Source organism: Nuphar pumila, chromosome 6 (assembly GCF_984573655.1).
Source record: "Nuphar pumila chromosome 6, dmNupPumi1.hap1.1, whole genome shotgun sequence".
NCBI classification, from domain to species: Eukaryota; Viridiplantae; Streptophyta; class Magnoliopsida; order Nymphaeales; family Nymphaeaceae; genus Nuphar; species Nuphar pumila.
The window spans coordinates 61,663,106-61,807,284 of record NC_143254.1 but is presented as its reverse complement, the minus strand read 5'-3'; positions in this window follow the sequence as shown (position 1 = coordinate 61,807,284).

Below are 144,179 nucleotides of genomic sequence, written 5' to 3'. Positions count from 1 at the left end.
CGTTGCGTAAAAATACGCCGAGTAGCCGATCTATTTAGATCGAGTCATATGCATGCTCAATGAGAACGGTTACACAACCAGACTCGTAAGGGCCGAAGAGCCAGAGTGTGTTGTTTCCACCCAAAGAGGTGTGATGCTCGTGGTGGCCGAAGTGCCAAAGAGCGGTGTTCTGCATGCATATGAATAAGACTTAAGGTCGCACATACCCCGCGGTTGAAGATCGTGTTAGGGGTACCCCCTCAGTAATGACTGTGTTGGGGAAGACTGAATGGGGTCGGGTACATACTCCCGTAGTGCTGAAAGCACGGGTTGCCTAAATGGCATGCAGATTCTGTCCAAGTAATTGTAAGACTAGCAGACCCCTTCAGGAATTATGCTCACTGTGGAATGACAGTGATGGTACAGCCTTGAGTGACATGTATTTTACTTTGGACCTGATAGAGTCCACGATGGCCTCAGTCACTCATGGGTTTTGGGGTCGTGGTTATCCTTAAGATCTAAGGATTGAACCCAACTACTGCAAGTATAAGATGCATCCGAATATGGGCCTAGTAGGATTCTCTCAGTTGAAACACACTGCCCTACTATGGATAGGGTCAACAGGCCTCTGGGGTATCTAAAATACATAGAATAATCAACCCCCAGAACGTCGCGTTGATGCCCGGACAATAGCTCTACCTGCGTACCAAAGGCGGGAGCGGTTAATTATCAAACAATGCATTAGTTCTAGGTACAGCGATGCTTTGAATGTATGAGTGGATGACGTGTTGAGTCAGTCCTGCATAACCTTTGTGAAGGTGTCATGTTCGGTATACTACTGGACCGACTGGGCAAAGACTCGTGTTGTATCCGCACGACTAAGCGAAACTCGAGGAGTTGTCCTTAGATGCGTGGGATACGGATGTGCCAAGTATGAAGACTTGAGCTAGACATCACTTTGAGACCCGGAAGAGGTCATGGCTAAGTCGTGAAGACTTAAGCGGCTATTCAAATCACAACCCTGAAAAGGCTTGCTCTAAGTCATGAGCACTCGAGCGGATGTTCAACTCATAGCCCTGAGGAGGCTCTTGCGATATACGCTAAGTCTTGGAGGCTTGAGCGTCGTTATTGCGCATTGCGACCCTGAGTGGTCAATATCGTACTTGAGTTGAATGGTTACATGATTGCATGCTTACCAGACCATCAGTGGTTCTGACCCCGTTTAATGGGGATTTCAGGTGTTGGACCTGCGTGGCGATATGCGGAGCAAGGCGGCATCGAGTTCCAGGGTTTCTCTAGACAGAGTTGTACTGCTTCCTTTTTATTGAACCTACACTGCTTTCCTAAGCAGTAGTGTTGTAATAAACATATGTTTTCGATAAAATGGAACACTTTGGTGGTCAATGAGTTGCTTGGCCACATACCTGCAACGTGCTTGGAGTTTTCTAAAACTGACGACTCATTATCGTCTGATTCCGCTGCTAAAAGCTTTTCTAAGTTTCGCTGCAAAGAAAAAAAAAAAAGAAATTCATGAAAATTTTAACTTAGCTTTGTTTTGGAAATCCAGGGCGTTACAGAATTGGTATCAGAGCATGAGTCTGAGAAACCTGGTTCAAGATCCGTCATGGTCCCGATATCGCACTGTAAGTATATGTTTTTATACTTTTGTTCTGATTTGGGTGCATCTTTGTATAGATGGCAACTCATGACTCGCGTGGATACTGCTATCGCTGCAAGGTCATGCACGATGAGTAGATATGCCTGTATGAAGTCCAAGACTGCCAATACTGTGGCGAAGATGGGCATTCCGCCAACGAATGCCAAAGGAAATGTACCGCCAATATGGGTCGGCGGGCTTCAAAGGGTCTCAGGGATGAGACTTCGCGTGTCAGTGGACCGCATCACTCTAGTGTTGGGAGCAACCATGCCCCAACATCTTTTGATGAATTACCAAGGCTGAGGGATTTTGATTTGAACTTCCCTACGGAGGTCTATCACTCGCCAAGCTACCATCCGGCATCACATATGCCGAGCTTAAATGGTAGGAACAAAAGAGGGGATTCTTTCTGTTCGCCGATCATTATTCCAGACTCCCAGAGTCTTGATCTTGCTGACTGGGAAAGTGGACTGGAGTCCCTCATATATCCCCAATATTCGCTTGCTAGTGCGGAAGTGCCGCCCAAGCCAAAGCTAGTAGTGCCTGCTCCAAGGTCATGTGGCAATAGATGGACCTTTTGGAGTTCGTCATCATCAAAGAAATCCAAGTCTTAAAGAGACTGGTGATGCTTTTGAGTCAGTAGACTCATGTATATAGTTTCTCAACGCCTAAAGTCTGCCAGTGCGGCATGACGTTTTGTTTAAGGCGATGCTTGTGTAAATGTGATGTATATTAAGTAAATAAAGCTTTTACTTCCATATATACATTGAGAAACTAAAAACAAGTGCTTGTGTGTGCATAGATAAATGGCTCCTACGACGAGGAGAACCATACCAAGCGAGGAGTCCCATACGCAGGGATTCCTGTTGGAGACACTCAACAACCTGGTTACAGCCATCCGTGAAACGAGGCCAGAACCAGTCGCACCACGAAACGAGCACCTGGGAGGAGTGACTTATGAGAAGTTCCTCAAGCTTGACCCGCCAGTTTTCATTGGCAGAGCCGATTCTAAGCTCGCGGAGAGTTGGATCGAAGAGACAGAACGTGCCTTCTTAGTACTGGGAGTACCAGAGGAAAAGAAGACTAACTTTGGCACGTATCGGTTGAAAGACAATGCACGGAAGTGGTGGGATACCATTAAACTTATCCAGTTCTCACAAGTCGAAGTCATTCCTTGGACTGACTTTCGGAGGACTTTTATGGATAACTACTTCCCGTTGCATTCCAGAAACAAGAAAAAGATGGAGTTTCTGGAGTTGGAACAGGGCGGTATGAGTCTAATGGACTATACCACCAAATTTCAGAATCTAGAGCGCTACTGCTCTCGATTGTTCGAAACAGACCAAGAAAGGGCCGACAAATATGTGAATGGTCTACGCGAAGGGCTGCGATCTCGAGTGATAATAAGCATGCCTTCGACCTTTCAGGCTGCGGTAGCAGCGGCTTCAAAAATCCAAGAGGATTGGGCGCGATCTAAAGTGATCATAGCAAAGAAGCCCATAGTGAATGGTGGGAATCGTAAAAGGACGTTCCCAAGTGGCCAGGGTTCACGACAACCCTTTCAAAAGAAGAAGTTCCAAGGAGGGAACAACACTCAACAAGTCGTGAGGCCAAGACAGAACCCAACTCCGAATGGTCAGCAGTCCAACTTCAGCTGCCCAAGGTGTCGTATGAACCACCCTGGAAAGCCATGTCCTCGTGACATTGGTGGGTGCTTATATTGTGGCAAGATGGGCCACTTTATAAGGGATTGCGCCAAGAAGGTTGCAGATGAACAGAGGAGTAATGTCGGATCTGCCGGACCCTCTCGACCAGCGCCACAACGTTCTCAGTTTCAACGACCTCCACCTAGAGTAGAACAAAGGCCTGCTGCAGGTCGTGTATACGCTGTAATGACTGAACAAGTCGAAAATGGTGACCTGATTGAAGGCACCGTACCTGTTAATGGACATGCAGCTTACGTCTTGTTTGATTGTGGTGCTACTCATACGTTTATCTCTGACGATTTCACCGAACAACTCCACGCCTCGGTGCAACCGATTGATAAAATGATCGAAGTATATAACCCGTTGGGTTCACGCACCAAATGTATCCGGTGTGTGAAAAATTTGGATATTGAGATAGCAGGGCAACACTTGCCTACCGACGCCATCCTGATCGATATGATACAGTACGATGTCATTCTGGAAATGAATTGGTTGGCTCAGAATAATGCCAAGATTCTGTGCCGCGAGGGCAGAGTGATTCTATCTCGACCCGGATTGCCTAAGATGGAGTACCGGTTATCCAAACCAGTTCCACAGAAAAGGCTCATATCAACACTTAAGGTACAAAAATACCTTAGGAAGGGTTGTGTGGCCTTCCTGTTGAGTCTCTCGGTGGAAAAATCCAATGACCAACCCCTTAAGAGTTTGGAAGTGGTGCGGGAGTTTCCCGATGTGTTTCTTGAGGAATTGCCAGGACTTCCGCCACTTCGTGAGGTTGAATTTGGAATTCAATCCTTACCTGGAACAGCGCCGATATCCAAAGCCCCGTATCGAATGGCGCCAGCTGAACTCAGTGAGTTGAAGTGTCAGTTGGAAGAACTGATGGAACAAGGGTTCATCCGTCCTAGTGTGTCACCGTGGGGAGCCCCAGTGCTGTTTGTAAAGAAGAAGGATGGATCCCTTCGGTTATGCATCGATTATCGGATGCTTTACCAGGCAACTGTTAAAAATAAGTACCCGTTGCCTCAGATTGAGGACTTATTCGATCAACTCAGAACAGCGAGGGTGTTCTCCAAGATCGACCTCAGGTCTGGATACCATCAGCTCAGAGTAAAGGAAGAGGATATACCCAAGACAGCCTTCAGAACGAGATACGGCCATTATGAGTTCGTAGTAATGCCCTTCGGACTCACTAATGCGCCTGCTGCCTTTATGGATCTAATGAACCAGATATTCAGACCATATTTGGATAGCTTTGTCATCGTCTTTATTGATGACATTCTCGTATATTCTGAGAACAAGGAACAACATGTGGAGCACTTGAAAATCGTCTTGAAAACCCTTCAAGATAACCAACTCTATGCTAAGTTTTCAAAATGTGAATTCTGGCTAGATAAAGTGATGTTCCTTGGTCATGTGATCTCGAAAGATGGAATTGCAGTGGATCCTGCGAAGGTGAAAGCTGTGATGGACTGGAAGCAGCCAGAAAATATCACTGAGGTCCGTAGCTTCCTTGGACTTGCCGGATATTATCGGAAGTTCATACAAGACTTCTCCCGAATCGCCATACCCATGACGAAATTACTAAAAAAGGGAGTCAAGTTTGAATGAACTGACCAGTGTAAGGAGTGCTTTGAGGTTCTCAAACAGAGGCTTACCACTGCCCCTGTCCTTACCTTACCTTCTGGTCAGGGAGGCTTCGTTGCTTATACCGATGCCTCGGGAACAGGTCTGGGTTGTGTGTTGATGCAGCATGGCAAAGTAATCGCCTATGCATCACGACAGTTGAGAGTCCATGAGAAAAACTATCCAACCCACGATCTTGAGCTTGCCGCGGTAGTGTTCGCACTTAAAATTTGGCGACACTACCTTTATGAAGAGAAATTTGAGGTCATGTCGGACCATAAAAGCCTAAAATACCTCTTTTCTCAAAAAGAACTCAATATGCGGCAACAGCGATGGCTGGAATTCCTCAAAGACTATGAATTCACGCTTTCCTATCACCCTGGAAAGGCGAATGTTGCAGCAGATGCCCTTAGTCGCAAGACTGTTGGCACTCTGGCCAGCCTAACCGGACAATGGAAGTTGATGGAGAATTTCATCAACTGGAAGCCATTTTTGGCTGATTCTGGCAGAATCCAAATGTCATGTTTGACGATCCACATTGAGTTCCTCGATCGCATCGTAGCCGAACAGTTTAAGGATCCCCAGTACTTGGAATTGAAAGCTCGTGCTGAAAAAGATGATACTTTCTTCCATTTGAAAGAAGATGGAGGAATATGGATGGAAGAAAGGATTTGGGTTCCAAATAACCCTGAGCTAAGACAGGAAGTACTCCATGAGGCTCATAATAGCAAGTACACCATTCACCCTGGAGGTACGAAGATGTTCCGAGATTTACAGAGAAAGTACTGGTGGAGGGGTATGAAACGTGATGTGGCTACGTTTTGTCTCGAAGTGTTTGATCTGCCAGCAAGTTAAGATCGAACATCAGCGCCCTGGTGGAAAGATGCAACGGATCGAGATTCCAGAATGGAAATGGGAAGGCATTACGATGGATTTCATCGTTGGATTGCCTCGATCCAAGAGACAACATGACTCAATATGGGTGATCGTGGACAGACTCACCAAGTCTGCTCACTTCCTGCCAATCAACACTCGATACTCAACTGAACGATTGGCAGGGATCTACATTCGGGAAATCGTTAGACTCCATGGAGTGCCGATTTCGATCATATCTGATCGTGACCCGAAGTTCACCTCTCACTTTTGGGAGCAGCTTCAGAAAGCCCTGGGGATGAAACTCAAGTTCAGTACAGCATTCCATCCCCAAACAGATGGGCAATCAGAACGAACCATACAGACTCTTGAAGATATGCTAAGAGCCTGTATGCTGGAATGGAAAGGTGATTGGGATTCCCACCTAGCGTTGGCTGAATTTGCTTATAATAATAGCCACCACGCTAGCATTGGGATGGCGCCGTATGAAGCCTTGTATGGACGACCCTGTAGATCACCAATCCATTGGGGTGAAGTGGGTGAGCGAACCTTGGACTCGCCCACTGTGTTGCAGCATTATACTGAGCAAGTCCACATGATCAGAAAGAAGCTACTGACTGCTCAGAGTCGACAGAAGAGCTACGCCGATCAGCGGCGTAGGGAACTCACTTTTGCGGTTGGAGATAAGGTTTTTATCAAGGTCTCTCCAACCAAGAGTGTGTTTCGTTTTGGAAAGAAGGGGAAGCTCAGCCTCCGATTCGTTGGTCCCTTCGAAGTTTTGAGCCGGATCGGAGAGACTGCCTACCGAGTAGCATTGCCACCACAATACGCGCAAATACATGATGTATTTCACGTATCAATGCTTAGAAAGTACGTTCATGATCCTTCTCACGTCATTCAACATGAAGACATTGACATCCGAGAAGATATGACGGTAGAAGAAAGGCCAGTGGAGATCATGGACCGACGGGAGCAAGTGCTAAGAATGAAGGTCATTCCACTTGTTAAAGTGAGGTGGCAGCATCATGGAATCGATGATTGCACTTGGGAGCCCGAATCGGATATGCGGGATAAATATCCTGAACTCTTCACCTTGTACTCTTAGCTGAATTTCGCGGACGAAATTCCTTTAAGGGGGTAATGATGTAAGACCCGCAATTTTTCAGAAAATATCTGAATAAAATTCATGAGGCATTTACCGGTAAAAATAGCATTTCTTCTCAGAATGCGAAACGAATCAATTCCTGCGAGCCAGTTATACTTAGGATATTCGTCGAATTGCGAATATATGCTCAAACACTCTGGAAGCCATAACTTCCTAACTAAACGAAATCAATAGATTCGTACGAGCCAACTTTCTTAGTTACGTCAATACGAACAAAATGGCGTACTCAGAATTTTTCGGAAAAAAATCGCCGGAAACCCGAAATTCTTGCGGGACCCACAGAAATATTGGTGGGACCCACAGAAATATTCCTCAGAAAATATCTTGTGGGACCCACAAAATATCCTATGGAAATATCTTGTGGGCCCACCTCAAAAGGAACCTCTAGGAATTTAAAAGAAGCCAAGGGGTAAAAGGGGCATGGAAAAACCCAAGAGGAGGTGGGCTTGGGCTATAAATAGCCCTCCCCACTCTCTCTCTTCTCATAATTTTGACCTCCCCTCTCTCTCTTACCTTCTCTCTCTCTCCTAAACCTCCCCTACCTAGCCTAGCCCACCTGAGCCCACCTGACCTGGTCTGAGCCTGCCTGACTTAGCCTGAGCCTGCCTGACCTGGTCCTAACCCACCTGACCTGGGTCTGAACCCACTTGACCTGGTCCAAACCCAGTTGACTTGACTTGAACCTAGTTGGGTTTAAAGTCAAAGTCAAAGTCCTTTTTGGTCCAGATTCCGGTTTGGATTTCTAAACCCAGACTTAGCCTACTTGAGCTGAGTTCGAACCTGCTGAACCCAGTTGACTTGGATCGAACCCTGTTTGGTTCAAACCACTTAGGTTGAGTAGCTTGACCTGCTCTACCTCTTTCTCAACTAAGTCAGCTTCATCTGACTTAGTCTGACCTCTCGAAGGAAGGCTCGAAGCCAAAGAAGCAACCCGGAGCCGTTTCTTCCACGATTTGAAGTAAGTTCGCTTCGTTGATCCATCTCTCTCAAGTATTTGATTGTTTGTATATAGAATATACTTTCTGAAGTAGTATCTTGCTTTAGTTCTTGGTTGAGCCCTCTAGGACGCTTCAGTGTTCATGCGCTCGCCTCGTAACTATCGTCGGATATATATGTTCGAATGCGTAGTATATGCGTTCTTCAAAAATAGTATCTCACCCTAGTTCTTGGTTGAGCCCTCTAGGACACTTCGGTGTTCACTCGCTCGCCTCGTAACTATGGTTGGATACAGATCTAGGTGTATATCTGCTGATTCTGCCGACGCGTCTTATATCGCACAGGCTATGTAATTTACCTTTGCCGTCGCATCGTACGATGCCAAGGCTCCTGCTTTCTGCAATGTATTTACTTACGCCGTCGCGTCGAACGATGCCAAGGCTTCTACTTTGTTATATATGTAGAATATTTCGTTCAGTTACACACCCTGAACAATAGTATATGCATTTCCTTTACGCCGCCGCTGTATAAAGCACAGGCTTCTGCTTATACTACATATATAGCGCATAAATGAGCGTTCAAATGGAGATCAACTCCAAATCGCCCATGCGATTCCTTGACCGCTCCTCGTTCAAGATTCTGCTTGACGAATGAAGCCCCTATTGGAAAGGCTTCGCTTTTTGGCAAAATGCTCTTTACGTAAAGACTAAGTTAATTACGTATGGCCTGGCTATGGCCAAGGGTTCCTGCAACCTTGATGGATGCAAAGTACGCACAACGGTGCGCATCCATTTTCCCGAATTAAGCGTGGCGATTTCCTACCAAAGAGGGGAGATGCCGCTGAAATGGATAAAAGAAACGCACGCTTTCTCCGTAAAAGAGAGGAAGTGCTGCTGAAATTTCTAAAGAAGCTAAGAATAGCTCAGAAAGAACGTAGCAGGATACTCTGACATATAGCAGAGTGCTACCCAGTTCATGGTTTGCCCTCGACAACGTAGAAGGGTTCGTCGCACCACTGCCGGTAGAGCAGGGGAGGTGCTGACGAAATGGTCGGCAGAAGAGCTGCCGGAACCAATGGAACGGCATAATGATGTCCGTTGATGGAACGATGCCAGATCGGCTCGTATCCTTGTGCCTGCAAGGGCACCTTGCTCGTAAGGGCCGCTGAGCCGGAGTAGAGGTTGCACCTTGGCTAGGTTTGGACTCGTTGCGTAAAAATACGCCGAGTAGCCGATCTATTTAGATCGAGTCATATGCATGCTCAATGAGAACGGTTACACAACCAGACTCGTAAGGGCCGAAGAGCCAGAGTGTGTTGTTTCCACCCAAAGAGGTGTGATGCTCGTGGTGGCCGAAGTGCCAAAGAGCGGTGTTCTGCATGCATATGAATAAGACTTAAGGTCGCACATACCCCGCGGTTGAAGATCGTGTTAGGGGTACCCCCTCAGTAATGACTATGTTGGGGAAGACTGAATGGGGTCGGGTACATACTCCCGTAGTGCTGAAAGCACGGGCTGCCTAAATGGCATGCAGATTCTGTCCAAGTAATTGTAAGACTGGCAGACCCCTTCAGGAATTATGCTCACTGTGGAATGACAGTGATGGTACAGCCTTGAGTGACATGTATTTTACTTTGGACCTGATAGAGTCCACGATGGCCTCAGTCACTCATGGGTTTTGGGGTCGTGGTTATCCTTAAGATCTAAGGATTGAACCCAACTACTGCAAGTAGAGGATGCATCCGAATATGGGCCTAGTAGGATTCTCCCAGTTGAAACACACTGCCCTACTATGGATAGGGTCAACAGGCCTCTGGGGTATCTAAAATACATAGAATAATCAACCCCCAGAACGTTGCGTTGATGCCCGGACAATAGCTCTACCTGCATACCAAAGGCGGGAGCGGTTAATTATCAAACAATGCATTAGTTCTAGGTACAGCGATGCTTTGAATGTATGAGTGGATGACGTGTTGAGTCAGTCCTGCATAACCTTTGTGAAGGTGTCATGTTCGGTATACTACTGGACCGACTGGGCAAAGACCCGTGTTGTATCCGCACGACTAAGCGAAACTCGAGGAGTTGTCCTTAGATGCGTGGGATACGGATGTGCCAAGTATGAAGACTTGAGCTAGACATCACTTTGAGACCCGGAAGAGGTCATGGCTAAGTCGTGGAGACTTAAGCGGCTATTCAAATCACAACCCTGAAAAGGCTTGCTCTAAGTCATGAGGACTCGAGCGGATGTTCAACTCATAGCCCTGAGGAGGCTCTTGCGATATACGCTAAGTCTTGGAGGCTTGAGCGTCGTTATTGCGCATTGCGACCCTGAGTGGTCAATATCGTACTTGAGTTGAATGGTTACATGATTGCATGCTTACCAGACCATCAGTGGTTCTGACCCCGTTTAATGGGGATTTCAGGTGTTGGACCTGCATGGCGATATGCGGAGCAAGGCGGCATCGAGTTCCAGAGTTTCTCTAGACAGAGTTGTACTGCTTCCTTTTTATTGAACCTACACTGCTTTCCTAAGCAGTAGTGTTGTAATAAATATATGTTTTCGATAAAATGGAACACTTTGGTGGCCAATGAGTTGCTTGGCCACATACCTGCAACGTGCTCAGAGTTTTCTAAAACTGACGACTCATTATCGTCTGATTCCGCTGCTAAAAGCTTTTCTAAGTTCCGCTGCAAAGAAAAAAAAAAAAAGAAATTCATGAAAATTTTAACTTAGCTTTGTTTTGGAAATCCGGGGCGTTACAGACATGATGCCCTTACTTCCGATTTTGATAGTCGAGATTTTTGATGTTTGGGGCATTGATTTCATGGGACCATTTCCGCCTTCATTCGGAAATTTATACATCCTTGTGGCGGTTGATTATGTGTCTAAGTGAGTCGAGGCTGTGGCAACCAAGACCAATGATCACAGAGTAGTGCTTAAGTTCATTAAGCACAACATTTTCAGTCGTTTTGGTGTGCCACGTGCGATGATTAGCGATGGTGGCAAGCATTTTAGGAATGTACAGATAGCTTCTCTGCTGAGAAGATATTCTGTCAATCATAGATTCACCACTCTATATCATCTGCAGACTAGTGGACAGGTTGAAGTGTCCAATAGGGAGATTAAGCGAATTTTAGAAAAGACAGTTCGCCCGAACCGCAAGGATTGGTCTCAGCGCTTAGATGATGCACTTTGGGCATATAGAACTGCATTTAAGACTCCCATTGGCATGTCCCCGTATCGCCTTGTATTCGGGAAAGCATGCCATCTTCCTGTAGAGCTAGAGCATAGAGCGTACTGGGCTATCAAGAAATTGAATTTTGACCTCACCCAGGCTGGCAAAGAGCGAGCACTGCAGCTCTCAGAATTAGAGGAACTCAGGAATGATGCATATGAGAATGCCAAATTATACAAAGCTCGCACAAAAGCATTTCATGATAAGCATATTGTCAGAAAAGTGTTTGAGCCAGATTAGAAAGTGTGGCTATACAATTCTCGTTTACATTTATTGCCAGGGAAGTTAAGATCGAGATGGACAGGTCCGTACATTGTGAAAGAAGTATTTCCCCATGGAGCAGTGACATTATTCGATCCTATGACCCAAGGTACATTCAAGGTAAATGGGCAAAGACTGAAGCCATTCATTTCAGATGCCTTGCAGGATGGTGAGTGTGAGATAGTACATCTCACGAAGGCATGAGGATTCGACCAGAGGGATGTATCATATGTACATTATTTATTTTTCATTTCAGTGTTTTTATTTATTTAGTATTTCATTTCACATGTGCTAACTTGTGTTTTGATGTATGCAGGATGAACTTAACATTTAGTGTATCAATTACCAGGTACAGAGAAGAGCTTTCAAAGAATTCAAGGATCAAATGAAAATCAACTTCAGAAGCTCAGAGCAAATCAGGTTGTATCTATCCTTTCTCCCATATTTTTGTTAGTGTCTTTTAGTGTGCATTTGCATTACATTTTTATTCATTTTGTATGCCACTAGGGACAGTGTCATTCAAGCATGGGGGGGTGGTTTAGATGCATGCACACAAAAATGTCAAATTTTTTTGTATGACTGGTAATCAAAGTAGGCATTTGAGAACAAAGTGTAGCATATATGATTGTTTTTGGCATAATCTAACAGTTTATAAATTTTTAAGCCCCATAAAAATTTTATTTTCTGAACTGAGTCAAATAGAGTAGTTGTTTATGAGATAATTCAAAGAAAAGATAGTATTTGATTGTTAGAAAATTTTGAATCACTTTAGTATAAGTATGCACAGTAGGTTTTGTGAAAGAAATAAGCAATGGAAAGATGTGTTTGAAAAATGAGTTTAAAAGAATAGAGCTACGTTTAGTTGTTGATGTCTTCGTGAATCCTAGTAGTGGAACTCAGACACGAGATGAAGTGTTTGAGTATCTTAACGAAAAGGATAAGGAAGGAGATCATCTTCTTGTCTAAGTCGATATCTGTGGCCTTTGTAGTTCGAGTAAGTAGAATCTGAAGGGTGTTTTCCACCTGGTGCCCCAAAGCCAGCTGGTTTGGGAGCCACCGGTTCGAAAGCTTGTTACATGGACTGCATAGAAAGCCTAAGAGATAGAGACATTGCACATGACGAGAGGCAGACTATACGTAAACTATTAGAATAGAAGCTCTAGTGACTCGAGCAATTAAGTCTGAGGGATACTGTGTATCTAGTGCTCTAAGGTTCGCCAGCCTGGGAGTCACTGACCCAAAGCTCGCTACACGGGTCACGAAAACTGACTATTCTAAATAGTGCTCATATGAGAAGAATGCGCAAGAGATCAAAAGTTGAAAAAAGAGTGAAAATGAAAGAAAAAGAATGTGCTCATATGAAAAAATTTTCATTGCTTAGGCATATATGTGTATTACTGTGCAGAAAATATACAAGTGAGAATAAATGAGTAAAACATGAGAATACTTGACTTTCAGAGAAAAATCATGAACTAGCTACAATATTAGAAAAGTGAAGGAAAATTTTTTTTACTGTGGCGGCATGAGATTTTTAAACTTGTTTTGAGAATGTCAATTACATGAAATATTTGTTCCAACTGCATTCTTAAGAGCCTCATATTTTTGAAAAATCATCCTCGCATTTCATTGATGTTTGTGGGTAGCATCTCTGCAAACCCTCACGAGACCTTACTCGTCCACTAGTGTAAGCTAAGGGTTTAAAGGGCTTGTTGCATACCCTAAATGCAACCGTGATTCTTACGAAAGTGAGTTAGAATTATGCATTCATGCTTAGCATTTCTTGTCTTCAGTGCATATCATGATTAGGGTTTGTTAAGGGACTAACAAACATTCAAGCATGGGGGTATTTGATGATGCATGAAATGCACATCATGTAAACAAATTTTTCATGCATTTTGTATCAAGTTTAAGGTTTTAAACCCATGTTTAGATGTGTTTTGATAGTAAGGGGCTATGGTTCGAATTTCAGAAAAATCGGAGTTAAAATGAGAGAGTTATGGCTATTTCAGTGTTTGGGCATGGATTTCGAGGTGGATCGGATCCATATCCGACCCAATTAGGTTAATAGGACCTTGGATCAACTCTTAGAAAGCCCAAAACCCAACCCACACGCCTATCCATATCCATTTCAAAAAGTTTTTCTGAAAACCCCCCAGAAAGTGGCGCCTAGCAAATTTTATTTTTTTAACCTTCTTTCTGAAAAATGTCAAAACTATAAATAGTTTTTTTTAAAGAACCCTAGGCGTCTTTGGCTGTGTTTGGATGCCCCTTGCAGTGAATCTACACCAGCAACTCCTTCCTCTCCATCTTCCCCAACGTTTTGTCCATTGAAGACCGGCCTATGCTTGGTTTCCAAGCATATTTCGATCCCCTTTGTGTTCTTTTCATTTCTTTCTTGTTCCTTGTTGTAGTATTCACCATTTTTCTGTATTTTTGCAGGTGTAGCAGAGGTGGAAACCATTAACCTTGTGCGGGAGTGCGAAACACACCACCAAGGTGAGCCGGCCCTACCTCCATCCGGCTTTCTACACCCTCCGATCGAGAATCGGCTCACATTCCATCGTCGGTGGATCTCCAACGTGTAGCAGCTGCAAAGATGCCATTTTTTGATGAAGTCCAGCATTCTCGAACTGTGTAGGACGTCCATCTCCAGCCACGGTCCGCTCTTCTTCATCCCCCCGGTCGTCGGATCTTTCAAGAGGTAGGTCTTCTTCTTCCTTCTCTTCTAGTTAAAACCGAAGTGTGTGTGGTTTTCTTTTTCTCATTTTCTGAGTGTTTCTTGTTTTTCTTTTCGTTTCAACCTTAGATTAGATTTCGTGCATAGGCCAGCACGTTAGATTAGGTTTATTTGTTTGCTTGATTCATTGAAATCGATTTTTATTTAGATTTTTCATTCTTTTCAGTAAAATCGGCTAGATCTTCATCTAGCCGATTCTTCAAATTTCTCATAGGCGTTCTTGGGGCTGTTTTACAGACAATCCAATAAAAAAATGTTCATTTTGATTCACCCTAGTCGGTTTTGTGTGGGTTGCATTTGATTTGAATTGAAAAAAGAAAATCCAAAAATCGGCTAGACTTATTCTAGCCGATTCTTGATTTTCACAAAAATAATTTTTTGTTTTGATATTTTTTTTTTCGTCCAGCATGTGTATTGAGTTATTTTGCTGAAAATCCCATTTTAAAAGTTTATTTCAAGTCATTTTATTTGTGGGTTTTGATTGTCTTGTTTTGATTTTATTTTTGGAAAAAAAAAAAAAAAATCGGCTAGGATTATTCTAGCCGATCTTTGTATTTTTGTTAAATGTATGTGTTAATGTTGGTAAACCGTGTAGTTGCTGTGTGTTTTGGGTGTTAACAGCAGTATATAGTCGTGTTAGTTCATTTCATTCGTTTAGGCTAGTTCTAAATAATCGTTTTTAGCATTTTTTGTTTTTGTGTTTTGAGTCTATTGAAGAAAATTACAAAAAAAAAATCATGTTTTCTTTTCTTCATGTTTTTAATTCCAGCATAGTGCTGTTCTTGTTAGCATTTGTGTAATTAGGAATCCTTTTGATGATTTTCTAATTTAGTTTTATCAAAATAGTGGTTATTTAGTTTTATTGCTTTTTGTTAATTTATATTTTTATTTTTATTTTTTATTTATTTTCGTGTGGATCTTCTTCTTCCCCAAGGTGGGGCGGCAGCCATTAGAGCTCCCCTTGAGCTCTTGGTCGATTTTTTTAGAAAGTCTTAAATGTCATTAGTTGAGTTAGGAAGGTGTCTAGGTTCAATGTATTAGGGTTTTCTTTCCTAGCCGTTTTTAGGGGTTAATTAAGTAGGTTTTGGGAATTAGGTTAGCATTAACTCCTAGGAAATCATTTTTCCCTTTAATACCTTTTATTCCCTAGGTAGATTTAATTCTTTTAGTTTAGAAAGTAGAGCCAATTAGTGTAGACGATTTTTGAGAAGGAAAGCAATTAATGCATTGAAATGTGGAAAGTTTTTGGAGAAAGTTAAGTTTCAAAAATCGTGTGGGGTATTTAAAGAAGGATTTAAGTCTTGATTGCCTATTAATAGGGAGTTACAAAGTGAGATTTGAAAAGCCAATTTGAAAATCAATTAAATTTCCAAAGTAGGTGTTTATGGGATCAAGAAAGAAATAATTGCATTTAAATTCTTGGTTGGAAATCCAAAATCGTGTGACTATCTAGGTTGGACGGTTTGGCTTCTCAAAAAGGAATTAATAGCAATTAAAGCTTTTCACTTACCTTGGGGTGGGAAATTGCATTGATCCAAGTTTCCAAATTGGTTTTAAAAGCTAATTAAAGTTGTAACTCCCCATTAGAAGGACGATTTTTGGAATTCTCAATTTCCAAAATTATCTTTGAGCTTTTATTGTGTGCCTACCCCTCTAACCGTCCCTAGTGAATTAGCATCATTTAGAATTAACTAATATAGTTAATTCCAGTGACTAAGCATAGGAACCGAGCCTACCATACCCAAAACCGAGTCTAGCTTAAGTCTAAGACTAAGACCAACCCTAGCCAAACCTAGGTCGAGTCAACCTTTGTCTACCTATTGAAACCTACCCTAACCGAGTTAACTTAGTTGACTTAGTTAGGTGTGCCTTGTGTCCAAGTCAACTTGAACCCTAGCCCAAGTCAAACACAATTCGAGCCTAGTCAAACCTAAGTCGGGTCAAACTTAGTTGAGTTAACTCAACTCGAACCTAGTTGACTAAGTCAACCCTAAACCGAGTCCAAGACCTAGACCTAACCCTAACCCAGTCTAGTCAAGTCAACCTAGCCTAGCCTAAGTCAAAGTCAAGACAAACCCAAGGTTGATTCAACCTTAACCCAGTCAACCCACCTTAAGTTTAGGTCAACCGAGTCTACCTAAATCAAACCGACCCTAGTTGACTAAGTCAATCCCAAAACCGAACCCAACTAGTTCGGCCAAACCTAACCGAGTCCACACTAGTCCTAGTCGAGTCAAACATAGCTCAAACCTATCTGTAAACACCCCAAATTTTCCTCACTCATTCTCAAACAATCCTCCTTATTCAGTGCCAACCCTGTTAGGTCAGTGTAGGAGTCAAACCCCGAGTCAGTTTCAGAAAAGCACCATTTTACCCATTTTCATTAGGAAAATTACCATTTTACCCCTAGGTCATCCCGGACCCCAGTCAGTCGGAGTCAACCAAGCTCATTGGTCAGTTCAAGACAGTTAGAATATCAGTCATCTCAAGCTCATCTGAGCTCACAATGAACAGACCATTTTCATTTCTGACCATTCCTGCCAAAATGGGATCATTTCTTCAAAAATGAGCTCATTTCTCACTCGAATCCAAGCAAATTGTCTCAAAGTCAGTCATTCCCCGTCAGTCATGTTCCCCAGAGTCTAACTTGAGCTCACCAGAAGTTCAAGTGCTCCAATTTCAGTTCAAAACCATTTCCAAGTGTCTAGGAGCCCATTTTAGTCCATTTCAGATCTTTCAGCTGAAATTGAGCCGAGTTCAGTCAGTTGAGTTAGTGTTTGAGACTTGATTTTAGTTCATCTCAGTATTACTGACTTTTGTTTTAGCTCAAACCCAGTTCAGGTTCGTAATTCACTTCATTCCAATGACCATTCCATACCATTTCTCTAAAAATGGCAGCTTTTCTTGAAAATTCAGTTGGAAAGGTCAGTTGAGTCAGTGTTTGTTGAGTTCATTTGAGTTCTGAAACTCTAAAACCCAACTCAATCCAGTTCATTTCAGTTGAATCCAGCTCAAACCCTAATTTTCAGTGTTACTCTAGCTTGGCAGAGCTCGAAAATCATTTCTTCAACCATTTTTGCAAATTTTGTCAATTTTAACACTTTTTGAACTGGTACAAGTGTCAATCGGGGTCTAACATCCAAAATTCTTCATTCAGGGTTAGCATTTTGCATAGCATTTCATGTCATTTCTCATCATTTCATATCATTTCTCAGCATTTCATAACATTTCATCACATTTCATTTCATTTTCGAAGTCCAGAACTCCAGCTTTATAAATTTCAATCCAGATTGAGTTTTAAAAGTTTTCAGAAATCAATTTCAAACCTCAGGTTTCCAAAATTGACATTTTCACCCCAAGAGTCTAAATTTGGAAATATTTTCTCAAGAAAAACAATCTGGATTTCTTTCAAAATTATATTTTTAAATTCTACATTGGATTTGCTTCGCAACGGGGTATTGAACTTCAAAATCCGAGCTCATTTCAAAAAACTACCAAAAATAGCTCGTTTTGTCTAAAAATAGATTTGGAAGCATTTTCTCAAGAAAAACAATCTGGTTTTCTTTCAAAATTATATGTTTAAATTCTACATTGGATTTGCTTCGCAACGGGGTATTGAACTTCAAAATCGGAGCTCGTTTCAAAAAACTGCCAAAAATAGCTCGTTTCGTTTGGAAATATTTTCTTGAGAAAAACAATCTGAATTTCTTTCAAAATCAAATTTTCAAATTCTACATTGGATTTGCTTCGCAACGGGGTATTGAACTTCAAAATCCGAGCTTGTTTCAAAAACTGCCAAAAATAGCTCGTTTCGTCTAAAAATTTTCTAAAAAGACTATTTTGCCCCTCTAATCGTCAAAATGAATTTCAAAATCAAAATTTGGACCCGCTCTGAGATGGCCCATTCATTTGCATTTTTATTTTATTAAAAAAAAAAAAAAAAGAAGCTTCTTTTTATTTGTTTATTTTTTGTTTTTATTGATTTTTATTTATTTTTTATTTTTATTTTTTTTAGAGAGGAGGTGGGACCCACAAGGTGGTCACCCAAGCCTCCAGCCCCACTTTCCATTTTTTTTTCTCATTTTTTCTTTCCCTTTTCCTTTTTCCCTCCTTTTCTTTCTTTCCTTTCTTTTTCCCCTTTTCTTTCTTTTTCTTCTTCCTCTTCTTTCCTTCTTTCCCCTTTCTTCCTTACTCCCTTGCCATTTCCCTCCACAGCCGTATGGCTGCCAACCATTCACGTAAAAGATGATTTCACTCTCTCATTCCTAGAAAAATTAAACCTAGAAAACTTAGGGCAAATGGCTATTAAGCCCTAAGTCCAAAAAACAAAAAAAGGGGGAAACCTATGGCTGCCCAAGAGGGCCATTCACGCACTTCCCTTTTCCATTCACGTAGGCTGTTGGGAGATTCTTTTTTTCATTAAGCTATTAAGACCTAAGTGGAGGGACATGGGGGGCTAAGTTTGGATTTTATGGAAAAGAAGGAAGAAGGCCATACGGCTGCCTCCTAACCCATCTCTCTCTCTCTCTCTCTCTCTCTCTCTCTCTCTCTCTCTCTCTCATTGCAGCAACACAGCCTCTTTCACTTGGACAACAGCCAACCATCACTGCCACATCTCCTTGCTGCAGCTACTACCTCCACGCCTAGCCGGTTCAAGCCACCATCTGCTTCAACAAACAGCTGCAGCCTCCACCTTGCTTCAGCCGTCCTCCACTGTTGCAGCATCTCCATTGGCACCAACTCTCACTGCTCTAGCTCTCATTGCTCCAGCCATACCTTGGTAGCAACTACAGCAGCCATTACAGCAGCAACCTCCTTCAAATCTGGTGCAGCTCCATCACAGCTATCCGACGTCCAACTACAGTCCAGCAGTGTCTCCTCCACCTTCAAGGCAACCAAACTGCTGTTTCCCCTCCAATGCTTCTCCATTGAAGCCTCCACCAAACAAGGCAACTTCCATTACTACCTTTTCCGTCGGTGCAAGTGTGAATTCAAGGTAAGTCAATAGGTTCCATCATCTTTTTCTGTTATTTTTGTTATTTGTTTCATCCAACTTCATTGATATTTTCTTTAGAAAGATGATTTTAATGTAAAAAAATAAAAAAAAGTAAAAAAAAAAATATGTATATATATACAATAAAATGTTAAACCTTGCTTATTCATGATGATGCTACACAAAGAAGGAGATCCATCCGAATGAATGGATCGGATCTCTCCTTGTAATGGCCAATATCGAAATGAACTATGCCCTGTTGGTTTTCATTTTATTTTCATATTTCGTGAATTTTCGTGCTGCATTTAGGTTAGTTTCTTGATTTTGTATTCATTTTACATAGTTTTTACCAGCATATAATTTAGAATTCATAGGTGTTCATTTATGTGTAAAGTCCAGTTGTTGTTTCATTTAAGTGTTTTTATATATAAATCCTAGAAATTTTACTGTATTTAGATTTATTTATCTGTGACATTATGCCAAAAACTTGAATCCATTCGGGTTTTAAAACTCCATAAAAAAAATAAAAACCTAAATCGGGTTCTGAACCCTCCCAAAATTCCAGGTTCTGTTTTAGCAGACAAGAACCTATGGGATCTCCTAGATGGGAGATTCTAATGCTTCTCTAAAAATTACAGTGGATTCAATATGGAATACACTAATGATCTGGAAATTTTGAGCTTTTTCCAATAAGTTTTGACCTCTGTCAAAAATCGGATTTCCCATACCCCTGGGAAAATCTTGATTTTCCTGTGTCAGGGTACAGACATACCCTAATACATCGAGTCTGTTCAATCTGTAGCCCGTCTGCAAAAACTTTCAACATGAAAGTTGTTCATAACATAATTTTCTGTCATTTTTCAAAATTTGGAAATTTTTGAATCTTTTTCATTATTTTTCCTAGATTTTCTATTTCTGTCTAACAGATTCCAATGTCCAGAAATTCCAGAGATTTAGGTCTCTGATAACAGTGTGGCTTTTTCCAAACCGTAACCCGAATCCTAATAGTGTCAAAATATCAAATCTTCGTCAGGGACATTTTCCCACAATTTCAGCCATTTTCCCATCGGTCTGCTATTTTTCCCATATTTTCTACCAAAACCTATCTGTTTCCTTCATTTACTAGAGTCGCCGGATTCCGATCCGACTTGCCGGAGTGGTACAGCTCCGACCATAGGTCAAAACCAGAAAGTGTCAAAGTAACAAATCCTTGTCTTACTGTCTTCTGTCATCCCATAAAATTTGGGAAATTTTTATGGAAGTTTGATATCCTAAATCCCCTTTAGAATCAATATTTTAGGCAAAAATCATGAAATTTAGGGTTTTTATTTGAATTTCCATATTTAAAAATACAAAAAAATTAGATTTTCGAGCTTCATTCTGTTTTTAGGGTTATTTTAGGTGTCCATGCCAAATTTGGTTTAATTCCAAGTTCATTTGCTCCATGTGTTAGTTTATCTTTAAATTCAGAAGCGAAAATCAAGCGAAAATCAGGTTAAATTCAATATTTTGTGATATTTTCGCCATTTTAGGGTTTTTATCATGTACATAAGCATGTAGAATCGTATTAGGGTTAATTTCAATCTCCTTTGCATTTCATATTTTTCAATTTTGCAAAATTTATTTCAGAAAACCCTGGTTTCAAGGCCATAGTCTTGTTATCGGGGGTATTTTGGTCATTTTGACCATAATTTCGAAATTTCAATTTCTAATTTCATAAATTTTCATGCATATCATCATGTTTTATCATATTATGTTTGATTTATTTCATTTGATTTTCAAAATTCCAAAATTTATAAAAATTCTTTCAGAAAACCCTGATTTCAAGGTCATTAGGGGTATTTTGGTCATTTTGACCCCAATTTCGAATTTTCAAGTTTATTTTTAAAATTTATTCATTATTTATCATGTTTATATCAAATGGGGTATGATTTGGGGTTTATATCTGAATAATATCCGATAATTTCCCATATTTTCGGATAAATTCAGAAAAACCTACATTTTTGTGCTAACCTTGTTTTCTAGTTTTGCAGGAACATTCAAGAAGAAGGCTTAGATTTTATTTATTTTATTTCAATTCAATGTAACATCAAATGTAATAATTTGGAATAAGAGTTACATTTCTGCTTAGAATAGGGCTGCATTGCATATAGTTTAATTTATGCAAATTTCAATATGTGATATATCATTCATGCACATTATTTCAAATTCACTATGGTTTACACGAATGGCACGTGCACAAGCTTTTATGGAGTTTATAAACTCGGTGGGATTCGTATTTATGGCCATAGTCAGAATACGAAGAAAACCAAGATTTATGATCTTCGTATTAACCACATTCAGCCTACACATTTAGGCTAACTTCAAAATGCACTGCATTTTTCAAAGTTTTAAAAGGATTTTCCAATTCCTCAATGAAATTCCCTTTTCAAATTCATATTCATTCATTCATATCATTCAAATTGCATTATTTTCAAACTCATTTTCCAATTTCAATTTCAGAAAATTCAATTTTCTCAAGAATTTCCAAGTCTTTCTCAGGATCTGATTTTCTCAAAATCCTAAGTTTTCAAATGACATTTCAAAGCATTTCCCAAGTTCAAATCAAGATTTTCCTATGCTTTAACATTCTCAAATTTCAAAATCCCAAGTTTTCATAAATCGATTTTCTCAGATTTTCCAGTTTTCTTGAGAATTCATTTTCCATTTCAAAAGTCCTTTTCCAATGAATTTCTTAGATTTTCTTAGAATTCTCAAATCCATTTCCTCAGAAAAGCAATTTAAATCTCAAAATCGATTTTCCAAAATACAAGTTTTCCTGAGTATTCATTTTCCAATGCAAATTTTTGATTTCCAATGAACTTCAATGATTTTCCCAGGAATTCAATTTTCAAGTACTCTTTCAATTATTTTCCAAGCATAATTCAATTTTCCAAAGCAAACATCATATTTTCTCAAACTTGCATTATTATCAAAATTTCATAGCACAAGCCTGATTCTTTGTGCATTCTAGGAAAATAGAGCATAATTTAGCTATTTGAGTCAAATTAAAGCACGTAATTGATCCTTGGTTCAATTACCCCTGGTAAAGGCGCCAGGAACGGTTGAACCTCGTACCGACAGGCGGATCCCATTCAACGGAATTTTCCCGCAAATTTTCAAAATGGAGGCGAGTAATTTTTAAAACCAATTTCAAAGCTTTGGTCGAGTTTGACTCGCGAAATTCGTTTCTCTCTCGCAAGGGAGGGAAAAATTTTTGCGATGATAACAGGTTTGGCGACCGTGATGGGACCTGTCCTCGCCTGATCAAGTATGTGCTTTAACTTAGCTCAATTATCAAAATTAGGCTCTATGGAATGTCAGCTTTTAATTTCTGATATCATGTGAACCTAGGAGCCTAGACTTCAACCCAGCTGACATGGATTGCATGTAGACTAGGCATGGTTTGATAGGACCATATTGAGGAGAATTATGCATGCTCACACAGACTTAGGTCTGAAATACAACACTCCTCAATCTAGGACTTGTATGAAAACAATGTTTGCTTCTTCAAAAGTTTTCAAAATTCTATCTCTTTAGGACTTAGAGCCCTCTGTTTGCCTGCATGTGATCATATTTCAAAAACCACCCCACCTATGTCTACCCGGTCTTCACGTTGCTGGGCTCTCTTCCAGAACCATAGTTCGGGACAGAGCCTCACAACTGGGCCACTTATTTGGGCTAACGCCCCCCTGCCACGTACCAAGGGCCATAGTCCAACGTATATCGGCAGGCGCTCAAGGATGTTGGGAAAACACAAGCCTAGACCCGGAGATGAGTTTTATGCCACGTACATCGAGCCTCGGCTCGAGTATATCGGCATAGCATGATTGGACACAGTTGATCTAAGCCTAGAGTCAGGATTAGGGTCCTAAAGCTCTTTCAAAATCAATGCATTTAGAGTTGGCTTCCTAGGGATTGCTGTATGTGCATAATTGTTTGTAATTGTATATATGATATTCATTTTCGCCTTATTTTCTCATATTTTTCCCAAGTTTTCCAAAATACCAAACAATTTTCCAAAATACCTCATTTTTCATCTTTTATGAAATATCTCCTTTTTCTCAAAAACCCTGGACGATTTTTCTAAATTATCCACCTTTTCCTTCAAAACTCCAGGAAATTTTCCATTCTTTCGTTCCTCTGGACTTCGAATTTCCAGCTTTCATTTTATCCTGCCTGCAATTTTCAAATTTCTTATATTTTTCCAAAGTCTAATTCCAGTCTTCTTGTCTTTCAGTCCAATGGCATCCAGTCAGCTCGATTCTGTTTTTCCTGAGGGTCACATCTCCTATGAGGTGCGACAAAGTCTTCCTGAGCATCGATCTCTTAGCACCGGACCCTTCTTCCCCCGGTGGTATTATGTCTGGTTCAAAAATTTCTCTCGTATGTTTCCGGACCACTTGAGCGATTGTGGGTTGGAATTGGCATCTGCAGTGGGAAAGTTGACAGTCAACGGCAATCTGATTCATGCACTGGCGGAGCGGTGGAATCCGCGCACTTGCACGTTCTGGTTCCCGTGGGGCAAGATGACAATACTGATGGATGAATTTTCAGAGATTAGGGGACTGCCCGAGCCAGTCGATCAGCCTGGAGATCCATTAGAGCAGCAATTTCTGATCAATGTCAAGGGTCTGGACCCCAAAGATGTCGTAGCTCGTATGACAGGGGGCAAGTCTTTGCCACTGATTGAAGAAAACGAGAATGAGTACGTGAGCCTGATCGAGATCTACCGACAGCATGGAAAATTTGCAGAAGTCAACTCGCTGTCCAGAACAGCTCAAGAGAGAATTCAACATGCGATGGTTCTATGTACTGTGGGACTTGCTTTCTTTCCAGATGGACAAAATTAAGTGGATGTCAGAATAGTTCAGCTTTTGAGAAGATGAGGAAGTCGACAGACCAGCCGTCTCTCGATAGCCATGACCGCGCTTGCTTTTCTATACAGAGGACAGACCCGCTTCACACTTGGAGAGTCCATCTTAGTCGAGGGATGTACTTATGCTCTTCAGTCTTGGTTCTTTCAGCATCTACCGGCCAGAGCTAGTTCGTTCAGATACAATGGCAAGGAACTTCTTCCAATTGCGCGGTACCGATTCATGATTGATTATCTGCAAGAAGAAGAAGTGGTGTGGGACTATTTTGATCGAGAATTATCGCCTCCCAGATACACCTATGCATATGGCAAGAGATTCAAGTTGCTTGGTCCATTCTTCTGTGCTTACTATCATCCGGAGCGGTGTGTTCGACAATTTTCTCAGAGACAGAAGCACATAGAGATGCGGCTGTTATCAGGAGTCGTGCCAGAGTTCGACCTTACATCAGCATAGTGGTCCGGAGCATACCATTCTGCCAGATATGGCTGGGACTCTTTTGTTACTCTTCCAATTTTTTCGGTCCTCGTGTCTCTGCCAGTTATAAGGAGTGGTGGCAAATTGTCTGTCCGCCCCCTCTTTCCCAAGTCCACTATTGATGCAATCATATTTTTCCTTCAATAAAAAAAAAAAAAAAATCCTTCAATTTTCATTCTATCATGGTTTGACGACCTCGCCTAGGTGACAAGGCATATTTGCAGTTGTTCGTTCTTCTTGCAAAGAATGACAACATAATTGTCGTGACTCCAACGGCGACCCAATTCCTAGTAATGGGATGTTCTTCCAATTGTCTACCAAATTCTCATCAAATATTTTTTCTATATTCATTTCTATCCTGAATCTTCATCATCAAAATTTAATCATCCATTCTGTAGAGAGCATCAGTATTTCCAAGTGGTTCAGATCAAATCAAGCAAGAAGACACCACTGTATCAGGGCATCAGTGATTTTAGAAGCAAACAAGAAGAAATGGATTCTCCAAGATCTGCCAGAAGACAGAGTCTGAATGATAGATATGACATTGATCCTGCTACATATCAGATGTTCAAGAAAATGATGATTAGGATGATGTCTGAGCAAGCTGAAGACAGTTTCAGAAAGGCTCCCATCAAGGAGAAGACATATGTCTCCTTCTCTCAGAGTATCACTGGTAAGAGCAACGAGCGATTCAGTGCATGTCTGCCCGATATTTTATTCTCGCCGATGTCCTCTATCATCGTGGATTCAGTTCTGAATGTTCCAAATGCCTAGACGAAGATGAAGCCAAAGAAGTCACGCATGAGGTATACTAAGGCATTTGCGGTGGTCACGTCGGCTACCAAACTCTTATCAAGCAAATCATCTAGGCAGGATATTATTGGAAGACTATGCAACAAGATCACTACCATTTTGTGAAGAAGTGTGCTCTATGCCAGATACATGCACCTTTCGTTCATGCGTCAGCAACATATTTGCAATCTGTTATCTCTCCATGGCTGTTTTCTATGTGGATCTTTGATGTTGTGGGCCCCATCACTTCTGCTTCAAACAGCTACAAATATTTTCTTGCCGCAACAGAATATTTTACTAAATGGGTCGAAGCTATCACTCTACGCATAGTAGAAGGTCGACATGTGGTCTCGTTCATCCACAAAAATATCCTATGTCGTTTTGGCATACCGCATGATATTGTGTTAGATAATGGCAATCATTTCAAGAATGAGAAAATGAGAACTTTATGTTCGAAGTTCAAAATCCACCATCATTTCTCCGCTCCTTATTATCCTCAAGGGAATGGTCAGGCAGAGGCCACCAATAAAATTCTTATTAGAATCTTGGAGCGAACTTTGAAAACAGGTCGTGACTGGCATGAGAAGATCCATGAAGCATTGTGAGCATACAGAATCATCATTCGAAATCCAACTAATGCTACTTCGTCAGAACTTTTCTACGGAACTGAAGTAGTGCTGCCTCTACATGTTCAGAAACCTACCTTGAATTTCGCATCACTGCTGGAGTTACCGCTTGATCAGTATTAGCAGCAGCGACTGGTACAACTTGATTTGCTCAATGAAAGAAGACTCAGAGCAGTAGAGCATGCTCAATCATATCGTCAGAGGATAGCCAGGCAATATGCAAAATTTGTCATTCAAAGGAAATTCTGAGTCAATGATCTAGTGATCAGATCAACGACCTATCTCAAGCACCGCCCGGGTGGCAAATGGTCATCGAATTGGGAAGGGCCCTATATTGTCGAGGAAGCATTACCTCACAATTCATATCTGTTCATCAATGCCGATGGTGTGGAATTATCAGACCCCATCAATGCTCAACATTTGAAAATTTTCTATACTTAAATCCTCTATTCCATCCTTTGTAATTCCTCAATATATTTTCCTCAATAATGGTCAAATCCTTCTTTCCCAGTTACACTGGGGCATTATTTTAAAATTTGTCTTCAAAACATTATGTATGCAGGCAGGATCAAACAAATCTCTCATTTTGCATACATGTGCATTCATTTACATCATTTTGCATACATTTGCATTCATTTACATTTACATGCATTCATTTGCATCCATTTACATTCATTTGCATCAAATTCACTTCCCCTTCAGGTTAAGGGATAAACCTGAGTTTCCCTTTCAGGTTAAGGGATAAACCTGAACTTCCCCTTCAGGTTAAGGGATAAACCTGAACATCCCCTTCAGGTTAAGGGATAAACCTGAACTTCCCCTTCAGGTTAAGGGATAAACCTGAATTTCCCTTTCAGGTTAAGGGATAAACCTGAACTTCCCCTTCAGGTTAAAGGATAAACCTGAATCATTTTCCATAATTCTTTAATTTCGACCTCCGGGTCATCCAATTTCCAATTTTCAAATTACCAAAATTCTCAATTTCGACCGCCAAGTCATCCAATTTCTATCCCCGTTCAGGATAAGGGGATAATCCTGAAACCGTTCATAGAAGCAATCCAAGTCTATATAATAGTTCTCGTTCTTAATTGAACCAATGACGTTCGTAGGCTGAATACCTATCGAACCCATGTTGTTCCTAGTGAACCAATGTCGTTCTTAATTGAACCAATGTCATTCGTAGGCTGAATACCTATCGAACCCATGTCGTTCCTAGTGAACCAATGTCGTTCTTAATTAAACCAATGTTGTTCGTAGGCTGAATACCTATCGAACCCATGTCGTTCCTAGTGAACCAATGTCGTTCTCAATTGAACCAATGTCGTTCTTAGGCTGAATCCCTATCGAACCCATGTCGTTCCTAGTGAACCAATGTCGTTCTCAATTGAACCAATGTCGTTCTTAGGCTGAATCCCTATTGAACCCAGGTCGAACCCCTGCGAAACCAATGCCGTTCTCAATAGAACCAATGTCGTTCTTAGGAGGAATCCCTATAGAACCCATGTCATTCTCAGTAAACCAATTCACAATTTTGACCTTTTTAGCCAATCAATTTCCAATTTCCAATTTCCAATTTCCAATTTCCAATTTCCAATTTCCAATTTCCAATTTCCAATTTCCAATTTCTAATTTCCAATTTCCAATTTCCAATTTCCAATTTCCAATTATCAATTTCCAATTTCCAATTTCCAATTTTCAATTTCAAATATCAAATTTCAAAATTCCAATTTCCAAAATTTGACCCTTTTGGTCATCCAATACCAATTCCAATAAATTTCTCTTGCAAGAGACCCTTTTTATAGGGAGAGTTCGAGGGAGCTCGTTCTTTTCGCATGCTATCCAATTCGTTCACTTAGCCCCTTTTCAGGGAGAGTTTGAAGGGACTCGTGTCTTTGTGAACCGTTTGCAAAACAAAATTCCAATTTCATACAAGGAACCCTTAGTTCAGGGAGAGCTTCGACGGAAGTTCGCTTTCCTTGTGACCATAATTTCGTACTAGGCCATTTCACCATGAAGGACCCTCTTTTCAGGGAGAGTGTGATGAACTCGTTCCTTCATGACCAATTTACCAACCTCACCAATTCTGGCCCCCTTTCCATAAGAGAAGCCTAATGTTAGGAAGTTTTGACGAAAGCTTAATTTCTCTTCGAAAGTTCGTTTTGCAAACACCTCCTCTTCAGGGAAGAGAGGAGTAATTCCTATTTCCAATTTCTGAATCTTCTCCTTTGGGGAAAGGAGAAGAAAATTTTTGTCATGGGTGTGTTGCGTTGTACTTCAGATGCTCGCTCCCACCAAGGATTTCAAGAAAATCTTGTCAATTTGTCATTAAATATTTGTTGATTTCAAAATTTTTATTGCACAAAAACATTACCTCAGAATACCTTCAGTATTATCTCTGAAAGATCAAAGCTTTCGTGAAAAAGGATTCAAAATTCAAATTCTTTCTATTAGCCGACCAAAAGGATGAAGAATAAATCCCCAATATGGCCAGCAAAGGAAATTCAATATTGTTGCAAAGCCATAAGTGATCGGTATTGATCGCAGTCAATGGCACATTTTTAAAGATCATTCTTGGAAAATAAATCAGTCGAAATATCCTGGGTGATACAGAAAAATCCATTCAATCCCTACATCTCCTCAATCACCTAAAGCTGCAATTAAATATCTGCAAAAGGGATCTCTCAACTGTCGTCAAGATGAAGGCGAATTAGGCGAGTAGACCCCCGGGGCCAAAGAAGATTCAAATCATCTCCAAGATGACGGAGTTTGTGACGGATCCTTCCAGGGAAAGTTCAGAGCACCGTCAAGATGAAGGCGATTGCGATGGGCCTCCCGACAAACCCTAAAAGATATTTAATTTCTGCTATCATCAACAGATTTCCAACCAAAGAGCCAATAACCGTCAATATAATCCCTGAGAGAAAAGAAGGATCGAAGCATCTCTGAGATGAAGGAGTTTGTGACGTACCCTTCTAAAAAAAAGAGAGAGAGAAAAGTCAAGACATCTCCAAAATGAAGGATGATGTAATCTCCAAAAACCCAAGAGAGCTCTAATTCTGCCAAAAAAAAAATAGTAGGCAGAAAGATCGTCATGAGAAAGAATTCCAGGATATCAGACTGCCAAATCTGCCAAAGAATCCTCTTTAAATTTTGTGAAATTCTATTATCAATATTCTTTCACAAATTGCTTTCACAATATCAAGAATACTCTCTTTTCTGCTCATATCAGGGAAATTGATAGCTTCCTTGAAAGAAAGCCAATTGCAAGCAATTTGAATTCGAATCTTGATTTTACGAAGTTAAGCCCAATCGGAGATAATACTTCAGGAAGAAAAGAGAGAATATTTTCAAAGCAATGTGCATCACTTTCAATTATTTCGAATCAACAATAATTTTCAACATTTTGACAATATTTTCTAGCTATCCTGGCGTGAAGCGAGAGCTTGAGGTTCATCTTTGGCGCATCCCAACATCAGTTGTTATCCCTTTTAAGGACTTGATAATGGGAGTTTTCAAGATTCCTTCCCTTCTGTTGGTATAATCTGAGCGCATGGGCTCTCAGATTCGCACACTTCCCTGTGTCCCCACTGTCCCACCATAGACAGTCCAATTTCGGCTTGAGATTAAGCCACCAATTCCAGCAAAAGGTCACCAATTTCAAAAGTTATTTAGTCTCAGCAATGAGGCGCCCAAAATCAAACCCCTTTTCAAGCTTTAGGGACCCCAATTTCATCCTTTTGCAAAACCCCTATCGGATTCATTGTGCGGAAATCCGAAGGTTCCATCATGGTTTCTTCCTTCGAGGATTCCATTCATTTTTCTACCCAATCAGGATAAGGGTACAAACCTGAGCCTCCTTTGATGAGGTATTTCATTTTCTACCCAATCAGGATAAGGGTACAAACCTGAGCCTCCTTTGATGAGGTATTTCATTTTCTACCCAATCAGGATAAGGGTACAAACCTGAGCCTCCTTTGATGAGGTATTTCATTTTCTACCCAATCAGGATAAGGGTACAAACCTGAGCCTCCTTTGATGAGGTATTTCATTTTCTGCCCAATCAGGATAAGGGTACAAACCTGAGCCTCCTTTGATGAGGTATTTCATTTCCCGGTCAGGTTAAGGGTCAAACCTGAGCTTCGTTTCTACACGAGGTATTTCCTGTCCCATCCAGATTAAGGGCAAAACCTGAATATCACTTCTTTTGAAGTAAATTCTTTCCTCTTCATTCTCCATTTCATATCTACCATTTTCATCAGGGCTAAATCTCTTCATATCCAGTCAGATCCTTCTAAGTGGGGCATTTTTATAGCCCAAATTTGGTGTGTTTTTCTTTGCCACTAAGCTCGTCTTCAAGCCGGCTTAGTAGCAAAGAGGGGCATCTGTAAACACCCCAAATTTTCCTCACTCATTCTCAAACAATCCTCCTTGTTCAGTGCCAACCCTGTTAGGTCAGTGTAGGAGTCAAACCCCGAGTCAGTTTCAGAAAAGCACCATTTTACCCATTTTCATTAGGAAAATTACCATTTTACCCCTAGGTCATCCCGGACCCCAGTCAGTCGGAGTCAACCAAGCTCATTGGTCAGTTCAAGACAGTTAGAATATCAGTCATCTCAAGCTCATCTGAGCTCACAATGAACAGACCATTTTCATTTCTGACCATTCCTGCCAAAATGGGATCATTTCTTCAAAAATGAGCTCATTTCTCACTCGAATCCAAGCCAATTGTCTCAAAGTCAGTCATTCCCAGTCAGTCATGTTCCCCAGAGTCTAACTTGAGCTCACCAGAAGTTCAAGTGCTCCAATTTCAGTTCAAAACCATTTCCAAGTGTCTAGGAGCCCATTTTAGTCCATTTCAGATCTTTCAGCTGAAATTGAGCCGAGTTCAGTCAGTTGAGTTAGTGTTTGAGACTTGATTTTAGTTCATCTCAGTATTACTGACTTTTGTTTTAGCTCAAACCCAGTTCAGGTTCGTAATTCACTTCATTCCAATGACCATTCCATACCATTTCTCTAAAAATGGCAGCTTTTCTTGAAAATTCAGTTGGAAAGGTCAGTTGAGTCAGTGTTTGTTGAGTTCATTTGAGTTCTGAAACTCTAAAACCCAACTCAATCCAGTTCATTTCAGTTGAATCCAGCTCAAACCCTAATTTTCAGTGTTACTCTAGCTTGGCAGAGCTCGAAAATCATTTCTTCAACCATTTTTGCAAATTTTGTCAATTTTAACACTTTTTGAACTGGTACAAGTGTCAATCGGGGTCTAACATCCAAAATTCTTCATTCAGGGTTAGCATTTTGCATAGCATTTCATGTCATTTCTCATCATTTCATATCATTTCTCAGCATTTCATAACATTTCATCACATTTCATTTCATTTTCGAAGTCCAGAACTCCAGCTTTATAAATTTCAATCCAGATTGAGTTTTAAAAGTTTTCAGAAATCAATTTCAAACCTCAGGTTTCCAAAATTGACATTTTCACCCCAGGAGTCTAAATTTGGAAATATTTTCTCAAGAAAAACAATCTGGATTTCTTTCAAAATTATATTTTTAAATTCTACATTGGATTTGCTTCGCAACGGGGTATTGAACTTCAAAATCCGAGCTCATTTCAAAAAACTACCAAAAATAGCTCGTTTTGTCTAAAAATAGATTTGGAAGCATTTTCTCAAGAAAAACAATCTGGTTTTCTTTCAAAATTATATGTTTAAATTCTACATTGGATTTGCTTCGCAACGGGGTATTGAACTTCAAAATCGGAGCTCGTTTCAAAAAACTGCCAAAAATAGCTCGTTTCGTTTGGAAATATTTTCTTGAGAAAAACAATCTGAATTTCTTTCAAAATCAAATTTTCAAATTCTACATTGGATTTGCTTCGCAACGGGGTATTGAACTTCAAAATCCGAGCTTGTTTCAAAAACTGCCAAAAATAGCTCGTTTCGTCTAAAAATTTTCTAAAAAGACTATTTTGCCCCTCTAATCGTCAAAATGAATTTCAAAATCAAAATTTGGACCCGCTCTGAGATGGCCCATTCATTTGCATTTTTATTTTATTAAAAAAAAAAAAAAAGATGCTTCTTTTTATTTGTTTATTTTTTGTTTTTATTGATTTTTATTTATTTTTTATTTTTATTTTTTTTAGAGAGGAGGTGGGACCCACAAGGTGGTCACCCAAGCCTCCAGCCCCACTTTCCATTTTTTTTTCTCATTTTTTCTTTCCCTTTTCCTTTTTCCCTCCTTTTCTTTCTTTCCTTTCTTTTTCCCCTTTTCTTTCTTTTTCTTCTTCCTCTTCTTTCCTTCTTTCCCCTTTCTTCCTTACTCCCTTGCCATTTCCCTCCACAGCCGTATGGCTGCCAACCATTCACGTAAAAGATGATTTCACTCTCTCATTCCTAGAAAAATTAAACCTAGAAAACTTAGGGCAAATGGCTATTAAGCCCTAAGTCCAAAAAACAAAAAAAGGGGGAAACCTATGGCTGCCCAAGAGGGCCATTCACGCACTTCCCTTTCCCATTCACGTAGGCTGTTGGGAGATTCTTTTTTTCATTAAGCTATTAAGACCTAAGTGGAGGGACATGGGGGGCTAAGTTTGGATTTTATGGAAAAGAAGGAAGAAGGCCATACGGCTGCCTCCTAACCCATCTCTCTCTCTCTCTCTCTCTCTCTCTCTCTCTCTCTCTCTCTCTCTCTCTCTCTCATTGCAGCAACACAGCCTCTTTCACTTGGACAACAGCCAACCATCACTGCCACATCTCCTTGCTGCAGCTACTACCTCCACGCCTAGCCGGTTCAAGCCACCATCTGCTTCAACAAACAGCTGCAGCCTCCACCTTGCTTCAGCCGTCCTCCACTGTTGCAGCATCTCCATTGGCACCAACTCTCACTGCTCTAGCTCTCATTGCTCCAGCCATACCTTGGTAGCAACTACAGCAGCCATTACAGCAGCAACCTCCTTCAAATCTGGTGCAGCTCCATCACAGCTATCCGACGTCCAACTACAGTCCAGCAGTGTCTCCTCCACCTTCAAGGCAACCAAACTGCTGTTTCCCCTCCAATGCTTCTCCATTGAAGCCTCCACCAAACAAGGCAACTTCCATTACTACCTTTTCCGTCGGTGCAAGTGTGAATTCAAGGTAAGTCAATAGGTTCCATCATCTTTTTCTGTTATTTTTGTTATTTGTTTCATCCAACTTCATTGATATTTTCTTTAGAAAGATGATTTTAATGTAAAAAAATAAAAAAAAGTAAAAAAAAAAATATGTATATATATACAATAAAATGTTAAACCTTGCTTATTCATGATGATGCTACACAAAGAAGGAGATCCATCCGAATGAATGGATCGGATCTCTCCTTGTAATGGCCAATATCGAAATGAACTATGCCCTGTTGGTTTTCATTTTATTTTCATATTTCGTGAATTTTCGTGCTGCATTTAGGTTAGTTTCTTGATTTTGTATTCATTTTACATAGTTTTTACCAGCATATAATTTAGAATTCATAGGTGTTCATTTATGTGTAAAGTCCAGTTGTTGTTTCATTTAAGTGTTTTTATATATAAATCCTAGAAATTTTACTGTATTTAGATTTATTTATCTGTGACATTATGCCAAAAACTTGAATCCATTCGGGTTTTAAAACTCCATAAAAAAAATAAAAACCTAAATCGGGTTCTGAACCCTCCCAAAATTCCAGGTTCTGTTTTAGCAGACAAGAACCTATGGGATCTCCTAGATGGGAGATTCTAATGCTTCTCTAAAAATTACAGTGGATTCAATATGGAATACACTAATGATCTGGAAATTTTGAGCTTTTTCCAATAAGTTTTGACCTCTGTCAAAAATCGGATTTCCCATACCCCTGGGAAAATCTTGATTTTCTTGTGTCAGGGTACAGACATACCCTAATACATCGAGTCTGTTCAATCTGTAGCCCGTCTGCAAAAACTTTCAACATGAAAGTTGTTCATAACATAATTTTCTGTCATTTTTCAAAATTTGGAAATTTTTGAATCTTTTTCATTATTTTTCCTAGATTTTCTATTTCTGTCTAACAGATTCCAATGTCCAGAAATTCCAGAGATTTAGGTCTCTGATAACAGTGTGGCTTTTTCCAAACCGTAACCCGAATCCTAATAGTGTCAAAATATCAAATCTTCGTCAGGGACATTTTCCCACAATTTCAGCCATTTTCCCATCGGTCTGCTATTTTTCCCATATTTTCTACCAAAACCTATCTGTTTCCTTCATTTACTAGAGTCGCCGGATTCCGATCCGACTTGCCGGAGTGGTACAGCTCCGACCATAGGTCAAAACCAGAAAGTGTCAAAGTAACAAATCCTTGTCTTACTGTCCTCTGTCATCCCATAAAATTTGGGAAATTTTTATGGAAGTTTGATATCCTAAATCCCCTTTAGAATCAATATTTTAGGCAAAAATCATGAAATTTAGGGTTTTTATTTGAATTTCCATATTTAAAAATACAAAAAAATTAGATTTTCGAGCTTCATTCTGTTTTTAGGGTTATTTTAGGTGTCCATGCCAAATTTGGTTTAATTCCAAGTTCATTTGCTCCATGTGTTAGTTTATCTTTAAATTCAGAAGCGAAAATCAAGCGAAAATCAGGTTAAATTCAATATTTTGTGATATTTTCGCCATTTTAGGGTTTTTATCATGTACATAAGCATGTAGAATCGTATTAGGGTTAATTTCAATCTCCTTTGCATTTCATATTTTTCAATTTTGCAAAATTTATTTCAGAAAACCCTGGTTTCAAGGCCATAGTCTTGTTATCGGGGGTATTTTGGTCATTTTGACCATAATTTCGAAATTTCAATTTCTAATTTCATAAATTTTCATGCATATCATCATGTTTTATCATATTATGTTTGATTTATTTCATTTGATTTTCAAAATTCCAAAATTTATAAAAATTCTTTCAGAAAACCCTGATTTCAAGGTCATTAGGGGTATTTTGGTCATTTTGACCCCAATTTCGATTTTTCAAGTTTATTTTTAAAATTTATTCATTATTTATCATGTTTATATCAAATGGGGTATGATTTGGGGTTTATATCTGAATAATATCCGATAATTTCCCATATTTTCGGATAAATTCAGAAAAACCTACATTTTTGTGCTAACCTTGTTTTCTAGTTTTGCAGGAACATTCAAGAAGAAGACTTAGATTTTATTTATTTTATTTCAATTCAATGTAACATCAAATGTAATAATTTGGAATAAGAGTTACATTTCTGCTTAGAATAGGGCTGCATTGCATATAGTTTAATTTATGCAAATTTCAATATGTGATGTATCATTCATGCACATTATTTCAAATTCACTATGGTTTACACGAATGGCACGTGCACAAGCTTTTATGGAGTTTATAAACTCGGTGGGATTCGTATTTATGGCCATAGTCAGAATACGAAGAAAACCAAGATTTATGATCTTCGTATTAGCCACATTCAGCCTACACATTTAGGCTAACTTCAAAATGCACTGCATTTTTCAAAGTTTTAAAAGGATTTTCCAATTCCTCAATGAAATTCCCTTTTCAAATTCATATTCATTCATTCATATCATTCAAATTGCATTATTTTCAAACTCATTTTCCAATTTCAATTTCAGAAAATTCAATTTTCTCAAGAATTTCCAAGTCTTTCTCAGGATCTGATTTTCTCAAAATCCTAAGTTTTCAAATGACATTTCAAAGCATTTCCCAAGTTCAAATCAAGATTTTCCTATGCTTTAACATTCTCAAATTTCAAAATCCCAAGTTTTCATAAATCGATTTTCTCAGATTTTCCAGTTTTCTTGAGAATTCATTTTCCATTTCAAAAGTCCTTTTCCAATGAATTTCTTAGATTTTCTCAGAATTCTCAAATCCATTTCCTCAGAAAAGCAATTTAAATCTCAAAATCGATTTTCCAAAATACAAGTTTTCCTGAGTATTCATTTTCCAATGCAAATTTTTGATTTCCAATGAACTTCAATGATTTTCCCAGGAATTCAATTTTCAAGTACTCTTTCAATTATTTTCCAAGCATAATTCAATTTTCCAAAGCAAACATCATATTTTCTCAAACTTGCATTATTATCAAAATTTCATAGCACAAGCCTGATTCTTTGTGCATTCTAGGAAAATAGAGCATAATTTAGCTATTTGAGTCAAATTAAAGCACGTAATTGATCCTTGGTTCAATTACCCCTGGTAAAGGCGCCAGGAACGGTTGAACCTCGTACCGACAGGCGGATCCCATTCTACGGAATTTTCCCGCAAATTTTCAAAACGGAGGCGAGTAATTTTTAAAACCAATTTCAAAGCTTTGGTCGAGTTTGACTCGCGAAATTCGTTTCTCTCTCGCAAGGGAGGGAAAAAATTTTGCGATGATAACACTATCCTAGTCAAGACCAAACCAAACCAAGTCCGTTGAAGTCAACCAACCCTAGTCCTAGTCGAACCCGTGGCCTATTGTTTCATTTTAGTCCCATATTTTTTAGATTTAACTCATAGTGATTTTCGATTAGCTAATGTAGTTATTTCATTAATTGTTTAGCTAAAATTTATATTTGGTGATTTGATGGGTGTTTGTTAGTTTATCGTTTGTTGATTAGTTAGTTAGTATAGTGTAGTTAGTTTATCGTTGGTACATCATTTAGTCATATATTTAACTACATTATTTAGTGTTTTGATTGTAATTGCATTAGTATTTCATTTAGTGCATAGTCATAACACGCATGTCATACTTCGTGTAGAGTTCATTTAGCTTTATTATAGTTAGCATCTGCATATAATCATCTATATAGAATTAATTAAGTTTGTATTGCATGTAGATTACATTCATAGGGGGTAAAATAGTTCACATAGTGAATAGTGCACTCAAATAAAAACCAGATTTTTGCCCTTTCGCACCAGCATTATTTTTTGTGCAAAAACTCTGTGTTTTCCAAAAAAATTTATTCTATTCACTTGATTGACGTGTTATTTGACTGCATACCAAATTTCAGCTCATTCGGAGTTGATTTGGTCTGATTTTTAAGCGTTTTGCGAAAACCGCTTTTTCTGGATTTCAAATTACAGGACTGTCGATATCCTGATTTTTCCCAGATTTGAAACGCTTATATCTGGAGTTCCATATACTTTTTTTCAATTCTGTAAAAACTGTCAGTTTGTTGAATCTGTCAGTTGCAGAACAGAACAAATTTCGGGAAAATCGGATCTCGTTTGCTTTGTCAAACAGTGGTTTTCCGATAACCTGTCAGAATGCTATTTTACACTAGTTAGGGGCAGTTTTGTAATTTTCTTAGTTTCGGCAATTTAGACTTGTTTTCAGTAGTTTCTGCATTTTAGGAGTTGCATAATCATCATACAGCATTAGTAGAATTAATTTGGTTAATTTTACAATTAATTTAGTATTTTATTTAATTTTTGTTTGATAAATAGCATTTGTTTTATTATTTTCGTAAAATTAGAATTAGTTTTAGTTATTGTTTGCATTGTTAGAATAGAATACTAACTTTGTATTTTTCTGCATTTTTAGGTTGAAAAGCATATTTAGTTTCCAGGGTTATTGTCCAAGTGCGAAGATTCTCTAATTGGCGAAAAGACGGAAATACCCTTGGTGTGGAGCAGAAGACTGAGTGCTTTTTCAGTTTCATTTTAGTGATTAATTGTAGTTGTATTAACTTTAAAATTGTAGATTGATATTTGTAATTAATAAATCAAATTTTCTAGACATATCGTGATTAATTCCTGTTCCCTGAGGAATCGACCCGTACTTACCACTTTGTGGAAAGTCGGTTTTTATATTTTTGGTTGACGATTTTCCAAAGTTTTATTGAAAATAATTGTTTTAAAAAGATCAGTTCAAAATATCAACCAGAATTCATGCCTTGTATATCCATCCAGGATAGGATTCCTACTTGACCCTCATTTCACGAGGCATTTTCCAAAAAATGTCCCTTCAAGGTCCTCATGTATTCCTTTCCTCATTTCAAATTCATCTTGATATATTTTTGTCCCATCCAGGTTAAGGGCTAAAACCTGAATCATTCCAAAAAGAGTATCTTGTCTCACCCATGAGACCTGATCAAAATTTTCATTTCCCACCATTTCAGAATTTCTATCTAAAAGTCCCATCACGATTTCCTCATTTTCTGCCCAATCATATCATCTTCGAGGATTTCGTCTCCCCAAAACCATTCAGGATAAGGTTGAAAGCCTGAGAAGCCATATTTTCAAAATAATTCTTCCACACCCAGTTCAGACCTGCTGACTGGGGCATTTTTCAAAATTTGGAATATTGTCTTTGCCACTAAGCTCGGCTCTCAACCGGCTTAATAGCAAAGAGGGGCATCTGTGAACACCCCAAATTTTCAAAGATTTACAAAATGACCCTTTTGCCCCTGATTCCATTTTCTGAGAAAATCAAAACAATTTCAAAGCTAAATTTCAGTCATTCTTCAGATTTTCTGAATTAAATTTCAGTCAAATCTCCATCAGCCATTGGATCATACCCTTCATCTCTTCTCGAATTCTCCATTCCCCCTTTAAGAAGAGGCGTGCCCCTGTCTTCAGGGAGCCATTACTTTTTTTCTGGAGATCGATCTTTCTGCAAGCGCACCTCCTCTTTACCCATTATCGATCGAGTTTTCTCGGCAAGAGTCCATTACAATCCATCTTCATCTAGTTCTCGGCTAATCCATCTTCAACATTCTCCTTTCGATCCGTTATCAACCCCCATTCTCTACCCCACGGCATCAAGGTCCTTCAAAATCCATTATCGACTTCATTCCTCGTCCTTGAGCTTCAGCCGAACCACAGAATCCAAACAGGCCAGATTCACTCTTTCATCTATCGGAGAAGGCAAATCCCTATAACGGAAACTCCACCAAGGTAAGCATTTCTGCTCATCCCCGTATTTTCTCCTTTTATCTTCTTCTTAAGTTCTCTTTTGAGGATTCTATAGTTTCGATTTGTCATTTTTTTTTAGCAAAAGCACCCCTGCAACATCGATTTGCTGATAGCAAAATCGATCTGCAGCTATGCAACATCAATGGAATGATTTCATTCCAACAAATTTTTTTTCTTCCTCTTTATTCTTTTCTTTCTCTCTCTTTTCGTTTGTTTTACCCTCTGATCCGCGGTTGATCTTATTTTTTGAGCTTACTCTGTTGCCTCAATTCTCCATTTATGCAAGAATTTTGCTTTGCTCGTAGTGAATCGACCTGCATTTTTTTCTTATTTTCTGCTAAATAATGGTAATCTATATGCATTAGACGTCATATTTTGGCAACATTGAATCTCCTAGAGTCATTTTTTTTTTACTTATTCACCTATCCCAATTCACATTGGGTTCTCTGTCTGTATCTTGCCCATAATATCATCATCGGCATTTTATAAAAGTTCTACATATACCCACTGCGCTAAAAGGAGAAGGGATGGAAATCGAGCAGGAGGAAAGCAACGGATATAAAGCTGGATCGTTAAGCAGTTGATTCAATGAATAGAGTGTTTCTGCAGGAAGCACATGCATGCATAGGGAAATTATTGGGATAACGAGAGTGGTTTCTCTCATAAAAGAAACCTAACTGAGGGCTAGAGGAATTCTAACAAGGATGAATCTCGAGTTGGTTGATCGAGTGAGCTTCACTGCATTCGTGTTTGGGTTATTGTACTTCTCAAGGTAAGGGATCTCATTGCGTCACGAATAGGAATTTCTGCTAAGATGCGGCTGCCAAATTAATGGAGCACCGAGCTGCTGAGCATCATTTCATTTTTCTCTTTTTTTTTTTAGCTTGTATCTCTTATGTCATCTTCATTTGTAGAAATTGGATTTTTAACTTCCTAATTTTTTTTTCTGAGGCAGCATTACATTACCTGTATTCAATACATTCCTCCATTTCCTGTTTATTGTTGCATTCTTTTTTTTTTTTTTATTCTATGTATTTCTTGTTCATGGCCTGTGATTTGAGCTTTTCTGAAAAGGTTATATCTGAATTCCTGTTTTAGTTAGAGTGTAGAGGATGACTGATCAAATCTCCCATTCCATCGATATGATAACCCGATATATCTCGTAAGCTTTGAATTGAGTCCCTGTATTGGGCTCATGTTCCTCAAAATGTTCGTATGCTTTGGTGTTATATGACACTCTTACCAGGGGATTCATTTTAGGTGCATTTACAAATATCCTCCAGCAGCATATGACAGCAACTCTCATGCTTTGTAACTCACTAAAGTTTTCCTGTAATTGTTTCAGTCATTCTGGATGTCAGTCCATGTGCCTCTACATCGTTATTCCTGTGTGAAATTTTGTTTTACTTCCACATATTATCTTAAGGCTTTGTCATTGTTTGCAATTGCTATTTATACAAAGTAGTTTCAGGATAACCTAATACATATTTGATGCCCCTTTGACTAGCATCTCTGATTTTAGTATGGCATTCATTGTTCAAAGACCATATGATGTCTTGTTTTCATCCTACAGTAATGTCTTAGTTGCAGATGAACTCATCTTATACATTGTTTGCTATATATTCAAACCCACGTTGATGTTTTCTGTATATGGACCTCAGTCTATTCACACCACCATTCCTTTACCTATCAAACCGATACACACATCATATCTCAGCACCATTCCTGTATCATCTACCCAGCTGTCATCCTCTCGTGTTTTCTTGCAAAAGCCCCTACAGTATCACTCATCATTGCTGGCTTTCACTTACCTGTTGGAGGCCACAACTGTATTTATAGTGGTACCACTTGCTAAAATCCATGGCGCCACTCGCTGTAAGTAGAATGAAGATAGCATCATATAGTAACCTGGCCTTAATCCCTTCATGCAGCCCTCCTTTCACAGCCTTCCATCTTCATTCTATTCCCATCCCCATCAGGACTACAATTACTGCCTAGCAATATCTCCATCTCAACACCATTTTTTTTTTGTTTGTTTTTTTTTCATACATCTTCAACACAGTTTTCATTCATTCACAGTATTGCACTTCTCACAAGCACCCACGTTGTCCATGCTCATAGCGTAGTCTGTCTTGCCAAAGCTGGATCGACAGAGCCAGGATGTGCCATCACAGTGAATGGCAAAAGGGGCCAGAAAGCTCACGAGATATTCAGTTGGAGGCACAGAATCCAAGCACGTTGGGCTTAAATATGTTAAGAAACAGACATGCTCTGCCAGTCTAGAGGTAGTTATAGGAGATACTGCAGGAACACTTATTAATGCTCCTTTCTTGATCAAACAACCTTAGAAAAGTGTTAGTTGAGTGCCTAAGCATTACATTATAAAACATGATACTGGAATCAAGCTTGAAGGCATCTGCACATATATACACTGTTCACCATAGTCCATTCTTCAGCCGCCTAAGCACTGGTAACACAATATTCTGTGCTGCTGTAAGTACTTATAACAGATATCTTGTGTTGTTGTGAACACTCATAGCAAATACTTTGTGTTGCTGTGAGTGTTCCCAGCACACATCTTTTTAGCCATACCCCCCCTGCACCTCCACTATGTATTTTCCACAAGCATCATTGTGCTTACAACACCATAGCTCTCATCCACCTGTATTGAATGTATACACATATATATATACATACTCATGTATGTAAGCATGCCTGTACATATGTATATAAGTATATATGACATTTCCCAATCTTTTTCATCATGTATATCTTGATATATGAGCATTTCATCATTGATATCCATATGATATATACAAATTTTTTTCTATGTTCATACTAATCAAGTGTTTTGCAGGGGATACATGGAAAATGTCATTACTCAAAGTTGTAAATTCAATTTTATGTGTTGTAATAAGTTAGGTTTTAATGAGAATTTACATTTCCTGCTTTAGGTAGAATGGATGAGCATTGTAAATATCATTGAATTACTTGTTTTTCATGCATTTTGCCTTTATTTTTTTCAAATTCACACAAATGGGAACACGAATGGCACGTGCACCATTTCGTAAGAGGTAATGGATGTTAAGTTGATGATCCACATCAATGGCCATAGTCAGGGTGTGGACAAAACTTAGCATTTTTATCTTTTACAAAATAACATTGGATCCACACTGGATCCATTTTCAAAATTCATCATATTTTTCCTAAAATATTTTACTCTTTTATCAGAATTTAACTTAAAATTAAACTCAAAATATATACCAATGGCCATAGTCAGGGTATATTGAGAGTTAATTTCATTTTAAATTCTATAAAAGCACTAAAAATGTATTTTATTCTTCTTTTGAATTTAAATATAGATTATCATATAATACATTCAATGACCATAGTCAAGGATGTATTATATTTTCAATCTTATTTTAAATTCATTTAAAGAATGAAATAGCTTTTCAAATTCCAATTTCAAACTTATTCAAAATTCATTCATCATATAGGATAGAATTGCATCATATTTTCAAAACTAACTTTTCAAAATTCCAAGTGATTCTTCTTCTTAAATCAAATCTTATCCAAATCCAATTCTATCTCATTTCAAAGATTCAAAATTCAATTTCAAAGTCCAATTTAAAATTCCAAAATCATTTTACATTCATACTTCAACCTCAAATCAAAATTCAAAGTTCAATTTAAACTTTGAAGTTATCTTCTGATTTCAAAATCAAGTTCATCCCCTTATCTTCAATCAAAGGTTTGGATTTGAATCTCAAGTTTAAATTTGGGTTTCTAAAAACCAGATCCATCTTTAAAGGTCCTATTTGGACTCTTCATAATCCGAATCCAAAGTTAAATCCTAAATCTCAACTTGGATCCTGATTTCCAAGTATGAGTCCAACTTCCCCTTTGGATCTCAGACCTTAGATCCACATTCTATTTTGGATCCCAGACTTCAGATCCAATTCCATTTTAGGATCCAGAACTCAATTCTACTTCGGATCTCAAACTTCAGCTCCAATTCCATTCTAGGATCCAGAACCCAATCCTATTTTGGATCTCAGACTTCATATCCAAAGCTATTTTAGGATCCAGAACCCAATTCTACTTTGGATCTCAGACTTCAGATCCAAATCCACCTTAGGATCCAAAAACCAATTCTACTTTGGATCTCGGATTACAGATCCAAATTCCATTTAGGATCCAGAATCCCATTCTACTTTGGATCTCAGATTTCAGATCCAACTCCATTTTAGGGTCCAAAATCCAATTCTATTTTGGATCTCAGACTTCAGATCCAAACTTCATCTTACATTCTAAATCTTGAATCCAATTCCATCTTAGGATCCAGAGTCCAACCCTATCTCGGATCTCAGATTTCAGATCCAAAAACCATCTTGGATTCCAAATCTTAAATCCAATTCCATTCAAAATTCCAGATCCAAATTCACTGTAATTCCAATTCTTAAAATCAATTCCTCTTCACTCTAGATTTCAAATCAAGTTCCTATTTCGGATCCTAAATCCAAAAATCAACTAAAAACTCTATTCAGAATCCAGAACTTGGATTCAGATTTCATCTTGAAATTCCAACTTTTGCAAATTCCATTTCTCAATTCCTTTAGATTTCCCACATTTCCTTCTAAATTCAAGACTTCAAGATTGGAATTCAATTCCATTCCAAATATTCATCCAAGTTCAAACTTCTAAATTTAAAGTCCATTTGTGACTTTGAAAATTTCCTTCTCTTTTTATCTCAAAACTTCAAAATCAATTTCCAAATTCCAGATTTATTTTCCCAAGCTCTTGATTATTCTAAAAACTTAGAACTTTAATCTTAAGTTCTAAGTTAGGAATTGTTTCCTCACTTTATCAGATTGACTTGGAAATTCTTCAAAATATTTTCAAAAAGAGCATACATCTTTTCATTTGCACAAGCATGATTCATTGTGCATTTTGACTTAGAATAATTTCTTAAATAATTTCTTAGCAAAACAAAAAGGCATTAATTCGACCCTTGGTTCAATTACCCCTGGTAAAGGCACCAGGAACGGTCGAACCTCGTACCGACGAGCGGATCCCGTCTCCCAGTTTTCCCGCAAATATTTCAAAAACGGAGGCGAGTTATTTCAAATATTTTCAAAATTAAGGTCAAGTGAGACTTGCAAAAGAGTTCCTCTCCTTCTTTTCTCTTCTTTTCTCTTCTCTCTTTTCTTTCCGTCTTTTATTTTTCTCCCTTTAAAAAGGAGGAAAATAGAGGTTGGAAAGGGAAAAGAGAAGAAAGAGAGAGAATATTACAAGAGGAAAATTTTTGCGATGATCACAGACGTTCAAGACTATCCCTTATCTTGAAGTAAGAAGGACCTCGTAGGATGAGGTTTCAGGTTTATCCCTTAACCTGAAGGGGGGAGGAGAAGAAAAGAAGGAAAAAGAAATACCTCATGGGAAAGAGGCATCAGGTTTATCCCTTAACCTGAAAGGGAATTTTTGAAATAAGAATCAAGAAGATTTAATAAAATGGATGAACAAAAAATGAATAAAAGCTGATAAAATTGATAAACAAAAAGTTGATAAAAATTGAGAAAAAGAGTTTGATCCTGCCTGCATGTGGGATCTTCAAAATGAGAGAAGAATAAGAGAAAGTCATTTTTGGAAAGAAAAATCATCCGCGAGAGCTGATCTTTGAAAGGGGATCATTCACGAGAGATCATCATGAGGGTCAATTTTTTGAAGCAATGATTTGAAAACCAATTTTCACTAGGATTTATCTTTGAATGCAATGGTTCGAAACCGATTTTTTAGAAAATATGATCAACACAAGGGTTGATCCTTTAATGCAATGGTTCGGAAACCAATTTACAGAAAAATATGATCAACACAAGGGTTGATCTTTGAATGCAATGGTTCAAAATTAATATGATCAACACAAGGGTTGATCCTTGAAATGCAATGGTTCGAAAACCAAATTTTTAGAAAATATGATCAATCACCAGGGTTGATCTTTTTTTAAATGTGATGGCTTGAAAGACCAAATTTTTAGAAAATATGATCAACACAAGGGTTGATCTTTGAATATAATGGTTGAAAAACCAATTTTTGGAAAAGATGATCAACACTAGGGTTGTTCTTTAAAAAGGGTTGGACTAAAATATAAAATATTTTCATGATTTTTGAAAGACCCTCATAGGTACTATCATTTCTCTCATGAATGATGCAAAAGAATAGGAATCTGATGGCAAAAAGAATATTTTGAAGTGTAAATGAAAAATTAAAACAATAAAAGATGCCCCAATATTGCAAAATTGAACCTCAAAAAAAAGATAGGAAGGAAATTGACATTTCATTTATAAGCAAAACTGCTAGAAAAGACTTGAAATATTTACAAGCATCTTTGAACAGAAGGTTGTAAAAAGACTCGGGCTAACTTGCCCTTACAGGATGGTTTGATAAAGAAAATGGAGGATAACAGAAAAGACTCTAGTGTCATCAGCCTTTTGAACGATCTGAAAGAGGCTATGTCCGGACGACGGGCTGCTCTTCAGTTTTCTCTTCTATGAGAAGGTGTTTATCGATGCAGTCCTGGATGATATTTTTCAGAACGAAGCAGTGCTCTGTGTCGTGCCCCACTGCTTGGTGATACTTGCAGAACTGTTCCTTGAAGCTGCCCAAGACTACTGAAGGATCGACAGCTTTTGGCAGACGAATCATATTCTTTGTGAGCATATATTCCAGAACTTCATCGAGTGTCTGCTCTAAAGGGGTGAATTCGCGGTCAGGACCCCAATCCTTGCGCTTTGGTTTTTCCTGATTCTTTTCTCGCTGCTGAGAATTAGGTTGGGAAGGCTTATTGTTGTTGGAAGACCTTCCTTTTTGACCTCTGAATCCTTCTGAATTGCTAACATGATCGTCCTTGTTACCCTTGTTGTCGGATGAGGGACCAACGGAAACAGTGAAATGGGCTTTCTTCTTTGCATCTTGATTGCTCCTTGCCAGGGTGGTACTGTCATAGACTCCGTTATCTATTCCCATCTCGAGCCATTCAGCTCGTTCAGTCAATTCAATAAACGACTTGGAAGGATATGGAAAAATAAGGCTTTTCAGGGGTTGAGAGAAGTTATTGAGGATGAGTTAAAGGGCATGCTCCTCTGAGATGGGGGTTCTCATCTTGTTGCAGGTATCTCTCCACCTACGGATGAAATCTATGGCCTTTTCGTTGTCATCCTGCCTCAAATTGCATAAGTGATTGAGGGTTGGCGGTGCCTCAGTATTGAACATGAATCTCTCTATAAACAGGTTGACAACTTTATCTAAATCTCGCAGCTCGACAGGGTTGATGTGTGATGCATACAACTTAGCTGCTACGCCCTCCAAACTGCGAGGAAAGCATAAGAAGAGGGCCCAATTGTCTTCACTGAACCTGGCACATTCGGCGAAGAACATTGCGAGATGGGCCTTTGGGTTGCCGGACCCATCGAACTTAATAAACTTTCGGGGGAGATCTTCCAAGCTGTTGTCCCCATCTAAACCAAGGTAGAAGTCTTGTCTGGTATATACCCTTTTTCCTTTATCTCGAATATGCAGATCTTTGACCATCTTAGTCAATATTTGAACTGAGTCTTCCGCTGGGACCCCATCTTTAGGTTTGTTGACTGATTCAGGTTCCTCTGCCACCTTCTTGACTTGTCACAGATGTTTCGAGACGAACACAAATTGTTCTTCATCGGAATCCTACTCTTCTGACTCTGTACCTTCAGAGGCGATGTCTTGCTGAACCTTCTTCTTGCTGATCCTAACATGCTTCTTCACTGGCTTCCTTTTGACCTTGTTTTTAGAGGATGTTTTCTTCGAAGCTGCCCCAGCTTGCTCGGACATCATTTTTGTCATCATCTTTTGAAAGATTTTACACATCGCCCAGTCAACATCATCCTCATCTGAATCATGTTTTCGGGATAACCTGGAAGAGTTCATCTCTTCTACTTCGCTGTCATTGTGCTGCTGAGCTGCCCTTCTCCATGCTCTCGTTTGAACCAAGATTGGAACTGTTGATGTTTTCTGGCGAATAAATGAAAGGTTCAGATCAAAGAAATTTTGAAAGGTAAAGAGATAATGAAAGAGAATTTTAAAGAGATCTCTCGATAAAAAGGATTTTATATGAAGAAGATGGAATATACGAGGAAGAGTATTTTTGAAGATGACAAGACCTTGAATATTTTTGAAAATTGCAGGCAGGATAAAAAAAATTTAAATAAATCAGAAGAAGAAGAATACGCCTGGACTTTTGAGAGATAAGGGAAAGAATTTAAAAGAATGTCCAGGGTTTAAGAAATTTATGAGAGAATAAAGAAAAAAGAAATATACCATCCTGGATTTTGAGAAAATAAAAGAATTTTTATGGAATAAATATCCAGGGTTTTGAAAGATAAGAATTTTCAAGATAATATCTACAAAAGAATCAATTTATACAAGCAATGATGCACAGAATAGCACTCCCTAGAAGCTGACTCTAAATGCAAATTTTGAGAAGGCTCGTAGGACCTTAATCCTAACTCTAGGGTTCAGATCATCTGATTCCAATCAAGATACGCCGATATACTCAAGCCGAAGCTCGAAGTACGTGGCATAGAAATATTCCTCCGGTTCTAAGGTAATGGCTTCCCAACATCCTTGAGCACCTACCGATATACCTCGGACTATGGCCCTTAGGTACGTGGTAGGGAGGCGCGAACCCAAATAAGTGGTCCAGTTGTGAGGCTCTCCCTCGAACTATGGTTCAGTGAGACAGCCCAGCAACGTGAAGACCGGGACAATATTAGGTAAGGAGGTTTTTCAAAATATGCTCAGCATGCAAGAAATCAGATGGCTCTAATGCAAGTCCTAAAGAGATAGACTTAAATGAAAAGAAGCATACACTTGCATACATTGTTTTGCATTCAATCCCTAGAATTGAGGAGAGTTGTATTTTAGACCTAAGTCTAATGTGAGCATGGAATAATCTCCTCAATATGGTCCTACCAAACCATACTTAAATCCTATATGCAATGATGTCAGCTTAGGACAAAATCTAGGCCCCTAAGGTTTGCATGAAAATGAAGCAGACATTTATAGAATAAAGACTTAGATAATATCAAAGCAAAAGAAAAAGGCATAATTCGACCGGATGGGGACGAGTCCCATCACGGTCGCCAAAACTGTGATCATCGCAAAATTTTTCCTCTCATAATATTCTCTCTCTTCCTTCTCTTTTCCATTCCAACCTCTATTTTCCTCCTTTTGAAGAGAGAAAAATAAAAGACGGAAAGAAGAGAGAAGAGAAATGAGAAAAGGAAGAAGAGAGAGGAATTCTTTTGCGGGGTCTCACTTGACTTTAATATTGAAAAGAAAATAACTCGCCTCCATTTTTGAAATATTTTATGAGAAAACTAGGAGACGGGATCCGCTCGTCGGAACGAGGTTCGACCGTTCCTGGCGCCTTTACCAGGGGTAATCGAACCAAGGGTCGAATTCATGCCTTTTTTCTTTGCTAAGAAATTATCTAAGAATTTATCTTAAGTCTAATGCACAAAGAATCTTGCATGTGCAGTGCAAAGATGTATGCTCTTTTCGAAAATGATTTGAAAAAATCCCCAAGTATTTCTGAGATGAATCTGATGATAGTAGTGAAGAAATGGTTTCTAACTTAGAACTTAAGATTTAAAGTTCTAAGTTTTTTGGAAATAATCAAGAGCTTGAGAAAATAAATCTAGATTTGGAAAGAGATGATTTTGAAGTTTGAGATAAAAGAAGAAGAAAGGAATTTTCAAAGTCATAAATGGACTTTAAATCAGAATAGAGATGAAAAATGGAATTGAATTCTAACTTTGAAGTTTGAAATCAGAAGGAAAGATAGAATTTGGATTGATTTGAATGTTTGGAATTCAAGATGGAATTTGAATCTGAAATTCTGAATGGAATTGGATTTAAGAATTGGAGATCTAAGATGGAATTTAGATCTAAAATTTTGAAGTGAATTGGATTCAGGATTTGGAATCCAATATGAGATTGAAATCTGAGATCCAAAGTAAAGTTGGATTCTGAATCCTAAATGGAATTCAGATCTGCAATTTTGAGATCCAAGATGAAGTTGGATTCTGGATTCTAGAATGAATTTAGATCTGCAGTCTGAGATCAAAAGGGGAATTGGATTCTAGATCCTGAAGTGGAATTTTGGATCTGAAGTCTGAGATCCAAAAGTGGAATTGGATTCTGGATCCTAAAATGGAATTGGATCTGAAGTCTGAGATCCAATGTAGAATTGGGTTCTGGATCCTAGAATAGATTTTGGATCTGAAATCTGAGATCCAATGCAGAATTGGACTCTGGATCCTAGAATAGATTTTGGATCTGAAATCTGAGATCCAATGCTGAATTGGACTCTGGATCCTAAAGGGGAATTGGATCTGAAGTCTGAGATCCGATATGAATGTTGAATCCTGGATCCTAGAATGGTTTTTGGATCTGAATTTGAGATCCAAAAAGTGGAGATTTGTACTTGGAAATCGGGATCCAAGTTGGATTTAGGATCTAACTTTGGATTTGGAATTTCAAAATTTGATTTTGAATATGAATTTCAAAGTCAAATTGGACTTTGAATTTGAGATAGAATTTGGAATTTGAAATACAAGATGATTCTGAAGTTTCAAAGTCAAATGGGACCTTGAAATTGAATTCTTGAATCTTTTTGAGAAATAGAGTTGAATTTGAAGAGGTTTTGATCTGAGAAATGAAGGAAAGAAGCACTTGGATTTATGAAAAAGGATTTGGAAAATATGATGCAATTCTATCCTAAATGATGGATGAATTTGAATAAGTTTGAAATTGGTTTTTGAAAATCATATTTCATTCTTCAAATGAATTTAAATAAGATTAGTGATATAATACACTCCTGACTATGGTCATTGAGTGTATTATATAATAATCATATCTAAATTCAAATGAAGGATAAAATACCTTTTTGGTGCTTTTATAGAATTTAAAATGAAATTAATTCTCAATATACCCTGACTATGACCATTGGTATATATTTTGAGTTAATTTTAAGTTAAATTCTGATAAAAGGAGAAAATATTTAAGGAAAATATGATGAATTTTGGAAGTGGATCCAGTGTGAATCCAATGTTATTTTATAAAAGATAAAAATCCTAAGTCTTGTTTACATCCCGATTATGGCCGTTGATGCAAATCATTAACTTAGGATTAATTTACCTCTTACGAAATGGTGCACGTGCCATTCGTGTTACCATTTGTGGGAATTTGAGAAATAAAGGCAAAAATGCATGAAAACAAGCAATCCATGATATTTATAATGCTCATCCATTCTACCTAAAACAGAAAATATAAATTCTCATTAAGGTCTAACTATTACAACTCATAAAATCAATTTTACAGCTTCAAATAATAACTTTATCCACATATTTCCTGCAAAACAACCGGGTTAGTAATGAAAAGAGAAGGAAAATCACATATATCATGTGGATATCTACAAAATGTTCATATGAGTGATTAAAAGACAGAAGGAATGATATATATGATTATACATATATATATATATATATACATGTATATGTTATATATATATATATATATATATATATAGGTATATGTGTATGTATCCATATGTATGGATATACATGACCTGAGAAAGGAGATGAGTTAATGGTTGGCAAATAGTGAAGCTGGGTGATAGTGGTAGTAAGCTACAACCAATGAGGTAGTGGTTGTGGGAAAGCAGCAATACAGGTGGACATAATATTATTTCAAGGGAGCCGATGATGACAGGATATAGCAGGAGCAACAATGCTAAACATTACTGCAAATAATGTCAGTTCTGTATAACAGAAGGTTTCAACAACGCTAAACATTGCTCACAATGCAAAGATGGCGGCTACAGCAGTGGTTGTCACTGCTAGGGAGACCACAGCCAGCACTATTATGGCCTGTGGAGGTGTGGGTAATGTTGGAGTACAACAAATTGCCTGCAGCAGGATTCAATCTTGATTGTATGTATATCATCTCTTACCAAATTAGCAGTGATAATAATAAATATATATATATAGGGAACTATTTGCAAGGGCAGGTGACATTCAATTAAAAAGTAGGCTGGTGCACATAGCATTTGAAGCCTGTGTCAACATGAACCATGGATATTAGTGCATTTCATCAGTCATAGGACACAATATAAAAAGCAACAGAAAAGTAAAACCAAGTGTACATGAGAAGTAGTCGATCAAAGTTAAAAGGAAAAAAAAAACATCATGAATAATATCAACTTCAACCGATAGGGAAGAGAGAAATCAATCAAATAGCGGTAAAAGATGACGCTGAAACACAAAGCAAGCAAGGTAATCTTCAGGGGTTTAAGTGTACCTTACCTGTGAAAACGACAGATAAGGCAAGCAATCCTTTCTGCCTTCCTCGGAAGCATACAATTTGGTCAACATTAACCGATTGTTGTCCTCTCCATTGTCTCTTATCATTAACCAATCTTCAAGCAACTTTTACAAGCCTTAATATTTGCGGAGAAATAGAGTTTTGATGGCAATCTTAACTTTGGAAATTCTGTGAGCAGATGTTTTGACGCCCCCTCTTTATACTTCGTCAACCAACCCCATTAGAATTCTGAAATAACCAAACAGACCCCTCGCTGATCCAAATATCATTTCCTGAACCAGGTAGTAGGTGGATTGCAGCGAGTCTATTATTGAGCATACAGGGTATACATGCTGTGAGATGAAGGTATAGCTGCTGGTGGGCATAAGGTTGTAGCAGAGAGGAGTTTGGAGCTGGAGGTACAGTGTGAATGTACTATAGGTATAAATGATGTGATGGAACTGTTAAGGGGACGAGATCATCAGACAACTTTATTCAGCATCTTCAATAATGCATATTATCCCCTTTCCTGCAACTTTTGTCCGTAATCTTTTGTATCTTCATTAACAGATATTTTATACATGGAAAAACATGCAAAAACAGGAAAGTTTTTATTGAACAACCATTTATATAAAAACACAAACATGAATATGTACTGTAGAGGAAAAAGCGAGATTTATTGTCCACACACTGTTAGAATTATGGGAACAGAAATCATTGTGACCAGGATGTCTTGCCTTCTATATCTCACTTCAAAACTAATTATGCTTGGTGATCATTGCAAACATCAACCTTAATGGAAGGTCTTAGTCCCCAAAGAAAATTTTCAACTCCTAACACGATTTTCCTTAACAATTTCACCAAAACCTCTTCAAGGTTACTGCTAGAAATTCTGCAGACATCTCTCCAATGAGATGCTCGAAAATATGACCCTTTTCTCAAATATAGAATCGACAGCCGATTGTCACTGTGGAGGTGACAACAAACAATTGTTAGGAACAAAAAAAAAATGCAACTCAACACCATGATAGAGATTCCTGTACTCTTCATAAGTATGACTTGCCATAGGTATTAAAAAATCAAAACCTTCATGAACCATGGCTGTTAAACATGATATTTGACAAAAAAAAGCTGCATGCTGGCATGCCCATATTTAACCCTTCTCATTGAAGTAAAGGAAAATTATACTAAACTTAGATGGGAAATCCTGTAGACTACTACTACAATGTTCCTAGAAAATTGTGAATGTTGGTGAGACTCAATGGAGAATGGGTCATAGTAAAGAACCCCCAGCTTCCCCAGGATCCAAAACACCTAGTGCAATTGTAAATTACTGAAGGGAAGTCAACAGTTTAGGGAAATTGAATGTTGTGATGGCATATTTACAGCAGGGATACTAGAGCACAACAACTAGACTACTCGTGGCAGGGCAATGTTTGGAAGCCTCAAATTTTGATGGCGTCATCATCCAACTTTCTGCCTTCGAAGTTGTGACCACCAAACCCCAACTTCCAAGCCCCAAAAACTCAATGTCACGAGTAACCCCCAATGCTCGTGCTAATGAATGGAGACCATCGATGAACCAAATCAAGGGCTGCCATAGATTTTAAAGAAATGAAACAATGATACCCTTCATATAATCCATTAAAATGTAAGCTAATGGAGAGACTAGTGTCTCCATCACTAGCAGATATTCACCATCTATGAAACTTTAATGCTAAATTTATCATAAATCTACATCGAAAGAAAAGATGGTTTCTACCAAAACAAACTGCAACATACAACCAAATCCTAGATTAGATTAATCGGGAAGGGAGAATCGATATATATAATACCTCTGAAATTCCATAAAAAAAGGGAGGAAGCACAGTAAAAAAAAAAAAAAAATGTCGGAATAGACTTATTCCATTGATTTTGCATATTGGTGGTCTGACATCGCTATGAGCAAAGCAATACCACGAGAAATGCTATTAATGGGGCAGCGAACAGAAAAAAGAAAAATAAATAAAAAAAATGAAGTATAAGTATAAAAAATTAGAAAGAAAAAGGGGCTTACCGTAGCTGACTGAGAAAGGGAAACCTCTTGTTTTCCCGATGGATCTTTTCACCGATTATGTGATTTTACGGTGAATCTGGCTTTGTAGAGGAATACAGTTAGTTGTCTGATGCCCTATGCGACCTCCTTCCTCTTGATGTCGTAGGATTTTTTAAGGATGTAAGAAAATAGTGTTGTTCTATTATGGAACTCCTCTGGTTGTTCAGATGATTGATCGGCTGGCACTGATGAGAAGGATGAACCGAAGGGGGAGAAGAAAGAGGGGAAGAAGAAAGAGAGATGTTAGGGTGATAACGGGTCCTCCCGAGAGTGGAGAAGGATGCTGCATGAAGAAAGGTGCGGAGGTGAAGAGCGATGGATCAATGGGGCTTCGTGCATGCCCTTTTAAGGAGGAAGAGAAGGTTCGAGAGATTCGTTTAGGGTTTGTGGCTGTTACAGAGGGATGGAGGAGGAAGGCGTGCGATCGACCATGGAGGAGAGAGAAAGAGAGAGGGGCGATGAAGAGAGTCGGCCGCCACTTCTCTCCAAGGTCTCTCAAAGAGAAACCCTAAGAAGGGTTCATTTGTAAAAAAAATTGGATTTTCCAATAGGAGGCTCCTTCAACAAGATTTTTCATAAAAATGGTTAAAAATGATTTTTTTAGCAAAATTGATTTTAAAAATCTTAAACTCATTTGTTTTTCTCGTAATTTTTCCAATTTTTTTGGTTTTTTGCGTTATTTTTTTCATTTTTTTGTATTTTAGAATAAAATCCCAAAGTTTTTACGAGAAACTAAAGATAAAACTAATTTTAATTAATATTTTTTTGGTGTTTTTTGTAAAATATTTACAAAAGGAATCTTCTGATAATTTAAAAGCTATTTTGAGAAAATTTCTTTAGAAATGGGTTTGGATCCAGATCTTGAGAAAATATGGATTTAAAGTCCTAGATTCGGATCCGAAATTAATTTTGAATATACCAATATGGGATTTAATTCAGAAAATCTGAAGAATGACTGAATTTTAGCCTCGGTTTTCTCAAAAAATGGGACCATGGGCAAAAGGGTCATTTTTACAAAAATTTTGAAAAATTTGGGTTGTTCACAGATGCCCCTCTTTGCTACTAAGCCAGTTGAAAGCCGAGCTTAGTGGCAAAGATAACACTCCAAATTTTAAAAATGCCCCAGTCAGCAGATCCGAATTGGGTGTGGAAGAATTATTTTTGAAACATGGCTTCTCAGGCTTAAAACCTTATCCTGAATGGTTTTGGGGAGACAAAATCCTCAAAAATGATGTAATCCAATAATAGAAATGAGGAAATCGTGATGGGACTTTGAGTGAAAATTCTGAAATGGTGGGGAATGAGAATTTTGATCAGGTCTCATGGGTGAGACAAGATACTCTTTTTGGGAATGATTCAGGTTTAGCCCTTAACCTGGATGGGATGAGGATATATCAAAAAAATGAACTGAATGAGAAAAGGATTATGCGAAGACCTTGATGGGACATTTTTGGAGAATGTCTCATGGAATGAAGCTCAAATAGGATCCTATCCTGGATGGATATACAAAACATGGGTTCCTTAATGGGAAGAACCATGATGGGATGGGAAGAAAACATCTTGTTAGAGCGAAGAATCTCGTTTGGAACGAGTCTCAGGTTTAACCTAAACCTGAAAGGAAGATACCTCGCGAAGCGAGGTTCCGGATTAACTCTTAGTCTGAATAGGAAATCTACCATACGAGTTTCTCAAATGGAGAAACCATAATGGGACCTTCGGAACTTAGACGAACAAATCCGAAAGGGGTTTGCGAAAGGAAGAAGATAGGGTTCCCTAAAGCTTGGAAAAAGGAATGATTTTGGGCGTCTCATTTGCTGAGACTGAAATAGCTTTTTGAAATCAAATGACCTCTCGCAAAAAATTCAGGTTTTGACCCTTAACCTGAGTGGGAACACCATACGGAATCCTTGACTGAAGAAACCGCGATGGGATAGGAAGAGATACTTCAACTGAGTGAGGCAACTCTTCTGGAAGATATAGACAACGCTAGGTTGTATCAAAAATGGATATTGAATGTTTATTTCATTCTTGGAATAGCTAGAAAATTTTGCAAATAAGATAAAATTATGGCTGATTCAAACGCTTGGAAATGTGCACGTATGTGCAAAAGATATTCCCTCTTTCACCTAGAGTATTTTTCCCCAAGTGAGGTTAATTCCTCAGTTCTAAGAGTCAGATTCAAAATTTTAGCGCTGATGATTTTCTTCAAGGAAGCTATCCATTTCCTTGATATGAGAATAGAAGAAATATTCTTAATTTCATAAAAGCAAGTAATGAAGAGATATTGATAAAAGAATTTTGCATGAGAAAAGATGACTTCTGGCAACTTTGGCAGTTTGATATCTGGGTGTTTTCCCATGATGATCTTTTTGCATTCTTTTTTAGTCGTTGCACTTTCTCGGTTTTTCACATCATCCTTCATTTGGATGTGTCCTGACTTTTCTCTCTTTTTCAGAGAAGGGTACGTTACAAACTCCTTCATCTTGGAGATGTTTCGATCCTTCTTTTATCTCAGGGATTACATATGATATTGGCTTAAAAAGGTCTTAAGATGATAGGAGAAATCAAATATCTTTTAGGGTTTTTCGGTAGGCTCATCACACTCGCCTTCATCTTGACGGTGATCTGAACTTTCTCTGGAAGGATCCTTCACAAACTCCTTCATCTCGGAGATGATCCAAATCTTCTTTGGCCCTGGGGGTCTGCTCGCATATTCGTCTTCATCTTGACGACAGTTGAGAGATCCCTTTTGCGGATATTTGATTGCAACCTTAAACGAATGAGAAGATATGGGTCGAGTGGATTCTTTCTATAGCTCAAGATATTTCCACTGCCTGATTGCCAGAAAGTTATTTTAAAACATGCGCCATAGCCAAGATCAATATCAATTTGCTTCTAGCTTTTCAACATCATTGAAGATTTCTTTCATTGATCATATCGAGGGCGTTTCTTACATCATTTTGGTTGATCAATCAGGAAAAGATTTGAATTTTACCTCTTTTCGCAAAAAGTTTTACCTTTTTGGAAAGAAATACTAGAGGTAATCTGAGGAAGTTCTCTTTGTACAGTAAGAATATTTAGAATCAACAAATGCTTTCAGCAAATTGGCAAAGTTTTCATGAATTCTTTGTGAAATAATCATTCAATATAGATTTTGATGAGGCCTTGAGTTGAAATTTTGGAGGAAATAACATGAAAATATTGGTTTTATCACACAACATTGGCTCAACAGGGACTCAACCTAAGAGTGGTAAAGAATATTGAATCCGTAGGGATTCATCCTACAGATTGAAATTTTGAAAAATGAAGTTTAATTTAATAGGAATTCAACCTAAGAATTTTGCAAAAGAATTTGTGGCTAATAAGAATTTATCTATAGACTAAATTTTCGAAGAACGAATTTGGTTCAATAGGATTTCAACCTAAGAACAACAAAAGAAATATGGATCAGTAGGAATTCAACCTACAAATTGGATTTTTGAAAAATGAATTTTGGTTTAATAGGATTTCAACAAAAGAATATAGATCAGTAGGAATTCAGCCTACAAAAAATGAATTTTGTTCAATAGGAATTCAACCTAAGAACTACAAAAGAATATAGTTCAGTAGGACTTTATCCTTCAGATTGATTCTTTTGAAAAATGAATTTTTGGTTTAATAGGAATTCAACCTAAGAACCGCCAAAGAATACACATTAGTAGGAATTCACACTACAGATTTACTTTTTGAAGAATAAATGTGGTTCGATAGGAATTCAGCCTAAGAACCGTAAAAGAACATGGGTTAGTTGGAATTCAACCTACAGATTAAAATTTGGAAAAATGAATTCTGGTTTAATAAAAGTGCAACCTAAGAACTGCAAAAGAATATAGATTGGTAGGAATTCAACCTATAGATTGACTTATGAATGATCTGAAGGGGATTCAAAATGAGAACTGCGAATTAGTAGGAGTTCGACCTAAAGATTGCGGATCAGTAGGAGTTCAGGCTAAAGATCGATGGAAGGAATGGTCCTAAAGGATTTCAACCTAAGGACTGCGAATCAGTAGGATTTCAACCTAAAGTTCGCTGATCGGTAGGGGTTCAGCCTAAAGATCGAAAGAAATGATCCTAAAGGATTTCAACCTAAGGACTGCGAATCAGTAGGACTTCAACCTAAAGCTCGCTGATCAGTAGGGATTCAGCCTAAAGATCGAAAGAAATGGTCCTAAAGGATTTCAACCTAAGGGCTGCAAATCAGTAGGATTTCAACCTAAAGCTCGCTGATCAGTAGGGGTTCAGCCTAAAAATCGAAAGAAATGGTCCTAAAGGGTTTCAACCTAGGGACTGTGAATCAGTAGGACTTCAACCTAAAGCTTGCTGATCAGTAGGGGTTAAGCCTAAAGATCGAAAGAAATGGTCCTAAAGGATTTCAACCTAAGGACTGCGAATCAGTAGGACTTCAACCTAAAGCTCGCTGATCAGTAGGGGTTCAGCCTAAAGATCGAAAGAAATGGTCCTAAAGGATTTCAACCTAAGGACTGCGAATCAGTAGGACTTCAACCTAAAGCTCGCTGATCAGTAGGGGTTCAGCCTAAAGATCGAAAGAAATGGTCCTAAAGGATTTCAACCTAAGGACTGCGAATCAGTAGGACTTCAACCTAAAGATCGACTGTTTTGAGAAGGAATTTTAGTTCAAGAGGAATTTAACCTGTGAGCCATATTGGTTTTACAGGGGTTCAACCTACGAGCTTTTGATTCTATAAGAATTCAACCTAAAAAAAGGATTCAACTTGTGGATTGAAATAGACCATCATAGTTAAGCTGTATGTGGCCTGGTTTTCAGGATTAACCCCTTATCCTGAATTGGGCGGAAATAAAATCTGAGAAGAATAGAAATTGATGGAAGTTTTGATAAAAGAGAAGAATCAAGGAAATTTTATGGAAATTATTTTTGTAAAAGAATTCTCACAGTTAGCATTGTTGATCCTATGAGTGGTTTCAGGATTATCCCTTATCCTGAATGGGAAAGAAATAAAATTTTGGCAAGAATTGATAAAAGGTTTGATAAAGAATCAAAAGAATCAGCAAAGCTTGAAAATTTTGATAAAGAAGAGATTTGGCAGAGATTAATGAAGCTTTAAAAAAAATGAAAGAAAGACGTTCAAGACTATCCCTTATCCTGAAGTAAGAAGGACCTCGTAGGATGAGGTTTCAGGTTTATCCCTTAACCTGAAGGGGGGAGGAGAAGAAAAGAAAGAAAAAGAAATACCTCATGGGAAAGAGGCATCAGGTTTATCCCTTAACCTGAAAGGGAATTTTTGAAATAAGAATCAAGAAGATTTAATAAAATGGATGAACAAAAAATGAATAAAAGCTGATAAAATTGATAAACAAAAAGTTGATAAAAATTGAGAAAAAGAGTTTGATCCTGCCTGCATATGGGATCTTCAAAATGAGAGAAGAATACGAGAAAGTCATTTTTGGAAAGAAAAATCATCCGCGAGAGCTGATCTTTGAAAGGGGATCATTCACGAGAGATCATCATGAGGGTCAATTTTTTGAAGCAATGATTTGAAAACCAATTTTCACGAGGATTTATCTTTGAATGCAATGGTTCGAAACCGATTTGTTAGAAAATATGATCAACACAAGGGTTGATCCTTTAATGCAATGGTTCGGAAACCAATTTTCAGAAAAATATGATCAACACAAGGGTTGATCTTTGAATGCAATGGTTCAAAATTAATATGATCAACACAAGGATTGATCCTTGAAATGCAATGGTTCGAAAACCAAATTTTTAGAAAATATGATCAATCACCAGGGTTGATCTTTTTTTAAATATGATGGCTTGAAAGACCAAATTTTAGAAAATATGATCAACACAAGGGTTGATCTTTGAATATAATGGTTGAAAAACCAATTTTTGGAAAAGATGATCAACACTAGGGTTGATCTTTGAATATAATGGTTGAAAAACCAATTTTTGGAAAAGATGATCAACACTAGGGTTGTTCTTTAAAAAGGGTTGGACTAAAATATAAAACATTTTCATGATTTTTGAAAGACCCTCATAGGTAATATCATTTCTCTCATGAATGATGCAAAAGAATAGGAATCCGATAGCAAAAAGAATATTTTGAAGTGTAAATGAAAAATTAAAACAATAAAAGATGCCCCAATATTGCAAAATTGAACCTCAAAAAAAAGATAGGAAGGAAATTGACATTTCATTTATAAGCAAAACTGCTAGAAAAGACTTGAAATATTTACAAGCATCTTTGAACAGAAGGTTGTAAAAAGACTCGGGCTGACTTGCCCTTACAGGATGGTTTGATAAAGAAAATGGAGGATAACAGAAAAGACTCTAGTGTCATCAGCCTTTTGAACGATCTAAAAGAGGCTATGTCCGGACGGCGGGCTTCTCTTCAGTTTTCTCTTCTATCAGAAGGTGTTTATCGATGCAGTCCTAGATGATATTTTTCAGAACGAAGCAGTGCTCTGTGTCGTGCCCCACTGCTTGGTGATACTTGCAAAAATGTTCCTTGAAGCTGCCCAAGACTACTGAAGGATCGACAGCTTTTGGCAGACGAATCATATTCTTTGTGAGCATATATTCCAGAACTTCATCGAGTGTCTGCTCTAAAGGGGTGAATTTGCGGTCAGAACCCCAATCCTTGCGCTTTGGTTTTTCCTGATTCTTTTCTCGCTGCTGAGAATTAGGTTGGGAAGGCTTATTGTTGTTGGAAGACCTTTTTTTTTGACCTCTGAATCCTTCTGAATTGCTAACATGATCATCCTTGTTACCCTTGTTGTCAGATGAGGGACCAGCGGAAAGATTGAAATGGGCTTTCTTCTTTGCATCTTGATTGCCCCTTGCAAGGGTGGTACTGTCATAGACTCCGTTATCTATTCCCATCTCGAGCCATTCAGCTCGTTCAGTCAATTCAATAAACGACTTAGAAGGATATGGAAAAATGAGGCTTTTCAGGGGTTGAGAGAAGTTATTGAGGATGAGTTGAAGGGCATGCTCCTCTGAGATGGGGGTTCTCATCTTGTTGTTGGTATCTCTTCACCTACGAATGAAATCTATGGCCTTTTCATTGTCATCCTGCCTCAAATTGCATAAGTGATTGAGGGTTGGTGGTGCCTCAGTACTGAACATGAATCTCTCTACAAACAGGTTGACAACTTTATCGAAATCTCGCAGCTCGACAGGGTTGATGTGCTCTGCATACCACTTAGCTGCTACGCCCTCCAAACTGCGAAGAAAGCATAAGAAGAGGGCCCGATTGTCTTCACTGAACCTGGCACATTCGGCGAAGAACATTGCGAGATGGGCCTTTGGGTTGCCGGACCCATCTAACTTAATAAACTTTCGGGGGAGATCTTCCAAGCTGTTGTCCCCATCTAAACCAAGGTAGAAGGCTTTGTCTGGTATATACCCTTTTTCCTTTATCTCGAATCTGCAGATCTTTGACCATCTTAGTCAATATTTGAACTGAGTCTTCCGCTGGGACCCCATCTTTAGGTTTGTTGACTGATTTAGGTTCCTCTGCCACCTTCTTGACTTGTCGCAGATGTTTCGGGACGAACACAAATTGTTCTTCATCGGAATCCTCCTCTCCTGACTCTGTACCTTCAGAGGCGCTGTCTTGCTGAACCTTCTTCTTGCTGATCCTGACATGCTTCTTCACTGGCTTCCTTTTGACCTTGTTTTTAGAGGATGTTTTCTTTGAACCTGCCCCTGCTTGCTTGGACATCATTTTTTCCATCATCTTTTGAAAGATTTTATACATCGCCCAGTCAACATCATCCTCATCTGAATCATGTTTTCGGGATAACCTGGAAGAGTTCATCTCTTCTACTTCGCTGTTATTGTGCTGCTAAGCTGCCCTTCTCCTTGCTCTCGTTTGAACAATGATTGGAACTGTTGATGTTTTCTAGCGAATAAATGAAAGGTTCAGATCAAAGAAATTTTTAAAGGAAAAGAGATAATGAAAGAGAATTTTAAAGAGATCTCTCGATAAAAAAGATTTTATATGAAGAAGATGGAATATACGAGGAAGAGTATTTTTGAAGATGACAAGACCTTGAATATTTTTGAAAATTGCAGGCAGGATCAAAAGAATTTAAATAAATCAGAAGAAGAAGAATACGCCTGGACTTTTGAGAGATAAGGGAAAGAATTTAAAAGAATGTCCAGGGTTTAAGAAATTTATGAGAGAATAAAGAAATAAGAAATATACCATCCTGGATTTTCAGAAAATCAAAGAATTTTTATGAAATAAATATCCAGGGTTTTGAAAGATAAGAATTTTCAAGATAATATCTACAAAAGAATCAATTTATACAAGCAATGATGCACAGAATAGCACTCCCTATAAGCTGACTCTAAATGCAAATTTTGAGAATAGGACCTTAATCCTAACTCTAGGGTTCAGATCATCTGATTCCAATCAAGATACGCCGATATACTCAAGTCAAAGCTCAAAGTACGTGGCATAGAAATATTCCTCCGGTTCTAAGGTAATGGCTTCCCAACATCCTTGAGCACCTACCGATATACCTCGGACTGTGGCCCTTAGGTACGTGGTAGGGGGGCGTGAACCCAAATAAGTGGTCCAGTTGTGAGGCTCTCTCCCGAACTATGGTTCAGTGAGACAGCCCAGCAACGTGAAGACCGGGACAATATTAGGTAAGGAGGTTTTTCAAAATATGCTCAGCATGCAAGAAATCAGATAGCTCTAATACAAGTCCTAAAGAGATAGACTTAAATGAAAAGAAGCATACACTTGCATACATTGTTTTGCATTCAATCCCTAGAATTGAGGAGAGTTGTATTTTAGACCTAAGTCTAATGTGAGCATGGAATAATCTCCTCAATATGGTCCTACCAAACCATACTTAAATCCTATATGCAATGATGTCAGCTTAGGACAAAATCTAGGCCCCTAAGGTTTGCATGAAAATGAAGCTGACATTTATAGAATAAAGACTTAGATAATATCAAAGCAAAAGAAAAAGGCATAATTCGACCGGACGGGGACGAGTCCCATCACGGTCGCCAAAACTGTGATCATCGCAAAATTTTTCCTCTCATAATATTCTCTCTCTTCCTTCTCTTTTCCTTTCCAACCTCTATTTTCCTCCTTTTGAAGAGAGAAAAATAAAAGACGGAAAGAAGAGAGAAGAGAAATGAGAAAAGGAAGAAGAGAGAGGAATTCTTTTGCGGGGTCTCACTTGACCTTAATTTTGAAAAGAAAATAACTCGCCTCCGTTTTTGAAATATTTTGCGGGAAAACTAGGAGACGGGATCCGCTCGTCGGTACGAGGTTCGACCGTTCCTGGCGCCTTTACCTGGATAATCGAACCAAGAGTCGAATTCATGCCTTTTTGCTTTGCTAAGAAATTATCTAAGAATTTATCCTAAGTCTAATGCACAAAGAATCATGCATGTGCAGTGCAAAGATGTATGCTCTTTTCGAAAATGATTTGAAAAAATCCCCAAGTATTTCTGAGATGAATCTGATGATAGTAGTGAAGAAATGGTTTCTAACTTAGAACTTAAGATTTAAAGTTCTAAGTTTTTTGGAAATAATCAAGTGCTTGAGAAAATAAATCTAGATTTGGAAAGAGATGATTTTGAAGTTTGAGATAAAAGAAGAAGAAAGGAATTTTCAAAGTCATAAATGGACTTTGAATCAGAATAGAGATGAAAAATGAAATTGAATTCTAACTTTGAAGTTTGAAATCAGAAGGAAAGATAGAATTTGGATTGATTTGAATGTTTGGAATTCAAGATGGAATTTGAATTTGAAATTCTGAATGGAATTGGATTTAAGAATTGGAGATCTAAGATGGAATTTAGATATGAAATTTTGAAGGGAATTGGATTCAGGATTTGGAATCCAATATGAGATTGAAATCTGAGATTCAAAGTAAAGTTGGATTCTTAATCCTAAATGGAATTTAGATCTGCAATTTTGAGATCCAAGATGAAGTTGGATTCTGGATTCTAGAATGAATTTAGATCTGCAGTCTGAGATCAAAAGGGGAATTGGATTCTAGATGCTGAAGTGGAATTTTGGATCTGAAGTCTGAGATCCAAAAGTGGAATTGGATTCTGGATCCTAAAATGGAATTGGATCTGAAGTCTGAGATCCAATATAGAATTGGGTTCTGGATCCTAGAATAGATTTTGGATCTGAAATCTGAGATCCAATGCAGAATTGGACTTTGGATCCTAGAATAGATTTTGGATCTGAAATCTGAGATCCAATGCTGAATTGGACTCTGGATCCTAAAGGGGAATTGGATCTGAAGTCTGAGATCTGATATGAATGTTGAATCCTGGATCCTAGAATGGTTTTTGGATCTGAATTTAAGATCCAAAAAGTGGACATTTGTACATGGAAATCGGGATCCAAGTTGGATTTAGGATCTAACTTTGGATTTGGAATTTCAAAATTTGATTTTGAATATGAATTTCAAAGTCAAATTGGACTTTGAATTTGAGATAGAATTTGGAATTTGAAATACAAGATGATTCTGAAGTTTCAAAGTCAAATGGGACCTTGAAATTGAATTCTTGAATCTATTTGAGAAATAGAGTTGAATTTGAAGAGGTTTTGATCTGAGAAATGAAGGAAAGAAGCACTTGGATTTATGAAAAAGGATTTGGAAAATATGATGCAATTCTATCCTAAATGATGGATGAATTTGAATAAGTTTGAAATTGGTTTTTGAAAATCATATTTCATTCTTCAAATGAATTTAAATAAGATTAGTGATATAATACACTCCTGACTATGGTCATTGAGTGTATTATATAATAGTCATATCTAAATTCAAATGAAGGATAAAATACCTTTTTGGTGCTTTTATAGAATTTAAAATGAAATTAATTCTCAATATACCCTGACTATGACCATTGGTATATATTTTGAGTTAATTTTAAGTTAAATTCTAATAAAAGGAGAAAATATTTAAGGAAAATATGATGAATTTTGGAAGTGGATCCAGTGTGAATCCAATGTTATTTTATAAAAGATAAAAATCCTAAGTCTTGTTTACGACTATGGCCGTTGATGCAAATCATTAACTTAGGATTAATTTACCTCTTACGAAATGGTGCACGTGCCATTCGTGTTACCATTTGTGGGAATTTGAAAAATAAAGGCAAAAATTCATGAAAACAAGCAATCCATGATATTTATAATGCTCATCCATTCTACCTAAAACAAAAAATATAAATTATCATTAAGGTCTAACTATTACAACTCATAAAATCAATTTTACAACTTCAAATAATAACTTTATCCACATATTTCCTGCAAAACAACCGGGTTAGTAATGAAAAGAGAAGGAAAATCACATATATCATGTGGATATCTAGAAAATGTTCATATGAGTGATGAAAAGACAGAAGGAATGATATATATGATTATACATATATATATATATATACATGTATATGTTATATATATATATATATATATATAGGTATATGTGTATGTATCCATATGTATGGATATACATGACCTGAGAAAGGAGATGAGTTAATGGTTGGCAAATAGTGAAGCTGGGTGATAGTGGTAGTAAGCTACAACCAATGAGGCAGTGGTTGTGGGAAAGCAGCAATACAGGTGGACATAATATTATTTCAAGGGAGCCGATGATGACAGGATATAGCAGGAGCAGCAATGCCAAACATTACTGCAAATAATGGCAGTTCTGTATAACAGAAGGTTTCAACAACGCTAAACATTGCTCACAATGCAAAGATGGCGGCTACAGCAGTGGTTGTCACTGCTAGGGAGACCATAGCCAGCACTATTATGGCCTGTGGAGGTGTGGGTAATGTTGGAGTACAACAAATTGCCTGCAGCAGGATTCAATCTTGATTGTATGTATATCATCTCTTACCAAATTAGCAGTGATAATAATAAAAAAATATATATAGGGAACTATTTGCAAGGGTAGGTGACATTCAATTAAAAAGTAGGCTGGTGCACATAGCATTTGAAGCCTGTGTCAACATGAACCATGGATATTAGTGCATTTCATCAGTCACAGGACACAATATAAAAAGCAACAGAAAAGTAAAACCAAATGTACATGAGAAGTAGTCGATCAAAGTTAAAAGGAAAAAAAAAACATCATGAATAATATTAACTTCAACCGACAGGGAAGAGAGAAATCAATGAAATAGCTGTAAAAGATGACGCTGAAACACAAAGCAAGCATGGTAATCTTCAGGAGTTTAAGTGTACCTTACCTGTGAAAACGATAGATAAGGCAAGCAATCCTTTTTGCCTTCCTCGGAAGCATACAATTTGGTCAACATTAACCGATTGTTGTCCTCTCCATCGTCTCTTATCATTAACCAATCTTCAAGCAACTTTTACAAGCCTTAATATTTGCGGAGAAATAGAGTTTTGATGGCAATCTTAACTTTGGAAATTCTGTGAGCAAATGTTTTGACGCCCCCTCTTTATACTTCGTCAGCCAACCCCATTAGAATTCTGAAATAACCAAACAGACCCCTCGCTGATCCAAATATCATTTCCTGAAACAGGTAGTAGGTGGATTGCAGCGAGTCTATTATTGAGCATACAGCGTATACATGCTGTGAGATGAAGGTATAGCCGCTGGTGGGCATAGGGCTGTAGCAGAGAGGAGTTTGGAGCTGGAGCTACAGTGTGAATGTACTATAGGTATAAATGATGTGATGGAACTGTTAAGGGGACGAGATCATCAAACAACTTTATTCAGCATCTTGAACAATGCATATTATCCCCTTTCCTGCAACTTTTGTCCGTAATCTTTTGTATCTTCATTAACAGATATTTTATACAAGGAAAAACATGCAAAAGCAGGAAAGTTTTTATTGAACAACCATTTATATAAAAACACAAACAGGAATATGTACTGCAGAGGAAAAAGCGAGATTTATTGTCCACACACTGTTAGAATTATGGGAACAGAAATCATTGTGACCAGGATGTCTTGCCTTCTATATCTCACTTCAAAACTAATTATGCTTGGTGATCATTGCAAACATCAACCTTAATGGAAGGTCTTAATCCCCAAAGAAAATTTTCAACTCCTAACACGATTTTCCTTAACAATTTCACCAAAACCTCTTCAAGGTTACTGCTAGAAATTTTGCAGACATCTCTCCAATGAGATGCTCGAAAATATGACCCTTTTCTCAAATATAGAATCGGCAGCCGATTGTCACTGTGGAGGTGACAACAAACAATTGTTAGGAACAAAAAAAATGCAACTCAACACCATGATAGAGATTCCTGTACTCTTCATAAGTATGACTTGCCATAGGTATTCAAAAATCAAAACCTTCATGAACCATGGCTGTTAAACATGATATTTGACAAAAAAAAGTTGCATGCTGGCATGCCCATATTTAACCCTTCTCATTGAAGTAAAGGAAAATTATACTAAACTTAGATGGGAAATCCTGTAGACTACAACTACAATGTTCCTAGAAAATTGCAAATGTTGGTGAGACTCAATGGAGAATGGGTCATAGTAAAGAACCCCCAGCTTCCCCAGGATCCAAAACACCTAGTGCAATTGTAAATTACTGAAGGGAAGTCAACAGTTTAGGGAAATTGAATGTTGTGATGGCATATTTACAGCAGGGATACTAGAGCACAACAACTAGACTACTCGTGGCAGGGCAATGTTTGGAAGCCTCAAATTTTGATGGCGTCATCATCCAACTTTCTGCCTTCGAAGTTGTGACCACCAAACCCCAACTTCCAAGCCCCAAAAACCCAATGTCACGAGTAACCCCCAATGCTCGTGCTAATGAATGGAGACCATCGATGAACCAAATCAAGGGCTGCCATAGATTTTAAACAAATGAAACAATGATACCCTCCATATAATACATTAAAATGTAAGCTAATGGAGAGACTAGTGTCTCCATCACTAGCAGATATTCACCATCTATGAAACTTTAACGCTAAATTTATCATAAATCTACATCGAAAGAAAAGATGGTTTCTACAAAAACAAACTGCAACATACAACCAAATCCTAGATTAGATTAATCGGGAAGGGAGAATCGACATATATAATACCTCTGAAATTCCATAAAAAAAAGGGAGGAAGAACAGTAAAAAAAAAATAAAAAAATAAAAAAAAATGTCGGAATAGACATATTCCTTTGATTTTGCATATTGGTGGTCTGACATCGCTATGAGCAAAGCAATACCACGAGAAATGCTCTTAATGGGGCAGCGAATAGAAAAAAGAAAAATAAATAAAAAAAATGAAGTATAAGTATCAGAAATTAGAAAGAAAAAGGGGCTTACCGTAGCCGACTGAGAAAGGGAAACCTCTTGTTTTCCCGATGGATCTTTTCACCGATTATGTGATTTTACGGTGAATCTGGCTTTGTAGAGGAATATAGTTAGTCGTCTGTTGCCCTCTGCGACCTCCTTTCTCTTGATGTCGTAGGATTTTTGAAGGATGTAAGAAAATAGTGTTGTTCTATTATGGAACTCCTCTGGTTGTTCAGATGATCGATCGGCTGACACCGATGAGAAGGATGAACCGAAGGGGAAGAAGAAAGAGGGAAAGAAGAAAGAGAGATGTTAGGGTGATAACGGGTCCTCCCGAGAGTGGAGAAGGATGCTGCATGAAGAAAGGTGCGGGGGTGAAGAGCGATGGATCAATGGGGCTTCGTGCATGCCCTTTTAAGGAGGAAGAGAAGGTTCGAGAAATTCGTTTAGGGTTTGTGGCTGTTACAGATGGATGGAGGAGGAAGGCGTGCGATCGACCATGGAGGAGAGGGAAAGAGAGAGGGGCGATGAAGAGAGTCGGTCGCCACTTCTCTCCAAGGTCTCTCAAAGAGAAACCCTAAGAAGGGTTCATTTGTAAAAAAAATTTGGATTTTCCAAAAGGAGGCTCCTTCAACAAGATTTTTCATAAAAATGGTTAAAAATGATTTTTTAGCAAAATTGATTTTAAAAAGCTTAAACTCATTTGTTTTTCTTGTAATTTATCCAATTTTTTTGGTTTTTTGCGTTATTTTTTTCATTTTTTTGTATTTTAGAATAAAATCCTAAAGTTTTTACGAGAAAGTAAAGATAAAACTAATTTTAATTATTTTTTTTTGGTGTTTTTTGTAAAATATTTACAAAAGGAATCTTCTGAGAATTTAAAAGCTATTTTGAGAAAATTTCTTCAGAAATGGGTTTGGATCCGGATCTTGAGAAAATATGGATTTAAAGTCCTGGATTCGGATCCGAAATTAATTTTGAATATACCAATATGGGATTTAATTCAGAAAATCTGAAGAATGACTTAATTTTAGCCTCGGTTTTCTCAAAAAATGGGACCAGGGGCAAAAGGGTCATTTTTATAAAAAATTCGAAAAATTTGGGGTGTTCACACATGCCATGTGAGTCCACGTGGCCCACTGGTTTAGACAACGGTACAGACGTAGGCAGCAGGATCATCAGGTCTTGTCTCGTAGGCACTAAAGCAGCCTCGTAGGCTGGAGTCCGAAGCTCTCTATCGAAACGGGAAAACGAGACTAAAGGGAGACAAATTCCACAACTGTGTTGGAACCGTTCCCCAAACAGGTCGGCAACCTTACCAACCACACTGATGTAAAAGACACTAAGCGCACACAGGCCTGCTCGGTTTGGGTTGTGTTGCCGAACTGCGGCAACACTCACGACGAGGTGGTAACACCCCATAAGAGTTCAACTGAAGAAGGAGATGGAGACGAACAACAAGTTGTACTGTCCCACATCCCGCACACTACTGGGACCAAAACCTCTGGGCCAGGTAGGTTTGGCCCAGGAAAAACTATCAAGGATAGTCACTGCAACAAGAGGAGGTATGCATCACAGAACATAAAAGTTACTGATGTTACATCATGAACTGTGTATAGATACATATGGACACGGATGCGCATCGTGTCATACGTGCGAGGACTAAGCAAGCGACAATACAAACATTGTGCACTATGATGGGACAGTTAGAAACATTTGTCACGGTAAGACGTGACTCAAAAGTTGTGCCAAGGTTCTTAAACCATGCACTACAATCATAAGCGAGCTCTTCTCGCTACGTGGGGACATTGCCCGCAACAGGACTCGCCAAGGAGTTCCAGATGTCGCATAAGTCACATAAGATTGCGACTCCAACATGAATCTATAAAATCCCTACATAATTAGGGAAAATGCGTGTAATTTTCCATTATGATAGTACATTCAAATATTGAGAGCAAAACAAGGGAGCAGATTCATTCGTGCAACAAATACAACGAGCAAGACTATGTGACTACATTCATTTGTGCAACGGCTTTACGAGCTAAGGTGGGTGTGTCTGTGCTCATATCATTTGAACCCATCAAAATGTCATGCCACTAACACATGTGAAACTTCTTAAACAAATATATAATTCATGTTGTGCCTTGTAAGACAAGGGAAAACCATATACCCTCATTATATTTGACCTATGTCATAGATTCCATAATTATACCAAAACCTCTTTTTTATTTAAAAGCACGAGATGGAGTGTCATAGCAAAACTCTATTTTCTTATAATAAAAGACATATCATTGGAAGCGATACGAACCTTTGGGTTCTATGCAAAGGTGGCTATGTCCACAACGAGGGTGGACTATACAACTCCAAGCTAAAATCAGCAAAAGAAAGGAGTCTGGACCGGGCGTCCAGACCAAACATGACTCCGCTACACAAGCCGGTCCAGGTCTGAACCGATTGGTCCAGACCACGAAGGGCATGCTCACGCTGAGCACGGTCTGGACTGTGTGTCCAGACCCAGCTGGCATCCAGCCAGCACCACAAGGAGGTGGGGTGCAGCTGCCTGCACCCAACTGCAGCCCACGCGTTGCACGACTGCAGCAAGGTCCATAACCGAACCCCAAAAGAAAAGGGCGTGCAGGGCATGACGCCCACTGAGCAAGTTAGACCTTTGACAGGTCTGGACCGTGTTTGGTCCCGACCATGTCAGGTCGGCGGCAAACCGACCCACACCCATTCGGTTAGGTGGGTTCGGCCAGGGTTCAAGCTGAACCAAAAGGGAAGAAAAAGAAGGAAGACGATCCAGCTGGGGGCGGTCTGGGTCCCCAGCTGCTGGACACGTCCAGCAGCCTGGAAGTGCTAACACAACCTCAAAAGTAGCAGCAAATGAATGGAAAAAGGGTATGGCTGTTGGTGCACTACCAGCTAGGCTCGACCCAAGTAGCCCAGGCCAGCAGCTAATCCAATGGGAGTTGGCTCCAAGGAGTGAGCTGCATGGCGTGGGGGCTGTTCGTGATCTCTTTGCCAACCAAAACTCTTTTACAAAACAATAAACAAGATATATTGAATCAAAGGGAAACATACACAACCGTGAAATTGTTTTCATATATGCTACAAAACGAGAAAGGGAGTAAGTACACGAAAATGGGAAAACACGAACCATGGAGTGGCGTTCTATAATGATTTGCTTAAAGGACTGCATGCATACATGTTAAATCAGAATGGCAGTCACAACACATGAAACACATCCGTTAAAATTTACAAAACTAATTTAAAACATGTAATGGAGGCACACAAATCATGCAAAAACACCAATACATAGCTAAGTCGAAAACCCAACTTCAATGCATGCATGTGAGCTCAATAAAATCAGCAAAGATAAAGGAAACTCGAAATGCTCTTGGACGAAAACCCATGTTATGATGTATGAAGAGATAACTCAAGTAATAACATGATAAGTATGCCCTCACGCTTAGAAAAAATCCACACGCACAATGCATGCTATCACACCCATTAAAATCCATAAAATCCGAGATAAACATGCTTTAGTAGCTCACAAAGAGGTACATAAACAAGAATGCACTTATTTCAACGAAATCCACACGATGGATAGGAGGAAATGGCGTCTCACTTCCGAGGCTTTACAATGGAAGAAGAAGGAGGTGGTGCTCACATTTTGGAGTTGCAGCTAGGTTCACTCCACACTCACTCACGTTGGAGAAGAAAGGGGGAAGAGGAGAGAGATGCTCCTCAAAAATCGTCTAAGGGGAAATGGGCTCTCTTTCTCTCTCTTCAATCTCTAAATAGGTAGGTTAAAGAGCATTGGATGGCTGGGATTAACCCAGCTAGGATGGAGGGCTGGGGTGCTCCACGCCCCCCTCCTAGGAATCCACACCCAATGCATGTTGTGCTTTTGAACTTTTTAAAAGTCTTTTAAAAAATGTCATTTAAGAAAGCCTTTATAGTTTTTAAATATTACAAGGGCTGCCCTTAAGGCTTAGCCAATGGATTTCTAGTGTTTGAAATCCTTCAAAAATGTTTCAGAAATGCCATGGGGCGCCAGCCCCATGCTCTCTTTGAAAGGTGCGCCCCTTATGATTCTTCATAATGAGCCTTTTTGAAAAGGCAATGGCCAATAGTGGCCTATTTTTCAAAATACATGCAAAAGTTTTCAAAAGTGCCACCCAGCTGGTCAAACCTTGACCAGCTGGTCAACCAAGACTAAGAACATCCTCTAGGGAGGACGCCCAATGGGTTTGGGTCCTCTCTGAGTTAATCCACTCCAAATCCAAAGATCGCCATATGATATATTTCAGAACTACGCTTAATTACTATATTAAAACATCAAGTTGATTTAATTAAATAATTTAGTTTTCTAAATAACCTCAATTAATACAAAATGGTCAATGCCTTTCAATAAAATTACCTTTCATTTGCGAGAATTAAGCATATTATGATTTCGGGTCCAACACTCGTAATTCACATGCATTGATGAGGTTTCTAAGTCGTATAGGTCCCAAATTCGGGGACAAACTATAAAAACACATTATAAATTAACCCTTAAATTTTCAAGGATAAATTCATCCAGAATTAGAAACTTCTTACTTACACTGTATATTTAAGCGATTTTTGGGTCACGTGCACAAGGCAGAAATACAAGGCACATTCAAAATATACTTAATTATGCGATACAACCTCGTAATTATACGTAAGCACACATATCAACACCAAGTAAGTAGTAAACTCCTCAGAAAATTTCGCGGATCTTACATCCTACCCTCCTTAAAAAGGATTTCGTCCGCGAAATCACAAAACAAGGAGCAACGACAAAATGGTCAGATCTCGTCTGACAACGCCTACTCGGCCACAACTAAGTCTCCCGTAGACTTCTTGGGACAAAACTTAAAAACATGCTTGGGTTGTTTACACTTAAAACACTTGCCATCAAAGAAAGGACAAGTTCCAAGACCGTGATCTACGTCGTATCGTCGACACTTTCGCTGAACTTCCGATCGTTGTGGTCGCTTTCGCTGGACAATCGATCGCTGGGATCGCTTACGCTGGCAGTTCTGAGATATTTTCTGACACTTCTGCTCTCTCTCACGTATCTACGGCTCGACAATCTCAGGGTCGGTCTTGTTCTCAAAGGTAAGGAGATTCAAATCTATGGATAGCTTATAGGTTTCTGCACTATTATTCTGCCTATCTTGGGTTACGAGCTGAAAATTCGCATCCAACTGCTGAATTGCTACCATTTGTCGTTGCACAACCTCTGCAAGGTTGTTCACAACACTCAAAATATCGTTGCATCTAGTCTCCAGAGTCATCTATCATGACAAAAGACACAAAAAATCAATCAAAAGGTCTAACAACCATGCTCGCCAAGCGATAATCGCCGCAATCACACAGAAATCACAAGCACACAACACACAAAAGCAGGCAACATTCATTACAATTCAAACAAAGTCACATTGCCACTCAATCGTGCAACAACACGACATAGAAACACTTCTACGAACCACTCAAACGACACCATATCAGGCTAGAAGGTCAAGCTTATAGATCACAACTAGCTATATCAATCAATATCAGGAGATCAAAATCGCACAAGTTACCCATCGGATCGCCAGATCTGGGAAACGTACAACCTCACACAGATTTACCGCCCTAGATGGTTTACCTGGTCTTGGACAGTACACCTCCACACAGTTCACTGTCTCTGCTGCTACCCGGTCTTGGACAGTGTTTCCTCACAGAGATTCACCAAGCTAGTCGGATTACCTGGTCTTGGTCATACCTATCCTCACAGATACTATGTACACAGAGATACATCAATACAATCGATTGATCAAGATCATTGACCACACTCAGGGTCAGAAACCACTAACAAGGGTTTAGGCACATAACACAGCAACATGCATTACACCACTTCACATGGCACAAGAGAACAAGGAATCACACATTCCTTCAACAAGGTTCCATGAACCAAAATCATACATCGGATCTAAGCATCCGCCGCATGCTCTCAATGATTCTATTCAGAAAGCAACACGATTATATCACAAAGGAAATTCTCACTACACTACTTATCTCTTCCACTATAAGCATTACGTTCTCAAAATAAGACCTCAAAGCATGCATAATCAAAGTTATCTCATTCTTAACATGACTAGGATGGTAGTTCGATCGTCGCTATAATAAATCAATTGTCTCTACCACACAATGTGGAACGAGAAGGGCGAACTATGCAAGTAGTCCCCTAGATCTCAATTCAAAAGCTTCAACTCTCACAGGAGTCTACTCGAAACAGCTCAGAAAAGTATATCCGCAAGCGCGAACGAACCCTTAGGTTTCGACAATCGATATCTTAAGCCCGATATACGAGGCTTAAGCATGAAATGGGGTCTCCCATCGGACGACACCCAAAAAACACACAAGATCATCAAATCAAATAGAACAAATCATGAAACAACAGAAACTGAATTAGAAATACTTATAGTGCGATGGTCGATGCTTGCAGAGACTTGAACCACACTTCTTTATCATTTTTAAAACACTGCTCTGATACCATAACACTAACGCCCCAGAATTTCTACTTGGAAAATCCTTTGGATTTTTAGGAATATTTTTTTTTAAAAAAAACAGAGAGCATAAGTGCGGAAAACTGAAAGGGAGAACAAGTGAAAACTCTGGGTGAGCTACAGAGAACAACAATAGTAAGGAAACAACTTTCATTAAATACATTTACAAGTTGTACAAATCATTTTTCCTTATACAAAACCAAACTGCCAAGATCTAGCAAGTATCAGAAGTGTAGGTTCAGAGTTCGCTGCAGCACATCGAGCTCCATCGCATGCCTAAACAACCTGTATCCCCTTAACATGGGGTCAGTACTCTTTCGAGCTGGTGAGACAAACCAAACCCAAAATACCAAAGTGTGGAAAACGAAGCAGAGCTATACAGGACAATACATAGCATGCTTCTTTACAATAATTAAGCAGTTACAACATGAGCAAGAGTACAGAACTATAAGTGGAAGTAACTAGCAGGAATTCATGAACAGTAACTACGCTACTTCATTTCACAATCCATATCAACTGGTAAATCATGCATCAAGGAACATAAATAACCAAATGTGTTATGAAACAGTGTCAGGTAAGTTCAAGAGACAAGTACAAGGCAACTGAAAGATAACAAGCTGTAGTAATCGTAACAAGTGCTGGAAAAGAACAAGCAACTAGAGCAGCCGTACAACAAGTAGCTAAACATTAAATCTGAATGGTAACGAGTACTAAGCATCAAGCAACTATAGTAATAGCTAAAACAACTGTAAGGCAAACACTCATAGCAGTAACAAACTGTACCAAGTACTGAACAACAAGGCAACCAAAGTAACAACTGAACAAGAAAGGCAACTGAAGCACAGACTACAAAACAAGTAAAGTACAACTATAGTAAGTCAACTGATTGGTTAGTATTTAAGTTCTTTTGATTACTCCTTCAGGTACGCAAAGGAACCTCACATTCTGTGAGACATGCACCCAGCGTCTGTTATTCAATTCTAGTGTGGTAATGTAAACACCCCAAATTTTCACTTACCTCCCCGACATTTCCACCAAGCATCATCATTCAGCCTTTGAAATCGCCAGAGGGCAAAATGGTCATTTTCTGAGCCCGGACCTTGAAAAAGTCTAAATTTCATCTGCAACTCTCAAAATTTCTCTATTTTTAGCTCAGATGTTCAAAATTTTACTCCTGACAAGAGACAGGCATCTCCAAGTCTTTGTTCAAGATAAGACATGACATTGCATATCATTGCATGAGCATTTCATATCACTGCACTGCACAACATGTCATTTCGAGGTCCAGAACTCTTGATTTCAAAATTTTCAATCCAGATTGAAATTTTAACTCTTTTCAAAATTGATTTCAAAACCCTGGGTTTTTAAAATTATCAATTCTTCCTATTTTACCCCCAGGGCTCTGAATTTCAAAATATTTCCTCAGGAAAACAATCTGGATAGTTTTCAATATGGATTTCAGCCACTTTATCTCAGATTTTGCCATTTTGTCAAAAATTTCAAATATCTTTTTTTTACAAAATTGCCCCACAAGGGCCAACTCTTTCCAAAAATTTTTATTTTACCAATTAGTCTAGATTTTATGAAAATTCCAAAAAGAGGTTACTGTCTTGTTTTTATTTCAATAAAGAAGCAGTATGGGACCCACATTGAGGTGGTGTCACACAGGCTTTTCTTTTGAAAAATTTGAATTTTTGAAAAACCCAAAAATATAGGAGCCTTGTCCCCTAGATTGGTGCCACTTGTCTTTTCTCGCTCCTCCCATTTCCATGCCAAGTGTCAGTGTGGGGCTACCTTAAGAAGCTGCCACATGTCATCCCATTTATCTGCCATGTGTCACCCTATCCATCCTGCGCCATGTGTCATTCCAAAGGTCACCAGGAGATGCCAAGTGTCATAGGTTGTCCTGTCCAGAAAAAGTGGAGCTTGTCTCCTCTGAGGTGGCGCCACTTGAAGTGTGTCTCCTGCAGAGGACACGTGTCAACCTCTCCCTCCTTCAGAAAAGTAGCCTGACACATCTCTCCCTACTTTTCTCAGAAAAGTAGGAGACACGTGTCACTCCTAGCTTCCTCCAGAAAAAAAAGGTAGGCTTGTCTCCTCTGAGGTGGCACCATTTGAATTATGTCTCCTGCAAGTGACACATGTCACTCTCTCCTTTCCTCAGGAAAAGCAGACTGACACATGTCACCTTCTGCTTTTCTCAGAAAAGCAAATGACACTTGTCATTCTCTGCTCTTCTCAGAAAAAGCAAGGGACACGTGTCTCTCTCTGCTTTCCTCAGAAAAAGCAAGTGACACATGTCACTTTCTGCCTCCTTCAGAAAAAGCAACAATTTAAATATTCAAACTTCAGGCTGAGGTGGCGCAAATCCTGAACTTCACCTTTTCTATTTTGTCTGAGATGGTGCCACGTGTCCCTTTCCCTCCTTTTCCTCCCTCTTGCCACATGACATCGTAGGAGCCACTCTGAGGAAATGCCACATGTCCATCCTTCATTCCTCCAGAGCCAACCTCCATTTGAAATTCAAATTCACCTTTTGAGGTGGCGCCATTTGAGAAGGCCTCTCTAGACAGTTGACACTTGTTTGCCACATGTCCAGACCTCCCTGCATCAGAAAAAGTAGAACCCCCCCCCTCTGAGGTGACGCATTTTGCTTCCTCCATTCATGTTCTCTTGCCACATGGCATCGTAGGAGCCACTCTAAGGAAATGCCACATGTCAGCCTCTCCTTTCCTGCAGAAAAGTAGAATTTGAATTCCTCTGAGGTGGCACAACCTGCTTCCTCCACTTTTGTCCTTCTGACACATGCCAAGAGCCTCCAAAGGTGGCGCCACATGGCATGCTCCTATTGTTTCCAGCTTTACACCTCAAATCTCCTTTTGAGGTGGCACCAATCCAGAGTCCCACTTGGCTTCAAAATTTTATTTTTATTTTATTTTTAATAAAAGTAGCCACATGAGGTGGTGCCACCTGAGGGCTCCCTGCAAAAGCCAAATTCGAATTTCAAAACCCCCAGATAGCACCCTCTGAGATGGCGCCACATGGAGGGCTCAGATTGAGCCTGTTTGAAATTCAAATTTTTCAGAAAAATCTATAAAAACAAGGCTCCATGCCCAGCCTAGAGAGACCATCTTTTGAGAACTCCTGTTGGACTTGAAAATTTGACCTAGCCTTCTTGAGAACCCGATTTTGCACTTTGGAATTCACGCCTCCTTTGGCTCAGTGAAGAAGGCACGGTGGGTTGATTTTGGTGAATCATCCGAAGCTCGGATCGAAAGACGAACGAAGCCCGTGATAGCCGTCCCTTTCAAGAGCTTCAACGCTGCCTAACGAAGCAAGGTACACCTCTTTTCCTCTTGATTTGATTTCATAATTTGATTCGAGAGTCGTTTGAAGAAAGAGCTCATCCGAGAGATGGATTGAGCTATTCTCATGAAACGGCATATATAAAAATACATGATTATGCTTCCTTGATGATTTTTAGCATTCATGCATTTAGCTAGATTTAATTTGCATTTTATTTTGTTAATTTAGCATGTTTCATGAATTAATTAGGATTGATTTAGCATTTATTTCAATTCTGCTCATTTTCAGTAATTCTCTGTTTTTGTCAGTCAGTCCACACGTCATTTCATGCATTTATTTTTTATTAAAAATCCCAAAAAAATCACGGAATCTGCCTTTAGGTGTCCCTAGAATTGTGCCAAAAATTCTGAAGCATTTGAATTCGTTTACTGTGGTAAACGTTCAAAAAAGGTGAGTCAGGTTTTATTACCCGGGATGAATTTTAAAATTTTTTTTCTGACTTGTAAAATCGATATCTCCCTCATGGAAGATCTGATTTTCGATCCAAAAAATGTTATGAACTTGTAAGGATGTGTAGTTTTTAACATGATTTTATCAATGTTTTCTGATTTTCTTTTATGTTTAACAAAAATCCGAGAGTTTGAGACACGTGTCAGAGCCTGATTTGGGCCTTTGAGATTTTGGATCGACTTAGGGATACGGGTTCTCTTTGGGTATTGCTCCAAATCTAAAACTGTAAAAAGTGAAAGTTATGTCCGAGATGTTCTCGGTTTGCATCTGGAAGCTTGTGATTTTTAAAGTAGCTGTGATACCAGTTTCTGATTTTTCTTGTTAGTCCTTTTTTTTGTCACATTAGTCTGTTCTGTTAATTTAGGCATAAAAAGTTATATTTTTATCCGTGTTTCTGTCGATCAAATGCCAAAATCATAATCATAAAAGTTGTTCATTTAGGCGTCGTGAGTAGCTCTGTTAAATATCATAAATTTCCATGTCTGTTTTCTATTTGTTTAGCATTTTATATCAGATTAGGTCGATTTTTACCTCTGTCAGAACTAAATCCCTGTTACTGAACTCATCATAGCTCAAATCCCGAGGCTATAAAAACAAAAAAATGTTCCATTTCAGGTCCTTTAGCAGTCTGAAAAATATCAGAACTTTTCATGGTGTAAATCTTGCATTATCTTATTAAACATTGCATTTGGTTCGGGTCCGTAGGTGAAATCCACCCTTTTTAGGATTTTCTTTAAATTTTAGCATTTAAATCATATTATTTCGTGAATTTAAGCATTCTAGGCTGTTTATCAGAGTAGGAATATGCTTCATACCGAATTTGGTGCAATTTGGAATCCATTTGAGGTTCGGTTTAGCCATAACATCAAAACAGGGCCCCGCAGGACCCGAATCCAAGCGAAAATCAAGCGAAATTCGCTATTTTAGATAAATTGCAAAATGCCAAATTCTGATTTTACAGTTCTAATGTGTTTAGCAGTATGTCATCATATCTCATTATGCATTTCATCATCATTTGATTCAATTTGAATTTCGAAATCTCAATTTTATCAAGTTTTCCTTCAAAAAACCCTGATTTTAAAGGTATAACTTTATAATTAGGGGTATTTTGGTCATTTTGACCACCATTTCGAATTTCAAACTATTTTCTACTGAATTTCTTGCATTTATATTATTTCAAATATCAACGAAGCATGAGGCTAGGGTTTATATCCAATTAAGTCCAATAATTTCGTAATATTATTGGAAAATCTTGGGAAAACCCACATATTTGAACTAACCCCATTTCAAGTTTGGCAGGGACATTCAAAAGGAGGAGCTGAAGTCTGCAAATTTCTTTTATTTCATTTATTTAGTGATGTAATAATATGAACTTTGGAATAAGAGATTTAATTTCTTGCTTAGACTATGGTGCATATCATATAGTTTGAATTCATGCCATATCTTGTTTATATGCTTCATGCATTTTTATTTCAAAAGCACTATGGATGTTCACGAATGGCACGTGCACCAACTCTTAGGGAGTTGATGGACTCGGTGGGATCCATATTTACGGCCCTAGTCGGAATATGGACGAGACCCAGATCCATCATCTTTCTACTAGTCACATTGGGCCTACACTCTTAGGCTATCTTAAAATGCACATCATATTTTCAAAGTTTGCAAAATATGGTGCATTAAATCAATTAAACTCTGAACATATTCATGGCCACAGTCAGGATATGGGAAGGATTTATTTTGACTTAATACACATTTTCCAACAAAATTTCTTAGAAAATTTCTCAAAGTGCACTCATACATTCATATCATTTGCATCATTAGTTTTCCCACGATTTTCTTAAGAAAACTTCATTTTCAAAGAAATCGGTTTCTCAAGAAACTCTGAGTATTTTCCAAAATCGGATTTCCCAAGTCAAGTTTTCACAGTTTTCCATGGAAACTAGTCTCTCAAGAAACTTCTAAGTTGGATTTCCAAAGTTTTCCACAAATTTTCTTGGAAAATGTTATTTTCTTAAGATTTTCAAAAAAGAGTTTTCCAAACTTTCTCAAGAACCAAAAATCAATTTTCCAAGTATTTCAAGGGTAAGATTCCCAGGATTTCAACTTCCCAAGTTCAGTTTTTTTCTTCTCCAATGAGTTTTCTTATAAATTTTCCATCATTTTCCTAAGAAAATTCTCAAAGTCCGAGTTTTCCTCAGAAGTGTTGTCCTTTTTCAAATGTTCACCTTTCCTCAAGAATCATTTCTATTTTCCCAGGATTTTCAATTATTCATGATTTGCCCACATCTTTATGAACTTTCTCAGGATTTTAAAACCTTTTTCATCTGAGTTTCCTGAGAAATTGACTTTCATCTTTTTCCTGAGAAATGCTTTTCAACTCCAAATATCTTCCAAGCATACATCATGTTTTCCCAAGCTGCATTTTTCAAAATCTCATAGCACATGCCTGAATTCTCTGTGCATTTAGGATAGAACACAATTTCGATAATTTAACTAAGTCAAGCACAATTTTGGTCCTTGGTTCGATTACCCCTGTTAAAGGCGGCAGGAACGGTCGAACCTCGTACCGACAGGTCGAGCCCCATCCCATGGATTTTCCCGCAATTTTTAAAACGGAGGCGAGTATTTCAAAACCATTTTCCAAAATCCGGTCAAGTTTGAATCGCGAAAGTGTTTCCCTCTTTCTTCGGCAAGGAAGGGAAGACGGGAAAAATTTTGCGACGATAACAGGTTTGGCGACCGAGATGGGACTTGTCCTTGTCTGATCAGAATTATGCTTGACTTAGTTCAATTATTGAAACTGTGTTCACAAAATGTCAGCTCTTTACTTTTTATATCATGTGAGCCTAGGTGCCTAGATTCTGACCTAGCTGACATTGACTGCATATAGACTAGGCATTGTTTGGTAGGACCAGATTGAGGAGAAATTTTCATGCTCACATAGACTTAGGTCTAAATACAACTCTCCTCAATTTAGGATCTGAATACAAACAATGTATGCTTCTTCAAAGATTTTCAAAATCTATCTCTCTAGGGTTTAGAGCCCTCTATTTCTTGCATGTGATCATTTTTTCAAAACTCCATTACCTATCATTACCCGATCTTCACGTTGCTGGGCTCTCTTCCAGAACCTTAGTTCGGGACAGAGCCTCACAACTGGGCCAACTATTTGGGTTAACACCCCCCTACCACGTACCGCGGGCCACAGTCCGAAGTATATCGGTAGGCGCACAAGGATGTTGGAAAACCTTACCTTAGAACCAGAGTTGAAATTCTATGCCACGTACCTCGGATTTCGGTTCGAGTATATCGGCATAACTGGATTAGACAAAGATGATCTGAACCTAGAGTTAGGATTAGGGTCCTACAACTGTTTTCAAATGGATGCATCTAGAGTCAGCCTTTTAGGGAGTGTTGTATGTGCATAAATGTTTGTGCAGGATGTGATTGTTTGTTTGTTACCTCTATTTTCTTACATTTTTTTCCAAACTATTTTCAAATACCCATATTCTCATCCTTTTTCCTTTATTTTCTCAAACCCTGGAAGATTTTCCCAAATATCCAATTTCTTTCAAAACACCAGGTGTTTTTCCATTCTCCCGTTCCACTGGATCTCGAATTTCAGCTGCATTTTTTATCCTGCCTGTAATTTTCCCAAAATCATATGTTTTCTCTCATTGGATTTTCAATTCTTTTGTCTATTTGCAAAAATTCTTCATCTTATTTTCCTCGTGAATACCTTGATTATCGCGGTGAAAATTGTTTACCCACTTGCCTTCTCCTAATTCTGAATTCGTTTTCGGATTGTTTTTTTTCAAGAGATATCTCTTTCCTTCAAAATGGTGTTTTCCTCGTGGTTGACGACCTCGCCTAGGTAACAAGGCACATTTTCCATTGTTTCACTTACAAAGAATGACAACACAATTGTCGCGATTCCAGCAGCGACTCCATCCCTAGTAATGGGATATTCTTCCAATTGTCCACCATATAATTTTCTTACCAATCCAAAAATTTCCTCAGAGTCTAATCAAGACTTTATCCTGCAGAGAGCCTTCGCAGCATTTGATGGTTTAAACAAGGTCAGGGAAGAAGACCGCACCAATTCAGCGTATCAGCTATTCATCAACATCAGAAGGAGAGATGAATTCGCCAAGGTCAGACAAAGACCAAGAGCAGCCAGGAGATGACGGTATCGACCCTCAAATGTACGCGATGTTTCAGAAAATGATGAAGAGGATGATGAGTGAGCAGGCTGGCACCAGCTCAGACAAAAATCCATTCAGTCAGAGAATTAGAGATCGTGTGGCCAAGAGGTCAACCAAGTCCTCCGAGGAGAATGCTCAAGATACTTCAGACGAAGATGATACCGATGAAGAATATGAGGTGCCTCCGGCATTTCAGAAACGTGGCCAAAGGAGGAGCCACAAACCAAGAAGTCAAGTTGCAGAAGAGCCCTTGCAAGCACAATTCAGGGAAATGGCTAGAGTGGTTAAAGATCTGCAAGCCCGCGACAAGGGTAAGAAAGTCTTCACTAGCGAGGACTTTTATGATGGTCTAGAAGGAGACGAAGATCTGGAAAATCTGCCTCGTAAATTCATCAAGTTCGATGGTTCTGGCGACCCAAAAGCTCATCTCGCCACATTCTTCGCAGAATGCTCTCAGTTCAAAAGGGACAACAGAGCACTATTTCTATGCTTCCCCCGCAGCTTGGAAGGAGTTGCCGCCAAATGGTATGCTGAGCATATCAATCCCATCGAGCTCAAGGAGTTCGACAAAGTTGTGAATCTATTCATTGAACGCTTCTTGTTCAACACAGAGGCGCTTCCTACATTAAGTCATCTCTGCAATTTAAGGCAGAATGAGAATGAAAAAGCACGGGACTTCATTCGCAGATGGAGAGAGACCTGCAACAAAATGAGGGATCCTATATCAGAAAGACATGCTTTATCATTGATCCTCAATAATTTTTCGCAACCTCTGAGAGGATTAATTTCTACCTCACCATCCAAATCTTTTGTTGAACTCATTGAGCGAGCGGAATGGCTCGAGCTGAGCATGGAGAATGGAGTCTATGAAGGCTTCACATTTTCCAAGAATAACCCTCAAGGTGAACAAAAGAAGAAGGCTCATTTTACTTTTGCGGCCAAATCTTTCAACAATAGCAAAGGCAACAAGAATGATCATGGCTACAGTTTGGAGAGAATCAAAAGGCAAAAAGAGAAGGACATCAACAGTAATAAACCTCTCCAATCCAGCCCTCAACATCAAAAGAAAGATCAGGAAAAATCAAAGCGCAAAGACTGGAGAACTGATCGAGAATTCACCCCTCTGGATCAGACACTCGAGAGTATACTCGAGTATATGCTTGAGAAAGACCTTGTTCGGTTGCCTAAAGCCGATGATCCCCCAACAATTATGGGTAGATTCAAAGAACAATTTTGCAAGTTTCATCAAGCAGTAGGGCACGATACAGAAAACTGCTTCGTCCTTAAGAACATTGTTCAAGACTGCATTGACAAGAAGCTCCTTGTTGAAGATGAAAAGGAGGACTAGTCATTCTAACAAAGATTTTTTTTACAATCATTCAAGAAGATGACAATACCAACAATTTCCCATTTCTCATCTTGCTTTTTCAAAAGAATAATGTAATCCCATTCTCTTTCCTTGATTTTAAAGCATCAATAAAGTCATCAAATTTTTTTTTTTTCAATAGCTTGGTGCCATCTTATTTACTTCCTCTACCTTTTTATAATGTCTCTCTTGTGAGGAATGATCTTGAGGACATCTATCAGTCAAGAAGCTTGTCACCTTATTCATCAATTATCCTTCTTTTATTCAAAATTTTTCTCTCTAGTTACACTAGGGCATTTTTTTTGAAAATTTATCTTTACCTCAAAACATCCTGTATGTAGGCAGGATAAACCATTCTCTCATTTTGCATATATATGCACTCATTTGCATCAATTTGCATTCATTTGCACTTCATTTGCATTTCATGTGCATGTGCATTGCATTTGCATTAACTATGCACCCAATTCCATTTCCCATTCAGGATAAGGGATAAATCCTGAGACTATGAATGATTTTCCATCTTACAATCTCTGTTGATTTCTCCTCAAAATTCTGCAGATAGAATCCTCTTTTCAAAAATCCAGCTCCTGCACTGACAATTTGCAAAATTTTGATCCCCTAACCGGGTTCTCCTCTGAAGATCTGAATTTCGATTCAGCTTTCTTTCAAAATCCAACTTTCAAGTTGGTCCATATATTCTCTTTGAAAAACCGAGTTTCGACACAGGTTTTCTTTCAAATAATTTTTAAAAAACCGAGTTTCGACTCGCATTTTCCTTCAAATTATGTTTTCTTTGAAAAACCGAGTTCCGACTCAGGTTTTTCTGTAAATTATCTTCTTTTGTTGATCTGAGTTCCGACTCGAGATCTCTTTATTCATTCGAGCTCTTCATTTTGTTTGTTGATCCGAGTTCTGACTCGTGATCTCTATACCTTGTTCGAGCTTAGATTCGAGCTCTTCATTTTCTTTTGTTGATCCGAGTTCCGACTCGTGATCTCTATACCTTGTTCGAACTCAGATTCGAGCTCTTCATTTTCAATTATTGATCCGAGTTCCGACTCATGATCTCTATACCTTGTTTGAGCTCAGATGCAAGCTCTTCATTTTCTTTTGTTGATCCGGGTTCCGACTCGAGATCTCTTTATTCATTTGAGCTCAGATGCGAGCTCTTCATTTTCTTTTGTTGATCCGGGTTCCGACTCGAGATCTCTACATCATTCGAGCTCTAACTCGAGCTCTTCATTTTTCTTTTGATTGATCCGGGTTCCGACTCGAGATCTCTCTATTCATTCAAGCTCTGACCCGAGCTCTTTATTTTCCTTTGTTGATCCAGGTTCCGACTCGTGATCTCTTTACTTTATTCGAGCTCTGACTTAAGCCATTCATTCTTCTGCATTGATCCAAGGGTCACTCGATTTCTCAAATTTGATATTTTGCCCACCAATTCCAATTCAAATCCTTGGGTCATTCAATTCTTCAATTCCGACTTCCGGGTTACCCAATTTCCAATTTTAAAATTACCAAAATTCTCAAATTTCGACCGCCAGGTCATCCAATTTCTATTCTCCGTTCAGGATAAGGGGATAATCCTAAAACCATTCACAGATGCAATCCAACTGTCTATAATGGTCCTTGTTCTTCATTGAACTGATATTGTTCCCAGTGAACTGATAGTCGTTCTTCATTGAACTGATAGTGTTTCCAAGTGAACTAATAGTGTTCCAAGTGAACTGATAGTCATTCTTCATTGAACTGATAGTGTTCCAAGCGAACTGATAGTCGTTCTTCATCGAACTGATAGTGTTCCAAGTGAACTGATAGTCGTTCTTCATTGAACTGATAGTGTTCCAAGCGAACTGATAGACGTTCTTCATCAAACTGATAGTGTTCCAAGCGAACTGATAGTCGTTCTTCGTCGAACTGATAGTGTTCCAAGCGAACTGATAGTCGTTCTCCATTGAACTGATAGTGTTCCAAGTGAACTGATAGTTGTTCTCCATTGAACTAATAGTGTTCCAAGTGAACTGATAGTCGTTCCTAATCAAACTGATAGTGTTCCAAGTGAACTGATAGTTGTTCTCCACTGAACTGATAGTGTTCCAAGTGAACTGATAGTTGTTCTTCATTGAACTGATAATGTTCTGAGTGAACTAATAGTCGTTCTTAATTGAAGTGATATTATTCTCAGCAATGGGCGTTCTTAATTGAACTGATATTGTTTTCAACGAACCGATGGTTGTTCTTAATTGAACTCATATTGTTCCCAGTGAACTGATAGTCGCCTCCTTTGGGGAAAGGAGAGGATAGTTTTTGTCACGGATGTGTTGAGCCGGACCTCAAATGCTCACTTTCACCAAAGATTTCAAGAAAATTTTGTCAATCTGTCAATCAAATTATTTGTTGATTTCAAAAACTTTATTATACAAATCTTTACCTCAATTTACCTTCAACATTACTTCCAAAAGAGTGAAGCTTTTGCGAAAAGAGATTCAAAACTCAAATTCTTTATATTGGCCAACCAAAAGAATGAAGGATAAGTCCTCGATATGGCCAGAAAAGAAGATTCAATGTTATTGAAAAGTCGTAGATGATCGATATTGATCGCAGTCAATAGCGCATCTTTAAAGGCTATTCTTGCAAAAATGAGGCAGTGGAAATATCCCGAGTGCTAGAAAAAGAGAGAATTCATCCAAGCCCTGTCTCCTCAAAATCACCTAAGCTGTAATTAAATATCCGCAAAAGGGATCTCTCACTTGTCGTCAAGATGAAAACGAATTAAGCGAGTAGACCCCCGGGGCCAAAGAAGATTTGAAACATCTCCAAGATGACGGAGTTTGTGACGGATCCTTCCAGGGAAAGTCCAAAGCACTGTCAAGATGAAGGCAGATGCGATGAACCTCTCGACAATCCCCAAAAGATATTTAATTTCAGCTATCTTCCAAAGATTTCTAAACCCATGAGCCAACATCGCCCAAGAAGGATCGAAACATCTCCAAAATGAAGGAGTTTGTAACGTACCCTTCCCAAAAGAGAGAAAGAGAGGAAAAAGAAAGAGAGAAAAAGTGAGAACATCTCCAAAATGAAGGAGAATGTAGCAAAAAACTCAAGAGAGTCAAAAGAGTGCAGAAAGATTATCATGAGAGAAGCTCCCAGGATATCAAACTGCCAAATTTATCAAGAATCCTCTTTAAATTTGTGAAATTCTATTATCAATACTCTTTCATCAACCGCTTTCACAATATCAAATTCTCTTTCCTGTTCATATCAAGGAAATTGATAGCTTCCTTGAAGAAGGTCAATTGCAAGCAATTTGGGTTTCCAATTTCGATTCTACGAAGTGAACCTTGTTTGGAGGTAATACTTTAGGGAGAAAAGAAGGAATATCTTTGCAACAATATGCAACATTTTCAAATATTTTGAATCAACAGCAAAATTTCCAACATTTTGACAATATTTTCTAACTATCCTGACGTGAAGTGAGAGCTTGATATCCGTCTTTGATACATCCAGACACCAATTTTAAATCCCTCTTAAGGACTAGATTCCTTCCCTTTCTTTGAGAGCATGAACTCTCAGATTTGCACACTTCCCTGTGTCCCCACTATCCCACCATAGACAGTCCCATTTTGGTTCGAGGTCGAACCACCAATCATTTCTCGCAAAAGGCAATTTCAAAAGCTATTTAGTCTCAGTAATGAGACGCCCAAAATCAATCCCTTTTCAAGCTTTAGGGACCCCATTTTCCTTCCTTTTGCAAAAACCCTGTCGGATTTATTGTGCAAAATCCGAAGGTTCCATCATGGTCTCTTCCTTCGAGGATTCCATTCATTTTTCTGCCCGATCAGGATAAGGGTACAAACCTGAGCCTCAATCAAAGAGGTATTTCATTTCCTGCCCGATCAGGATAAGGGTACAAACCTGAGCCTCAATCAAAGAGGTATTTCATTTCCCGCCCAATCAGGATAAGGGTACAAACCTGAGCCTCCTTTGATGAGGTATTCCATTTTTCTGCCTGATCAGGATAAGGGTACAAACCTGAGCCTCATTTGATGAGGTATTCCATTTTTCGCCCAATCAGGATAAGGGCACAAACCTGAGCCTCATTCAAAGAGGTATTCCATTTTTTTCGCCCGATCAGGATAAGGGTACAAACCTGAGCCTCATTCAAAGAGGTATTTCATCTTCCGCCCGATCAGGATAAGGGTACAAACCTGAGCCTCAATCAAAGAGGTATTTCATCTTTCGCCCGATCAGGATAAGGGTATAAACCTGAGCCTCAATCAATGAGGTATTCCATTTTTTCGCCCGATCAGGTTAAGGGTACAAACCTGAGTCTCATTTCGATGAGATATTCCATCCCCCCAATCAGGTTAAGGGTCAAACCTGAGCTTCGTTCCATACGAGGTATTTCTGTCCCGTCCAGGTTAAGGGCATAAACCTGAATTTCACTCTCACAGAGTGAGTCTCTTCTCTTCATTCTTCGCTTCATATCTACCATCTTCCTCGGGCTAATTTCTTCATACCCAGTCAGATCCTTCTAACTGGGGCATTTTTTTTATAGCCCAAATTTGGTGTGTTTTTCTTTGCCACTAAGCTCAGCCACCAGCCGGCTTAGTAGCAAAGAAGGGCATCTGTAAACACCCCAAATTTTCACTTACCTCCCCGACATTTCCACCAAGCATCATCATTCAGCCTTTGAAATCGCCAGAGGGAAAAATGGTCATTTTCTGAGCCCGGACCTTGAAAAAGTCCAAATTTCATCTGCAACTCTCAAAATTTCTCTATTTTTAGCTCAGATGTTCAAAATTTTACTCCTGACAAGAGACAGGCATCTCCAAGTCTTGGTTCAAGATAAGACATGACATTGCATATCATTGCATGAGCATTTCATATCACTGCACTGCACAACATGTCATTTCGAGGTCCAGAACTCTTGATTTCAAAATTTTCAATCCAGATTGAAATTTTAACTCTTTTCAAAATTGATTTCAAAACCCTGGGTTTTCAAAATTATCAATTCTTCCTATTTTACCCCCAGGGCTCTGAATTTCAAAATATTTCCTCAGGAAAACAATCTGGATAGTTTTCAATATGGATTTCAGCCACTTTATCTCAGATTTTGCCATTTTGTCAATGTAAACACCCCAAATTTTCACTCACCTTCTTGACATCGCCCTCAATTGGCACATTTCAGTTCTCCAGAAGCAATGAAGGGCAAAATGGTCACTTTTCGAGATTAAACCTTGCAGAAAGTCCAAAATTTCATTCTTGAGCCTCAAAATTTCCATATTTAGGTTCAGAGACATCTTCAAATTGCAAAATTTCAAAATCATCTTTCTAGACAAAAAGTTAGAATTTCCAAGTTCAAGCTCAGAGTGACATTTCATAGAACATGTCTGTGCATAGCATTGCATCATTTCACTGCATAGCATATCAGTTTGAGATCCAGAACTCCTGATTTTCAAAATTGTCCATCCAGATTTGATTTTTAAACTTTTTCAAATTGATTTTTAAAACCCTGGGATTTCAAAATTGCCAATCTTTCCTATTTTACCCCCAGGACTTTGAATTACAAAAATTTTCTCAAGAAAACAATCTGGATGTTTGGATATTGATTTTAAAGATTTTATCTCAAAATTTTTTTTGCAAAAGATTTTAAATCTCTTTACAAATTTTGTTTTTACATTTATCCATATTTTTGCCCTGAAAACCCAATTTTTCCAAATTCTTGAAAAACAAATAATGTTTTATCTCGCATCTTCAAATAAATGGAGCGGGACCCGCCTTTGAACTAGCATCATACTCAGACCCTCAGGTAAGTTGTTTATTCTCAAGCGGGGCCCACCTGGAGTTCATACCAATTTGCAAAATTGTCTTTTTCATTTCTCAATACTTATTTATTTATTTACTTATTTTTTATTTTTATTTTTATTTTTAAAAGTTAGTGGGCACACACACAGGTGGCACCCTAATTGAAAATAAAAGACTTTCAAAAACAAAACAAAACTTTATTTTCAAAAGGATTTTAAAAGTGGGTTGAGGTGGCATTTCCATAAAAGCCTCTCATTTTTTTTATTTCTTTTTATTTGTTTAAATAAAAATTTTTTTAGAAAGAGGCAGCCTTAAATGGCACAGCCGAATTTCCCTAAAGCAATAGATTTGATTTTGCCTAAAACTTAGGGAAATAAAAACCAAAATTTGAAAAAAAAGGGAATGCGCCTCTCTTGAAACGGCCATTTCAAATTTTTAAAAAAAAAAAATGAGGTAACGGAACCTCATAAATGAAAGGGGCTGCGTTTTCTTTTTGAAAGGAGATTCAAAATTCTTTAAGAAAGGGAGAGGTAGCCGATGGAAAATGGGGGGGAAGAGAGCTTTTGGGGTTTGAGACAGGAGGAAAATCTTTAAAAAGGGGGCTGGACCGATTGAAGGAAGGGAGGAAAAATCGTGATTTTCTGGTCTTCTTGGGTTTTCGTGTTTTGGTGGTTTTTCTTTCACCCCATCTTCAGCCGCAGCTGCCCCTTTTCAATCCACAATCCAACAGAAAACTCCAGACAGGAGGCTGCCCATCTTCCACCTTCTTCAGTCCAGCCACAGCAGGAAAGCAGCCCAGCCACCAGACATTTCAACGGCTCTGCATCCTCTTCAGCCTACCAGCAGAGGAGACTCAGCAGACGTTTTACCCATCTTCCTTCAGCCCATTGAAGATCCAGCCACCATCGTTTCCTGCATTTCCTTCAGCCCACCAGCAGAAAATCAAGCCGACTCCCTATTTTGCTTCAGTTCAGCAGCTGAAAATCAACCTTCATTCCCCTCCTGGGCAATCCCAACTAGCCCAAGGTAAAAACCATTCTCTCCTTGTTTTCTTTCTTTATTGATCTGAATATTTGATTATTTTTGATGATATCGTTTCCTTATGAGTGTTACTACCATCCCCTGTCTTTCCTATTACTATTGACGCAGCATATGTGCTATCAATATGCGTGTAGCATTATTGATACATGTAAAGCAACATGAACTTTAGCCCTTTTGCTGGCTACATTATCTATTTTATCATTTTTTTTTTACTCCTTATTAGCCTTTTCTACATTTGATTTGTTCTGGTAGTTCTGTACATTGGGTAAAATAGATGGGTTTATGACCTTACTGTTGCCCAATCATCATCATCCTTATCTATCTGGGTCAGTCCCTCAGCATTTTAAGTTTGCTCATGTCTATGTGAAAAGGGTGAGGCGTTAGATTTGATTTACTGCAAGGTCAAGGAGCACCTGACCTGATTTGCTTGAATAATCCATGTCTGTAAGCAATATAACACTATGCATATCTTGTTAGATATGGGGTTTCACTTTACTAGAATGAATTATGCAAAAGGTCATTTCCTGTTTTTGGTTTACCATGATTGATATCCATAATGGAAAATATATCATCTGTTGCTATTAGCTGCCACAACCAGTTTCAGTTCCAGCATTTTGCTCTACAGCAGCTCCTCTTGCTGCTATACCCACCTTTACTTGCCATGTGATATATAGATCATTTGATTCCTTGAAATTTCCAATCAGGTTTTAAGCCTCTGCTAAGAACACATTGAAATATTAGTTTAAAACCAAGTTTGGAAGCACTATGAGATGTGCTTTATTGATTAAGTCTTGTTTTAATATGTATTACATCTTCTACATATTCATTGTATGTTGTATATCAGCTTCCGGTCCTGTGGCATGTAAATAGTTAGAAAGTGAGATTAGGGAAAACAAAGTGCAGGTGGATTCAATTTTGTACCATATGGCTGTAATGCCAAGAGAACATCGATGGCAGCCAGCTATATTGCACCTGCTCTAGTTCTTGGTTTACGACCTCTGTTACAGCACCTACAATGGCTGTACCCATTCCACATTTCTGCAGGTGTGCAGTCTTGATAATTGGTCATGTTCATGGATGAATATTTTTATATCCATTCATGATCCATAAACCATCTCTTGCATGCTTTGTTATTGGTATATAGAGAAGCTCCATACCCAGTTTTATCGAAAATTACCTTGTAATTTGGGAGATATGGCTGTGTAAAATCCCTTACAGAAACTGTATATACATGTATTTTCTGGTTTTACCCATTATATGGAATTTCCATTAAACATATATATTTTCTCATTATATGTATATATATATCTAAGCATATGTATCTATTGTATATCTACCTCTACGTATGCGTATATATGTATATATATATGTCTATATATATATATATACATGTATACATACTTATATACATATATATATATCCCTTCATGTGTACTTGTTATTACATATATTTTCCTTTTCTCTTACTTTTGTAAATATATCTCCATTATCATATATCATTCATCATAAGTTCAAGTATTTCTATATTTACCTATATATCTTTGTTGTATATAGTATATATGTCCATTTCCTTGTTTATTTTGTACTAACTCTCATTTTGCAGGAAAATCTAGAAGAGGTTGATTCCTTGGCTCCATTTCAATTTTCTTTTATTTTATGTTATGCAATGTAACAATCCAATGTAAACTTTGGAATAAGATTTACTTTTACTGCTTAGATTAGGCCGCATCTCATATAGTTTGATTTCAGTAATATCCTGATTCTATGATGCATATATCTCAAATTTTCAAAATTTATCATGGATGAACACGAATGGCACATGCACCAACTCTTAGAGAGTTGATGAACTCGGTGGAGTCCATATTTACGGCCCTAGTCGGAATATGGACGAGACCCAGATCCATCATCTCTCTACCAGTCACATTGAGCCTACACTCTTAGGCTATCTTGAAAATGCACCTCATATTTCCAATGTTTTTAAAATATTGTGAATTAACTCAAATAAACCCTGAATATATTCATGGCCACAGTCAGAATATATGAAGGATTTACTTTGGCTTAATCTACATTTTTCCAATAAAATTTTCAGAAATATTTTCAAAAGTGCATTCATCCATTCAAACCATCTGCATCATTCGTTTTTCTCATGATTTTCTCAAAAGATTTTCACTTCATGGAATCGATTTTCTCAAGAAACTATGATGATATTCGAAGTTGGATTTTCCAAATCAAAGTTTTTCTATGATTTTCCTTAAAATATTATTTTGTTAAGATTCTTTTCAAAGGAATTTCTCATTTTCTCAAGAATCCAAGTCGATTTTCAGATATTTCAAAAAACCAGATTCTCAGGATTTCAATTTCCTAAGTTCTAAATTTTCTTCTCCAATGCAACTTTCCTATAAATTTTCTATCCTTTTCTTAAGAAAATTCTCAAAGTCTGAGTTTTCCCAACAAGTGCTTTCCTTTTTTTTCAAATGTTCATGTTTTCTCAAGAATTTCCACATTTTCCTGAGATTCTCATTTCCTCATGATTTTCCAAGTCTTCCTAAGTTTTCTCAAAATTGTCCTGAGATTCTCAATTTTCTAAGTCTTTATAAACTTTCTCAAGATTTTCCCGAGATTCTCATTTAAACTTTCTCAAGATTCTCACTTCTTCAAGATTTTCCAACTTTTTACAAACTTTCTCGAGATTTCAAACCTTCTTCGTCTGAGTTTTCCTGAGAGATTGGTTTCCATCTTTTCCTAAGAAATGCTTTTCAAACTCCAAATATTTTCTAAGCATACATCATAGTTTTTCAACTTATATTTTACCAAATCTCATAGCACATGCCTGAATTCTCTGTGCATTTAAGATAGAACGCAATTTCGGCAATTTCACTAAGTCAAGCACAATTTTGGGTCCTTGGTTCGATTACCCCTGTTAAAGGCGGCAGGAACGGTCGAACCTCGTACCGACAGGTCGAGCCCCATCCCATGGATTTTCCCGCAATTTTCAAAAATGGAGGCAAGTATTTCAAAACAATTTCCAAAATCCGGTCAAGTTTGAAGCGCGAAAGCGTTTCTCTCTTTTTCTCTTCTGCAAGGAAGGGAAGGCGGGGGAAAAATTTCGCGATGATAACAGGTTTGGCGACCGAGATGGGACACTGTCCTTGTCTGACCTAAATTATGCTTGACTTAGTTCAATTATCGAAATTATGTTCACAAAATGTCAGCTACTTTACTTTTTATATCATGTGAGCCTAGGAGCCTAGATTCTGACCTAGCTGACATTGACTGCATATAGCTTAGGCATGGTTTGGTAGGACCAGATTGAGGAGAAATTTTCATGCTCACATAGACTTAGGTCTAAATACAACTCTCCTCAATTTAGGATCTGAATGCAAACAATGTATGCTTCTTCAAAGTTTTCAAAATCTATCTCTCTAGGACTTAGAGCCATCTATTTCTTGCATGTGATCATTTTTCAAAATCTCCATTACCTATCATTACCCGGTCTTCACGTTGCTGGGCTCTCTTCCAGAACCCTAGTTCGGGACAGAGCCTCACAACTGGGCCAATTATTTGGGTTAACACCCCCCTACCACGTACCGCGGGCCACAGTCCGAAGTATATCGGTAGGCGCTCAAGGATGTTGGAAAACCTTACCTTAGAACCGGAGTTGAAATTATATGCCACGTACCTCAGATTTCGATTCGGGTATATCGGCATAACTGGATTGGATAAAGATGATCTGAACCTAGAGTTAGGATTAGGGTCCTACAGCTGTTTTCAAAATAATGCATCTAGAGTCAGCCTTTTAGGGAGTGCTGTATGTGCATAAATGTTTGTGCAGGATGTGATTGTTCTTATATTACCTCTATTTTCCTATATTTTTCCTAAAATATTTTCAAATACCCATATTCTTATCTTTTCCTTTATTTTCTCAAACCCTGGAAGATTTTCCCAAATATCCAATTTCTTTCAAAACTCCAGGTGATTATCCATCCTTCCGTTCCACTGGATCTCGAATTTCCAGCTGCATTTTCATCCTGCCTGCAATTTTTTTCAAAATCATATGTTTTCTCTCATTGAATTTTCAATCCTTTTGTCTATTTGCCAAATTCTCCATCTTATTTTCCTCGTGAATACCTTGATTTATTGCGGTGGAAATTGTTTACCCACTTGTCTTCTTCTTACTTTAAATCTGTTTCCGGATTGTTTTTCCAAGAGGTATCTCTTTCCTTCAAAATGGTATTTTCCTCGTGGTTGACGACCTCGCCTAGGTAACAAGGCACATTTTTCGTTGTTCATTTCTCTTACAAAGAATGACAACATAATTGTCGTGACTCCAACGACGACTCCATCCCTAGTAATGGGATATTCTTCCAATTGTCCACCATATAATTTTCTTCCCAATCCAAAAATTTCCTCAGAGTCTAATCAAGACCTTATCCTGCAGAGAGCCTTCGCAACATTTGATGGTTCAGACAAGGTCAGGGAAGAAGACCGCACCAATTCAGCATATCAGTTACTCATCAACATCAGAAGGAGAGATGAATTCGCCAAGGTCAGACAAAGACCAAGAGCAGCCAGAAGATGACGGTATCGACCCTCAGATGTACACAATGTTTTAGAAGATGATGAAGAGGATGATGAGTGAGCAGGCTGGCACCAGCTCAGACAAAAATCCATTCAGTCAGAAAATTAGGGATCGTGTGGCCAAGAGGTCAACCAAGTCCTCTGAGGAGAATGTTCAAGATACTTCAGACGAAGATGATACCGATGAAGAATATGAGGTGCCTCCGGCATTTCATAAATGTGGCCAAAGGAGGAGTCACAAATCAAAAAGTCAGGTCGCAGAAGAGCCCCTGCAAGCACAATTCAAAGAAATGGCCCGAGTTGTCAAGGATCTGCAAGCCCGCGACAAGGGCAAGAAAGTCTTCACCAGCGAGGACTTCTATGATGGCTTAGAAGGAGACGAAGATCTGGAGAATCTTCCCCGAAAATTCATCAAGTTCGATGGTTCTGGCGACCCAAAAGCCCATCTCGCCATGTTCTTCGCTGAATGCTCTAGGTTCAAGAGAGACAACAGAGCATTGTTCTTATGCTTTCCCCGCAGCCTGGAAGGAGTCGCAGCCAAATGGTACGCGGAACATGTCAATCCTATAGAACTGAAAGAGTTCGACAAAGTCGAGAATTTGTTCGTTGAACGATTCTTGTTCAATACTGAAGCGCTCCCAACATTGAGCCATCTCTGCAACCTAAGGCAGAATGAAAATGAAAAGGCAAGGGACTTCATTCGCAGATGGAGAGAGACCTGCAACAAAATGAGGGATCCTATATCAGAAAGACATGCTTTATCATTGATCCTCAATAATTTTTTGCAACCTCTGAGAGGATTAATTTCTACCTCACCATCCAAATCTTTCGTTGAACTCATTGAACGAGCAGAATGGCTCGAGTTGAGTGTGGAGAATGGAGTCTATGAAGGCTTCACATTTTCCAAGAATAACTGTCAAGGTGAACAAAAGAAGAAGGCTCACTTCACTTTTGCGGCCAAATCTTTCAATAATAGCAAAGGCAACAAGAATGATCATAGTTTAGAGAGAATCAAAAAGCAAAAGGGGAAGGACATCAACAGTGATAAACCTCTCCAATCCAGCCCTCAACATCAAAAGAAAGATCAGGAAAAATCAAAGCGCAAGGACTGGAGAACTGATCGAGAATTCACCCCTCTGGATCAGACACTCGAGAGTATCCTCGAGTATATGCTTGAGAAAGACCTTGTCCGGTTGCCTAAAGCTGCTGATCCTCCAGCAATTATGGGCAGATTCAAAGAACAATTTTGCAAATTTCATCGAGCAGTAGGGCACGATACAGAAAACTGCTTCGTCCTTAAGAACATTGTTCAAGACTGCATTGACAAGAAGCTCCTCGTTGAAGATGAAAAGGAAGACTAGTCATCCTGACAAAGATTTTTTCTACAATCATTCAAGAAGATGATAATGCCAACAATTTTCCATTTCCCATCTTGCTTTTTCAAAAGAATAATGTAATCCCATTCTCTTTCCTTGATTTTAAAGCATCAATAAAGTCATCGAATTTTTCAATAGCTTGGTGTCGTCTTATTTACTTCCTCTTCCTTTTCATAATGTCTCTCTTGTGAAGAATATCTTGAGGACATCTATCAGTCAAGAAGCTTGTCGCCTTATTCATCAATTATCCTTCTTTTATTCAAAATTTTCTCCCTAGTTACACTGGGGCATTTTTTTTGGAAAATTTATCTTTACCTCAAAACATCCTGTATGCAGGCAGGATAAACCATTCTCTCATTTTGCATATATATGCACTCATTTGCACTTCATTTGCATTTCATGTGCATGTGCATTGCATTTGCATTGACTATGCACCCAATTCCATTTCCCTTTCAGGTTAAGGGATAAACCTGAATCATTTTCCATAATTCTTCAATTTCGACCTCCAGGTCATCCAATTTCCAATTTTCAAATTACCAAAATTCTCAATTTCGACAGCCAGGTCATCCAATTTCCATCCCCGTTCAGGATAAGGGGATAATCCTGAAACCGTTCATAGAAGCAATCCAACTCTATATAATAGTCCTCGTTCTTCATTGAACTGATAGTGTTCCATGTGAACTGATAGTCGTTCTTCATTGAACTGATAGTCGTTCTTCATCAAACTGATAGTGTTCCCAAGTGAACTGATATTCGTTCTTCATCGAACTGATAGTGTTCTAAGTGAACCGATGGTCGTTCTTCATTGAACTGATATTATTCCCACTGAGAATCGTTCTTCATTGAACTGATAGTGTTCCAAGCAAACTGATAGTCGTTCTTCATTGAACTGATATTGTTCCCAGTGAACTGATAGTCGTTCTTCATTGAACTTATAGTATTCCAAGCAAACTGATAGTCGTTCTTCATTGAACTGATAGTGTTCCAGTGAACTGATAGTCGTTCTTCATCCAACTGATAGTGTTCCAAGTGAACTGATAGTCATTATTTATCGAACTGATAGTGTTCCAAGTGAACTGATAGTCGTTCCTCATCGAATTGATAGTGTTCCAAGTGAACTGATAGTCGTTCTTAATTGAACTGATATTATTCCCACCGATGGTTGTTCTTAATCGAACTGATATTGTTCCCAGCAAACCGATGGGCGTTCTTAATTGAACTGATATTGTTTCCAGCGAACCGATGGTCGTTCTTAATTGAACTGATATTGTTCCCAGTGAACTGATAGTCACCTCCTTTGAGGAAAAGAGAGGAGAATTTTCGTCACGGATGCGTTAAGCTGGACCTCATGTGCTCTCTTTCATCAAGGATTTCAAGAAAATTTTGTCAATTTGTCAATCAATTGTTGATTTCAAAATTTTATTGCATAAATCTTTACCTCAGTTTACCTTCAGCATTACTTTCAAAAGAGTGAAGCTTTTGCGAAAAGAGATTCAATCTTCAAATTCGTTCTATTTGACCAACCAAAAGGATGAAGGATAAATCCTCGATATGGCCAGAAAAGAAGATTCAATGTTATTGAAAAGCCGTAGATGATCGATATTGATCACAGTCAATGGCGCATCTTTAAGGTTTATTCTTGTAAAGACAAGGCAGTGGAAATATCCTGAGCGCTAGAAAAGAGAGCGTTTACCCAAGCCCCGTTTCCTCAGAATCACCTAAGCTGTAATTAAATATCCGCAAAAGGGATCTCTCACTTGTCGTCAAGATGAAGGCGAATTAGGCGAGTAGACCCCCGGGGCCAAAGAAGATTCGAAACATCTCCAAGATGACGGAGTTTGTGACGGATCCTTCCAGGGAAAGTCCAAAGCACTGTCGAGATGAAGGCAGATGCGATGAACCTCTCGACAATCCCTAAAAGATATTTAATTTCAGCTATCGCCCAAAGATCTCCAAACCCATCATTCAAGAAGGATCGAAACATCTCCAAGTTGAAGGAGTTTGTGACGTATCCTTCCCAAAAGAGAGAAAGAAAAAAAAAAAAAAAAAGAAAGAGAGAAAAAGTCAGAACATCTCCAAAATGAAGGAGAATGTAGCAAAAACCCAGAGAGTCAAAAGAGTGCAGAAAGATTATCAAGAGAGAAGCTCTCAGGATATCAAACTGCCAAATCTATCAAGAATCCTCTTTAAATTTGTGAAATTCTATTATCAATACTCTTTCATCAATCGCTTTCATAACATCAAATTCTCTTTCCTGCTCATATCAAGGAAATTGATAGCTTCCTTGAAGAAGGCCAATTGCGAACAATTTGGATTTCAAGTCTCGATTCTACAAAGTGAACCTTGTTTGGAGGTAATGCTTTGGGTAGAAAAGAAAAAATATCTTTGCAACAATGTGCAACATTTTCAAAAAACTTGGAATCAACAACAAAATTCTCAATATTTTGACAATATTTTCTAGCTATCCTGACATGAAGTGAGAGCTCGATATCCGTTTTCGATGCATCCTGACACCAATTGTAAATCCCTCCTAAGGACTTGATTCCTTCCCTTCTCTGAGAGCATGAACTCTCAAATTTGCACACTTCCCTGTGTCCCCACTGTCCCACCATAGACAGTCCCATTTCGGTTCGAGGTCGAACCACCAATCATTTCCCACAAAAGGCAATTTCAAAAGCTGATTTTAGTCTCAGCAACGAGACACCCAAAACCAATCCCTTTTCAAGCTTTAGGGACCCCATTTTCCTTCCTTTTGCAAAAACCCTATTGGATTTATTGTGAAAAATCCAAAGGTTCTATCATGGTCTCTTCCTTCGAGGATTCCATTTCATTTTCCGCCCGATCAGGATAAGGGTACAAACCTGAGCCTCATTCAAAGAGGTATTTCATTTTCCACCCGATCAGGATAAGGGTACAAACCTGAGCCTCAATCAAAGAGGTATTTCATTTTCCGCCCGATCAGGATAAGGGTACAAACCTGAGCCTCAATCAAAGAGGTATTTCATTTTTCGCCCAATCAGGATAAGGGTATAAACCTGAACCTCATTCAGAGAGGTATTCCATTTTTCGCCCGATCAGGATAAGGGTACAAACCTGAGCCTCATTTGATGAGGTATTCCATTTTTCGCCCGATCAGGATAAGGGCACAAACCTGAGCCTCATCCAAAGAGGTATTCCATTTTCCACCCGATCAGGATAAGGGTACAAACCTGAGCCTCATCCAAAGAGGTATTCCATTTTCCACCCGATCAGGATAAGGGTATAAACCTGAGCCTCATTCAAAGAGGTATTCCATTTTCCACCCGATCAGGATAAGGGTATAAACCTGAGCCTCATTCAAAGAGGTATTCCATTTTCCGCATGATCAGGTTAAGGGTACAAACCTGAGCCTCATTCAAAGAGGTATTCCATTTTCCACCCGATCAGGATAAGGGTATAAACCTGAGCCTCATTCAAAGAGGTATTCCATTTTCCGCCCGATCAGGTTAAGGGTATAAACCTGAGCCTCATTCAAAGAGGTATTTCATTTTTCGCCCAATCAGGTTAAGGGTGCGAACCTGAGTCTCACTTCGATGAGATATTCCATTCCCCAATCAGGTCAAGGGTTAAAACCTGAGCTTTGTTCCATACGAGATATTTCTGTCCCATCCAGGTTAAGGGCATAAACCTGAATTTCACTCTCACAGAGTGAGTCTTTTCTCTCCATTCTTCGCTTCATATCTACCATTTTCCTCGGGCTAATTTCCTCACACCCAGTCAGATCCTTCTAACTGGGGCATTTTTTTTATATAGCCCAAATTTGGTGTGTTTTCTTTGCCACTAAGCTCGGCCATAAGCCGGCTTAGTAGCAAAGAGGGGCATCTGTAAACACCCCAAATTTTCACTCACCTTCTTGACATCGCCCTCAATTGGCACATTTCAGTTCTGCAGAAGCAATGAAGGGCAAAATGGTCACTTTTCGAGATTAAACCTTGCAGAAAGTCCAAAATTTCATTCTTGAGCCTCAAAATTTCCATATTTAGGTTCAGAGACATCTTCAAATTGCAAAATTTCAAAATCATCTTTCTAGACAAAAAGTTAGAATTTCCAAGTTCAAGCTCAGAGTGACATTTCATAGAACATGTCTGTGCATAGCATTGCATCATTTCACTGCATAGCATATCAGTTTGAGATCCAGAACTCCTGATTTTCAAAATTGTCCATCCAGATTTGATTTTTAAACTTTTTCAAATTGATTTTTAAAACCCTGGGATTTCAAAATTGCCAATCTTTCCCATTTTACCCCCAGGACTTTGAATTACAAAAATTTTCTCAAGAAAACAATCTGGATGTTTGGATATTGATTTTAAAGATTTTATCTCAAAATTTTTTTTGCAAAAGATTTTAAATCTCTTTACAAATTTTGTTTTTACATTTATCCATATTTTTGCCCTGAAAACCCAATTTTTCCAAATTCTTGAAAAACAAATAATGTTTTATCTCGCATCTTCAAATAAATGGAGCGGGACCCGCCTTTGAACTAGCATCATACTCAGACCCTCAGGTAAGTTGTTTATTCTCAAGCGGGGCCCACCTGGAGTTCATACCAATTTGCAAAATTGTCTTTTTCATTTCTCAATACTTATTTATTTATTTACTTATTTTTTATTTTTTATTTTTTTTTTAAAAGTTAGTGGGCACACACACATGTGGCACCCTAATTGAAAATAAAAGACTTTCAAAAACAAAACAAAACTTTATTTTCAAAAGGATTTTAAAAGTGGGTTGAGGTGGCATTTCCATAAAAGCCTCTCATTTTTTTTATTTCTTTTTATTTGTTTAAATAAAAAAATTTTTAGAAAGAGGCAGCCTTAAATGGCACAGCCGAATTTCCCTAAAGCAATAGATTTGATTTTGCCTAAAACTTAGGGAAATAAAAACCAAAATTTGAAAAAAAAGGGAATGCGCCTCTCTTGAAACGGCCATTTCAAATTTTTTTTAAAAAAAAATGAGGTAACGGAACCTCATAAATGAAAGGGGCTGCGTTTTCTTTTTGAAAGGAGATTCAAAATTCTTTAAGAAAGGGAGAGGTAGCCGATGGAAAATGGGGGGGAAGAGAGCTTTTGGGGTTTGAGACAGGAGGAAAATCTTTAAAAAGGGGGCTGGACCGATTGAAGGAAGGGAGGAAAAATCGTGATTTTCTGGTCTTCTTGGGTTTTCGCAGGACGTTTCTTTCCAGCAGCAGAGGAAGCAACAGGTTTTGGTGGTTTTTCTTTCACCCCATCTTCAGCCGCAGCTGCCCCTTTTCAATCCACAATCCAACAGGAAACTCCAGACAGGAGGCTGCCCATCTTCCACCTTCTTCAGTCCAGCCACAGCAGGAAAGCAGCCCAGCCACCAGACATTTCAACGGCTCTGCATCCTCTTCAGCCTACCAGCAGAGGAGACTCAGCAGACGTTTTACCCATCTTCCTTCAGCCCATTGAAGATCCAGCCACCATCGTTTCCTGCATTTCCTTCAGCCCACCAACAGAAAATCAAGCCGACTCCCTATTTTGCTTCAGTTCAGCAGCTGAAAATCAACCTTCATTCCCCTCCTGGGCAATCCCAACTAGCCCAAGGTAAAAACCATTCTCTCCTTGTTTTCTTTCTTTATTGATCTGAATATTTGATTATTTTTGATGATATCGTTTCCTTATGAGTGTTACTACCATCCCCTGTCTTTCCTATTACTATTGACGCAGCATATGTGCTATCAATATGCGTGTAGCATTATTGATACACGTAAAGCAACATGAACTTTAGCCCTTTTGCTGGCTACATTATCTATTTTATCATTTTTTTTTTACTCCTTATTAGCCTTTTCTACATTTGATTTGTTCTGGTAGTTCTGTACATTGGGTAAAATAGATGGGTTTATGACCTTACTGTTGCCCAATCATCATCATCCTTATCTATCTGGGTCAGTCCCTCAGCATTTTAAGTTTGCTCATGTCTATGTGAAAAGGGTGAGGCGTTAGATTTGATTTACTGCAAGGTCAAGGAGCACCTGACCTGATTTGCTTGAATAATCCATGTCTGTAAGCAATATAACACTATGCATATCTTGTTAGATATGGGGTTTCACTTTACTAGAATGAATTATGCAAAAGGTCATTTCCTGTTTTTGGTTTACCATGATTGATATCCATAATGGAAAATATATCATCTGTTGCTATTAGCTGCCACAACCAGTTTCAGTTCCAGCATTTTGCTCTACAGCAGCTCCTCTTGCTGCTATACCCACCTTTACTTGCCATGTGATATATAGATCATTTGATTCCTTGAAATTTCCAATCAGGTTTTAAGCCTCTGCTAAGAACACATTGAAATATTAGTTTAAAACCAAGTTTGGAAGCACTATGAGATGTGCTTTATTGATTAAGTCTTGTTTTAATATGTATTACATCTTCTACATATTCATTGTATGTTGTATATCAGCTTCCGGTCCTGTGGCATGTAAATAGTTAGAAAGTGAGATTAGGGAAAACAAAGTGCAGGTGGATTCAATTTTGTACCATATGGCTGTAATGCCAAGAGAACATCGATGGCAGCCAGCTATATTGCACCAGCTCTAGTTCTTGGTTTACGACCTCTGTTACAGCACCTACAATGGCTGTACCCATTCCACATTTCTGCAGGTGTGCAGTCTTGATAATTGGTCATGTTCATGGATGAATATTTTTATATCCATTCATGATCCATAAACCATCTCTTGCATGCTTTGTTATTGGTATATAGAGAAGCTCCATACCCAGTTTTATCGAAAATTACCTTGTAATTTGGGAGATATGGCTGTGTAAAATCCCTTACAGAAACTGTATATACATGTATTTTCTGGTTTTACCCATTATATGGAATTTCCATTAAACATATATATTTTCTCATTATATGTATATATATATCTAAGCATATGTATCTATTGTATATCTACCTCTACGTATGCGTATATATGTATATATATATGTCTATATATATATATATACATGTATACATACTTATATACATATATATATATCCCTTCATGTGTACTTGTTATTACATATATTTTCCTTTTCTCTTACTTTTGTAAATATATCTCCATTATCATATATCATTCATCATAAGTTCAAGTATTTCTATATTTACCTATATATCTTTGTTGTATATAGTATATATGTCCATTTCCTTGTTTATTTTGTACTAACTCTCATTTTGCAGGAAAATCTAGAAGAGGTTGATTCCTTGGCTCCATTTCAATTTTCTTTTATTTTATGTTATGCAATGTAACAATCCAATGTAAACTTTGGAATAAGATTTACTTTTACTGCTTAGATTAGGCCGCATCTCATATAGTTTGATTTCAGTAATATCCTGATTCTATGATGCATATATCTCAAATTTTCAAAATTTATCATGGATGAACACGAATGGCACATGCACCAACTCTTAGAGAGTTGATGAACTCGGTGGAGTCCATATTTACGGCCCTAGTCGGAATATGGACGAGACCCAGATCCATCATCTCTCTACCAGTCACATTGAGCCTACACTCTTAGGCTATCTTGAAAATGCACCTCATATTTCCAATGTTTTTAAAATATTGTGAATTAACTCAAATAAACCCTGAATATATTCATGGCCACAGTCAGAATATATGAAGGATTTACTTTGGCTTAATCTACATTTTTCCAATAAAATTTTCAGAAATATTTTCAAAAGTGCATTCATCCATTCAAACCATCTGCATCATTCGTTTTTCTCATGATTTTCTCAAAAGATTTTCACTTCATGGAATCGATTTTCTCAAGAAACTATGATGATATTCGAAGTTGGATTTTCCAAATCAAAGTTTTTCTATGATTTTCCTTAAAATATTATTTTGTTAAGATTCTTTTCAAAGGAATTTCTCATTTTCTCAAGAATCCAAGTCGATTTTCAGATATTTCAAAAAACCAGATTCTCAGGATTTCAATTTCCTAAGTTCTAAATTTCCTTCTCCAATGCAACTTTCCTATAAATTTTCTATCCTTTTCTTAAGAAAATTCTCAAAGTCTGAGTTTTCCCAACAAGTGCTTTCCTTTTTTTTCAAATGTTCATGTTTTCTCAAGAATTTCCACATTTTCCTGAGATTCTCATTTCCTCATGATTTTCCAAGTCTTCCTAAGTTTTCTCAAAATTGTCCTGAGATTCTCAATTTTCTAAGTCTTTATAAACTTTCTCAAGATTTTCCCGAGATTCTCATTTAAACTTTCTCAAGATTCTCACTTCTTCAAGATTTTCCAACTTTTTACAAACTTTCTCGAGATTTCAAACCTTCTTCGTCTGAGTTTTCCTGAGAGATTGGTTTCCATCTTTTCCTAAGAAATGCTTTTCAAACTCCAAATATTTTCTAAGCATACATCATAGTTTTTCAACTTATATTTTACCAAATCTCATAGCACATGCCTGAATTCTCTGTGCATTTAAGATAGAACGCAATTTCGGCAATTTCACTAAGTCAAGCACAATTTTGGGTCCTTGGTTCGATTACCCCTGTTAAAGGCGGCAGGAACGGTCGAACCTCGTACCGACAGGTCGAGCCCCATCCCATGGATTTTCCCGCAATTTTAAAAAACGGAGGCAAGTATTTCAAAACAATTTCCAAAATCCGGTCAAGTTTGAAGCGCGAAAGCGTTTCTCTCTTTTTCTCTTCTGCAAGGAAGGGAAGGCGGGGGAAAAATTTCGCGATGATAACAGTCAACAATTTCAAATATCTTTTTTTTACAAAATTGCCCCACAAAGGCCAACTCTTTCCAAAAAAATTTATTTTACCAATTAGTCTAGATTTTATGAAAATTCCAAAAAGAGGTTACTGTCTTGTTTTTATTTCAATAAAGAAGCAGTGTGGGACCCACATTGAGGTGGTGTCACACAGGCTTTTCTTTTGAAAAATTTGAATTTTTGAAAAACCCAAAAATATAGCCTTGTCCCCTAGATTGGTGCGACTTGTCTTTTCTCTCTCCTCCCATTTCCATGCCAAGTGTCAGTGTGGGGCTACCTTAAGAAGCTGCCACATGTCATCCCATTTATCTGCCATGTGTCACCCTATCCATCCTGCGCCATGTGTCATTCCAAAGGTCACCAGGAGATGCCAAGTGTCATAGGTTGTCCTGTCCAGAAAAAGTGGAGCTTGTCTCCTCTGAGGTGGCGCCACTTGAAGTGTGTCTCCTGCAGAGGACACGTGTCAACCTCTCCCTCCTTCAGAAAAGTAGCCTGACACATGTCTCTCCCTACTTTTCTCAGAAAAGTAGGAGACACGTGTCACTCCTAGCTTCCTCCAGAAAAAAAAGGTAGGCCTGTCTCCTCTGAGGTGGCACCATTTGAATTATGTCTCCTGCAAGTGACACATGTCACTCTCTCCTTTCCTCAGGAAAAGCAAACTGACATATGTCACCTTCTGCTTTTCTCAGAAAAGCAAATGACACGTGTCATTCTCTGCTCTTCTCAGAAAAAGCAAGGGACACGTGTCTCTCTCTGCTTTCCTCAGAAAAAGCAAGTGACACATGTCACTTTCTGCCTCCTTCAGAAAAAGCAACAATTCAAATATTCAAACTTCAGGCTGAGGTGGCGCAAATCCTGAACTTCACCTTTTCTATTTTGTCTGAGATGGTGCCACGTGTCCCTTTCCCTCCTTTTCCTCCCTCTTGCCACATGGCATCGTAGAAGCCACTCTGAGGAAATGCCACATGTCCATCCTTCATTCCTCCAGAGCCAACCTCCATTTGAAATTCAAATTCACCTTTTGAGGTGGCGCCATTTGAGAAGGCCTCTCTAGACAGCTGACACTTGTCTGCCACATGTCCAGACCTCCCTGCATCAGAAAAAGTAGAAAAACCCCCCTCTGAGGTGGCGCATTTTGCTTCCTCCATTCATGTTCTCTTGCCACATGGCATCGTAGGAGCCACTCTAAGGAAATGCCACATGTCAGCCTCTCCTTTCCTGCAGAAAAGTAGAATTTGAATTCCTCTGAGGTGGCACAACCTGCTTCCTCCACTCCTGTCCTTCTGACACATGCCAAGAGCCTCCAAAGGTGGCACCACATGGCATGCTCCTATTGTTTCCAGCTTTACACCTCAAATCTCCTTTTGAGGTGGCACCAATCCAGAGTCCCACTTGGCTTCAAAATTTTATTTTTATTTTATTTTTAATAAAAGTAGCCACATGAGGTGGCGCCACCTGAGGGCTCCCTGCAAAAGCCAAATTCGAATTTCAAAACCCCCAGATAGCACCCTCTGAGATGGCGCCACATGGAGGGCTCAGATTGAGCCTGTTTGAAATTCAAATTTTTCAGAAAAATCTATAAAAACAAGGCTCCATGCCCAGCCTAGAGAGACCATCTTTTGAGAACTCCTGTTGGACTTGAAAATTTGACCTAGCCTTCTTGAGAACCCGATTTTGCACTTTGGAATTCACGCCTCCTTTGGCTCAGTGAAGAAGGCACGGTGGGTTGATTTTGGTGAATCATCCGAAGCTCGGATCGAAAGACGAACGAAGCCCGTGATAGCCGTCCCTTTCAAGAGCTTCAACGCTGCCTAACGAAGCAAGGTACACCTCTTTTCCTCTTGATTTGATTTCATAATTTGATTCGAGAGTCGTTTGAAGAAAGAGCTCATCCGAGAGATGGATTGAGCTATTCTCATGAAACGGCATATATAAAAATACATGATTATGCTTCCTTGATGATTTTTAGCATTCATGCATTTAGCTAGATTTAATTTGCATTTTATTTTGTTAATTTAGCATGTTTCATGAATTAATTAGGATTGATTTAGCATTTATTTCAATTCTGCTCATTTTCAGTAATTCTCTGTTTTTGTCAGTCAGTCCACACGTCATTTCATGCATTTATTTTTTATTAAAAATCCCAAAAAAATCACGGAATCTGCCTTTAGGTGTCCCTAGAATTGTGCCAAAAATTCTGAAGCATTTGAATTCGTTTACTGTGGTAAACGTTCAAAAAAGGTGAGTCAGGTTTTATTACCCGGGATGAATTTTAAAATTTTTTTTCTGACTTGTAAAATCGATATCTCCCTCATGGAAGATTTGATTTTTGATCCAAAAAATGTTATGAACTTGTAAGGATGTGTAGTTTTTAACATGATTTTATCAATGTTTTCTGATTTTCTTTTATGTTTAACAAAAATCCGAGAGTTTGAGACACGTGTCAGAGCCTGATTTGGGCCTTTGAGATTTTGGATCGACTTAGGGATACGGGTTCTCTTTGGGTATTGCTCCAAATCTAAAACTGTAAAAAGTGAAAGTTATGTCCGAGATGTTCTCGGTTTGCATCTGGAAGCTTGTGATTTTTAAAGTAGCTGTGATACCAGTTTCTGATTTTTCTTGTTAGTCCTTTTTTTTGTCACATTAGTCTGTTCTGTTAATTTAGGCATAAAAAGTTATATTTTTATCCGTGTTTCTGTCGATCAAATGCCAAAATCATAATCATAAAAGTTGTTCATTTAGGCGTCGTGAGTAGCTCTGTTAAATATCATAAATTTCCATGTCTGTTTTCTATTTGTTTAGCATTTTATATCAGATTAGGTCGATTTTTACCTCTATCAGAACTAAATCCCTGTTACTGAACTCATCATAGCTCAAATCCCGAGGCTATAAAAACAAAAAAATGTTCCATTTCAGGTCCTTTAGCAGTCTGAAAAATATCAGAACTTTTCATGGTGTAAATCTTGCATTATCTTATTAAACATTGCATTTGGTTCGGGTCCGTAGGTGAAATCCACCCTTTTTAGGATTTTCTTTAAATTTTAGCATTTAAATCATATTATTTCGTGAATTTAAGCATTCTAGGCTGTTTATCAGAGTAGGAATATGCTTCATACCGAATTTGGTGCAATTTGGAATCCATTTGAGGTTCGGTTTAGCCATAACATCAAAGCAGGGCCCCGCAGGACCCGAATCCAAGCGAAAATCAAGCGAAATTCGCTATTTTAGATAAATTGCAAAATGCCAAATTCTGATTTTACAGTTCTAATGTGTTTAGCAGTATGTCATCATATCTCATTATGCATTTCATCATCATTTGATTCAATTTGAGTTTCGAAATCTCAATTTTATCAAGTTTTCCTTCAAAAAACCCTGATTTTAAAGGTATAACTTTATAATTAGGGGTATTTTGGTCATTTTGACCACCATTTCGAATTTCAAACTATTTTCTACTGAATTTCTTGCATTTATATTATTTCAAATATCAACGAAGCATGAGGCTAGGGTTTATATCCAATTAAGTCCAATAATTTCGTAATATTATTCGAAAATCTTGGAAAAACCCACATATTTGAACTAACCCCATTTCAAGTTTGGCAGGGACATTCAAAAGGAGGAGCTGAAGTCTGCAAATTTCTTTTATTTCATTTATTTAGTGATGTAATAATATGAACTTTGGAATAAGAGATTTAATTTCTTGCTTAGACTAGGGTGCATATCATATAGTTTGAATTCATGCAATATCCTGTTTATATGCTTCATGCATTTTTATTTCAAAAGCACTATGGATGTTCACGAATGGCACGTGCACCAACTCTTAGGGAGTTGATGGACTCGGTGGGATCCATATTTACGGCCCTAGTCGGAATATGGACGAGACCCAGATCCATCATCTTTCTACTAGTCACATTGGGCCTACACTCTTAGGCTATCTTAAAATGCACATCATATTTTCAAAGTTTGCAAAATATGGTGCATTAAATCAATTAAACTCTGAACATATTCATGGCCACAGTCAGGATATGGGAAGGATTTATTTTGACTTAATACACATTTTCCAACAAAATTTCTTAGAAAATTTCTCAAAGTGCATTCATACATTCATATCATTTGCATCATTGGTTTTCCCATGATTTTCTTAAGAAAACTTCATTTTCAAAGAAATCGGTTTCTCAAGAAACTCTGAGTATTTTCCAAAATCGGATTTCCCAAGTCAAGTTTTCACAGTTTTCCATGGAAACTAGTCTCTCAAGAAACTTCTAAGTTGGATTTTCAAAGTTTTCCACAAATTTTCTTGGAAAATGTTATTTTCTTAAGATTTTCAAAAAAGAGTTTTCCAATCTTTCTCAAGAACCAAAAATCAATTTTCGAAGTATTTCAAGGGTAAGATTCCCAGGATTTCAACTTCCCATGTTCAGTTTTTTTCTTCTCCAATGAGTTTTCTTATAAATTTTCCATCATTTTCCTAAGAAAATTCTCAAAGTCCGAGTTTTCCTGAGAAGTGTTGTCCTTTTTCAAATGTTCACCTTTCCTCAAGAATCATTTCTATTTTCCCAGGATTTTCAATTATTCATGATTTTCCCACATCTTTATGAACTTTCTCAGGATTTTAAAACCTTTTTCATCTGAGTTTCCTGAGAAATTGACTTTCATCTTTTTCCTGAGAAATGCTTTTCAACTCCAAATATCTTCCAAGCATACATCATGTTTTCCTAAGCTGCATTTTTCAAAATCTCATAGCACATGCCTGAATTCTCTGTGCATTTAGGATAGAACACAATTTCGATAATTTAACTAAGTCAAGCACAATTTTGGTCCTTGGTTCGATTACCCCTGTTAAAGGCGGCAGGAACGGTCGAACCTCGTACCGATAGGTCGAGCCCCATCCCATGGATTTTTCCGCAATTTTTAAAACGGAGACGAGTATTTCAAAACCATTTTCCAAAATCCGGTCAAGTTTGAATCGCGAAAGTGTTTCCCTCTTTCTTCGGCAAGGAAGGGAAGACGGGAAAAATTTTGCGACGATAACAGGTAACCGGGGAAGCTACAAACCGAGTTCAACCTCATGCGAGCAACACACGGCTAGGAGAAAATACTCGCATAGGCAAGGATTGCAATCCATACTACTGCAGTAGTGAGGTCGTAAAAAGGTAACCTCGACCTCCCTAACTCTGAGTGACTGAAGGCCAAAGGGTGCTACGGCTCCTGTCAAAACATGTGTCGTAGCAACGACAAGTCACTCAGGGCTGTACCATCCACCCTCTCCCAAGTTGAACCGTTTTGTGAATGGGGCGAAGCAGGTTTATCTTTCTTAAGGCTCATGTTCAATCATACCTCACAACGAGGAATTTGCCTCGTGGTCCTCGCAGGGTATGCAAAATGAGGACTTCGCCTGCCCATTCACGTGCTCAGCCTCACACGGCCAAAAGAGCACACTGCTCGTGAAAGCAGTCACAATACCATATTATTTATTTCTTATTCAGGGTATATCACAGAAGAGTCCACACAACACAAGGGCCACCGCCCGAAGACTCTAACTGAGCCCATATCAAGTCATATCATTATTCATACCCTATGGTGTTATATTTCCATTTCATGAAGTAATTCCACGTGGTGTGCTTACCAAAGCCTCAAGCAAAGTACCTCCTCAGGGTACGCACTACTCAACAACTGTGTCAGGGTGTGCCAAGTGCAAAGTGTAAGAATATCACAAGTTCTATATTTTGCACAAATGCAACAACAGAGGTATTGCATATAACATTTCTGAGAGACATATAAGTGTATAAGTAAATACACATTCATATGCATATGATATTTTATCAATATTCTATTGCGTAAAGCATTGTCTCTAAACATTAACTATAAGACCCACTATTTTTCTGTAGAATTTTGATTGATATATATATTTCATGATTGAGAAATTCTTGTGTCGGCATGAGCATTGCTCGTGAATTTGACATTTATCGTTTTCTGAGGTTCTGAATCGCGTAGATTCGCTCTACGAGGTGATTCAGGGCAAACCGTGAGGAATCGAACCCCAATATTTGTAGATTTGATTTATATTATATTCATTTGGGTTCGCTCCAAATTTGGAGCCTAAACAAGAAACATTTCTCGTTATTTCACAGAAATTGCTGAAAAAGGGTATATCGGTAATTATGAGTTGTAGCGAGGCTTAAATTCGTCGAAATTATGAAATTAAGGATATAATATTTTAATTTAGACCTTAATTCATGAAGTATAATTTAAAATGTTAGCTTTTGAATTAATTTAAATCAATTTATTAAATAACGAAGTAAATTAGATTTTTCATAAAGCAATTAGCAATTTTTGTAAAAATCAAAAAGGAGATTTTAAAACAAAAAGGGAGTTTCTCAAAATATTTGGTATGGAGGGTTGTCTAGGGGATTTAGAAAAGTAGTTGGCATGGGCTCCACCTCAGCCCATGCCATTTTAAGGGTTGATGGAAATAAAATTTAAAAAAAAAATGCATTTTTGTAAAGCATTTGAAAAGTTTGTAAAAAGTAAGACTTGAGGTCTTATTTTGGGATTTCAAAAAAAAAGGTGGGCATAGGCCCATGACTTTTGGGCTGGAGGTAGCCCCTAACCCCTCCCATTTAATGCTTTTCAAAAAAAATATATAATATATAAAACAAATTTGAAAAAAAACGGATTTCCTTTTGGGGGGTTGGCTTTGAAAAGTCAAAGCCAACCACTCCCCTTGAATCAAGGGGAGTGGTTGGGGTTAGGTAAGGTGCCAGCCCCTTGACCTTTTTGTCCTTTTTCTAGGATCAAGGAGAGAATTGGGGAGAGCCCCTCATCCTCCTCCTTTCCTTCCCCACCCTCCATCTCCACCTAACCCATTTTCCCTCTATATAGACTTGAGAAAGAGAGGAGAGAGAAAGGGCTGGCCCTTTCTCCTCTCTCTCCTTCCCCTCTCTTCCTCACTTACATAGCAGCTGCCCCAGCCACAAATTCCAGCTCCTGCAAGGTGAGTTAACCTTTCCTTGCTTTCATTATTTTTTTTGTTTTCTTTCTTCTTTTGGCATGAGCATGAAGGTAAGTCATGAGCATGGAATCGGTGCACGTGTTGCGTGCGACCGATTCGCAGCGGCCTCAACCATGATTGTGCCGAGGGAAAACGTAGTTCCACGTTGCTTAGGTTGCAATTGAGCCACGTGTGATGCCTTGTAAAGTTTTATGGTTAGCTTCTCAAAAACGTACTTTCTTGTTTTCCCGAGTTGTCAAGGAACCCTCCAGCAAAACGAGCGTATCTCCCTGGATACTCGTCAGATCGGAAAGTTCTTAGACATTTCGGAAAAGCTATACAACTTTGAAGTTGTACATTTTCGCTGTTTTGGCACAAAGAGTGGACTAAAAACAGTGTCTTTGTCTGACACGTTTTTGCGTCAGCAACCCAGAAAAGCCATGAGAGATGCCGGGTTTTCTGGCGGTGTTTTCCGAACCGTATACCGATTTCCAGAGTTCTTGGACTCCGTAGAAAGCTAACGAAACTCTTTACGAGTTTCATGTTGAGAGTTTTCACCGGAACTGCCAGATGACTGCCGAAAAATGGCAGCCTTTCAGCTGCAATTTTTGATATATATATATATATATATATATATATATATGTATGTATAGATGTGCAAATTTTTTTATATAACGCCCCTTGAGGGGGCTTTTCTTCATTGGGTGTCTGGGCTGGGCTCTTCTGCAGCCAGCCCAAGCCCTTCTGGGGCTCGATGGGCCTCATGGCCATATGGTTTGCTGCAGCCAAGCCCCGGACTGACCGTTGGTGGGTCAGTCCAGGTACGTTTGGAACGCACCCACCATGGTGGTGCATCAGGCCCTAGCACGGCTTGGTCTTGACCCAGACATGGGTCAGACCAGAGGGTGCAGACTCCCTTTTGAGGGCCCCCTTTTGACCCAGCTGGTCGGGACCCACTAGGTCCAGACTGTCACCCTGGGGCGGCTCCACCCATCTTGGGCACTGGGCGCATCCCTTGGTGCGGGTGTGAGCCAGCTCGTGCTCTGGTCCGAGCCCACTTTCGGGACGGACCAGAGACTGTTCCTGGGCACACATGGTGTGCCCCAGCCCTCCGTCAGCCTAACTGAGCCTAGACCCACAGGGTCTAGGCCAAGCCATTTTGGCCCAACCCCTTGGGCTTTGCGCTTTTGGGCTAGCCGCACCCCCGTGGGAGTGGGCTAAGTCCAGCCCTTTGGACTGAACCCACTAGGGTGCAGTCCAAGGGCTCTCTAGCGACATTAGTAGGTCTGGTCCTTGATTGTATCAGACCTGCTAAGAGGTCCAGGCTTGGCCCTTTTGGGCCTGGGTTTGCCGAGCCGCTATGGGGCTCCCTTGGCGCGTAGCCGGGTGTGAGTGCACCCCGGTGAGATGGGCGCTGGCCTTGACCAGTGTTGCAGCCTAGCAGCACATGGTCTGCACATAGAGTGCAGACCATGGTTGTGGTGGGGCCAGGTGGACAGTCGGCAGCAGGTTCCTTTGGGCTTGGTTTTCTCTTTGGCGCCAAGTTCGGCACCGAGCGCTAAGGCACCCGGTAGCCTTGGCATCGTGGGCAGTCACGAGCGGGACCCCCAGCTCATGGTCTGCACCATTAGCAGACTCGGTTGAGTTGTCATGATGCCCCTTTGAGTTTCCACGGATGTCCTTCGTGGCGGCAGTTGTCCCTCTCGTCGCCGCCAAGCGGGTTTGGCTCGGTGAGCGACAACGTTCGTTTTTTAGCAACAATGTCGTTGCAGCCGCGGATTCGGGTGCTAATACCTCACTGACCACCCTGACAGCGAGGTGTTTGTGTGACGCCCCAAACCCCGACCTTGTAAAAACCCTTGGTTTTCGAGCAAAAAAAATTTTCACGAGACAGAGGGAAAAACAACTAGCAAAAGTAAAGGAGGGAAACAGGGGTAAAGCAAAGGTCGCAAGTCTGAGCGAGCCAGAGAGAGAAAACCAAACCACAGTAGACAAGTAAAGTATTCTTCATTTTCACAATAGTTATAATGATACAATAACGAGACTGGGTATAAAAAGGGACAGTCTCACAAAAAGGAGAGGTACAACCCCTCAAACCCCAAAACCAGAAGAAGCCAGAATCTGCTGCACAGTGTGAGTCTCAAGGCTCCTGCTGTGCGTCGTCGCATCGCGCTGCGCTTACTCGTCACCTGTATCCCCATAAAATGGGGTCAGTACTCTTGCGAGCTGGTGAGTCAAACCATTCATACATGTTCATTTTTAAGGAAAAGCAGAAGGTAAGCAGCATGATACAAGTATGCTAAGTGCCAGACTACAACTAACATAATGGAACAGTTAGAAGCATTTGAAACAAAAGTACAAGTGTGTGTGTAAACACCTCAAATTTTCACTCACATTCTTAACATCGCCCTCAATCGGCACATTTCAGTTCTCCGGAAGCAATGAAGGGCAAAATGGTTATTTTTTGAGATTGAACCTTGCAGAAAGTCCAAAATTTCATTATTGAGCCTCAAAATTTCCATATTCTAAGTTCAGAGACATCTTCAAATGGCAAAATTTCAAAATCCTTTTTCTGGACAAAAAGCCAAAATTTCCAAGTCCGAGCTCAGAGCGACATTTCATAGAACATGTCTTTGCATAGCATTGCATCATTTCACTGCACAGCATGTCATTTTGAGATCCAGAACTCCTGATTTTCAAAATTGTCAATCCAGATTTGATTTTTAAACTTTTCAAAATTGATTTCAAAACCCTGGGTTTTCAAATTTGCCAATCTTTCCCATTTTACCCCCAAAACTTGGAATTACAAAAGTTTTCTCAAGAAAACAATCTGGATGGTTTCGATATTTCAAAATTTCGCCATGTTGAAAAGAGGGGGACACAATTTCAAATTCATAAGACTTTATTTCAAACTTTTACAAAAAGACTCCGAATTTCCCTACTTCTTTCAAAATCTCGCCCTGAGAAACCAATTTTCCAAGTTTTGAAATCAAACCACAATCCACTTCGTGCTTTCTAAACTAGCCTATTATTGTGAAAATTCCAAAATATCTCATTTGGCTCTTATTTCAAATTAAGGACGTGGGACCCGCCTCGAGGTGGTGTCACACTCAAACTCTCAAAATTTTCCCTTATTTCCAAAATAGTACCCATTCGAAAGTGGCACCGATTTATAAAACCTTGTTTTTAACTCAGTAAAATAATTAGTGGGCCCACATAGGTGGCGCCCCACTAAGACTCTTTGCCAAAAGAAAGAAATTTTTTTAGTTGAGGTGGCACCACCAAAACAAAATCCGTCTTTTACTCATTTTTTTATTATTATTTATTACTTTTCAGCCCAAAATGGAGCCACCGTGAAACCCTACCAAAATTTTCATGTTTACCTAAGTTTTTTTTTTTTTAAATTTCTTCTGGAGAAAAGGAGCCTCCCCCCTCCCAAAGGGCGACATTTTCAAAATTTTCAAAAGTTTGAATTCATTTTGAGATTTCAAACGATTTCAAAACCTGGGGTAACTCCCCAAAATCTGCGATTTTTTTGGGAAAAACCTAATGAAAATCTTTAAAGGGGGACCCTATTGAGGAAAAGAGGGGGAGCTGGATGATTAACATTTTTAGCCCTTTTGTTCTTATTGCAGGTCTCCTCCATCCGGCAGAAGAAAAATGAACTCCTAGTCCTTCGATTCTTGGCTGGGGCGGCATTTCACAGAGTGCAGGGGATCCAGCAGGCAGTGATCCATCTTCTTCAGCTCAGCAGCATCTACAGTCCCATTGGGTGCCGAAGATTCAACAGGGCTTCTTTCCCCTTTTCTTCATCTCACCAGCAGGAGGGGAACGTCCGACTGCTTCTCCCTCTTTATCGCTGGAACCCGCCTGGGATTACATCCCTTCCTTCCTTCCAGCAAGAGAGGGACCCAAGATTCTAGCATTTCCTCTGGTTTCTCTTCATTTCCCAGACCCTCCTTTCTTTTAACGCCCTTCTCCAGGACTGATAGAGAAGTCCTTCCATTCTGCTGATTGAAGACAGTAGGCTTCCTCCATCATCCGGCAAAAGATCTCCAAAGAGGCAACCGAGGAGTGCGTTGCCCCTTTTCCTTCCCTTTTTTTTTGTGAAGTCTGGACCCATCTCTGAAGGAGACGCCAGCAGCAGCCTCCACTTAGCTAAGGTAAAGGCCCTTTTTTTTTCTTCGTTTTATTATGCATCTACAGAAACTAAGTGTGGTGTTCATGCCATAAGCACTGCAGATCCATTGCAGCAGCTGAGGTGGTTGAGCATCCCTGTTTTCTGCATCAAGAACCGATAATACCTCTCAATGGTATTATCGATTCAATCTGAAGATAATTACCCCACCAAATGATTCCCTTTTTTTTAAAAAACTTCTGTATGATTCGGTCCAGCATCATGAATATTTCAAAAGAATTTTTTTTTACTTCACCTCAATTCATGATTTCCTATACATATCTAGTTCTTCCTGTTATACACCCATGCTTTATCACTCAAAAGGATTGTTTTATCAAAAATTTCGGTTCTTCAGCCTGTTACTGAGGCAGTAATTAAGATTTTTGTGTTAGCTTTTGACAATTTCCTCATCATCGCCTGGTTTTCTTATCAAAATTTTAGTCATAAATCTTTTATATGTCATTTTTTTTCGTGTATGAGCTGAGAGTTTTGGTTAAAATGTCTGCGTATCGTTGGGTAACGTGATGGCTGGTAAGGCTTATCATACAGCAAGTGGTGCTCTTAACCCAAGCACTACATTTCATTTTTTTTTTATAGTCTCACGGTTTCATATGTTTTCCTTTCTTTTTTTTTTAGAAAATTTCATACCCTGCATTCACTTGCTTTGCATTTCTTAAAATGTGAAAGAGCTGAGCATTTTATGACTCGTTGTGCACCATTGAATTTCTCCAATCATTGACATAGAACTGAAATGTTATAATGTTCTGATGCTGATGAATGTAGTATGGATGTGTTTAAGCATGGTTGTTCCATTTGACTCTAGTTTTTTATGCTATCATGTCTCACAATTTTGTACCTTCATCCAGGTGATTTAGCTTAGTTTAGTCCTTTTCTTTTGCTATTTTGGAATGCCCTGCGTATGTGGCATATGCAGTAACAGTCATGACCCCTTATGAAATCTTTACTGCAAATAAAGTTATATACCTTGTTTTGGTCAGTTTAGTGAAGCTGTTTGGGTTTGGAAAATATGGAATTTAAAGCTGAAAGACATGCATCTGAAACTTTGTTTATGCTAGTTCCATTATTACCTTCAGAAGTTACATCAGAGGTTGAATGCTTGTTATCTGATACACCTATTGCTTGACTATGTTGGCTCATAGCAAAATATTTCAAAAACAAATTCCTGGTATATTACCATACTGTAAGTGCTTACAAATGAAAGACAATATTGCAAATCCTAATGATGTCCTTGACAATTTTAGACTCGTGGATACCTGAATTATATAAGCCATTATATGATACAGTCGAGAGATAAGCTATCATATACTGGAGGCACTTGGAAATCAGAATTTCTTCACTGATAATCAACATTCAGCAGAAAACATGCACACAACCATCCAGTTGCACATGTGCATGCATCCATGTGCCATTACAACACACATGGCACATTTTTAGAGTCTCCAACATAGTTTAAGGTTCCCTAGAGAGGGAAATTCCCAAAACACTATGAATGTTTAAGTCAACTGGATCATTGCAAAGAGAGAGAAAGAAACAGAAAAATAGGGGATAACATGTCTTCAATTGTAGGAATGTGTTTATATATATAGTTATACATACACATATGTATATATACGCATATCTTCATTATACATGTACAAATATTTCCTTGTATATCTCGTACTAACCTACTTTTGCAGGAGAAGTTCGGGAGATGCCAAGTCCTTTTGATTCCTTTTTTTTTTCTTTTTTTTCTTTTCCATTTTATGTCGAAATTGTAATGATCAGATGTACATTTGGAATAATATTTACTTTCACAGCTTAGATTAGGATGCATATCATGTAGTTTGATTTTGCAATATCCTGACTTTGTGATTCATGCATTTTATTTCAAAATTCACCATGGATGAACACGAATGGCACGTGCACCAACTCTTAGGGAGTTGATCAACTCGGTGGAATCCATATTTACGGCCCTAGTCGGAATATGGACGAGACCCAGATCCATCATCTTTCTACCAGTCACATTGAGCCAACACTCTTAGGCTATCTTAAAATGCACATCATATTTCTAAATTTTCAAAATCTCGTGAATTAATTCAAATAAAATCTGAACATATTCATGGCCACAGTCAGAATATGTGAAGGCTTTATTTTGGCTTGATCCACATTTTTCCAACAAATTTTTCAGAAATCTTTTCAAAGTGCATTCATTCATTCAAATCATCTGCATCATCTGTTTTTTCCATGATTTTCTCAAGAAATTTTCACTCTCTGGAAATCGATTCCTCAAGGAACTATGAAGATTTCCAAAGTTGGATTTTCCAAATCAAAGTTTTCCTATGATTTTCCCTGAAAATATTATTTTCTCAAAGATTTATTTTCAAAAAAGGAAATTTTCATCTTTCTCAAGAATCAAAATCAATTTTCAGATATTTCGAGGCTAAGATTCCAAGGATTTCAATTTCCCAAGTTTTGAATTTTCTTCTCCAAAGAGCTTTCCCACAAATTTTCTATCATTTTCCTAAGAAAATTCTCAAAGTCTGAGTTTTCCCGACAAGTGCTTTCCTTTTCAAATGTTCATCTTTTCTCAAGAATTCCTTCCATTTTTCCCGAGATTCTCATCTTTTCATAGTTTTCCAAGTCTTTATAAACTTTCTCAAGGATTTCCCGAGATTTTCATCTCTTTACGGTTTTCCAAATCATTATAAACTTTCCTGAGATTTCAAATCTTCTTCTTCTGAGTTTCCTGAGAAATTGATTTCCATCATTTGCCTTAGAAATATTTCCAACTCCAAAGCGTTTTCCAAGCATGTATCATGTTTTCCAACTTGCATTTTACAAAATCTCATAGCACATGCCTGAATTCTCTGTGCATTTAGGATAGAACACGATTTCGATGATGTAACTAAGTCAAGCACAATTTTGGTCCTTGGTTCGATTACCCCTGTTAAAGGCGGCAGGAACGGTCGAACCTCGTACCGACAGGTCGAGCCCCATCCCATGGATTTTCCCGTAATTTTCAAAACGGAGGCGAGTATTTCAAAACAATTTCCAAAATCCGGTCAAGTTTGAATCGCGAAAGCATTTTCCTCTCTCTTCCGCAAGGAAGGGAAGACGGGAAAAAATTTTGCGACGATAACAGTGTGTCAGGTAGGTGCACGTGCCACAAGACTGTAGAACTACAAGTAAGTAACAGTGCAACAACGACGAGAGGGACAACTGCCGCCACGAAGGACATCCGTGGAACTCAAAGGGGCATCATGAAAACCCAACTGAGTTTGCTAATGGTGCAGACCATGAGCTGGGGGTCCCGCTCGTGACTGCCCAGTGATGCCAAGGCTATCGGGTGCCTTAGCGCACAGTGCCTAGCTTGGCGCCAAAGGGAACCAAGGCACTGTAAACACCCCAAATTTTCCACATCCATTCTCAAACAATCCTCCTCAGGCAGTGCCAACCCTATTAGGTCAGTGTAGGAGTCAAACCCCGAGTCAGTTTCAGAAAATCACCATTTTACCCATTTTCACTAGGAAAATTACCATTTTACTCCTAGGTCATCCCAGACCCTAGTCAGTTGGAGTCAACAAAGCTCACTGATCAGTTCAGAACATTTAGAATATCAGTCATTCCAAAGCTCATCTGAGCTCACAGTGAGAAGACCATTTTCATTTCTGACAATTCTTGCCAAAATGGGATCATTTCTTCCTAAATAAGCTTATTTCTCGCTCAAATCCAAGCCAATTGTCTCTGAGTCAGTCATTCATAGTCAGTTATACTCCCCAGAGTCTAACTTGAGCTCACCAGAAGTTCAAGCGCTCCAGTTTCAGTTCAAAACCATTTCCAAGTGTCCAGGAGCCCATTTTAGTCCATTTCAGCTCTTTCAACTGAAATTGAGTCGAGTTCAGCCAATTGAGCTAGTGTTCAAGCTTTGATTTTAGTTCACCTCAGTATTACTGACCTTTGTTTCAGCTCAAACCCAGTTCAGGTTCGTAATTCACTTCATTCCAATGACCATTCCATACCATTTCTCTAAAAATGGCAGCTTTTCTTGAAAATTCAGTTGGAAAGGTCAGTTGAGTCAGTGTCTGGTGAGTTCATTTGAGTTCTGAAACTCTAAAACCCAGCTCAATCCAGTTCATTTCAGTTGAATCCAGCTCAAACCCTAATTTTCAGTGTTACTCTAGCTTGGTAGAGTTCAAAACCATTTCTTCTATCATTTTGCAAATTTTATCAGTTTTTATACTTTTTAAACTGGTACAGCTGCCAATCGGGGTCTAACATCTAAAATTCTCCATTCAGGGTCTGCATTTCGCATGTCATTTCTCATCATTTCATATCATTTCTTAGCATTTCATAACATTTCATCGCATTTCATTTCATTTTCGAAGTCCAAAACTCCAGTTTTATAAATTTCAATCCAGATTGAGTTTTAAAAGTTTTAAGAAATCAATTTCAAACCTCGGGTTTCCAAAATTGACATTTTCACCCCGGGAGTCTAAATTTGGAAATATTTTCTCAAGAAAAATAATCTGGATTTCTTTCAAAATCAAATTTTCAAATTTTACACTGGATTTGCTTCACAATGAGCTATTGAACTTCAGAATCTGAGCTCGTTTCAAAAATTGCCAAAAATAGCTCATTTTTTTGGAAATATTTTCTTGAGAAAAACAATCTAGATTTCTTCCAAAATCAAATTTTTAAATTCTATACTGGATTTGCTTCACAACGAGCTATTAAACTTCAAAATCCGAGCTCGTTTCAAAAAATGCCAAAAATAGCTCATTTCGTTTGAAAATATTTTCTCGAGAAAAACAATCTGGATTTCTTTTAAAATCAAATTTTCAAATTCTACACTGGATTTGCTTCGCAATGAGCTATTGAACTTCAAAATTCGAGCTCATTTCAAAAACTACCAAAAATAGCTCGTTTTGTCTAAAAATAGATTTGGAAGCATTTTCTCGAGAAAAATAATCTGGATTTCTTTCAAAATTATATTTTTAAATTCTACATTGGATTTGCTTCGCAATGGGGTATTGAACTTTAAAATCCGAGCTCGTTTCAAAAACTGCCAAAAATAGTTTGTTTCGTTTGAATTTTTTTTGAAAAGACTATTTTACCCCTCAAATCGCCAAAATGAATTTCAAAATCAAAATTTGGACCCGCTCTGAGATGGCCCATTCATTTGCATTTTTATTTTATTAAAAAAAAAAAAAAAAGATGCTTCTTTTTATTTGTTTATTTTTGTTTTTATTGATTTTTATTTTTTTTTATATTTTTTTATTTTAGAGAGGTGGGACCCACAAGGTGGTCGCCCAAACCTCCAGCCCCTCTATTTCTCCATTTCCTTTCTCTCCTCCTCTCCTTTCCCTTTCCTCCTTCCTTTCTTTCCTTCTTTCTTTCTTTTCTTTCTTTCTTCTTCCTTTTTCTTTTCTTTCTTTCTTTCTTTATTTCCTCCTTTCTTTCCTCTCCTAGCCATTCACGTACATGGGATTCATAGAATATATTTAGAAACTTAGGTTTTGATTTTCATCAAAACCTAAGTTAGGATAAAAGCTAAAAGAAAAAGAGACGGCTGCTATCTAGCCCCATTGAACGTCTCTCTCTCTCTCTCTCTCTCTCTCTCTCTCTCTCTTGGTTTCCATTACACAACTTCTCACCTCTCTACAGCAGCTTCTCCTTCACCACCTCTCCTGGCAGCAGCAGCACACCATCTCACCAGCTTGCAGCTCTTCTTCAGCCACCAGAGGGGAGCACCAGCCAACAACCAATCCTCTCACTCAACGCCTCCCTTGCAGCCACTTGCAGCAGTCAACCCACTCCATCAAGTTTCCAGTTGGAGCCTCCTCCACCTCCAGCTCTGTAGCAAATACTTCCAGCCATTAAGACCACCACCAAGCTTCCCCATCTCCAGCCATTAAGACCACCCCCAAGCTCTCTGCTCCAGCCAACAACCACCAGCCGGTTCAAGCTCCAGCCGACGCCCCCTTTTGAAGCCTCCATCCCTTGAAGTCCAGCCAACGCACCTTTGAAGCATACATCCCTTCAGATCCAGCTTTCTTCACAACCGGTTCAACTAGCACGGCTCCTTCAATCTTCTAACAGCCACATCAAAGTGCAGCCCTCTTTCACCAAGGCAGCCACATCCTCAAGCTTTAGTTCCAGCCGGTGCAAGCACAACCCAAGGTAGATCATTTTTTTTTTCCTTTTTTTTTTTATATTCCTTCTTTTCATAAAAATATCATTGTGAACCCAGTCCCAAGCTGGATTCACATGTTTGATTTTATTTCATAAACCTATGCTTTTGATTTGGTTGTTAAGGCTGCATAAAGGAAAAGATTCGTCCGATGCATGGATCGGATCATTCCTTCCACAGCTAAAAAAAAAAAAAAAACTATGATTCATATGCTCTGTTCATTTTTTTTTTTAATGTTCTCATATAGGTAACGTGTGCTAGGGATCATACGTTTTGCATTTAGTTGTTCGACATTAATTCTAATAGTTTAATTAACATATGCTTTTCAGTTCGTAAAGGCTGATTTGGGTGTCCAGTCCAATTATGATTTCATGCTCAAATTTTTGTTTAAAATTTCTGAGTTTTTCGTTATAGATGCATATATGTGTTTGTGATTCTCTGTAAAAAACCCAGATTGATTTGGGTTATGCAACTTCATTTCAAAAATCAAATCCCAATTCGGGTTTTGAACTTCTGTGAATTTTCAATTTCTGCTTTAGCAGAAAAGAACCTCTGGCACCACCCTCGTGGGAGATCCGGATCGTCCTACAAAAATCATAGTAGATTCATCATTGAATATACTAATGATCTGGAAATTTTTAGGTTTTTCCAAGTAGTTTTGACCTCTAGAAAAAATCGTATTTTACAGCTCCCTGGGAAAATCTCAATTTTCCTTTGTCAGGGTATAGACAGACCCTAATGCATCAAGTCCGCCAAATCTGTAACCTGTCTGCAAAAACTTTCAACATGAAAGTTTTTCCTAACATAATGTTCTACAATTTCCCAAAATTTGGGAATTTTTGGATCTGTTTCATTATTTTTCCCGGATTTTCTCTTTCTGTCTAACAGATTCCAATGTCCAGAAATTCCAGAGATTTAGGTCTCTGATAACAGTGTAGCTTTTTCCAAACCGTAACCCGAATCCTAATAGTGTCAAAATATAAAATCTTCCTATGTTTGTCAGAGACATTTTCCCACAATTTCAACCATTTTCCCATCGGTCTGCTATTTTTCCCATATTTTCTACCAAAACCTATCTGTTTCCTTCATTTACTAGAGTCGCCGGATTCCGATCCGACTTGCCGGAGTGGTACAGCTCCGATCATAGGTCAAAACCAGAAAGTATCAAAGGAACAAATCCTTGTCTTACTGTCCTCTGTCATCCCATAAAATTTGGGAAATTTGTATGGAAGTTTGATATCCTAAATTCCCTTTAGAATCAATATTTTAGGCAAAAATCATGAAATTTAGGGTTTTTATTTGAATTTCCATATTTAAAAAATACAAAAAAATTAGATTTTCGAGCTTCATTCTGTTTTTAGGGTTATTTTAGGTGTCCATGCCAAATTTGGTTTAATTCCAAGTTCATTTGCTCCATGTGTTAGTTTATCTTTAAATTCAGAAGCGAAAATCAGGTTAAATTTGATATTTATGATATTTTCGCCACTTTAGGGTTTTTATCATGTACATAAGCATGTAGAATCATATTAGGGTTAATTTTAATCTCATTTGCATTTCATATTTTTCCATTTTGCAAAATTTATTTCAGAAAACCCTGGTTTCAAGGCCATAGTCTTGTTATCGGGGGTATTTTGGTCATTTTGACCTAAATTTCGAAATTTCAATTTCTAGTTCTCTAAAATTTCATGCATATCATCATATTTCATCATATTATGTTTGATTTATTTCATTTGATTTTCAAATTTCCAAAATTTATAAAAATTCTTTTAGAAAACCCTGATTTCAAGGTCATCAGGGGTATTTTGGTCATTTTGACCCCAATTTCGAATTTTCAAGTTTATTTTCGAAATTTATTCATTATTCATCATGTTTATATCAAAGGGGGTATGATTTTGGGTTTATATCTGAATAATATCCGATAATTTCCCATATTTTCGGATAAATTCAGAAAAACCTACATTTTTGTGCTAACCTTGTTTTCTAGTTTTGCAGGAACATTCAAGAAGAAGACTTAGATTTTATTTTTTTATTTCAATTCAATGTAATCTCAAATGTAATAATTTGGAATAAGAGTTACTTTTCTGCTTAGAATAGGGCTGCATTGCATATAGTTTAATTTATGCAAATTTCGATATTTGATGTATGATTCATGTGCATTTATTTCAAATCCACTATGGTTTACACGAATGGCACGTGCACAAGCATTTATGGAGTTTATAAACTCGGTGGGATTCGTATTTATGGCCATAGTCAGAATACGAAGAAAACCAAGATTTATGATCTTCGTATTAGCCACATTCAGCCTACACATTTAGGCTAACTTCAAAATGCACTGCATTTTTCAAAGTCTTAAAAGGATTTTCCAATTCCTCAATTGAAATTCTCTTTTAAACTCATATTCATTCATTCATATCATTCAAATTGCATTATTTTCAAATTCATTTTCCAATTTCAATTTTAGATAAATCAGTTTTCCCAAAAATTTTCAAGTTTCTCAGGATTGGATTTTCTCAGAATTCCAAATTTTCAAATGAGATTTCAAGGCATTTCCCAAGTTCAAATCAAGATTTTCCTATGTTTTCAAATTCTCAAATTTCAAAATCCCAAGTTTTCAGAAATCGATTTTCTCATATTTTCCAGTTTTCCTGAGAATTCATTTTCCATTTCAAAAGTCATTTTCCAATGAATTTCTTAGATTTTCTCAGAATTCTCAAATCCATTTTCTCAGAAAAGCAATTCCAAATTTCAAAATCGATTTTCCAAAGTTCAAGTTTTCCTGAGAAATCACTTTCCAATGCAAATTTCTGATTTTCAATGAACTTCAATGATTTTCCCAGGAATCCCAATTTCAAGTACTTTTCCAATCATTTTTCCAGCATATTTCAATTTTCCAAAGCAAACATCATATTTTTTTCAAACTTGCATTTTTTTTAAAATTCCATAGCACAAGCCTGATTCTTTGTGCATTCTAGGAAAAATAGAGCATCATTTAGATATTTGAGTCAAGTTAAAGCACATAATTGATCCTTGGTTCAATTACCTTTGGTAAAGGCGCCAGGAACGGTTGAACCTCGTACCGACAGGCGGATCCCATTCTACGGAATTTTCCCGCAAATTTTCAAAACGGAGGCGAGTAATTTTTAAAACCAATTTCAAAACTTTGGTCGAGTTTGACTCGCGAAATTCGTTTCTCTCTCGCAAGGGAGGGGAAAATTTTTTGCGATGATAACAGGTTTGGCGACCGTGATGGGACCTGTCTTCGTCTGATCAATTATGTGCTTTGACTTAGCTCAATTATCAAAATCATGCTCTTTGAACTGTCAGCTTTTAATTTCTGATATCATGTGAACCTAGGAGCCTAGACTTGAACCCAGCTGACATGGATTGCATGTAGACTAGGCATGGTTTGATAGGACCATATTGAGGAGAATTATGCATGCTCACTTAGACTTAGGTCTGAAATACAACACTCCTCAATCTAGGACTTGTATGAAAACAATGTTTGCTTCTTCAAAAAAAATTCAAAATTCTATCTCTTTAGGACTTAGAGCCCTCTGTTTGCCTGCATGTGATCATATTTCAAAAACCACCCCACCTATGTCTACCCGGTCTTCACGTTGCTGGGCTCTCTTCCAGAACCATAGTTCGGGACAGAGCCTCACAACTGGGCCACTTATTTGGGCTAACGCCCCCCTGCCACGTACCAAGGGCCATAGTCCAACGTATATCGGCAGGCGCTCAAGGATGTTGGGAAAACACAAGCCTAGACCCGGAGATGAGTTTTATGCCACGTACATCGAGCCTCGGATCGAGTATATCGGCATAGCATGATTGAACATAGTTGATCTGAGCCTAGAGTCAAGATTAGGGTCCTAAAGCTCTTTCAAAATCAATGCATTTAGAGTTGGCTTCTTAGGGATTGTTGTATGTGCATAATTGTTTGTAATTGAATGTATGATATTCATTTTCGCCTTATTTTTTCAGTTTTTCCAAAATACCGAACAATTTTCCAAAATACCTCATTTTTCATCTTTTATGAAATATCTCCTTTTTCTCAAAAACCCTGGGCAATTTTTCCAAATCATCCACCTTTTCTTCAAAACTCCAGGAGATTTTCCATTCTTTCGTTCCTCTAGACTTCGAATTTTCAGCTTTCATTTTATCTTGCCTGCAATTTTCAAATTTCTTGTATTTTTCCAAAGTCTAATTCCAGTCTTCTTGTCTTTCAGTCCAATGGCATCCAGCCAGCTCGATTCTGTTTTTCCTGAGGGTCACATCTCCTATGAGGTGCGGCAAAGTCTTCCTGAGCATCGATCTCTTAGCACCGGACCCTTCTTCCCCCGGTGGTACTATGTCTGATTCAAAAACTTCTCTCGTATGTTTCCGGACCACTTGAGCGATTGCGGGTTGGAATTGGCATCTGCAGTGGGAAAGTTAACAGTCAACGGCAATCTGATTCATGCACTGGCAGAGTGGTGGAATCTGCGCACTTGCACATTCTGGTTCCCGTGGGGCGAGATGACACTACTGATGGATGAATTTTCAGAGATTATGGGACTGCCTGAGTCAGCCGGTCAGCCTGGAGATCCGTTAGAGCAGCAGTTTCTGATCAATGTCAACGGTCTGGACCCCAAAGATGCCGTAGCTCGCGTGACAGGGCGCAAGTCTTGGCCGCTGATTGAAGAAAATGGGAATGAGTACGTGAGTCTGATCGAGATCTACCGACAGTATGGAGAATTCGCAGAAGTCAGCTCGTTGTCCAGGACAGCTCGAGAGAGGATTTAGCATGCGATGGTTTTGTGTACTGTGGGACTTGCCATCTTTCCAGATGGACAGAATTATGTGGATGTCAGAATAGTTCAACTTTTGAGAAGATGGGGAAGTCGACAGACCAGCCGTCTCTCGATAGCCATGGCCGCGCTTGCTTTTCTATACAGAGGACTGACCCGCTTCACACTTGGAGAGTCCATCTTAATCGAGGGATGTACTTATGCTCTTCAATCTTGGTTCCTTCAGCATGTACCGACCAGAGCTAGTTCATTCAGATACAACGGCAAGGAGCTCCTTCCAGTTGCGCGGTACCGATTCCTGATCGACTATCTGCAGGAAGAAGAAGTGGTGTGGGACTATTTTGATCGAGAATTATCGCCTCCCAGATACGCCTATGCATATGGCAAGAGATTCAAGTTGCTTGGTCCATTCTTTTGTGCTTACTATCATCCGGAGCGGTGTGTTCGACAGTTTTCTCAGAGACAGAAACACATAGAGATGCGGCTGCTATCAAGAGTCGTGCCAGAGTTCGACCTTACATCAGCACAGTGGTCCGGAGCATACCATTCTGCCAGATATGGCTGGGACTCTTTTGTTACTCTTCCGCTTTTTCCCGGTCCTCGTGTCTCTGCTAGTTATAAAGAGTGGTGGCAAATTGTCTGTCCGCCCCCTCTTTCTCAAGTTTATTATTGATGCAATCATGTTTTCTTTCAATAAATAAAAATCTTGCAAATTCTTCAATTTTTGGTTTGACGACCTCGCCTAGGTAACAAGGCTTAATTTTCAGTTGTTTATTTTCTTTGCAAAGGAATGACAACGCAATTGTCGTAATCCCAGCGACGACTCAATCCCTAGTAATGGGATATTCTTTCAAATTGTCTACCAAAATTCTCAGCGAATATTTTCTTCTAATCAAAATCTCTCTCAAAAGCCTAACCATCGATTTTGCTCTGCATTGAGCATTTGTGACAGTCAATGGTTCAAACAAGGTCAGGGAAGAAGACTGCACCAGTCGAGGGAATCGCATATTCGACAGCTTCAGACGAAGAAATGGATTCCCCGCGCTCAGGCAAAAATAAGGGGCAACAGGTTGAGGATGACATTGATCCTCAAATGTATGCCATGTTTAAGAAGATGATGACTAAGATGCTGGCAGAACAAGCTGAAGCCAGTACAGAGAAAGCACAGGTGAAGCAAAAGACAAAAGGCCGGGCAGTCAAGAAAGCCTTGAAGATATCCAAGAAGCCTGCCCAGCATGTTGATGCAACTGATGAAGAGGAATCAGTGGAAGATTCAGATGAAGAGTTTGAGACCCATCGGGCATTCCGCAAGTCTACCCAGGGGCAGGGGTCAGCCCACAAATTCAAAGAGCAGTCTGTCAATGACTCTGACCAGCCGCAGTTCAAAGATGTGGTCAGAATGCTTCGAGACCTGCAAGCCCGCGACAAGGGCAAGAAAGTCTTCACCAGTGAAGACTTCTATGATGGTTTGGATGGGGACGACAATCTCGAGAATCTCCCCAGAAAGTTTATCAAATTCGATGGTTCTGGCGATCCTAAAGCTCATCTCGCCATGTTCTTCGCTGAATGCTCCAGATTCAAGCGAGACAACTGTGCACTTTTCCTATGTTTCCCTCGCAGTCTGGAGGGAACCGCAGCTAAATGGTACTCGGAGCATGTAAATCCAATTGAGTTGAAAGAATTTGACAAAGTGGTAAACATGTTCATTGAGCGATTTCTCTTCAATGCTGAGGCACTTCCCACCCTCAGCCATCTTTGCGGCCTTAAACAGAGAGAAAATGAGAAGGCCAGAGATTTTATCCACCGATGGAGGTCAGCTTGCAACAAGATGAGGGACCCCATATCAGAGGGACATGCTTTGTCCCTAATTCTGAGTAACTTCTCACAGCCTCTAAGAGGTCTCATCTCTACTGCACCATCAAGGACATTCATTGAACTGACAGAGCGAGCCGAATGGCTCGAGTTGAGTATGGAAAATGGTTTCTATGAAGGTTTCACCTTTACTAAGAACAACGGCCAAACTGAGCAGAAGAAGAAGACTCACTTCACTCATTCTGTCAGAAATAATAATTGGAAACACCGTAAGGGGCAGAACAAAGATTTCTGTTATGGGGTAGGAAGTTCCAACAAGAACGATCAGAAAGGCAAGTCAGTCCCTCAATTCAATAAGCCACTTCAATTAGAACAGGGACCGAAGCCCCGAGAAAAAGTAAAGCATGAAGGGTGGAGTTATGATAGGAAATTCACTCCACTAGACCAATCCCTCGAGACTGTGCTCGAGTATATGTTGACCAAGGAGATGGTCAAACTGCCTAGGCTGGCCGATCCCCCTGTTCCCATGGGAAAATTCAAAGATCAATTTTGTAAATTTCATAGAACAGTGGGGCACAATACTGAGAACTGCTTCGTTCTCAAGAATATTGTTCAGGATCTCATCGACAAGAATCTTCTGGTAGAGGGTGCCGAAGATGAAAATATGGATATTCTAAAGAAACCCTTTCCCCATCATTCTACGGCGGTCGTCTCTGAACAGCCTTTTCAGCCGCAGGAGCATATTAGGCCATGCTCTAAAAGGGATATGCAAGTCCAACATCAGGTCCTTGTGCTGCAGCAGGCTCAGTCCAAAGCTCAGAAAATGGATCTCATTGCAGCTTTTGGTAAAATGAAAGTATCTGATAAACCCGCTGGGGTATCTCCTGAGGTGGCTAAAAGAATGCCATGGCTCCCCAAGCACTTTATTAAGCCCGCTCCGGAGAAAGGTGAGACATCGGCACCAAAGCCGATTACTGCATTATCCCATTTCTCAATCTTGGATTTAGCCCAAGCTTCCGCCAAGCACCAGCAAGTGTTGAATGATCTGTTGCGGAAAATCAAAGTGAAACCGAGCATAACTCCTGAAGACATGGCCCAGATAGTCAATCAGGCCATGACAAATGCTCCAATCACTTTCTTAGATGAAGATCTTTCTAAGCCGCATGTGTTTCACAACAACGCTTTGTATGTTGTGATTCGAGCCAGAGGAATGACTGTTCCTCATGTGCTGATAGATGGAGGCAGCAGCCTCAATATATGCCCAGAAATGACAGCCAAAGCTTTGGGCATTAGAGAAGAGGAATATATCCCGGACCCGATCACCATCTACGGGTTTGATAATCATGGCCAGACAGCTAAAGGGAAAATTTTCTTGGAAATTTTCATTGACTACTCGGTCCACTCTGTCCTCTTTCATGTGGTCAATGTACCCCCAACGTATAATCTGTTGTTGGGACGACCGTGGATTCACAACACGAACGCGGTGCCGTCTACTTTGCATCAGTGTGTCAAGTGGTCAAAAGGTGGAATGATCACAACAGTCTTGGGCGAGGATCCGGAGAAGAGGCATGCACAACCTATGGTTCCTAGGCCCACTTTCACTACTGATATCCCTAGCATTAGGGGCATTGATGAGGTCAGCTTTGAAGAAAATTCGGGAATACTGCAGACGGCTGAACAGCCAGCACATACAGTGGCCATGACTCGATAGAGAGGCCCACAGTTTTTCAAGATTGGAGGACGAATTGACTATAGTACATTCAAAGATCATCCACTGTTCTCCCAATTTATGAAGGCCAAAAAGGGATTTGATATGTTAGTAAAGCATGGTTATCGGCCTTTTCAAGGCCTGGGAAAAAATGGGAATGGTCGTCTTGAGCCAGTAATTCCTCAGCACTATTCTCAGAGGGCCGGGTTGGGCTTTAGTGGCAGAAGATCTCAGAAGGGCACTATCTTTATCAAAGGGACGCACTACGGGCATCTGCTTGTCTTTCATTTCTATTCTTTTGTTTTCACATTTAGGATGATATCCTGTTTCATTTCAATCATTGTCCTCAATTCAATCTTTCAATAAAGTTGCAAATTTCCTTTGTCTATCTGGATGCCATTTGTCTCTTTACTTCTCGTTATTAAATCTTTGAAAATTTGCCATTATTCTTCTCTTTTATCTTTCAAATTATTTTCTTAACAAAAGTAATTTGTTTTATGATAGGAGATTTTCCTGAATCGATTTATTCTCCAATTTTCAGAATGTCTTCCCAATCTATCAAGAAGCTCGTTCTTAATCCAGAGGCCTTTTCAAAGCCAACAGTGATTCATCAGGTTAAAATAAGAGCAGAATGTAGTCAGATTACAAAGCAGTCAGAAGAACCTGCAGAATTTGATTCAGCTCTTCAAGAATTACCAGAATTTGCAGCAATTCAGAAACAAGATGAGCCATCATCCTTAGTTCAGGATCCGACTGAGGATATCAATATTGGATCAGAAGACGATCCTAAAATTCTCAAGATTGGCAGCAGTTTGAGCCCGGAAGGGAAAGAAAGGCTCACCCGTTTTCTCAAGCAACATGAAGAAGTGTTCGCGTGGACATATGAGGACATGCCAGGTCTAGATACCAAATTGGTTGAACATCGTCTCATCCTAAAACCAAATGTCAAGCCGGTTAAGCAGAAACTGAGAAAGATGGATCCTCGAGTGGAACAACAAGTTAAGGAAGGTCTAGAAGACCTACTCAAAGTAGGGTTCATTCGAACCATTGACTATCCAGATTGGCTAGCAAATATTGTTGTTGTTCCCAAGAAAAATGGTAAAGTTCGAATTTGCATCGACTTCAGAGATCTCAATAAAGCGACTCCTAAGGATGATTATCCACTTCCTAATATTGATCTTTTGATTGATAGCACAGCAGGTCACGCTATGTTCTCTTTTATGGATGAATATTCCGGATATAATCAGATCAAGTTGGCCGCTCGTGATCAGTCCAAGACATCTTTCACTACTCCTTGGGGCACTTTTTGTTATACAGTCATGCCATTTGGGCTTAAGAATGCTGGAGCCACTTATCAGCGTGCTATGGCCGTCATTTTCCATGATCAGATGCACAAAATCATGGATGCCTATGTCGATGATATTCTGGTAAAATCCAAAGAAGAAGAAGATCACATCGAAACTCTCAATCAAGTTTTCAAGCGGCTCATTCTTTACAAGCTAAGACTCAATCCACAAAAATGTGTTTTTGGAGTCGAATCTGGCAAATTGTTAGGCTTTCTAGTCAGCAAAAAGGGGATAGAAGTTGATCCCGCTAAGGCCAAAGCTATCATTGACATGTCTCCCCCGACTAATTTGAAAGAATTACGTAGCCTTCAGGGACGTATGCAATCAATTCGGCGATTCATATCCAATTTGGCCATGAGATGTGAGCCTTTCAATCATTGGCTCAGAAAAGGAGTGAAATTCGAATGGGGACCAGAGTGTCAGCAATCGTTCAAACGCATCAAGAAATATTTGCTCAATCCTCCTGTGTTAAAGCCGCCAGAATTAGGGAAACCCCTACTGCTATACATTTCAGTTAATCAAGTGGCTTGTGGCGGATTCTTGGCGCAATACGAAAAAGGTAGTCTGGTAGAGCATGCCATTTACTATGTGAGTAAAACCTTCATTGATTATGAGAAGAAATACTCTCAGATAGAGAAGACATGTCTAGCTCTGGTTTGGATGTGTCAGAAATTGAGACACTATCTGTTGACATCTGAAGTCAAGATCCTATCCAAATTAAATCCTCTCAAGTATATTCTAGAGCAACCCTTCCTCAGTGGACGGATTGCCAAATGGCAGGTTTTATTGATGCAATACGATTTGGAATATGTCTCTCAGCAATCTATCAAGGGCCAAGCAATTGCAGATCAATTAGCAGATTTTCCTTTAGCAGAAGATGTTAAAGTCGAGGATGATTTCCCCGATGAGCGGATCTGCAATATTCAACAATCCCCAATTTGGAATTTATTCTTTGACGGTTCCAAGAATATGGCAGGCATAGGAATCGGGATTCTGTTGATCACACCTGAGAAGGAGATGATCCCCTTTTCTCTCAAATTAGATTTTCAGTGCACTCATAATATGGCCGAGTATGAAGCTTTGATACAAGGTCTGAAAATTCTACAAGACTTCAATGTCAAAAGAGTGCATGCTTATGGCGACTCTTTGCTCGTCGTCAATCAAGTCTTAGCTGAATGGCAAGTGAAGGATCAGAAGTTACTTCCTTATCAGAAGATCGTCTCAGCTCTTGTTAGCAATTTCGAAGAATTCCAGCTTTTTCATGTCAAGAGAGACTTCAATCAAATTGCAGACAGCTTAGCCAATCTGGAATCCATCATGTCTTTCAAGGGTGGAGAATCTTGTCGCTCATTTGAAATTGGCAGACTTGATCAACCCGCTTTCGTCCCAGTAGAGCAGATAAACCAGGCTGAGCAAAAGAAGAAGCCTTGGTATCATGATATCAAGAATTTCATTAAAACTGGCGAATTTCCTCCCGAATTATCAAAGAGAGAGCAGCGAGCAATTCAGCGCATGTCTGCTCGATATTTTATTCTTGCTGACGTCCTTTATCGTCGTAGATTCAGCTCTGAATATTCCAGATGTTTGGACGAAGAAGAAGCCAAAGAAGTTGTGCAAGAAGCACATGAAGGTATCTGCGGTGGTCATGTTGGCTACCAAACTCTTGTCAAACAAATTATCCGAGCAGGTTATTACTGGAGAACTATGCAACAAGATTGTTATCGTTTTGTGAAAAAGTGTGTTCAATGCCAGATGCATGCACCTTCCATTCATGCGCCAGCGACATATTTGCAATCTGTCGTCTCGCCATGGCCATTTTCTATGTGGGCTTTTGATGTTGTTGGCCCCATTACTCCTTCTGCTTCAAATGGCCATAAATATTTTCTTGCTGTAACAGAATATTTTACTAAATGGGTAGAAGCAGTCACTCTACGCACAGTAGAAGGTCGACATATGGTCTCATTCATCCATAAAAATATCCTATGTCGTTTCGGCATACCACATGATATTGTGTCAAATAATGGCAGTCATTTCAAGAATGAGAGAATGAGGACTTTTTGTTTGAAGTTCAAAATTCATCATCATTTCTCTGCTCCTTATTATCCTCAAGGAAATGGCCAAGCAGAGGCCACCAATAAGATTTTGATTCGAATCCTGGAGCGAACTTTGGAAACAGGCCGTGACTGGCATGAGAAGATTCATGATGCATTGTGGGCGTATCGAACCACCATTCGAACTCCAACTAATGCTACTCCGTCAGAACTTGTCTACGGAACCGAAGTAGTATTGCCTCTACATGTTCAGAAACCTGCTCTGAAATTTGCATCACTTCTCAAATTACCTCTTGATCAGTATCAGCAACAGCGGCTAGTACAGCTTGATTTGCTAGATGAAAGAAGACTCAGAGCAACAGAGTACGCTCAATCATATCGTCAGAGGATAGCCAGACAATATGCAAAATCAGTCATTGAAAGAAAATTTCAAGTCAATGATCTAGTGCTCAGATCAACGGCTTATCTCAAGCACCGCCCAGGTGGCAAGTGGTCACCAAATTGGGAAGGTCCCTATGTTGTCAAAGAGGCATTACCTCGTAATTCATATCGGCTCATAAATGCCGACAGAGTGGAATTACCAGATCACATCAATGCTCGGCATTTGAAAAAATTCTATACTTAAACCATGTCTTATTCTTTGTAATTCCTCCAAATTTTGTTCAATAATGGTTAAATTCTCCTTTCCCAGTTATACTGGGGCATTTTTTTAAAATTTTGTTTTTATCTACAAATATCCTGTATGCAGGCAGGATAAACAAATCTCTCATTTTGCACGCATGTGCATTCATTTATATCATTTTCATATTTGCATACATCTGCATTCATTGGCATGCATTTGCATCAAGTTCGCTACCCATTCAGGATAAGGGATAATCCTGAGACCCCGACAATCATTCTCGTTACAATTCCCAAATACTTTAAGAGCATAGGTCTCTTTTAAAAATTCAAATTTCAAATTAAAAACAAGGTATATTTTCAAAACTCAGTGCTTGAACTGGTACAATTTTGAAATCCAGTGCTCAAACTGGTACACTTCCAAAATCCAGTGCTCGAACTGATATATTTTTAAAATCCAATGTCTATGTTGACATATTTTCAAAACCCGGTATTCATGCTGGTGTTCTTTCAAGATTGAGCACTTGTGTTAGTGTCTCACTGGTGGGTCGTATCAGTCAACCTCTCGGGTTCAGTCTTTGTGTTGATCATTCATCAAAGTTCAAATTTCAATTACCAATTCGGCCCTCGAGCCACCCAATTTCCAAATTTCCAATTTCGACCTCCGGGTCAACCAATTTTCAAATTCGATCTTCGGGTCACTCAATTTCCAATTTCGACCTTCGGGTCAATCAATTTCCCAATTTCCAATTTTCAATTTTTAAATTCCAAATTTCCAATTTCGACTTTTGAGTCAACCAATTTTGACCTTCGAGTCAATCAATTTCCAGTTTCCAAATATCAATTTCCAAATTTCCAATTTCAAATTTCAAATTTCAAAATTTCAAAATTTCAAATTTTCCAAATTCCAATTTCATACCAATTCCAATCATTTCCTCTTGCGAGAGACCCTTTGTACAGGGAGAGTTCAAGGGAGCTCGTTCTTTTCGCATGCTATCCTTTGTTCACCTAGCCCCTTTTCAAGGAGAGTTTGAAGGGACTCGTGTCTATGTGAACCGTTTGCAAAACAAATTTCCAATTTCATACAAGAAACCCTTAATTCAGGGAGAGCTTCGACGGAAGCTCGCTTTCCTTGTGACCGCAATTTCAAACTAGGCCATTTCATCATGAAGGACCCTCTTTTCAGGGAGAGTGTGATGGACTCGTTCCTTCATGACCAATTCACCGACCTCATCATTACCGGCCCCCTTTCCATAAGAGAAGCCTAATGTTAGGAAGTTTTGACGAAAGCTTAATTTCTCTTCGAAAGTTCGTTTTGCAAACACCTCCTCTTCAGGGAAGAGAGGAGTAATTTCTATTTCCAATGTCTGAATCTTCTCCTTTGGGGAAAGGAGAAGAAAATTTTTGTCATGGATGTGTTACGTTGTGCTTCAAATACTCGCTTCCACAAAGGATTTCAAGAAAATCTTGCCAATTTGTCATTAAATATTTGTTGATTTCAAAATTGTTATTGCACAAAAACATTACCTCAGAATACCTTCAGTATTATTTCTGAAAGGTCAAAGCTTTCGTGAAAAAGGATTCAAAATTCAAATTCTTTCTATTAGCCGACCAAAAGGATGAAGAATAAATCCTCGATATGGCCAGCAAAGGAAATTCAATGTTGTTGCAAAGCCATAAGTGATCGGTATTGATCGCAGTCAATGGCACATTTTTAAAGATCATTCTTGGAAAATAAAGCAGTCAAAATATCCTTGGTGATACAGAAAAATCCATTAAATCCCTATATCTCCTCAATCACCTAAGCTGCAATTAAATATCTGCAAAAGGGATCTCTCAATTGTCGTCAAGATGAAGGCGAATTAGGCGAGTAGACCCCCGGGGCCAAAGAAGATTTGAATCATCTCCAAGATGATGGAGTTTGTGACGGATCCTTCCAGGGAAAGTTCAGAGCACCGTCAAGATGAAGGCGACTGCGATGAGCCTCCCGACAAACCCTAAAAGATATTTAATTTCCGCTATCATCAAGAGATTTCCAACCAATGAGCCAATAACCGTCGATATAATCCCTGAGAGGAAAAGAAGGATCGAAACATCTCCAAGATGAAGGAGTTTGTGACGTACCCTTCCAAAAAGAGAGAGAGAGAGAAAAGTCAGGACATCTCCAAAATGAAGGATGATGTAATAAAATCCCCAAAAGCCTAAGAGAGCTCTAATTCTGCCAAAAAAAAAAAAAAAGTGGGCAGAAAGATCATCATGAGAAAAGAATCCCAGGATATCAGACTGCCGAATCTGTCAAGAATCTTCTTTAAGATTTGTGAAATTCTATTATCAATATTCCTTCACCAATTGCTTTCACAATATCAAGAATACTCTCTTTTCTGCTCATATCAGGGAAATTGATAGCTTCCTTGAAAGAAAGCCAATTGCAAGCAATTTGAATTCGAATCTTGATTTTACGAAGTTAAGCCCAATCGAAGATAATACTTCAGGTAGAAAAGCGGGAATATTTTCAAAGCAATGTGCATCACTTTCAATTATTTCGAATCAACAATAATTTTCAACATTTTGACAATATTTTCTAGCTATCCTGGCGTGAAGCGAGAGCTTGAGGTTCATCTTTGGCGCATCCTGACATCAGTTGTTATCCCTTTTAAGGACTTGATAATGGGAGTTTTCAAGATTCCTTCCCTTCTGTTGGTATAATCTGAGCGCATGGGCTCTCAGATTCGCACACTTCCCTGTGTCCCCACTGTCCCACCATAGACAGTCCAATTTCGGCTTGAGGTTAAGCCACCAATCATTTTCTCGCAAAAGGTCACCAATTTCAAAAGTTATTTAGTCTCAGCAATGAGGCGCCCAAAATCAAACCCCTTTTCAAGCTTTAGAGACCCCAATTTCATCCTTTTGCAAAACCCTTATCGGATTCATTGTGCGGAAATCCGAAGGTTCCATCATGGTTTCTTCCTTCGAGGATTCTATTCATTTTCTGCCCAATCAGGATAAGGGTACAAACCTGAGCCTCCTTTGATGAGGTATTTCATTTTCTACCCAATCAGGATAAGGGTACAAACCTGAGCCTCCTTTGATGAGGTATTTCATTTTCGGCCCAATCAGGATAAGGGTACAAACCTGAGCCTCCTTTGATAAGGTATTTCATTTTTCGGCCCAATCAGGATAAGGGTACAAACCTGAGCCTCCTTTGATGAGGTATTTTATTTTTCTGCCAAATCAGGATAAGGGTACAAACCTGAGCCTCCTTTGATGAGGTATTTCATTTTCGGCCCAATCAGGATAAGAGTACAAACCTGAGCCTCCTTTGATGAGGTATTTCATTTTTCGGCCCAATCAGGATAAGGGTACAAACCTGAGCCTCCTTTGATGAGGTATTTTATTTTTCTGCCAAATCAGGATAAGGGTACAAACCTGAGCCTCCTTTGATGAGGTATTTCATTTTTCCTCCCAATCAGGATAAGGGTACAAACCTGAGCCTCCTTTGATGAGGTATTTCATTCCCCGATCAGATTGAGGGTTAAACCTGAGCTTCGTTTCTACATGAGGTATTTCCTGTCCCATCCAGGTTAAGGGCAAAACCTGAATATCACTTCTTTTGAAGTAAATTCTTTCCTCTTCATTCTCCATTTCATATCTACCATTTTCATCAGGGCTAAATCTCTTCATATCGAGTCAGATCCTTCTAACTGGGGCATTTTTATAGCCAAAATTTGGTGTGTTTTTCTTTGCCACTAAGCTCGTCCTCAAGACGGCTTAGTAGCAAAGAGGGGCATCTGTAAACACCCCAAATTTTCCACATCCATTCTCAAACAATCCTCCTCAGGCAGTGCCAACCCTATTAGGTCAGTGTAGGAGTAAACCTCGAGTCAGTTTCAGAAAATCACCATTTTACCCATTTTCACTAGGAAAATTACCATTTTACTCCTAGGTCATCCCAGACCCTAGTCAGTTGGAGTCAACAAAGCTCACTGATCAGTTCAGAACATTTAGAATATCAGTCATTCCAAAGCTCATCTGAGCTCACAGTGAGAAGACCATTTTCATTTCTGACAATTCTTGCCAAAATGGGATCATTTCTTCAGAAATGAGCTTATTTCTCGCTCAAATCCAAGCCAATTGTCTCTGAGTCAGTCATTCATAGTCAGTTATACTCCCCAGAGTCTAACTTGAGCTCACCAGAAGTTCAAGCGCTCCAGTTTCAGTTCAAAACCATTTCCAAGTGTCCAGGAGCCCATTTTAGTCCATTTCAGCTCTTTCAACTGAAATTGAGTCGAGTTCAGCCAATTGAGCTAGTGTTCAAGCTTCGATTTTAGTTCACCTCAGTATTACTGACCTTTGTTTCAGCTCAAACCCAGTTCAGGTTCGTAATTCACTTCATTCCAATGACCATTCCATACCATTTCTCTAAAAATGGCAGCTTTTCTTGAAAATTCAGTTGGAATGGTCAGTTGAGTCAGTGTCCGGTGAGTTCATTTGAGTTCTGAAACTCTAAAACCCAGCTCAATCCAGTTCATTTCAGTTGAATCCAGCTCAAACCCTAATTTTCAGTGTTACTCTAGCTTGGTAGAGTTCAAAACCATTTCTTCAATCATTTTGCAAATTTTATCAGTTGTTATACTTTTTAAACTGGTACAGCTGCCAATCGGGGTCTAACATCTAAAATTCTCCATTCAGGGTCTGCATTTCGCATGTCATTTCTCATCATTTCATATCATTTCTTAGCATTTCATAACATTTCATCGCATTTCATTTCATTTTCGAAGTCCAAAACTCCAGTTTTATAAATTTCAATCCAGATTGAGTTTTAAAAGTTTTAAGAAATCAATTTCAAACCTCGGGTTTCCAAAATTGACATTTTCACCCCGGGAGTCTAAATTTGGAAATATTTTCTCAAGAAAAATAATCTGGATTTCTTTCAAAATCAAATTTTACACTGGATTTGCTTCACAATGAGCTATTGAACTTCAGAATCTGAGCTCGTTTCAAAAACTGCCAAAAATAGCTCATTTTTTTGGAAATATTTTCTTGAGAAAAACAATCTAGATTTCTTCCAAAATCAAATTTTTAAATTCTATACTGGATTTGCTTCGCAACGAGCTATTAAACTTCAAAATCCGAGCTCGTTTCAAAAAATGCCAAAAATAGCTCATTTCGTTTGAAAATATTTTCTCGAGAAAAACAATCTGGATTTCTTTTAAAATCAAATTTTCAAATTCTACACTGGATTTGCTTCGCAATGAGCTATTGAACTTCAAAATTTGAGCTCATTTCAAAAACTACCAAAAATAGCTCGTTTTGTCTAAAAATAGATTTGGAAGCATTTTCTCGAGAAAAATAATCTGGATTTCTTTCAAAATTATATTTTTAAATTCTACATTGGATTTGCTTCGCAATGGGGTATTGAACTTTAAAATCCGAGCTCGTTTCAAAAACTGCCAAAAATAGTTTGTTTCGTTTGAATTTTTTTTGAAAAGACTATTTTACCCCTCAAATCGCCAAAATGAATTTCAAAATCAAAATTTGGACCCGCTCTGAGATGGCCCATTCATTTGCATTTTTATTTTATTAAAAAAAAAAGATGCTTCTTTTTATTTGTTTATTTTTGTTTTTATTGATTTTTATTTTTATTTTTATTTTTTTATTTTAGAGAGGTGGGACCCACAAGGTGGTCGCCCAAACCTCCAGCCCCTCTATTTCTCCATTTCCTTTCTCTCCTCCTCTCCTTTCCCTTTCCTCCTTCCTTTCTTTCCTTCTTTCTTTCTTTTCTTTCTTTCTTCTTCCTTTTTCTTTTCTTTCTTTCTTTCTTTATTTCCTCCTTTCTTTCCTCTCCTAGCCATTCACGTACATGGGATTCATAGAATATCTTTAGAAACTTAGGTTTTGATTTTCATCAAAACCTAAGTTAGGATAAAAGCTAAAAGAAAAAGAGACGGCTGCTATCTAGCCCCATTGAACGTCTCTCTCTCTCTCTCTCTCTCTCTCTCTCTCTCTCTCTCTCTTGGTTTCCATTACACAACTTCTCACCTCTCTACAGCAGCTTCTCCTTCACCACCTCTCCTAGCAGCAGCAGCACACCATCTCACCAGCTTGCAGCTCTTCTTCAGCCACCAGAGGGGAGCACCAGCCAACAACCACTCCTCTCACTCAACGCCTCCCTTGCAGCCACTTGCAGCAGTCAACCCACTCCATCAAGTTTTCAGTTGGAGCCTCCTCCACCTCCAGCTCTGTAGCAAATACTTCCAGCCATTAAGACCACCACCAAGCTTCCCCATCTCCAGCCATTAAGACCACCCCCAAGCTCTCTGCTCCAGCCAACAACCACCAGCCGGTTCAAGCTCCAGCCGACGCCCCCTTTTGAAGCCTCCATCCCTTGAAGTCCAGCCGACGCACCTTTGAAGCATACATCCCTTCAGGTCCAGCTTTCTTCACAACCGGTTCAACTAGCACGGCTCCTTCAATCTTCTAACAGCCACATCAAAGTGCAGCCCTCTTTCACCAAGGCAGCCACATCCTCAAGCTTTAGTTCGAGCCGGTGCAAGCACAACCCAAGGTAGATCATTTTTTTTTTCCTTTTTTTTTTATATTCCTTCTTTTCATAAAAATATCATTGTGAACCCAGTCCCAAGCTGGATTCACATGTTTGATTTTATTTCATAAACCTATGTTTTTGATTTGGTTGTTAAGGCTGCATAAAGGAAAAGATTCGTCCGATGCATGGATCGGATCATTCCTTCCACAGCTAAAAAAAAAAAAAAAACTATGATTCATATGCTCTGTTCATTTTTTTTTTTTTTTTTTATGTTCTCATATAGGTAACGTGTGCTAGGGATCATACGTTTTGCATTTAGTTGTTCGACATTAATTCTAATAGTTTAATTAACATATGCTTTTCAGTTCGTAAAGGCTGATTTGGGTGTCCAGTCCAATTATGATTTCATGCTCAAATTTTTGTTTAAAATTTCTGAGTTTTTCGTTAAAGATGCATATATGTGTTTGTGATTCTCTGTAAAAAACCCAGATTGATTTGGGTTATGCAACTTCATTTCAAAAATCAAATCCCAATTCGGGTTTTGAACTTCTGTGAATTTTCAATTTCTGCTTTAGCAGAAAAGAACCTCTGGCACCACCCTCGTGGAAGATCCGGATCGTCCTAAAAAAATCATAGTAGATTCATCATTGAATCTACTAATGATCTGGAAATTTTTAGGTTTTTCCAAGTAGTTTTGACCTCTATAAAAAATCGTATTTTACAGCTCCCTGGGAAAATCTCAATTTTCCTTTGTCAGGGTATAGACAGACCCTAATGCATCAAGTCCGCCAAATATGTAACCTGTCTGCAAAACCTTTCAACATGAAAGTTTTTCCTAACATAATGTTCTGCAATTTCCCAAAATTTGGGAATTTTTGGATCTGTTTCATTATTTTTCCCGGATTTTCTCTTTCTGTCTAACAGATTCCAATGTCCAGAAATTCCAGAGATTTAGGTCTCTGATAACAGTGTAGCCTTTTCCAAACCGTAACCCGAATCCTAATAGTGTCAAAATATCAAATCTTTCTCTGTTTGTCAGGGACATTTTCCCACAATTTCAGCCCTTTTCCCATCGGTCTGCTATTTTTCCCATATTTTCTACCAAAACCTATCTGTTTCCTTCATTTACTAGAGTCGCCGGATTCCGATCCGACTTGCCGGAGTGGTACAGCTCCGACCATAGGTCAAAACCAGAAAGTGTCAAAGGAACAAATCCTTGTCTTACTGTCCTCTGTCATCCCATAAAATTTGGGAAATTTGTATGGAAGTTTGATATCCTAAATTCCCTTTAGAATCAATATTTTAGGCAAAAATCATGAAATTTAAGGGTTTTATTTGAATTTCCATATTTAAAAAATACAAAAAAATTAGATTTTCGAGCTTCATTCTGTTTTTAGGGTTATTTTAGGTGTCCATGCCAAATTTGGTTTAATTCCAAGTTCATTTGCTCCATGTGTTAGTTTATCTTTAAATTCAGAAGCGAAAATCAGGTTAAATTTGATATTTATGATATTTTCGCCATTTTAGGGTTTTTATCATGTACATAAGCATGTAGAATCATATTAGGGTTAATTTTAATCTCATTTGCATTTTATATTTTTCCATTTTGCAAAATTTATTTCAGAAAACCCTGGTTTCAAGGCCATAGTCTTGTTATCGGGGGTATTTTGGTCATTTTGACCTAAATTTCGAAATTTCAATTTCTAGTTCTCCAAAATTTCATGCATATCATCATATTTCATCATATTATGTTTGATTTATTTCATTTGATTTTCAAATTTCCAAAATTTATAAAAATTCTTTTAGAAAACCCTGATTTCAAGGTCATCAGGGGTATTTTGGTCATTTTGACCCCAATTTCGAATTTTCAAGTTTATTTTCGAAATTTATTCATTATTCATCATGTTTATATCAAAGGGGGTATGATTTTGGGTTTATATCTGAATAATATCCGATAATTTCCCATATTTTCGGATAAATTCAGAAAAACCTACATTTTTGTGCTAACCTTGTTTTCTAGTTTTGCAGGAACATTCAAGAAGAAGACTTAGATTTTATTTTTTTATTTCAATTCAATGTAATCTCAAATGTAATAATTTGGAATAAGAGTTACTTTTCTGCTTAGAATAGGGCTGCATTGCATATAGTTTAATTTATGCAAATTTCGATATTTGATGTATGATTCATGTGCATTTATTTCAAATCCACTATGGTTTACACGAATGGCACGTGCACAAGCTTTTATGGAGTTTATAAACTCGGTGGGATTCGTATTTATGGCCATAGTCAGAATACGAAGAAAACCAAGATTTATGATCTTCGTATTAGCCACATTCAGCCTACACATTTAGGCTAACTTCAAAATGCACTGCATTTTTCAAAGTCTTAAAAGGATTTTCCAATTCCTCAATTGAAATTTTCTTTTAAACTCATATTCATTCATTCATATCATTCAAATTGCATTATTTTCAAATTCATTTTCCAATTTCAATTTTAGATAAATCAGTTTTTCCAAAAATTTCCAAGTTTCTCAGGATTGGATTTTCTCAGAATTCCAAATTTTCAAATGAGATTTCAAGGCATTTCCCAAGTTCAAATCAAGATTTTCCTATGTTTTCAAATTCTCAAATTTCAAAATCCCAAGTTTTCAGAAATCGATTTTCTCATATTTTCCAGTTTTCCTGAGAATTCATTTTCCATTTCAAAAGTCATTTTCCAATGAATTTCTTAGATTTTCTC